This window comes from Aethalodelphis obliquidens, unplaced genomic scaffold, assembly GCF_003676395.1.
Source record: "Aethalodelphis obliquidens isolate GAN/ISIS:26980383/991018 unplaced genomic scaffold, ASM367639v1 scaffold108, whole genome shotgun sequence".
Lineage (NCBI taxonomy): Eukaryota > Metazoa > Chordata > Mammalia > Artiodactyla > Delphinidae > Aethalodelphis > Aethalodelphis obliquidens.
Genome location: NW_020838052.1, coordinates 2,112,785 through 2,256,963, shown reverse-complemented (window position 1 = coordinate 2,256,963; position 144,179 = coordinate 2,112,785). Strand labels below are relative to the sequence as shown.

Genomic DNA, 144,179 nt, shown 5'->3' with positions numbered 1-144,179 from the left:
ATTGACTCAGGCAGTAAGGGAGGAATAGCAATCAGGTCAGGACACACAACCCTAGGGGACGACACAGAATAAGTGGGGAATATCATGGGCCCAGAGGTCCTCCTAGGGGTCTGACATGGGAAAGATGAGTCCACTTAGCTGGTTTGAAAATGAGTGGAACTAACACGGGAGCTCTAAGAATCAGACTCCATTCATGAAGAGTGACCACCAGCTTGCTTATTCTCAGGAACAAGGTGGAGGAAGCAGATTGAAGCTGTACCTCCCAGTTTCTTGCAACCTCCCAGTGTGCACCCAGTACACGCCAAGCACCAGCTCCAGCCCCTCTAACTATCAGCTTCTTACTAGGGAGATAGCTTCTGTTGCCAAGGAAAGTGCCCAATTGTGAGGCAGAGAGCTGGCTCAGACACTGCACAGCATCTGAACTTGGTGAGAGCAGCCATTACTGGCATTCATGGAGGATGCAGATCAAGAGCAGTCTGGAGCTCTGACTGGTGTGCAGGAACTGCCCCAGCATGTGCCCCAGCAGACGCTGATTGCCCATTATGGCCATTTTTGCTCCAGTTCAGCTCCTCAGAAGCCCAAAAGTTGCCATTGATGAGGAGGGTGCATGGTTGAGGGGGATGGAACTGCATCTGAATGGGACGAGGGCAGCCATTAATGGTGCTCATGGATGCAGCAGATTGGTTGCTATTTTGAGCTCTGTGTGGTGTAACACAAGAGTCCCAGCCTGCATCCTTCCCTACATTGTGAGCCAGATCTGTCCACTCTTGCTCCAGCACTGTTACCCTCTGGGGCAAAGATGCCATTGGTGGGAGAAGGGAGAGCACAAATTTAAAGGGAATGGAATCAGTAGGACTGATCCTCAGAGCTGCTCCAACACATTAGGACACAATCCCTTCCCCCTGATAGGGTGGTAACAGCCACTGAGAATAGGAGAATCCCTGGATCACATCTGGCTCTGACTCTACCTCTAGGCCCTCCATCTCCAGCCCTACCTTCCAAGCAAAGATAGCTGCCAGTACATACTAGAGTCAGACATGACCCATACTCACTTGATATCCATCTCTCTCACCAAAGCTACTGAGCACACATAGACTGCATAGGGACATACCCACACAGGGGTGGAATAGGTAACTGTTTCATCTAACTTCATAGAGACAGAGAAAGTTAAGAAATATGAGAAGACAGAGAAAGTTGTTTCAAATGAAAGAAAAGAAAAAAATGTAAAAAACAACTAAGGAGATCTTCCCTGGTGGTGCAGTGGTTGAGAGTCCGCCTGCCGATACAGGGGACACAGGTTCATGCCCCTGGCCGGGAAGATCTCACATGCCATGGAGTGGCTGGGCCTGTGAGCCATGGCCGCTGAGCCTGAGCATCTGGAGCCTGTGCTCCACAACAGAGAGGCCACAAGAGTGAGAGGCCCATGTACCGCAAAACAACAACAACAAAACAAACAAACAAAAAAAACCTAATGAGACAGAGATAATTTACCAGAGATAGAGTTCAAAGCATTAGCAATCAGAATGCTAACTGAACTAGGTAAAATGTAGATGAACACAGTGAGAATTTTAACTAGAAAATATTAATTAATGAACTAGAAAATATTAAAAAGGATCAGTCGGAACAGAATAATACCATAAGTGAAATGAAAAACACACTAGAAAGAATTAATAGCAGACTAGGTTATACAGAACATATAAGTGACCTAGAAGATAAAGTAGTGAAAGTCATCCAAACAGAAGAGTAAAAGTAAAAGCAAATTTACAAAAATGAGCACAGTTTAGGGTAACTTTAAGACAACATCAAGCATAGGAACATTTGCATTATATGGGTCCTGGAAGGAGAAGAAAGAAATAAAAATGGTCAAAAATGTGTTTGAGGGAGGAGCTTCAAGACGGTTGAAGAGTAAGACGTGGAGATCACCTTCCTCCCCACAAATACATAAGAAATACATCTAAATGTGGAACAACTCCTACTGAATGCTGGCAGAAGACCTAAGACACCCCAAAAGGCAAGAAATTACCCCATGTACCGGGGTAAGGCAAAAGAAGAAAAGAAAAAACAGAGACAAAAGAATAGGGATGGGACCTGCAACTAGGGGAGGGAGCTGTGAAGGAGGAAAGGTTTCCACACACTAGGAAGCCACTTTGTGGGTGGCGACTGTGAGTGGTGGTGGGGGGGAAGGTTCAGAACCACGGAGGAAAGTGCAGCAACAGGAGTGCAGAGGGCACGTGGAGAGATTCGTGCACAGAGGATTGGTGCAGACCAGCACTCTCCAACACGAGAGGCTTTTCTGCTCACCCACCAGGACGGTTGGAGACTGGGAGCTGAGGCTACGGATTCAGTCAGATCCCAGGGAGAGGACTGGTGTTGGCTGAGTGAACACAGCCTGAAGGGGGCTAGTGTGATACAGCTAGCTGGGAGGGAGTCTGGGAAAATGTCTCGAACTGCCAAAGAGGCAAGAGACTTTTTCTTGCCTCTTTGTTTCCTGGTTCACGAGGAGAGGGGATTAAGAGCGCTACTTAAAGGAGATCCAGAGATGGGCACAATCCACGGCTATCAGCGTAGACCACAGAGAAGGGCATGAGACTCTAAGGCTGCTGCTGTAGTTACCAAGAAGCCTGTGTGCAAGCACAGGTCACTATCCACACCTCCCCTCTTGGGAGCCTCTGCAGCCCGCCACTGCCAGGGTCCCCTGATGCAGGGACAGCTTCCACAGGAGAACACATGTCACACCTAAGGCTGGTGCAACGTCACACCAGCCTCTGCCACCGCAGGCTCACCCCGTATTCCATACCCCTTCCTTCCCCTGGCCTGAGTGAGCCAGAGCTTCTGAAGCAGCTGCTCTTTTAACCCTGTACTGTGTAAGTGAAGAAGAGATGTCCTTAGCTGTGCAAAGAAGGAAGAGAAAGGGAAATCTCTCCAAGCAGCCTCAGGAGCAGTGGATTAAATCTCCACAATCAACTTAATGTACACTGCATCTGTGGAATAACTGAATAGACAATGAATTATGCCAAATTGAGGAGGTGGACTTTGGGAGCAATGGTATATATATATATATATATATATTCCCTTTTTCTCTATTTGTGAGTATGTGTATGCTTCTGTGTCTGATTTTGTCTGTATAGCTTTGCTTTTACCATTTGTCTTAGGGTTCTTTCTGTTCGTGTTTTTCTTTTCTTTTCTTTATTTTTAGTATAGTTTTCAGTGCTTGTTATCATTGGTGGATTTGTTTTTTGGTTCAGTTGTTCCTTCACTCTTTCTTTTTTTATAATTACTTTAAATTTTTTAATAATGATTTTTAAATTTTAATATTTTTTATTGTATTCTATTTTATTTTATATTTTTTCTTTCTTTCTATCATTTTTCTCCCTTTTCTTCTGAGCCATGTGGATGACAGGCTCTTGGTTTTCCAGCCAGGAGTGAGGGCTGTGCCTCTGAGGTGGGAGAGCCAAGTTCAGGATATTGGTCCACCAGAGACCTACCAGTTCCACGTAATATCAAACAGCGAAAATCACCCAGAGATCTCCATCTCAATGCAAAGACGCAGCTCCACTCAACGATAAGCAAGCTACAGTGCTGGAAACCTTATGCCAAGCAACTGGCAAGAGAGGAACACAACAACACCCATTAGCAGAGAGGCTGCCTAAAATCATACTAAGGTCACAGACACCCAAAAACACACCACGAGACGTGGACCTACCCACCAGACAGAAAAGATCCAGCCTCACCCACCAGAACACAGGTACTAATCCCCTCCACCAGGAAGACTACACAACACACTGAACCAACTTTAGCCACTGAGGGAAGACACCAAAAACAATGGAAACTACGAACCTGCAGCCTGCAAAAAGGAGACCCCAAACACAGTAAGTTAAGCAAATTGAGAAAACAGAGAAACACGCAGCAGATGAAGGAGCAAGGCAAAACCCACCAGACCTAACAAATGAAGAGGAAATAGGCAGTCTACATGAAAACTATTTCAGAATAATGCTAGTAAAGATGATCAAAAATCTTAGAAATAGAATGTAGAAAATACGAGAAATATATACAAGGACCTAGAAGAACTAAAGAGCAAGCAGTGACGAACAACACAAACAATGAAATTAAAAATTCTCTAAAAGGAATCAATAGCAGAATAACTGAGGCAGAAGAACGTATAAGTGACCTGGAAGATAAAATAGCAGAAATAAGTACTACAGAGCAGAATAAAGAAAAAATAATGAAAAGAATTGAGGACAGTCTCAGAGACCTCTGGGACAATATTAAGTACACCAACATTCAAATTATAGGGGTCCCAGAAGAAGAAGAGAAAAAGAAAGGTACTGAGAAAATATTTGAAGAGATTATAGTTGAAAACTTCCCTAATGTGGGAAAGGAAATAGTTACACAAGTCCAGGAAGCACAGGGAGCACCATTCAGGATAAATCCAAGGAGAAACACGCCAAGACACATATTAATCAAACTATCAAATATTAAATACAAAGAGAAAATATTAAAAGCAGCAAGGGAAATACAACAAATAACATACAAGGGAATCCCCATAAGTTTAACAACTGAAGTTTCAGGAGAATCTCTGCAAGCCAGAAGGGAGTGGTAGGACATATTTAAGGTGATGAAGGGGAAAAAACTGCAACCAAGATTACTCTACCCAGCAAGGATTTCATTCAGATTTGATGGAAAAATTAAGAGCTTTACAGACAAGAAAAAGCTAAGAGAATTCAGCACCACCAAACCAGCTTTACAACAAATGCTAAAGGAAATTCTCTAGGCAGGAAACACAAGAGAAGGAAAACACCTACAATAACAAACTCAAAACAATTAAGAAAATGGTAAGTGGAAAATATATATCAATAATTGCCTTAAATGTAAACGGATTAAATGCTACAACCAAAAGACATAGACTGGCTGAATGGATACAAAAACAAGAACCGTATATGCTCTCTACAAGAGACCCACTTCAGACCTAGGGACACATACAGACTGAAGGTGAGGGGATGGAAAACGATATTCCATGCAAATGGGAATCAAAAGAAAGCTGGAGTGGCAATTATCATATCCAGGAAAATAGATTTTAAAACAAAGACTATTACTAGAGAGAAGGAAGGACACAACATAATGATCACGGATTAATCCAAGAAGAAGATATAACAATTTAAAATAGTTATGCACCCAACATAGGAGCCCCTCAATGCATAAGGCAATACTAACAGCAATAAAAGGGAAATCGACAGTAACAAAACCATAGTAGGGGATTTTAACACCCCATTTTCACCAAAGGACAGATCATCCAAAATGAAAATAAATAAGGAAACACAAACATTAAATAATACATTAAACAACATGGACTTAATAGATATTTGTAGGACATTCCATTCAAAACCAGCAGAATACACTTTATTCTCAAGTGCGTATAGAAAATTCTCCAGGATAGATCATCTCTTGGATCACAAGTCAAGCCTTCGTACCTTTAAGAAAATTGAAATTGCATCAAGTATCTTTCCTGCAACACAACAGTGTGAGACTAGATATCAATTACAGGAAGAAATCTGTAAAAGATAAAAAAAAAACATTTAGGCTAAACAATACAATACTTAATAAACAAGAGGTCACTAAAGAAATCAAAGAGGAAATAAAAAAATACCTAGAAACAAATGACAATGTAAACATGATGACCCAAAACCTATGGGATGCAGCCAAAGTGGTTCTAAGAGGGAAGTTTATAGCAAAACAATCGTAACTTAAGAAACATCTCAAATAAACCACCTAACCTTACACCTAAAGCAATTAGAGAAAGAAGAACAAAAAACCCCAAAGTTAGCAAAAGGTAAGAAATCATAAAGATCAGATAAGAAATAAATGGAAAAGAAAGGAAGGAAACGATAGCAAAGATCAATAAAACTAAAAGCTGGTTCTTTGAGAAGAGAAACAAAATTGATAAAACATTAGCCAGACTCACCAAGAAAAAAGGGGAGAAGACTCAACTCAACAGAATTTGAAATGAAAAAGGGGATGTAACAACTGACACTGCAGAAATACAAAGGATCATGAGAGATTACTACAAGCAAGTATATGCCAATAAAATGGACAACCTGGAAGAAATGGACATATTCTTAGAAATGCACAACATCCGAGATTGAACCAGGAAGAAATACAAAATATGAACAGACCAATCAAAGCACTGAAATTGAAACTTTAATTAAAAGTCTTCCAACAAACAAAAGCCCAGGACCAGATGGCTTCACAGGCGAATTCTTTTCAAACATTTAGAGAAGAGCTAACACCTATCCTTCTCAAACTCTTCCAAAATATAGCAAAGGGCGGAACACTCCCAATCTCATACTACGAGGCCACCATCACCCTGATACCAAAACCAGAAAAAGATGTCACAAAAAAAGAAAACTACAAACCAATATCACTGTTGAATATAGATGCAAAAATCCTCAACAAAATACTAGCAAACAGAATCCAAAAGCACATTAAAAGAATGAAACACCATGATCTAGTGGGGTTTATCCCAAGAATGCAAGGATTCTTCAATATATACAATGCAATCAATGTGACACACCATATTAACGAACTGAAGGAGAAAAACGTTATGATCATCTCAACAGATGCTGAGAAAGCTTTTGGCAAAATTCAACACCCATTTATGATAAAAACCCTCCAGAAACTAGAAATAGAGGGAACTTACCTCAATATAATAAAGGTCATAGATGACAAACCAATAGCCAACAGGGTCCTCAGTGGTGAAAAACTGAAACAATTTCCACCAAGATAAGGAACAAGACAAGGTTGCCCACTCTCACCACTCTTATTCAACATAGTTTTGGAAGTTTTAGCCACAGCAATCAGAGAAGAAAAAGAAAGAAATGGAATCCAAATCAGAAAAGAAGTAAAGTTGTCACTGTTTGCAGATGACATGATACTATATATAGAGAATCCTAAAGATGTTACCAGAAAACTGCTAGAGCTAATCAATGCATTTGGTTAAGTATCAGGATACAAAATTAATGCACAGAAATCTCTGGCATTCCAATACACTAATGACGAAAAATCTGAAAGTGAAAATAAGAAAACACTCCCATTTTCCACTGCACCAAAAAGAATAAAATACCTAGGAATAAACCTACATAAGTATCCAAAAGACCTGTATGCAGAAAATTATAAGACACTGATTAAGGAAATTAAAGATGATACAAATAGAAGGAGAGATATACCATGTTCTTCGATTGGAAGAATCAACCTTGTGAAAATGACTCTACTATCCAATGCAATTTACAGATTCAATGCAATCCCTGTACAAACCAGCACTGGCATTTTTCACAGAACTAGAACACAAAATTTCACAATTTGTATGGAAACACAAAAGACCTCGAATAGCCAAAACAATCTTGAGAAAGAGAAACGGAGCTGGAGGAATCAGGCTCCCGGACTTCAGACTATACTACAAAGCTACAGTAATCAAGACAGTGTGGTACTTGCAGAAAAACAGAAATATAGGTCAATGGAACAGGATAGAAAGCCCAGAGATGAATCCACACACCTATGGTCACCTTATTTATCTTTGATAAAGGAGGCAAGAATATTCGGTGGAGAAAAGACAGCCTCTTCAATAAGTGGTGCTGGGAAAATCGGACAGCTACATGTAAAAGAATGAAATTAGAATACTCCCTAACACCATACACAAAAATAAACTCAAAATGGTTTAAAGACCTAAATGTAAGGCCAGAAACCATCAAACTGCTAGAGGAAAGTATAGGCAGAATACTCTATGACATAAATCACAGCAAGATCCTTTTTGACCCACCTCCTAGTGAAATGGAAATAAAAACACAAATAAAGAGGTGGGATCTAATGAAACTTAAAAGCTTTTGCACAGCAAAGGAGAACATAGACAAGACAAAAAGGCAACTCTCAGAATGGGAGAAAAAATTTGCAAATGAAGCAACTGACAAAGGATTAATCTCCAAATTTACAAGTAGCTCATGCAGCTCAATATCAAAAAAACAAACAGCCCAATCCAAAAATGGGCAGAAAACCTAAAACACATTTCTTCAAAGAAGATATATATATTTCCAACAAACACATGAAAGAATGTTCAACATCATTAATCATTAGAGAAATGCAAATGAAAAGTTCAATGCAATATCATCTCACATAGGTCAGAATGGCCATCATGAAAACATGTACTAACAATAAATGCTGGAGAGGGTGTGGAGAAAAGGGAACCATTTGCACTGCTTGTGGGAATGTAAATTGATACATCCATTATGGAGAACAGTATGGAGGTTCCTTAAAAAAGTACAAATAGAACTACCATACGACCCTGCAATCCCACTTCTGGGCATATACCCTGAGAAAACCATAATTCAAAACGTGTCACGTACCAGAATATTCATTGCAGCTCTATTTACAATACCCAGGACACGGAAACAATCTAACTGTCCATTGACAGATGAATGAATAAAGAAGATGTGCCACATATATACAATGGAATATTCCTCAGTCATAAAAGGAAACCAAATTGAGTTATTTGCAGTGAGGTGGATGGACCTAGAGTCTGTCATACAGAATGAAGTAAGTCAGAAAGAGAAAGACAAATACCATATGCTAACACATATATATGGAATCTAAAAATAAAAAAAAATAAGGTTATGAAGAACCAGGGGCAAAAGGGAATAAAGATGCAGACCTACTAGAAAATGGACTTGAGGACACAGGTAGGGGGAATGGTAAGATGGGAGAAAGTGTGAGAGTGGTATTGTATATATGGACATATATACACTACCAAATGTAAAATAGATAGCTATTGGGAAGCTGTTCCATAGCACAGGGAGATCACCTTGGTGCTTTGTGAACAGTAGAAGTGTGTGATAAGGAGGTTGGGAGGGAGGGAGATGCAACAGGGAAGAGATATGGGGATATATGTATGTATAACTGATTCACTTTGTTATAAATCAGAAACTGACACACCACTGTAAAGCAATTATACTCCAATAAAAACGTTGAAAAATTGTGTTTGATGAAATTATGGGTGAAAATTTTCCAAACCTGAAGCAGAAAATGGATATCTAGCTTCAAGAAAGCAGAGTGTCCCAAACTAGATCAAGTAAAAGATACTCACACCAAGATATAGCATAATTTAAAATGGCAAAAGTTAAAGATAAAGAGAAAATTCTAAAGGTAGCATGAGAAAATAATGGTCCCATACAAGGGAATTCCCATAGAGCTCTCAGCCAATTTTTGCCGAAATTCTGCAGACTACAAGGGAGTGGTATAATACATTTAAAATGCTGAAAGGGAAAAGTCTACAATCTAGGATTGTAACTGGCAAGGTTATCTCAGGCAACAAAAATTAACAGAGTTCTTCAATACTAAATTGACTCTAAAATAAGTGTTAAAGGGTTTTCTCTAAGTGGAAAAGAAAAGGGTACAACAAGAAGTAAGAATTTATAGGAAAGGATAAATCCCAAGTAAAGGCAAATATATAGTAAAGGCTGTGGATCAACCAATTAAATAATCTAGTATTAAGATTAAAGGCAAAATTGTAAAATTACCTGTCACTACAATAAACATTAAGATGTAACATATGACATCAAAAGCACAACGTGGGAGGACTTCCCTTGTGGTGCAGTGGTTAAGAATCTGCCTGCCAATGCAGGGGACACAGGTTTGATCCCTGGTCCGAGAAGATCCCACATGATGCAGATCAACTAATCCCATGTGCCACAACTCCTGAGCCTTCACTGTAGGGCTGGTGAGCCACAACTACTGAGGCCCATTCACCTAGAGCCGTGGTCCACAGCAAGAGAAGCCACTGCAATGAGAAGCATGTGCACCACAACAAAGAGTAGCCCCTGCTCGCTGCAACTAGAGAAAGCCCATGAGCAGCAACAAAGACCCAACACAGCCAAAATAATAAATAATTAAAAATAAATAAATCTACAAAAATGAAAATTATTAAAAAACACAATCTGGGAAAGGGAAGTAAAATATGTATATCTTTTAGGATGCAATTGAACTTAAATGACTATCAGTTTAAAACAAGTAAATATAGATATAGCTCAACATATATAAACCTCCTTGTAACCACAAATAAAAAAGCTAAAACAGGTACATAAAAAATAGAGAGGAAGGAACACAAGCATACCACTAAAGAAAATCATCAAACCATAACAGAAGAAACTAGAAGAAAAGAACAGATAACTACAAAACAACCAGAAAACAAAACAACAAAGTGGTAATAAGCACATACCTATAAATAATCATTTTAAATGTAAACAGCTTAAGTGTTCCAACAAAAAACAGAGTGGCTGATTAGATACAAAAACAAGACCCACCTATATGCCTCTTATAAGAACCTCACTTCAGTGCTTAAGACACACACACACACTGAAAGTGAGGGAATGGAATAAAATATTTCATGCCCAAGTGTTTTTGGTAGTAGGGCCATTTTACCAATATTAACTTTTCCAATCCAAGAGCATGGGATAACTTTCCATTTCTTTTTATCATCTTCCATTGCCTTCATCAGTGTTTTATAATTATCAGAGTATAGGTGTTTCACCTCCTTGGTTAAGTTTATCCCAAGGTATTTTATTCTTTTTGATGTGACTGTAAATGGGATTGTGGTTTTCTTTTGACTTTATCTTACTTATATTTTACTTTTTTGTATATAGAAATGCAACAGATTTCTGTATATTAATCTTGTATCCTGCAATCTTGTTAAATTCATTTATTATTTCTAATAGGTTTTCTATGGAGACTTTAGGGTTCTCTATATAAAGTATATCATCTATCAATAGTGACATTTTTACCTCTTTCCTTCCAAGTTGGATATTTTTCATTTCTTTTTCTTGCCTTATTGCTGTGGTTAGTACTTTCAATACTATGTTAAATAGAGGTGGCAAGGGTAGGCATCCTTGTATCATTCCTGAATTTAGAGTAAAGACTTTCAGCTTTTCACCATTGAATATTATGTTGGCTGTAGGCTTGCCATAATTGGCCTTCATTATATTGAGATATGTTCCCCCCATACCCAGTTTGATGAGTTTATTTTTATGAATGTATATTGATTTGTCAATTTCTTTTTTGAATCTATTGAGTTTATCATGCGATTTTATCCTTCCTTTTGTTAATGTGGTGTATCACATTAATTTATTTGCAAATGCTGAAACACTCTTGCACCCCTGGAATAAATCCAATTTTATCATAGTGTATGATCTTTTACATGTATTGTTGGATCCAGTTTGCTAATATTTTGTTGAGGACTTTTTCATCTAAATTCATCAAAGATATTGGCCTATAACTTTCTTTTGGTTCTTTTTCATTGAGACTTGTTTTGTGGCTTTATGTGTGATCTTTCCTGGAGAAAATTCCATGTGCCCTTGAAAAGAATGTGTATTCTCCTGTTTTTGTATGTAATGTCCTGTAGATACATATTAAGACCAACTGGTCTACTGTGTCATTTAAAACCACTGTTGACGTATTAATTTTTCTTCCTGGGTCATCAGTTCATTGATGTAATTAGGGTGTCAAAGTCTCCTATTATTATTGTATTATTTTCAATTTCTCCCTTCATGTCTCTTAGTGTTTGATATATATGTTTATGTATATATCATTATATAATGCTTTTCTTTGTCTTTTGTTATAGCCCTTGTTTTAAAGTGTATTTTATCTCTATTGGCCTGCTTATGCTGAGCCCGTTATAGGCAATACCTCGCTCAATACAACTGTACTATGAAGTAGATACTATTATTTCTGTTTTAATGTCGTTTAACATCTCTATTGGAGTATAATTGCTTTACAATGGGGTGTTAGTTTCTGCTTTATAACAAAATGAATCAGTTATACATATACATATATCCCCATATCTCTTCCATCTTGCATCTCCCTCCCTCCCACCCTCCCTATCCCACCCTTCTCAGTGGTCACAAAACACCGAGCTGATCTCCCTGTGTTATGCGATTGCTTCCCACTAGCTATCTATTTTATATTTGGTAGTGTATATATGTCCATTATACTCTCTCACTTTGTCCCAGCTTACCATTCCCCATCCCCATATGATCAAGTACATTCTCTAGTAGGTTTGCGTCTTTATTCCTGTCTTGCCCCTAGGTTTTCATGATCTTTTTTTTTTTAGATTCCACATATATGTGTTAGCATAAAGTATTTGTTTTTCCCTTTCTGACTTACTACACTCTGTATGAAAGACCCTATGTCCATCCACCTCACAAAAAATGACGCAATTTCGTTTCTTTTTATGGCTGAGTAACATTCCATTGTATATATGCAACATCTTCTTTATCCCTTAATCTGTTGATGGACACTTAGTTTGCTTCCATGTCCTGCCTATTGTAAATAGAGTTGCAATGAACATTGTAGTACATGACTCTATTTGAATTATGGTTTTCTCAGGGCTTACGCCCAGTAGTGGGATTGCTGGATCATATGGTAGTTCTATTTTTATTTTTTATGGAACCTCCATACTCTTCTCTGTAGTGGCTGTATCAAATTACATTCCCACCAATAGTGCAAGAGGGTTCTCTTTTCTCCACACCCTCTTCAGCATTTATTGTTTGTAGTTTTTATTATGATGGCCATTCTGACAGGTGTGAGGTAATATCTCATTGTAGTTTTGATTTGCATTTCTCTAATGATTAATGATGTTGAGAATTCTTTCATGTGTTTGTTGGCAATCTGTATATCTTCTTTGGAGAAGTGTCTATTTAGGTTTTCAGCCCATTTTTGGATTGTATTGTTTGTTTTATTGATATTGAGCTGCATGAGCTGCTTGTAAATTTTGGAGATTAATCTTTTGTCAGTTGCTTCATTTGCAAATATGTTCTCCCATTCTGAGGGTTGTCTTTTTGTCTTGTTTATGGTTTCCTTTGCTGTGCAAAAGGTTTACGTTTCATTAGGTCACATTTATCTATTTCTGTTTTTATTTCCATTTTCTAGGAGGTGGGTCAAAAAGGATCTTGCTGTGATTTATGTCATAGAGTGTTTTGCTTATGTTTTCCTCTAAGAGTTTTATAGTGTCTGGCCATACATTTAGAACTTTAATCCATTTTGAGTTTACTTTTGTGTATGGTGTTAGGGAGTGTTCTAATTCATTGTTTTACATGTAGCTGTCCAGTTTTCCCAGCACCAATTATTGAAGAGGCAGTCTTTTCTCCACTGTATATTCCTGTCTCCTTTATAAAAGATATAGTGACCATATGTGTGTGGGTTTATCTCTGGTCTTTCTATGCTGTTCCATTTATCTATATTTCCGTTTTTGTGCCAGTACATAATCTATTGATTACTGAAGCTTTTTAGTATAGTCTGAAGTCCGGGAGCCTGATAGCTTCAGCTCCGTTTTTCATTTTCAAGATTGCTTTGGCTATTCAGTGTCTTTTGTGTTTCCATACAAATTGTGAAATTTTTTGTTCTCATTCTGTGAAAAATGTCAGTGCTAGTTTGATAGGGATTACGTTGAATATGTAGACTGCTTTGGGTAGTGGAGTCATTTTACAATGTTGATTCTTCCAATCCAAGAACATGGTATATCTCTCCATCTATTTGTATCACCTTTTATTTCTTTCATCAGTGTCTTATAATTTTCTGCATACAGGTCTTTTGTCTCCTTAGGTAGGTTTATTCCTAGATGTTTTATTCTTCTTGCTGCAATGGTAAATGGGTGTGTTTCCTTAATTTCACTTTCAGATTTTTCATCTTTAGTGTATACGAATGCAAGAGATTTATGTGCCTTAATTTTGAATCCTGCTACCTTACCAACTTCATTGATTAGCTCTAGCAGTTTTCTGGTAACATCTTTAGGATTCTTTATGAATAGTATCATGTCATCTGCAAACAATGACAGCTTACTTTTTTTCCGATTTGGATTCCTTTTATTTCTTTTTCTTCTCTGATTGCTGTGGCTAAAACTTCCAAAACTATGTTGAATAATAGTGGTGAGAGTGGGTACCATTGTGTTGTTCCTGATCTTTGTGGAAATGGTTTCATTTTTTCACCATTGAGTATGATGTTGACTGTGGTTTGTCATATATGGTCTTTCTTATGTTGAGGAAAGTTCCCTCTATGCCTACTTTCTGGAGGGTTTTTATCATAACTGGGTTTTGAATTTTGCCTAAAGATTTCTCTGCATCTATTGAGATGATCATATGGTTTTTTTCCTTCAATTTTTTAATATGGTGTATCACATTGATTGATTTGCATATATTGAAGAATCCTTCCATAACTGCGATAAACCCCACTTGATCATTGTGTATGAGCCTTTTAACGTGCTGTTGGATTCTGTTTGCTAGTATTTTGTTGAGGATTTTTGCATCTATGTTCATCAGTGATATTGGCCTGCAGTTTTCTTTCTTTGTGACATCTTTGTCTGGGTTTGGTACCAGGGTGATGGTGGCCTCGTTGAGTGCATTTTGGTGTGTTCCTCCCTCTGCTATATTTTGGAAGAGTTTGAGAAGGATAGGTGTTAACTCTTATATAAATGCTTGATAGAATTAATCTGTGAAGCTATCCGGTCCTGGGCATTTTTTTGTTGGAAGATTTTTAATCACAGTTTCAATTTCAGTGCTTGTGATTGGCCTGTTTACATTTTCTATTTCAGTCTCTGAATGTTGTGCATTTCTAAGAATTTGTCCATTTCTTCCATGTTGTCCATTTATTTGGCATTTAGTTTCTTATAGTAATCTCTCATGATCCCTTGTATTTCTGCCATGTCAGGTGTTACTTCTCCTTTTTCATTTCTAATCCTATTGATTTGAGTCTTCTCCCTTTTTTTCTTGATGAGTCTGGCTAATGGTTTATCAATTTTGTTGGTCTTCTCAAAGACCCAGATTTTATATTTATTGATCTTGCTTTTGTTTCCTTAAGTTCTTTTCCATTTATTTCTTTTCTGATCTTTATGATTTCTTCTCTTCTGCTAATTTTGGGGTTTTTTTCTTCTTCTTTCTCTGCATTAGGTGTAATGTTTAGTTGTTCATTTGAGATGTTTCTTGTTTCTTAAAGTAGGATTTTATTGCTATAAACTTCCCTCTTAGAACCGCTTTTGCTGCATCCCATAGGTTTTGGGTCATCCTGTTTCCATTGTCTATTGTTTATAGGTATTTTTTGATTTCCTGTTTGATTTCTTCAGAGATATCTTGTTTATTAACTAGTGTATTGTTTAGCCTCTGTGTGTTTGTATTTTTCCAGATTTGTTCCTGTAATTGATATCTAGTCTCATAGCATTGTGTTCGGAAAAGATACTTGATACGATTTCAATTTTCTTAAATTTACCAAGGCTTGATTTGTGACCCAAGATATGATCTATCCTGGAGAATATTCCATGAGCACTTGAGAAAAACTCTATTCTGTTGTTTTTGGATGGAATGTCCTATAAATATCAATTAAGCTCATCTTGTTTAATGTTTCATTTAAAGCTTGTGTTTCCTTATATATTTTCATTTTGGATGATCTGTCCATTGGTGAAAGTGGGGTGTTAACTTCCCCTACTCTGATTGTTTTTCTGTCGATTTCCCCTTTTATGGCTGTTAGTATTTGCCTTATGTATTGAGGTGCTCCTATGTTGGGTGCATAAATATTTACAATTGTTATATCTTCTTCTTGGATCGATCCCTTGATCATTATGTAGTGTCCTTCTTTGTCTCTTGTAATAGTCTTTATTTTAAAGTCTATTTTCCCTGATATGAGAATTGGTATTCCAGCTTTCTTTTGATTACCATTTGTGTGTAATATCTTTTTCCATCCCTTCACTTTCAGTCTGTATGTGTCTGTACATCTGAAGTGGATCCCTTTTAGACAGCATATATATGGGTCTTGTTTTTGTATCCATTCAGCCAGTGTATGTCTTTTGGTGGGAGCATTTAATTCATTTACATTTAAGGTAATTATCGATACATATGTTCTTATTACAATTTTCCTAATTGTTTTGATTTGTTAATTTAGGTCTTTTCTTCATCTTGCGTTTCCTGCCTAGAGAAGTTCCTTTAGAATTTGTTGTAAAGCTGGTTTGGTGGTGCTGAATTCTCTTAGCTTTTCCTTGTCTGTAAAGGTTTTAGTTTCTTTGTGAAATCCAAATGCGATCGTTCCTGGATAGTGTAATCTTTGTAGTAGGTGTTTCCCTTTCATCACTTTAAATATGTCTTGCCATTCTCTTCAAGCATGCAGAATTTCTGCTGAAAGATCAGCTATTAATCTTATGGGGATTCCCTTGTATGTTATTTGTTGTTTTTCCCTTGCTGCTTTTAGTATTTTTTCTTTGTATTTAATTTTTGATAGTTTAATTAATATGGGTCTTGGCATGTTTCTCCTTGGATTTATCCTGTATGGACTCTCTGTGCTTCCTGGACTTGATTAACTATTTCCTTTCCCATATTATGGAAGTTTTCAACTATAATCTTTTCAAATATTTTCTCAGCTGCTTTCAATTTCTTTTCTTCTTCTGAGACCCCTATAATTCGAATGTTGGTGCATTTAATGTTGTCCCAGAGGTCTCTGAGAGTGTCCTCAGTTCTTTTCATTCTTTTTTCTTTATTCTACTATGCAATAGTTATTTCCACTATCTTATCTTTCAGGGCACTTATCTGTTCTTCTGCCTCAGTTATTCTGCTCTTCATTCATTCCACAAAATTTTTAATTTCATTTAAAGTGTTGTTCATCACTGTTTGTTTGCTGTTTAGTTCTTCTAGCTCCTTGTTAAAAGTTTCTTGTATTTTCTACATTTTATTTCCAAGATTTTGGATCATCTTTACTATTTTTATTCTGAATTGTTTTTTAGGTAGACTGCCTATTTCCTCTTCATTTGTTAGGTCTGGTGGGGTTTTTTCTTACTCCTTCATCTACTGTGTGTTTCCTTTTCTTCTTATTTTGCTTAGCTTAATGTCTTTGGGGTCTCTTATTCACATGCTGCAGGTTTGTAAATCCCTTTGTTTTTTGTGTCTGCCCCCAGTGGCTAAGGTTGGTTCAGTGGGTTTTGTAGGCTTCCTGTTGGAGGGGACTAGTGCCTGTGTTTTGGAGTATGATGCTGTATCTTTTCTTTCTGTTGGGCAGGTTCACGACTTGTGGTGTGTTTTGGGGTGTTTTTTGCCTCATTATGATTTTAGGCAGCCTCTCTGCTAGTGGGTGGGGTTGTGTTCCTGTCTTGCTATTTGTTTGGCATAGGGTGTCCAACACTGTAGCTTGCTGATCATTGAGTGGAGCTGGGTCTTGCCATTGAGATGGAGATCTCTGTGAGATTTTCTCCATTTGAAATTACGTGTAGCTGGGAGAACTCTTGTGGACCAATGTCCTGAGGTTGGCTCTGTTACTTCAGAGGCATAGCTCTGATGCCTGGCTGGAGCATCAAGAGCCTGTCATCCACACAGCTCAGAAAAAAATGGAGAAAAAATGAAAGAAAGAAAGAAGATAAATAAAAAAATAAAATAAAATTATTAAAATGAAAAATGATTATTAAAATAGAAAGAAAGAAAGATAGTCACGAAACCAAAAAACAAATCCACCAATGATAAGAAGCACTAAAAATTATACTAAAAACAAACAAACAAACAGAAATGGAGAGCCAGAACCGTCGGACAAGTGGTAAAAGCAAAGCTGTACAGACAAAATCACACACAGAAGCATACACATACACATTCAGAAAAAGAGAAAAAGGGAAAATTGTATATATATTGTTTCTCCCTAATTCCACCTCCTCAATTTGGGATGATTCGTTGTGTATTCAGTTATTTCACAGATGCAGTGCACATCAAGATGATTGTGGACATATACTCCACTCCCCCTAGGCTGCTGGGTGAGATTTCCCTTTCACTTCTTTGTTTGCACAGCTCCTGGTGTTCACCTTGGATTTGCCCCTGCCTCTGAGTGTTGGTCACCTGAGGGTGTCTGTTCCCCTCCCAGAATGGATGGGGTTAAAGTAGCAGGTGATTCAGGGGCTCTGGCTCACTCAGCCTTGTTGGAGTGAGGGGCATGGAATGTGTGGCAAGCCCACGGCGGCAGAGGCTGGCTTGACGTTGCACCAGCCTGAGGCATGCCGTGTGTTCTCCCGTGTAATTTGTCCCTGGATCATGGGACCCTGGTAGTAGCGGTCTGCACAGACTCCCGGGATGGGAGGTGTGGATAGTGACCTGTGCTCGCACACAGGTTTCTTGGTGGCTGTAGCAGCAGCCTTAGCATCTAATGCCCGACTTTGTGGTCTGCACTTATAACCGCAGCTCACGCCCGTCTCTGGAGCTCCTTTAAGCGGTGCTCTTAATCCCCTCTCCTCACGCACCAGGAAACAAAGCAGCAAGAAAATGTCTCTTGTCTCTTCAGCAGCTCCAGTCTTCTACCCGGACCCCCTCCCAGCTAGCTGTGGTGCACTAGCCCCTTCAGGCTGTGTTCATGCAGCCAACCCTAGTCCTCTCCCTGCGATCTGACCTCAGAAGCCCGAGCCTCAGCTCCAAGCCCCCACCCGTCCTGACGGGTGAGCAGACAAGCCTCTCGGGCTGGTGAGTCCTGGTTGGCACCGATCCTCTCTGCGGGAATCTCTCTGCTCTGCCCTCTGCACCCCTGTTGCTGTGCTCTCCTCTGCAGCTCCGAAGCTTTCCCCCTCTGCCGCCCACAGTCTCTGCCCACGAAGGGGCTTCCTAGTGTGTTGGAACATTTCCTCCTTCACAGTTCCCTCCCCTAGTTGCAGGTCACATCCCTATTGTTTTGTCTCTGTTTTTTTCTTTTTACTTTTGCCCTACCTAGGTACGTGGGGAGTTTCTTGCCTTTTGGGAGCTCTGAGATCTTATGCCAACATTCAGTAGGTGTTCTGTAGGAGTTGTTCCACATGTAGATATATTTCTGATGTATTTGAGGGGAGGAAGGTGATCTCTGCATCTTACTCTTCCACCATCTTGAAGCTCCTCTCTATTTCTGTTTTTAAAGTGAGGAATTAGAATGTTAAATGTGTTCCATTTCTTGAATAAAATCACACAGATCATTAAAAAAATAGTTTATCTAATAAGAGTATTGCTCCCCCCACTTTCTTGTCATTTCCATTTGCATGAAATATTTTCTATCCCTTCACTTTCATACTGTGTGTCTTTAGCCCCAAAATGAATCTCATGTAGGCAGCATGTTGAAAGGTATTGTTTTTTGTTTTTTATCCAATGAGCAACCCTATGTCTTTTGATTGGAACATTTACTCCATTGATATTTAAAGTAATTATTGATAGGTGTGTACTTATTCCTGTTTCACTACTTGTGTTTCAGTTGTTTTTGTAGTTCTCTCTTCATTTCTTCCTGTTCTTGGTTCTACCACTGTGGTTTGATGATTTTCTTTAGTAGTATGCTTGAATCTCTCTCTCTCTCTCTCTCTCTCTCTCTGTCTCGTATCTATTGTAGGTTTTTGATTAGTGGGTACCATGGGGTTCATATATGTTCACCCATCATTATATCTACTTGATTTAAACTGATAGTCACTTAAGTTCAAACACAATATCTTCAACTTTTTTACTCCTCTCCCACCCATTTTGTGTTTTTGATGTCATATTTTACACCTTTGTGCTTATCCATTTACCATTCATTGTAGTTATAATTGATTTTACAATTTTTTATCTATTAATCTATGTGCTTGTGTTTAAGTGAGCTTAAATTCTTACTATACATTTTCTTATTCCTATAGATCCTTACTTATTTTCCATTTAGAGAATACTGTTAAACATTGTTTTGAGTGTAGGTTTAGTATTGCTGAATTATTTAGTTTTTGCTCATTTGAGAAGTTCTTTATTTCTATTCTAAATGATAATGTTGCTGTGTATCATGGTTTGCAGGTTTTTCATTTCAGCACTTTGAATATATTATGCCACTCCCTTCTGGTGTATTTTTTTTCATCTCAGATATTGAATTATCTATTTTTGATTGAGTACTTTTTTATTTTCTTTTTTCTTTTTAAAAATATATGTGTTTAGATGAATTCACTTCCCTAATTCAGTTAACATTTAAAAAGTTTTAAATTTGTATTTATTTTTTATTGAAGTATAATTGATTTACAATATTGTGGTTGTTTCAGGTGTACAGCAAAGTGATTCAGATACACACACACACACACACACATACACACACACACACACATATATATATAATTTCTGATTATTTTCCTTAGTAGTTGTTACACGATACTGAATAGTGTTCCTTGTGTTATATAGTAAATTCTTATTGCTTATCTATATTATATGTAGTAGTGTGTATCTGTTAATCCCATACTCCTAATTTATCCCTCCCCTCTCCCTTTCCCCTTTGGTAACCATAAATTTGTTTTCTATGCCTGTGAGTCTGTTTCTGTTTTGTAAATAGATTCATTTGTATTATTTTTGAGGTTCCACATATAAGTGATATAATATTTGTCTTTCTCTGTCTGACTTACTTCAGTAAGTATAATATTCTCTAGGTCCATCCATGTTACTGCAAATGACAGCAAATATAGTTATACTGGTCCATAGCTATGTATAGTTGTAGCTATAGCTATATATATCTTAAGCCATTCATCTGTTTATGGACACTTATGTTGCTTCCATGTCTTAGCTATTGTAAATAGGCTCTTCTGAATATGAGGGTGCATGCATCTTTTCACATTAGAGTTTTTGTCTTTTCCAGATACATGCCCAGGAGTAGGATTATTGGATGATATAGCAGCTATATTTTTGTTTTTAAAGGAACCTCCATACTCTTTCTCATGGTGGTTACACCAATTTACATTCCCACAAGACAGTGTAGGAGGGTTCCCTTTTCTCCACAACTTCTCCAGCATTGATTATTTGTAGATATTTTGATAATATCCATCCTGACTGGTGTGAGGTGGTACCTCATTTTGGTTTTGATTTGCATTCCTTTAATAATTAGCGATGTTGAGCATTTTTTCATGTGCCTGTTGGCCATCTGTGTGTCTTCTTTGGGGAAGTGTCTATTTAGGTCTCCTTCTTATTTTTTGATTGTGTTCTTTTATTTTGTTTGTTTATTTGTTTGTTTTCTGATATTGAGTCATCCGAGCTGCTTTTATATTTTGGAAATTAACCCCTTATTAGTAAACCTAGCATTTTTTATTACAAATGTTTTGAATTCTTTATCTGGTATATTGTCAATTTCTGTTTATTAATTTTTTCAGGGTTTTTCTCTTGCTCTTTCAATTGAGAGTAGTTCCTCTGTCTTTTCATGTTACTTAACTTTCTCTGTCTATATGAATTTACATTAAACAGTTACCTATTGTGCTCTTGAAGTGGTGTTCTTATGTGGGACTACCCCAGGTAGGGTGTGTGTGTCCAAAACCTTTGGTCAGAAGGCTGGATTTGACCTGAATGACAGTCACATCTTTCCTCAGGGTGTGCTAGCAGCTATCACCTTGTCATGGGGTGTGGTTGATAATGGAGGAGCTAGAGCCTGCTTAGGAGGTGGGGAAGGTCTTCCTCTCTGCTCATTGGCCATCAATGCCCTGTCAGGGATTGTGTCTGCTCCCAAGTTGCTGGAGCAGAAGCCCTGGAGTCAGGCTCGAGCTGACTCTTTTATGTTTAATTGAGTGTTTTTCCTTCTCCTTTCACTGGAAACTTTACCCCAAAGGAGGGGAGTGCTGAAGCAAGTGTGGTTCAGGTACCTACTGAGGTCCAATGCTTTGACTCTGTAGGGGTCTGCAGCTCCACTCAGTTGCAGCCCATGGTTACATATTTTCCCTTTCATGGCTGCCCCAGATGTAATGCTAGCAGTGGTGTGGAGTGAGTACGGTTGGAGCATTTGATTGGCTAGTGCTCAGGCATGTAGTGAGATGGTCAGGGAAATTCTGGTATCCTCACTGCCATAAGAAGTCTGGACTGCTTCTGGGGTGTTGCTTGAGTAGGTGCCAACAGGAGCCATCGCCTCTCCACCTGGGCTATGCCCCAGGCCCCTGGGCCATTTCTACATCCCTAGGTCAAGAATATTCCCAAGTTCTGGCTGCCCTAGGTCCAGTGCCAAGCTGTGGCATGTAGTGAGTGGAGCTGGGGCATGGGGAGCAAAGCAATGTGGAATTCCCTAGGGAAGACCTCTCACTGCCCTGCCTGGAGACAAGCCAGAACCCAAACAACCCTCATGAGTGGAGTCTAGGCTTCTCCAGCCGTTTTCTTTTTCCCAGTGATTCTCCAAGTAGACAAGAGGTCTTGTGTCCTACATTTAGGACCCCAGGACTGGGACCCCCCAGTCTGTGGCTTGACCCACTCACTCCCCAGAATGAGTGTCCACTTGTGTGGTCTCCTTTCTCCTCTGAGTCCCTTCCCAGGGGCACAGGTCCCAACTCAATGCTTTTCTTCCCATCCTACCTGATTATGTTTGTATCTTTCTTACAGCCTTGGTTGTACAGGAGTACTTTTGACAGTTTCCAGTTAGTTTTCAGTGAGAAATGTTCCACATGTAGATGTATTTTTGATATTTTTGTAGTGGAAAGTGAGCTCCACGTCTTCTACTCTGCCATCTTGATCTCTCCTCAGTAAGGTTATTTTAACAATATTATTTTTCTAATCTGTGAGCATGGTATATCTTTCCATTCATTTGTGTCTTATATTTTTTTATTGATCAATGTCTTACAGTTTTCCGAGTGCAGGTCTTTTACCTCATTAGATTTGTTCCTCAACATTTTTTTTTATTTTTGATGTGAATATAAATGAGATTGTTTTCTCAATTTCTTCTTCTGTTAGGTCATTGTTAGTATAGAAACACAAGAGATTTCTGTATATTAATTTTGTATCCTGCAACTTTCCTGAATTCAATGATGATTTCTAATAGGTTTTTGGTGGTGTCTTTAAGATTTTCTATATATAGTATCATGTCATTGGAAAACAGTGACTGTTTTACTTCTTTTTTCCACTTTGGATTTGTTTTTCTTGTCTGATTTCTGTAGCTAGAGCTTCCAATACTAAGTTGAATAAAACTGGTGAGATTGGGCATCCTTATCTTTTTCCTGATCTTCAACAACATGCTTTCAGCTTTTCACCATTGAGTATGATGTTGGCTGTATGTTTGTCATATATGTTCTTTATTATGTTGATGTATGTTTCCTCTATACCCATTTGTTGAGAGATTTTTATCATTAATGGGTATTGAATTTTATAAATTCAACAATGATAATTACTGAGCTTATCATTTGACTTTTATTTTTCAATTTGTTAATGTGGGGTATCATTATTGACTGATTTTGGATATGCAATCATTCTCACATCCCTAGGATAAATCTCTCTTGATTACAGTTTAAAATCCTTTAAGTGTACTGTTGAATTCTGTTTGCCAATATTTTGTTGAGGAGTGTTGCATCTATGTTCATCAGTGATGTAATCCTGTGATTTATTTTGTGAGTGTGGTATCTTTCTCTCATTTTGATATCAGGTCATGCTGACCTCACAGAATGAGTTCTGAAGGGCTATTTCTTCAAATTTTTGGTATAGTTTGAGAAGGATAGGTGTTAATTCTTCCTTCAATGTTTAGTAGATTTAACCTGTGACATTGTCTGTTCCTAGACTTTTGCTTGTTTGGGAGTCTTTTTTTAAATTATTGATTCAATTTCTTTACTTGTAATTCTTTTGTTCATACTTTCCATTTCTTCTTGATTCATTCTTGGGAGAGTGTACATTTCCAGGAATTTATCCATTTTTCTTAGGTTGACCATATTATTGGCATATACTTGTTCTTAGTAATTGCTTATGATCATTTGTATTTCTATTGGGTTGGTTGTACCTTATCCTTTTTCATTTGTGATTTTATTTATATGTAACCTCTTTTATTTTCTTGATGAATCTGACTAAAGTTTATCAATTTGTTTATCTTTTCAGATAACCAGCTCTTAGTTTTGCAGATATTTTCTATTTTTTTTAGTCCCTATTTTATTTATTTCTGCTTTGGTATTTATTATCTCTTCTACAAATTTTGGGTTTTGTTTGTTCTTTTTCTAGTTTCTTTAAGCATAATGTTATGTTGCTCTTTTGAGTACATTCTTGTTTGCTGAGGTAGACTTGTATCACTATAAACATCTTAGAATTGCCTTAGTTATGCCCCATAGATTTTTAATCATTGTAGTTCCATTTTTATGTGTCTCCATATAATTTTTTATTTTCTCTTCCATTTCTTCAGTGACCTGTTGGTTGTTTAGTAGCATATTGTTCAGCTTTTTTGTAGTTTTGCAGTTTTTTTCTTATAGTTGATTTCTAGTCTCCTATCATTGTGGTTGGAAAAGGTACTTGATATGATTTCAATCTTCTTAGCTTTGAGACTTATTTTGTGTCCTAACATGTGATCCTGGAGAGTGTTCCATGTGCACTTGAAAAGAATATGGGGATTCCCTGGTTGTGCAGTGGTTGAGAGTCCACCTGCAATGCAGGGGACACGGGTTCGTGCCCCAGTCCGGGAAGATCCCACATGCCATGGAGCGGCTGGGCCTGTGAGCCATGGCCACTGAGCCTGCACGTCCAGAGCCTGTGCTTCACAATGGGAGAGGCCACAACAGTGAGAGGCCCACGTACCACAAAAAATAAAAAAATAAAAAAAGAATATGGATTTTTCTGCTTTTGGATACACTGTTCTCTCTATATATATAAAGTCCATCTGGTCTAATGTGTCATTTTAAGGCCAGTTTTTCCTTATTGATTTTCTGTCTGGATGATCTGTCCAGATATAATTGGGGTGTGAAAATTCTCCACTATTATTGTGTTACTGTCAATTTCTTTATATTTTTATAATTTGATTTATGTATTTAGGTGCTTCATTTTGGGTGATATATATTTACAATTGTTATATCTTCTTGTTGAATCAAACCATTGACCATTATTTAATATCCTTCTTTGTCACTTGTTACAGTCTTTGTTGAAGGGTCTATTTTTTCTGATATCAGTATTACTATTCCAGCTTTCTTTTTATTTCCATTTGCATGAAATACTTTTCCCATCCCCTCACTTTTAGTCTGTACTTGTCTTCAGATCTGAAGTGAGTCTTTTTAAGACAGCATATATGTAGGTCTTGTTTTGAATCCTTTCTGTCACTCTGTGTTTTTGATCAGAGCATTTAGTCCACTTACATTTAAAGTAATCATTATCTGGTATGTATTTGTTGTCATTTTAATTGTTTGCGTGTTGTTTAGTAGTTCTTTTTGTTCCTTTCTTTTCTTTTTCTCTCTTCCCTTGTGATTTGATGAATACCACTAGTGTTATGTTTGGATTCCTTTCTCTTTTTTATTTGTGTATAAATTATAATTTTTTTGTTTGTTGTTACCCTGCAGTTTATATATAGTAAATAATATATATATGATTATTTTAAATTGATGATGTATGAAGTCAAATCCATTCTAACAGCCCTGACTTTTTATTCCCACTTTTATGTCTTTGATATTTCATTTTAATTCTTTTTGTTTTGTGTATCCCTTAAATATCCATTAACTACTTATTGTGGTTATAGATGCTTTTGAGAATCATGTTTCTGTTTATGTTTGTTTGTTTGTTTTTGGCTGTGTCATGTGGCTTGGGTGATCTCAGTTCCCCAATGAGGGATTGAACCTGGGCCCTGGCAATGAAAGCCTGGAATCCTAAACACTAGGCCACCAGGGAACTCCCTGCTTTTACTACTTTTGTATTTTAACATTCCTCCTAACTTTATATATTTACTATATATTTGCCTGTATCAATGAGGTTTTTCCTTTTGTAATTTTTATATTTCTACCTGTGATCTTTTCTTCTCCACTTAGAGAAGTCCCTTTAACATTTTTTTTTTTATAAAGCCAGTTTAGTGGTGCTGATCTCTTTTAGCTTTTGCTTGTCTGTAACACTCTTTATCTCGCTTTCAAATTTGAATGATAGCCTTGCCATGTAGTGTATTCTTGTTTGTAGGTTTTTTCCTTTCATCCTGTCTAATGTATTGTGCCACTCTAATCTGTCTTGTAAGTTTTCTGCTGAAAAGTCAGCTGACAGTCTAAATGTTTCCTTCTTGTAACTAGTTGCTTTACCCTTGATGCTTTTAGTATTTTCTCTTTATCTTTAATTTTGCTATTTTAATTACAATGTGTTTTTCTGTGGCCTTCTTTGTGTTGATCATTTTTGAGACTCTCTGTGCTTCTTGGACTTGGATATCTGTTTCTTTTCCCAGCTTAGGGAAATTTTTAGCTATTATTTTTTCAACTAGGTTTTCTTCCTCTTTCTGTCTTTCTTCTCCTCCTGGGATCCCTATAAAGCAGATGTTTGTTAGTATGTTTGACGTTGTCCCATAGGTCTCTTAAACTTTTCTCATTTTTTAATCCTTTTTTTTAGCTGTAAAGCTTGGGTTATTTCCACCACTCAGTCTTCCCGTTTGCTGGTCCATTGCTCTGTAACTTCTAATCTACTGTTGATTTCTTCTAGTGAATTTTAAATTTCAGTTATTGTATTCTTCAGCTGTTTTGTTCTTCTTCATATATTCTAACTCTTTGTTAAACTTCCCACTGTGCTCATTCATTTTTCTCCCAAGTTCACTGACCATCTTAATGATCATTATCTTGAACTCTTTATCAGGTAGATTCCTTATCTCCTGTTTTCTTAGTTCTTCTTCTGGTGTTTTATCTTACTAACTCACTTGGAACACATTCCTTTGTCATCTCATCTTGCTTAATTTTCTGTGTTTATTTGTATGTATTTGTAGGTCAGTTACATTTCCCAATCTTAGAGAAGTGGCATTATGTAAGAGAGGTCCTATGGGGCCCAGAAGCACATTCTCCACATGTGACCAGAGCTATATGATCTTGGCATGTCCCCTATGTTGGCTGAGTTGGCCCTTCTGTTGTGGAGGGGCTGACTACTGTGGGAATGCTTGTAGGTGGGGCTGTTCCTTGGCCTGTTGGCTGCCAGGCCTTGTCTCTTGTGGAGGCTGCTAGTTGCTGGTGGGCAAGGCTGCATCCTGGCAAGGTTGAATCTGCACCCTTAGTATTCCTGAGTCTGGCTCTGGGCCACTCATGGGTTGGACCATGTCCTGGCATGGTTCAGTGTGACACATGGGGGTTCCTGGGGCTGGTGCCTGTCCACTAGTGAGTGGGGCCAGGACCTTAAGAGTTCCAGGACTGGTCCTAACCTACCTGTTGGCAGAGCTGGGTCCTGGGGCTGCTAGGTGTGGTGTATTTTGGGACTTAGGGCTGGTCTGGCCCACTTGTGGGGATGGCTGGCTCCCAGGGAAGCTGGCTGTGAAGCACAAGTGTTCAGGGGCTGGTGTCTACCCATTGGTGAGTGGGGCTATATCCTGGCATGGCTGAGTACAGGACCAGGGTGCTTCAGTGCTGGTGCTACTCACTAGTGACCTGGGTCATTGGGCACTTGAGTTGATTTCATGTCTTTGTTATTTTAAATAGTGTTGCTATAAACATTGGCATGCATGTATCTTTTCAAATTAGTGTTTTTGTTTTTTTGGATATATACCCAGAAGTAGAATTGCTGGGTCCTATGGTAGTTCTATTTTTAGTTTTTTGAGAAACCTCCATACTGTTTTCCACAATGGTTGCACCAATTTACATTCCTACCAAGAGTGCATGAGGGTTCAGTTTTCTCCACATCCTCTCCAATATTTGTTATTTGTAGACTTTTTGATGATAGTCATTCTGACAGATGTGAGGTGATATCTCTTTTTTTGATTCGCATTTCTCTAGTAATTAGCATTGTTGAGCATCTTTTCAATTATAAGAGAATGCTATTATAAAGGAAATTCTTCTCTGTTGTACACTTGATACTAATATAATATTGTAAATCAACTTTACTTAAATAAAAGAAGGAAATTCTGCTATTTGCAATAACATAGATGGAACTTGAGGGCACTATGTTAAGTGAAATAAGTCAGACACAGACAAATACTCTATTATCTCACTTATATATGGAACCTTTTTTTTTTAACACTATTTATTTTATTTTTGGCCGCTTGGCACAGCTTGTGGGATTTTAGTTTCCCGATCAAGTATTGAACCCATGCCCTTGTCAGTGAAAGCACGGAGTCCTAAACACAGTACAACCAGGGAATTCCCCTGGAATGAGAAATCAAGCTCACAGAAAAAGAGATCAGATTTGCGGTTTCCAGTTTACCAGAGTTGGGGCCTAAGGTGTGGGGGAATTGGATGAAGGCAGTCGAAACAAACAAATATCCACTTATAAGATAATACTAGGGATATAATGTACAACATAATGACTGTAGGTAATAGTGCTGTGTGGTACATTTGAAAATTTTTAAGGGTGTTGATCCTAAGAGGTCTCATTATAAGAAGAAAAAACCTTTTTTTTTCTTTTTTCTATCTATATATGATAATGGATTTAACTAATTTTTTTGGAAATAATTTCACAATACATTTAAGTCAACTGCATTATGCTGTATGTCTTAAACTTATACAGTTCTGTATGCCAATTATATCTCAATAAAGAAAAAGAGGGAAGGAAAGAAAAAATTATAGAAAGGAAGGAAGAATGGAACAAAAGAAGGAAGGATGGAAAGAACAAAGGAAAGAAAGATAGAAAGCTAGGAAAGAATAAAGGAAAGAAAAAATTTGAGCATACTAAAAAAATAAATAAAAGAATAATGAGACCACTATGAACAATTATATGCCAACAAATTGGACAAATTAGAATAAATGGATAAATCCTGAGAAACATACAACCTACCAATTGTGAATCATGAAGAAGTAGGAAATCTAAACACAGCAATAACAAGTTAAGGATATTGAATCAGTAATCAAAATCTTCCCAACAAAGAAAAGCCCAGGACCAGATGGCTTCATGGGTAAATTTTACCAATCACCTAAATAAGAATTAATGTCAACCCTTTTCAAACTCTTCCAAAAAATATAAGAGGAAGGAACAGTCTCAAACTCATTTTACAAACCCAGCACTACAATGATACCATGGTCATATAAGGATATTACAAGAAAACAATATCTCTGGTTAAATTATATACAAAACTATCAACGAAATACTGGCAAACAAAATTCAATACCTTATCATAAGGATCTTACATTATGAAAAAGTGTGCTTTATAGAGATGCAATTATTTGTTCAATATACAAAAATCAACAGATATGATACACCACATTAATTTATATGAAAGACAAAAATATGTTCATCTCAATGAATGCAGAAAAAGATTTTGACAAAGTACAAGATCCTTTCGTGATAAATCCCTCAACAAATTGGGTATAGAAAGAATATACCTCAAAATCATAAAGGCCATATCTGACAAAGCCACAGATAACAGTATACTCAACAGTGAAATGTTGAAAGGTTTCCTCCATGATGAGAAACAAGAAAAGGGTGCCCACTATCCCTGCTTCTATTCAACATATTACAGGAAGTCCTATCTAGAGCAATTCAGTCAAGATAAATAAATAAAAATTATCTAAATTGGAAAGGAAGAAGTAAAATTGTTGAAGATGATATGATATATAGAATATTCTTAAGACGTAACAAAAAACTGTTGGAACTAATCAATGAATTCAATACAGTTGCAGTATATGAAATCAACATGCAGAAATCAATTGTGTTTTTATACATTAACAGTGAAATAGCTGAAAAAAATTTAAACATCTATTTACAATAGCACTGAAAATAATAAAATACTTGGGAATAAATTTAACAAAGGACGTGAAAGATCTGTACAATGACAACTACAAGATTTTGATGAAATACATTGAAGAAAACACAAACGTAGAGAAAGTTATTCTGTGCACATGGATCAGAATAATTAATATTGTTAAACTGTCTGTACCACCTGAAACATCTATAGAATCTATGTAATCCCTATCAAAATTCCAATGTCATTTTTCACAGAAACAGAAAAAATAATCCTACAATGTGAATAGCAAAAACAAACAAAAATCCAGTTAAAGGTTGGCAGAGGACTTGAGTAGACATTTTACCAAAGAAACATACAAGTGGCCAACAAGTATGTAAAAATGTGCTCAACATCACTAATCATCTGGGAAATGAAAATCTAACCATGATCACTTCTCATCTCTTAGAGTGGCTATTATCAAGAAGTCAAGAAACACAGGTGTGGATGTGGATAAAACATAACCATGGTACACTATTGATGGGAATGTAAATTGGTATATCCTCCTGGAAAACAATATGGAGTTTTCTTAAAAATTTAAAATAGAATTACCATATGATCCAGAAATCCCACTTCTTTTCTTTTTGAATTTTATTTAATTTATTTTTTATACAGCAGGTTCTTATTAGTTATCAATTTTATACCTATTAGTATATATATGTCAATCCCATTCCCCCAATTCATCACATCACCACCACCACCACCACTTTCTCCCCTTGGGGTCCATACGTTTGTTCTTTATATCTGTGTCTCAATTTCTGCCCTGCAAACCAGTTCATCTGTACCATTTTTCCAGGTTCTACATATATGTGTTAATATATGATATTTGTTTTTCTCTTTCTGACTTACTTCACTCTGTATGACAGTTTCTAGATTCATCTACGTCTCTACAAATGACCCAATTTCATTCCATTTTATCGTTGAGTAATATTCCATCATATATATGTACCACATCTTCTTTATCCATTTGTCTGTCGATGGGCATTTAGGTTGCTTCCATGACCTGGCTATTGTAAATAGTGCTGCAATGAACATTGGGCTGCATATGTCTTTTTGAAATATATATTTTTTCTGGGTATATGCCCAGTAGTGGGATTGCTGGGTCATATGGTAATCCTATTTTTAGTTTTTTAAGGAACCTCCATACTGTTCTCCATACTGGCTGTATCAATTTACATTCCCACCAACAGTGCAAGAGCATTCACTTTTCTCCACACCCTCTCCAGAATTTGTTGTTTGTAAATTTTCTGATGATGCCCATTCTAACTGGTGTGAGGTGATACATCACTGTAGTTTTGATTTGCATTTTTCTGATAATTAGTGACATTGAGCAGCTTTTCATGTGCTTCTTGGTCATCTGTATGTCCTCTTTGGAGAAATGTCTATTTAGGTCTTCTGCCCATTGTTTGATTAGTTTTTTTTTTAATATTGAGCTGCATGAACGGTTTATATATGTTGGAGATTAATCCTTTGTCCGTTGATTCATTAGCAAATATTTTTTCCCGTTCTGAGGGTTGTCTTTTCATCTCGTTTGTGGTTTCTTTTGCTTTGCAAAAGTTTTAAGTTTCATTAGGTCCCATTTGTTTATTTTTGTTTTTATTTCCTTTATTCTAGGAGGTGGATCAAAAAACATCTTGCTGTAATTTATGTCAAAGAGTGTTCTTCCTATGTTTTCCTCTAAGAGTTTTTTGGTGTCTGGTCTTACATTTAGGTCTTTAATCCATTTTGAGTTCATTTTTGTATATGGTGTTAGGGAGTGTTCTAATTTCATTCTTTTACATGTAGCCGTCCAGTTTTCCCAGCACCACTTATTGAAGAGGCTCTCTTTTCTCCATTGTATATCCTTGTCTCCTTTGTAATAGATTAGTTGACTATAGGTGTGTGGGTTTGTCTCTGGCTTTCTATCCTGTTCCATTGATCTATATTTCTGTTTTTTTCCCAGTACCATATTGTCTTGATTACTGTAGCTTTGTAGTATAGTCTGAATCAGGAACTCTCATTCCTCCAGCTCCATTTTTTTCCCTCAAGACTGCTTTGGCTATTCGGGGTCTTTTGTGTCTCCATACAAATTTTAAGATTTTTTTTTGTTCTAGTTCTCTAAAAAATGCCATTGGTAATTTGATAGGGATTGCATTGAATCTGTAGAAGCAATCCCATTTCTGAAAGAGGTGAATTCACTCTCTTGAACAGGTATGTGTTTTTCCATATTCAATTCAGCATTATTCACAATAACCAAGACATAGAAACAACCTAAGTTTCCTTCGACAGATGAATGGATAATAAAAATGTTATATATATATATATATATATATATATATATATATATATATACACACACACACACACACACATATATATATATAGTTGAATATTATTCAGCTATCAACAAGAAGGAAATCCTGCCATTTTCAGTAACATGGATGGACCTTTTAGCCATATTGTTAAGTGAAATAAGTCAAAGACACATATTCTATATTCTTACTTTTATGTGAAATCTAAAAACATCAAACACATAGAAACAGAGAGTAGAATTGTGTTTGCCAAGGCCTGAGTCATGGGCAAAATACAGTGATGTTGGTCTAAGATTATAAACTTTCAGTTATAAGATGAACAGATTCTGGGGACCTAATAAATAGCATGGTGAGTATAGTTAACAATACTGTATTGTACACTTGAGAGTTGCTATGAGAGTAGAACTTTAATATTCTCACTATAACAACAACAAAATGGTAATTATGTTAGGTGAACGACATGTTAAGTAACCTTATTGTGGTAAAAAATTCACAATATATGTGTAACAAACCGCCACATTGTATACCTTAAACTTACACAATATTATTTGTCAATTTTATCTGAATATAGCTGGGTTAAGGGAAAAGAAAATATAATTTGAAGAAAATGTTGAGGGAAAATATCCCATCTACAAATAAGATGATAGCAACAGATCCAGATAGTCAGCATGAGGAGCCAAACCTTCAGGTCAGTTCTCATTTCACCCCTCACCTCTTGAAAAGTGCAAAAAGCCTGTGTTCTGGGTCTCTCATTCTTAGCTATTCTGGCTTCTTATGATCCCTTGTCCAAGATGCAATAGTTACTTGCTGTGGTTTCACCAGGATATGCACCTTAACTCTTGCTGACCTACTCATTCTTCTAAAAATGTACCTGGTCCCATTCTCTTCTATCCCCACTCACTCTCTGCCCAGTGACTGTAGCTAATCTGATAAATGAATCAGGGTAATGCAATTGTAGGTGTTCAAATATGAATATACATATTAACTGTCCCAAGTAACTCCTGTGTATTTTTTTTAACATATTTCAGAAGAGAAGTGCCTTTGGGTTCACTGTTCCTTTAACCATATTCTCTGACAGCCCTACAAGATGCTTCCCTCCTGAATTCTTACAGATTTATTTTAAACCCTCAAGCCGAGGTTCTTCATTTCTCTTAACACAAAGGCACAGTAATCTGGTTGGTCTGGATCCTTCCAAAACAATATTGTTTGAAGATCTTTCCATACAGGTTAATATGGATCTACCCCATTCCCATTGACTGCTGCATTATGTTCCACAGTATAACTTATACCATAGTTTATTGTCATTCCCCTTTTGATAGATGTTTAGGTTATTTATATTTTTTCATGATTATAATCAATGCTGAAATAAACGTCTTTATTGTATATGCACCAACCTCTCTGTAGACACTCAAAAGTGAAATTTCAGGGACATAGAGTATTTGGTCTTTTTGGTAACAATAAACAAAGAAAAAGTTCCCTCCAGTATGACTACCATTTTTTATCTTCAGCCAGTAGTGTATAATAATTACCCATTTCCATATATTTTGCCAACACTTGTTCTTATGAAACTTGTAAATATTTTCCAGTCAAATGAGTGGAAAATTGTTCTCATTTTACTTTTTATTATTTATTTTTAAATTTTTATTGGAGTATAGTTTATTTAAAATATTGCATTAGTTTCTGCTGTACAGCTAAGTGAATCAGTTATACATATACATACATACACCCTTTCTAAGATTATTTTCCCATATAGGTCATTACAGAGTATTGAGAAGAGTTCCCTGTGCTATACAGTAGGTCCTTATTAGTTATCTATTTTATATATAGTAGTGTGTATATATGTCAATCCCAATATCCCAATTTATCCCTCCTCCCTTTTCCCCTCTGGTAACAATGTTTGTTTTCTACATATGTGACTCTATTTCTGTTTATAAATAAGTTCATTTGTCCTATTTTTTTTTAGATTCCACATGTAAGCAATATCATATTTGTTTTTCTCTGTCTAACTTACTTCACTCAGTATGACAATCTCTAGGTCCATTCATATTGCTGCAAATGACATTATTTTGTTATTTTTAAATTGAATTTCCGTGATTAGTAGTGAGGTCAAACATCTTTTTATAGGTTTATTGCCTATATAAAATCCATCTGTGAATTGTTAATTTTTTATTCATGTTGCATTTTTAAATTATTTGTATGATTTTTATATGTACTAGACATAAATCTTGTGTTATATGTGGCTACCTTAACTTTTTATGTTATTTTTACTGTTTAAATGGTTTTAATTTTCAGTAATATGGAACATATATCTATTATGAGACTTAAGAGATTACTGTGTTTTTTTTTTCATGCTGGTATCCCCTCTTAAGGAGTGAATTTCTTGAGAGCAGCTGTGTTTTATTCATGTCCATAGGAACCAGCAAAAAGCCTGGATTATTGGTAGCTTTTCAGTCAATGTATTTGTAGCATCGAGTTGATGATGCTTTTAACCCAAAGGGATGACAGTGACTCTCAGAATAAATAAATGAGTAAAAAGAAATTTTGGGGAAACTTATAAAGCTTGAGATTCCTTGTTTTATATAATTTGTAGTAATAATCCCTTTCTGTCAACTCCAAGAAAAGTTACTCTTCAATCTGTTCTTCTAGATCTTGGTCTAAATCTCTCACAGTATTTCTCCCTTTTACCTTTTTCCCCAGCATGTCTCTGGGAGATGAAGTTTCCCAAAGCAGAATCAGCTTCCCAGATCCCCACCCAGGGGTGGTATTTGTACCGAGGTAGCTTTGAAGTTTAAAGCTGTCCCAATACCCTACTCTCTTGAATTCCTTCTCAGGAAAAAACAAGATGGTGAAGGGAACAGGGATAGACAGGGAAACCTTACCAGCTGAGCCTGTATCATACAGGGTGATTCTCTGTAAGAAATATGCAAAAGGAGCACAGTCTCCATGCAGTCCCATTCAGGGACATGCTGAATAGATTTCCAAGAATGGAGAGGGCCTCATGTACTTAGAGAAATTATTGTGTTTAAGACAGCCCAGCTTCCTTTCTTGCCCCATGCTAGTATAAAGTAGTTTCACCATAACTTTACCCAGTTAAGGGAAGGAAAACGAAAACGATTTACTGGTGCCATGCAATGTTGTGGAAACGTAAATGAAGACAAATTCAAGATAACAGCCATGGATTCTGAAGTTTCAAATATTTTTTTATTAATAAAAAGTACAATAATCAAACGTAACAAGATTGTTTAGTTCCCAAACATACACCCTGCCTGGATGCCACAGAGGAAATGTCCCATTGAACGAGAACGTAGTAATCTATAAGTGACCATGCTAACTGAGGCAGTTTTTGAGTATCTCCAGGGACCTAACAGGCTTGAATATGAGAGATTGCTCACAATCTTAGTCTCACAGCCATGTCACTGGAGCAAGAACTAGTATAAAATAGAGAAAAAACAGGGTGCTGCTCTAAAGTACTGAAATAACAAGGCAGAGACATGAGTTATAAATACTAAAGCTTAATATGCTGTTCTATAACTTCTTTAAACAAACAATGACAAAAAACAATCAATCATTTCACTGCAGGCTCCTTTCCCCAACACAAAAATGAACAGTCAATTTCTGGCACTGTTTTCCCACTGTGTCCTCCTGTCAAAAAACAAGGATGGACACCACTAGGGATTCTCTTCCTCTTTTTATTCAGAAATACAATGAAAATAGCACTGCATACAACATAGTTATAACGTCCAAAACAACTACTTATACTGATCCTGGGAAACATCTACTGGAAAGGAAGGAGAGTTTCTTAATAAACAAAATAGTGTCTCTCCCCCTGTCCCCAACCCACCACCAGAAAAAGAAATGGGAGGTAAAACCAGTATTTGAGAATCAAAGAAATATCCTGCCACTAGTATAAGTTCTATTCTCTTCCGTCCCACTCCCACCCCAACCACCCCACCCCACTTCCCTTCTACCTATACTGTTCAGAATATAATAAGTGTGGAAAGACAAAATGTAACTGGTGATGCTGGACTGGCCAAAGTTTGAAGGGCTGTGGGAGATTGCCTCTGTGCTTCTGACAGGGTGACATGTAATGTGGTCCAGGCAGAGTGAGGAAAGGGGAAGAATACAGCTTTTACAGCAATGGATTTTGCCTACTTATTCCTTTAGACCCTAATATGCTTTGAGTATAAAAACAGATGAGAATCTTATAGTTAGCAATGAAGAGAATGTAGGGAAAGTGAGAGGAAGAGATAATATGGCTTCCAGTGACCACTCTTCAATTATCCTTTTTACTTACTCAAATTTAGCTCTTTATCATCCAGGAAGCCTAATCCTCTCCTTTTTCTAGGGTAAATATAGAGTACTATAATTATCATCATAATGGTAATCATAATACTTTGTTGTTCATTTAAGGATCACTTGTAATTTTTGCCAACATCCATTAATGAGAATCCTCACAACAATCCTGTGAGGTAGGTATTTGGATCCCCATTTTACAGATGGGTTAACTGAGGCACAGAGAGGCGATGTGACTTGCCTAAGATCAATAAAGTGAGAGATGGGAAAATATGGAAGAGAGGTAACTTAGGGTAGCACCTCTATTGTCAGAGAGCCATATTTACCAGTGAGAAAAGACAGTGCTAAGTGTTTCTTTAAATTGGGCACAGCTACTTTCTTCAGTATACCTATTTCTATATAGCTATTAACACACTAGGAGGATCAATAATTTCCCTTGGCTTATTAAAGATTAGATCAATTCCCAATGGTTTTGCTCTTCGGAAAACCTTTTGAGGGTAGGATACACCCCAAGTTCCTGGAACTCAGGTCATCGAAATCTCTAACTCCTGAATTTTGCCGATCACTTTGTTTCAAAGAGCTGTTAGAGTTCTAAAACTGTTACTATCATGTACATAAGCACTGTGTTCTAAGTGTTCCCACAGGTGTACAGGCTAACAATTCAGATACCACTATACAGGTACTCTGGAACTGAACAAGTAAGTAAGTATATGGCAACGTGTGGGAGCCAGGTTTCTCACTGTTGGAGTGGAAGGTTAGAGTGAACAAAGGCAAAAGGCTAGGATAAGATGATCCATGTGGTAAGGGATTGGAGTAGGAGACATCAGTATGAACTCATGTTTAGCTTAATAAAGATATGGATGATTACATACAGAAATATTTGTAGATATGTATGTATAGATATACATGGGTTAGTGCACACACATATATTTCCTTGCTCTGTTAGCTGAGATGACTTAGAAGCAAAAATACAAGTAGCAACAAGCATACCTAATGCCCAGATCTTCATTTCTAATACAATTCTCCATTAAAAGAAACCAGGACTCCTTAAAGAAATGGTTGATTACAGGATTCGGCAAAAAAAATATAGAGGATGAGCTTGCAGCATCTTGTAGTGCTGGAAAATAAAGGTGTGCTAAAAAAAAGATGGGGGTCTGTCAAAAGAACATGGAAATCAACACAAAAGAGTGCCCAACGACCAACGCTGGAACAATTTGAGTAACAAAATAAGTTGCATTGGACTATAACCCAAAGTACTAAATAAATATCCATAAGTCCATACTGATACAAGAAAATGATTGCATAAATAAATAAATGAGGGAGAAAAGACAACTCTACCACACAGAATTCCAAATAATTTATGTAGATACTCACCCTCAGGCATGTAGTGCATAGCTAACCACTCCTTAAGTGTGGGCTGCACATAGTGATTTCCTTCCAAAGGGTTTCCTTCCACCTTATGGAAGTGATTTCCTTCCACCTTATGGAAGGTGGGGTGGAATACAGAGGAGAAACCTGACAAACACTATCTCAGCCAGGTGATCAAGATTAACATCAAGGGTATAAGTCATGTTAATATGATGTGATGAAAATGGCAGTTCACCTCTGTGGTCTTCCTCCCCCAAACCTATAAGCTCAGTTTAATCATGAGAAAAACATCAGACAGATATTAATTGAGGGACCCCTTGAAACTGCCAAGGTCATAGGAAACAAGGAAAGTCTGAGAAATTGTCACAACCAAGAGAAGCCTAAGGATATATGACTACTAAATGTGATGTGGTATCCTGAACAGGATGCTGGAAAAGAAAAAGGATATTAGGTAAAAACTAAGAAAATCTGAATGAAGTTTGGACTTTAATTAATAATAATGTATCATTACTTCATTAATTGTAACAAATGTACATCTAATGAAAGATGTTAGTAATAGGGAAAACTGGGTTTGAGATATAGGGAAACTCTGTACTATCTTCAGAATTTTTCTGTAAATCTAAAACTGTTTTAAAATAAAAACTTTATTTAAAAAGAATTTAAGAATTTATTCTCACAAACCTTTCTGTCTTGCCTATAATGCACTCCACCTAATGTACTCAGCAGTTCATATTCTTCATAGTTTTTCCTGAATTTTCCAATCATAATTATCAATAGTAATGTTCAATTGCCAATCATCTACAAATGGAGGAATTCCACTGCAATAAATTCCAAGATATTATTCAACCCTATCGATGAAGGCCATTTTCCATGCCCTAGGCAACTGTCCACATAATGGTGGTTAGCTGGTGTGAGCACAGCAAATTCAATTAATTCCAAATGCTACCTAAGAGAGACAATTATTTTCCATCTCACTGTCTATTTAGCAAAGTTACATGTGCTTTTGGTGTGGTACAGTATTATACTGTATTCGAGTACCTGTGCTCCATGAAATACTCTTAATGAATGTTGATATATTTCTTAAAGAATATGGAAATAATTTGTAAAGATTTTATCATTATTTGGAGGGAAGAGAGCAATGAAAATAGGGTTAGAATTGTTTCCTGACCATAGACAATTAATAAAGCATTAACAAAGTCCCTCATTACTTTGCAGGAAAAAATTTGAATAAAGACTTAGAGATACCAATATTTGGAATTCTAATTTGATTATCCTAGTTAGTACAACACTATGTTTTATAGTCTTTATTTATAAATAGATCATATGCTCCAATGCAAAAGATCCTGATGGGCACAGGTCAGTTATGAACTCTGGAAAAGGAGTCTAAAATCCAAACTCTGGAGAAAATGGGTAAGCCCTTAGACTCTACTGTGAAATACCATATCAACTACTCAATTATAAGCTTAACTTATGTATGATGGCAATTCACCTTTAACAACATGTCTTACACCTGCATAGAAGTCCCCTTTAACAGATTGGCCCTAGATATTTCCTAGTGCTTTAACAATTAGTCTACAGTGTGGAACTTGCACACTTAAAGTCAGGGTAAAACTTATATCAAAATAACAAGGCTAAAATAGTAAAAATCTACATATCATTTTGAAAAATACAGGTAGTCCTTAAATTTATGAGGGTTTATGGTCTGAAAAGACACTGTAACTTGAAATGAGGTAAAGCAAACCTGAGATATTATAGAAAGTGTTAGAATAGAAAAACTGTGTTCCTAATGTTATATATCAACGACCACAAGCACATTTTACTTACAATTTAGTCAGCTGTAAATGATTTTGTGAGTGGTCTAAATTTTTCTGAAGCCTAACATATAAACTTGGACAAATACTGCAACCAATCATGTAAATTTTTCTTTAATTTGGTTTAATAATGTGATCCCTGGGAGAATGGGTGTGCAGGTCTGTAAGGCCTCAAGGAAACATCTGGGGAAGGAATCTGACCCGTATTTGTCTCATCTGTAAAATATTAATGATGGGTAGGACTAGATAGCTAATAGGATCCCTTCTTGGTGCTAGAATTCTATGATTTAGTCAGACTAGGTGGCCTTGGGAAGTAATGACCTGAAGTATTCAAGAGAGACTTGTTGAATATCTGCCAAGGAAAAGGGGTACCGTATGAAGACAACCTTTTCCAGGAGAGAGGCTGTGTCCACAATTAAGTGATGCAAACCTCCCCTCCCTGACCCCAGGAGAGGAAATATGCCATGTGGAGGTAGATCTGAGGTCCAGGGCCTGGAACAGAGGGTTTTATGTCCCAGAGACTATTATAAAACATTGATTGGGTAAACAAGTGTGTATATTATGCAACATGCTATAATGGTTAAAATAAATGGCTTAGATGTTCATAGCAGTTGCAGAACATCAAATTGCTTTCTGTTTGTCAGTTTTCACTAAATGCCTCTTATAGTTCCATTTGAAACATAGGAATGCATGCTAATAATGCCATGTACTTAACACATTTTTTTTCTTCCAACCCCTCACCTCTGTATAACATGGCCCCAGTGTGTCATTTCTCATCATGCAATATGCACATAACAGTTGCTTTATGTAAACAGAAGAATAAACAGTACAGTGTAGCCCCTCAAGACATTGTCTCAACAGATTGCCATTTGAATGAGACTTGTGATTATAGCACTTTTGATATCCTATCCATAAAAAGTCCTCCTCTATTTGTTTTCAGGATCATCCTGGGTCTACTTGTTCCTGTCACTGCCCAACTTACTCTCCTGGAACACTTTTTACCCTACTGGCACGTCGATGTGTGCTTTGAATTTTTGTTCAAATTTAACAAAACAAAGAATGTAATTGTGCAGCAAAATCTTTAATCCTGAAGGAGGAGGAGGAAGAAGAGGAGGAAAAGGAGAAGAACAAAAAGATCCTTTCATTCCCTTTGATGGACTAAAGAAGCAAGAAGCACCAGCACTGTCTGAAAACCAAACTGTAAGAACAAATAGGATTGGCTTTACAAAACCTTGGAGCTTGGTATGGGACTCAGCTTATTCACTGAGAATGTGCCCTATACTCAGGACCCAAATCCCTGTAAATCTTACCAGCCAACTACAATGTTATGCCCTCTTCTGTCTAGGAACTTGAAAAAAGTCAATTTAGGACACTACCAACCACTTTGATGTACTGATTCAGAAATATGATAAGAATTCTATAAAACAAGAGGAAAATAAGAACAAAAAGCAGCGTATGTTTGTTCACAGCCTTGAATTTGATTCCTGTTTTCTTATTGTAGGAAAAATGTCCTATCTCATAACAGGGACGGGAGGGGGGCAACCATGGGTGCCGCACTGGAATTCAACCCATGCGGAGGTTGAAAAAACTGGGGACTGGTCAGTGGAGAAATGAACGTGGAATATAAAGAGTCCCTATGGAAGATCAGCTATATTTTCCTCCAGTTTCGTCAGCCTGGCTCAGTGAACTGTTCCAATCCCATCCCAGAGGCAAGCTGAGTCAAAGAGGAAAAGATGGTCATGATCCCATTGCGCGCGCGCACACACACACACACACACACACACACACACACACACACACACACACAAGAAAGAGACCAGTGCAGCTCTTTCTAGTGCAGTCTGTGCCGCTCACATGGTGTCATGGCGCCGGCGGTGCAGAGACAGGTGGTCAGAGCGAGAAAAGCTACGATTGCAGTCTGTGCACCGGAAAGGCTTGATGCCTGTGTGCTTGCGGAAATGGCGGGTTAGCTCATCTGAGCGAGCAAATTTCCAGGAGCAGCCATCCCAGGTGCATTTATAAGGCTTCTCTCCTAAAAAAGGGAATATGACAAAACAAAGGGAGTCAGATAAGAGACGTTTGGATCCCGAAAAGATAACAGAGTACATAACCTTTTATAAAGTCAAAAAATTAAGCAATCACTTTAAAGACATGTTCTCTTTCACCTTTACTGAAGTCCCAAAGAGAAGCCACGATGGTTGAATGGAAAACACATAGGCTGTGCCTCAAACAGGCCTTTGCTTGAATCCTGGCTCTAGTACATAGTAGTTGTGTGACCTTAAATAAGTCACTTCTCCCTGGCTGGATCTCTGTTTTTTCATCTCTAAAGAGGGATAAAAATATCTCACAAGGTTGTATGAAACATTTTATCCTTTAAACACAGCCAATAAATGATAAAGCTGGGATCAAAACCCAAATCTTTGACATTTTCCACTATACCACACGGTAGTAACTGTATTTTCTCCTCTAATAGCTCCCCAAAAATAATAGTCTAAAATAGAGCTATACACACAGGAAGAATGTGTGGTTCACTGGAATGGGTCTTCAGTTAAGACTACAAGCCTTTTTCTGTGAAAGATCAGAAACTCAGTGGCATGGAATGGGGTGAGGAGAAGTGTCAAGTCAAACTTTTTGAAATAGTTACATGCTTGCTCAGTACCCCCAGGTTGCACCTGGGTTATATATGGAATATGTATGCTTTGGGTAGAAAACTATATGAAAAAAAAGTAATATAAAAAACATTAACACAGTATAACCCCATAATGGTGTATATGTCACATAACACATATTTATATACTCAGAATAAAGGCAATATCAACACACTTAAATATAAATTATGAGAGAAATTATTAACAGTGAGTGAATATCTGGAAAGTGAGGATGAGAATGAGAAGAGAAGATGAGAATCAGGTGAGAAGAGGATTTTTACTTTTCACCTTCCTGTATTGTTGGAATGTTTTAAAAATCATGTAGCTGTATCTTATAATAAAAATTTAAACGTAAAAAGGTAAGACGGTATGAGCAAAAAATAAATATTAACTATGGTTAAGTTAAGATTATGGGGTTAGGGTAACGATTGTTTTCTTTTTAATGTGCTTCTCTACTTCCCATCTTCTATGATGAGCATGTATAATCTTATAATCATAAATAAGAGATAATGTAGGTATTGGGTTGGCCAAAAAGTTCGTTTGGGTTTTTCTGTAACATCTTATGGAAAAACTTGAATGAACGTTTTAGCCAACCTGTACAAAATGTATTGGTATTTTAATGGTCTTTCTTACTTTGGCTCTTTCTCCTCTTCTCCTTATAAATACTCCAGAGCATTTTATTTTATGTTGTTCTAAATTCTGGTGGCAATCTTGTTTGCATATGCTGTTTTTCAACTTACTGCTCAACACTTATCAATCCTCCTAAGTGCTTACTAATTAACTGTACAGCTTTCAAACAATGGGCAACAGAATGGAATTCACTCTGACTCACAGTTGTGGAAAATACCAAGGCAACTATTTTTAGGATTAAATATGCCAATTACTGATCATTTCAATATACAGAAATTGCTGCATTAGCTGCTAAGAAGAATGAGATAGAGTTGGATGTAGTGAGAACAAAAGACGGCCAATGAAATGTTATAAAATGAAAAGAAAAAGCTACTGAATGGCTATGCACCACACACATACACACACACAGAGTAGGATCCCATTTATGTTCTCTAAACTTCTCTACCTCTGTGTCTCTGTGTCTGTCTCTCTGTTTTTCTCTCTCTCCCTCTCACACACACACACAACCCCCAAACAAAGAGAAAAGATCTGGAAGACTACACAGCAAAATACCAGTGGAAAGGAGAATGAGACTGTAGATGGTGTTTAGTGTGTAAATGGGATTTTTCAGTTTGGTCTATATAATTCCATTCCATCTCCACACCTCCAAACACTGCTATACATTTTGCTGCAATCTCTCAAGAATTTCTCTTACTTCTATCTTCTCTACAATCAAATGAAGAAAATTTGACTTGTAAAGCAGTGACACCCTGTGGTGATAAGAGCTCATTGCTAGAATACACAGATTACACAATTCAGCAAGGAGACCAATTTTTCCTATTGCAAAAGCTGTTACCTTTTATTATCATTGAACAAGCTCCTGTTTGTGCTAATGCACTTCATGTGGTACAACTCAACTCATGACCTTCATCAATACATCATCGATATTGAAGGACAAAACATACATAGGGAAAATAATAATATAAAATGTACATATTAGGGGCTTCCCTGGTGGCACAGTGGTTGAGAGTCCACCTGCCGATGCAGGGGACGCAGGTTCGTGCCCCGGTCCAGGAGGATCCCACATGCCACGGAGCGGCTGGACCCATGAGCCATGGCCGCTGAGCCTGCGCGTCCGGAGCCTGTGCTCCGCAACGGGAGAGGCCACAACAGTGAGAAGCCCGCGTACCGCAAAAAAAAAAAAAATGTACATATTAGCTATGTGACAAAGTATGATATAAGTTCCAAGGCTTAATAATCTGTGCGCTAGTGTGAAGGCATTAAGCTTGAAACATGGGTAGGTTTAGATGGGTAGAACAGTAGGTGAAAAGCAACCCAGTCAGTTGGGGGCATGGGCCGGTAGGAAGTACCATAAATGATGCATGGGGCATGGGATCAGCCATCCTGAATTCTGTAACAATCTTTACAGAATTTCCATGAGATGGTCCCTATTACAAAGGCCAGACTAAAGAATTTGGATTTTAGCATGAAATGTAGTGACATACCAAAGAGGGGGGCAGTGAGAGTAGTCTGCCTCAGATATAGGCAATAAGGGGGATGCATTGACTATAAAGAATTTTAAAACAAAATAAACTAAACGTTTGCTCTTTGTTATCATCATGTTCCAGTTGTAAGTCAATGATAAGATACTCCTTCTGGCTATGACATCTCCCACTGCCCTGTCCCTCTTGGTACACCACTGCCAGAAGGCAGTGGTTGGGGGGGTGGGGGGAGTGTGCAACACTAAACACCTTTTGAACTCGAGAGTGACTTGATCAAATCTGAATGTTGAAATGATCTAGCCATGATATGCAAGATGGATTACAATGAATACAAGGCTACTGGTGTAATCTATTGTCTGGCACATACTGGTACTCAAATCATTTATTGATTTGATGAAGGAATCAATAATAAATATAACAGAAGATTGAAGTAAATAAAATCAGAAATAAGAGAAGAGACATTACAATGGATGCCACAAAAATAAAAAGGATTATAAGGGACAATTATAAACAGTTATATGCCAAAAACTAGACAACTTATAAGAAATGGATAAATTCCTAGAAACATAACCTACAAAAACTGAATTAAAACATAGTAAGCTTGAATAGATCAATAAAAAATAAGGAAATTGAATCAGTAATCAAAAATCTCTAAACAAAGAAAACCCCAGGACCAGAGGTCTTCACAAGTGAATTCTACATCCAAAGAATTTATACTAATTCTCCTTAAATCTTCCAAAAAATGGGAGAGGAAGGAACACTTCCAAACTCATTCCATGAGAACAGCATCACCCTGATATCAAAACCAAACAAAGCAGAAGATAAGAAAACTATAGGCCAATATCCTTGATGAATATACATGCAAAAATCCTCAATAAAATCCTAGCAAACTGAATTCCACTGTACATTAAAAAGACTATAGGGGGCTTCCCTGGTGGCGCAGTGGTTGAGAGTCTGCCTGCCGATGCAGGGGACACAGGTTCGTGCCCCGGTCCGGGAAGATCCCACAGGCCGCGGAGCGGCTGGGCCCATGAGCCATGGCCGCCGAGCCTGCGCGTCCGGAGCCTGTGCTTCGCAATGGGAGAGGCCACGACAGTGAGAGGCCCATGTACCACAAAAAAAAAAAAAAAAAAAGATTATACACCATGATCAAGTTGGACTTATCCCTGGGATGATGCAAGGATGGTTCGATATACTTAAATCAATGAACGTGATAAAACACATTAACAAATTTAAGAAAAAATCTGCATGATCATCTTAATAGATGGAGTAAAAGCACTTGAAAAAGTTCAGTATCCATTCATAATTAAAATGCTCAACAAAGTAGGTATATAAGAACTTACTTCAACACAAGACACACATGACAACAACTAACATCACAATCAATAGCAAAAAACTAAAAGCTTTTGTCCTAAGATCCAGCACAAGGTAAGGAAGCTGACTCTTCCCCTTTCTTTTCTTCATCGTACTGGAACTCGTAGCCATAGCATTATACAAGAAAAGGAAATAAAAAAGTCACCCAAGATGCTCAACATCACTAATTATTAGAGAAATGCAAATAAAAATTACAATGAGGTACTACCTCACACTGGTCAGAATGACCATCATTAAAAAGTCTACAAACAACAAATGGTGGAGAGGGTGTGGAGAAAAGGGAATCCTCCTACACTATTGGTGGGAATGTAAGTTGGTACAGCCACTATGGAAAACAGTATGGAGTTTCCTTAAAAAACTTAAAGGAAAGTTGCCATATGATCCAGCAATCCCATTCCTTGGCATATATCTGGACAAAACTAAAATTCAAAAAGATACATGCAACCCCTATGTTCATAGCAGCACTATTCATGATAGCCAAGACATGGAAACAACCTAAATGTCCATAGCCAGATGAATGGATAAAGAAGATGTGGTACATATATACAATGGAATATTACTCAGCCATAAAAAAGAATGAAATAATGCCATTTACAACAACATGGATGGACCTGGAGATTATCATACTAAGTGAAGTAAGCAAGAGAAAGACAAATACCATACGATATCATTTATTTGTGGAATCTAAAATGTGACACAAATGAACCCATCTGTGAAACAAAAATAGATTCACAGACATAGAGATCAGACTTATGGCCAAAGGGGAGGGAGTGTGGGGGAGGGATGGATTGGGAGTTTAGTGTTAGCAGATGCAAACTATTATATATAGAGTAGATAAACAAGGTCCTACTGTATAGCACAGGGAACTATATTAAATATCCTGTGATAAACCATAATGGAAAAGAATATAAAAAAGAATGTATTCGTATGTATAACTGAATCACTTTGCTCTACAACAGAAATTAATGCAACATTGTAAATCAACTACACTTCAGTAAATGAAAGGCACCCAAAACAGAAAGGAAGAAAAAAGTTATCTTCATTTGCAGATGATATGATCATATATATAAACAACACCAATTTTTTTAACATCTTTATTGGAGTATAATTCCTTTACAATGATGTGTTAGTTTCTGCTTTATAACAAAGTGAATCAGTTATACATACACATATGTTCCCATATCTCTTTCCTCTTGCGTCTCCCTCCCTCCCACCCTCCCTATCCCACCCCTCTAGGTGGTCACAAACCACTGAGCTGATCTCCCTGTGTTATGTGGTTGCTTCCCACTAGTGATCTATTTTATGTTTGGTAGTGTATGTCTGTCCATGCCACTCTCTCACTTTGTCACAGCTTACCCTTCCCCCTCCCCCTATCCTCAAGTCCATTCTCTAGTAGGTCTGTGTCTTTATTCCCGTCTTACCCCTATGTTCTTCACGACTTTTTTTGTTTGTTTTCCTAGATTCCATATATATGTGTTAACATACAGTATTTGTTTTGCTCTTTCTGACTTACTTCAACAGCAAATTTTAAACAAACAAAAACTGACCTAATTAAAGGATTTAGAATTAATTAAAGAATTCAGTAAACTTGCAATATACAAAATCAAAAGAGAACAATCACTCATGTTTCTAAACACAAACAACAAAGTATCTGAAACAGAAATGAAGGAAACAATACAATTCAAAATAGCTACAAAAAGAATAAAATAGGAATAAATTTAACCAATGAGGTTAGAGACTTGTACACAGAAAATTATACAACACCAATGAAGGAAATTAAAGAAGGTACAGACATCTTTCCATCTGGAAAGATATCGCATGTTCGTGGATTGGTAAAATTAATATTGTTAAGATATCCATAACTCAAAATGACCTACAGATTCAATGTGACTCCTATAAAAACCCCAATGGTGTTCTTTACAGTAATAGAAAAAAGAATTCTAAAGTTCATGTGGAACTGCAAAAGACCCTGAATAGCCAAAGCAATTTTGATAAAAAATAATAAGGTTGGAGGCATTCCAAGTCCTGATTTCAAAATATATTACAAAGCTACAGTAATCAAAATAGTAAAGTACTGACATGAAAATAGAGATATAGACCAATGGAATAGAGAGCTCAGATAGAAATACATGCATCTATAGTCAATTGATCTTCAACAACGTGTCTATAACAAACAATGAGAGAATAATGTCTTTGATGAATGGTGTTGGAAAAACTGGATATCCACATACAGAAGAATGAAATTGGACCCTTATCTCATATCATATACAAAAATAAGCTCAAAATGGATTAACATCTAAAATGTAAAACCAGAAACCATAAAATTACAGAAGTAAACATAGGGGGGAAGCTTCTTTTATTGAAGTATAATTGATTTACAATGTTGTGTTAGTTTCAGGTGTAGAGCAAAATGAACTGAATCATTTCACTGTACACCTGAAACTAATACAACATTGTAAATATAAATAAATAAATATATATATTTGAAGTTATATTTATACATGTATATTTCTTACCAGATTATTTTCCGTTACAAGTTATTACAAGATACTGAATATAACTCCCTATGTTATGCAGTATATCCTTGTTTCTTATCTATTTTAAGTATAGTAGTTTGTATCTGTTAATCCCATAAATCTAAATTATCCCTCCCATAATCCTTTCCCCTTTGGTAACCATAAGTTTGTTTTCTATGTCTATGAGTCTGTTTCTATTTTGTATAGAGATTCCTTTGTATTACTTTTCAGATTCCACATGTAAGTGATATCATATATTTGTCTTTGTCTGACTTACTTCACTAAGTATAATATTCTCTAGGTCCATCCATGTTGCTTGAAATGACAATATTTCATTCTTTTTTATGGCTGAGTAATATTCTATTATATATATACCACATCTTCTCAAACCAATCCTCTGTTGATGGGTAACTGTTTTTTTTCCCGTGTCTTGGCTGTTTTAAATAGTGCTGCTATGAACATGGGGTGCACGTATCTTTTCAAATTAGAGTTTTTATCTTTTCTGTATATATAACCAGGAATGGGATTGCTGTATCATATAGTAGCTTTACTTTTAGTTTTTAAAGGAATCTCCATACTGTTTTCAACAGTGGCTGCACCAATTTATATTCCCACGAACAATATAAGAGGGTTCCCTTTTCTCCACACCCTCTCCAACATTTACTATTTGTAGATTTTGATGATAGCCATTTTGACTAGTGTGAGATGATACCTCATTGTGGTTTTGATTTGCATTTCTCTAATAATTAGCAATGTTGAGCATCTTTTCATGTCCCTGATGTCCAACTGTATGTCTTCTTTGGAGAAATGTCTGTTTAAGTCTTCTGCCCATTTCTTGATTGAGTTGTTTGTTCTTTTAATATTGAGTTATATGTTTGTGTATTTTGGAAATTAACCCATTGTTGGTTGCATCATTTGCAAATACTTTCTTCAATTCCATAGGTTGTCTTTTCATTTTCTTTATGATTTTCATTGTTGTGCAAAAGAGTTTAAGTTTTATTAGGTCCAACTTATTTTTGCTTTTTTCCCTTTTGCATTGGGAGACTGATGTAAGAAAATGTTCCTATGATTTATGTCCAAGAATGTTTTCCCTATGTTCTCCTCTAGGAGTTGTATGGTGTCATGTCTTATATTTAGGTCTTTAAACCATTTTGAGTTTATTTTTGTATATGGTGTGAGGCAGTGTTCTAATTTCATTGATTTACATTAAACTGTCCAACTTTCCCAACACTACTTGTTGAAGAGACTGTCTTTTCTCCATTGTACGTTCTTGCCTCCTTTGTCATAGATTAATTGACCATAGGTGTGTGGGTTTATTGCTGGGCTCTCTATTCTGTTCCACTGAGCTATATGTCTGTTTTTGTGCCAATACCACAATGTTTGGATTCCTGTAGCTTTTTAGTATAGTCTGAATTCTGGAAGGGCTATACCTCCAGCTCTGTTCATTTTCCTCAGGATTGCTGTGCCAATTCTGTTTTTCTGTAGTTCCATACAAATTTCAGGATTATTTAGGATTATTTAGGATTATTTAGGATTATTTTAGGATTATGTGAAAAATGTCACATGGGTACTTTGAGAAAGATTGCATTAAATCTGTAGATTGCTTTGGGTAGTATGGCCATTTTAACAATATTAATTCTTCTAATCTAAGAACATGGGTTATATTTCCATTTCTTTGAATCCTCTTCAATTTCCTTTATGAATGTTTTATAGTTTTCACCTCCTAGGTTTAGATTATTCTTAAAGATTTTTGATGTGACTTTAAATGGTATTCGTTCATTGTTAGTGTAAAGAAATGCAACAGATTTCTGTATATTAATCTTGTATCCTGCTAACTTTCTTAATTCTTTTGTTAGTTCTAATAGATTTTGTGTGGAGACTATAGGGTTCTCTCTATATATAGACGATCATTTCATCTGCAAATAGTGACAGTTTTACCTCTTCTTTTCCAAGTTAGATACTTTTTATTTCCTTTTCTTGTCCGATTGTGGTGGCTAGAAATTCCAAAACTATGTTGAATAGAATTGGTGAGAGTCAGCATCCTTGTCTTATTCCTGAATTTAGCTTGAAGGCTTTCAGCTTTTCACCATTGAGTATTGCATTGGCTGTGAGTTTGTTATAAATGGTTTTTAATATGTTGAGAAACATTCTCCCTATACCCACTTTTATGAGTTTTTATCATGAATGGATGTTGAATTTTGTCACATGCTTTCTCTGCCTCTATTGAGATGATCATGTGTTTTTTGTCTTTCCTTTTGTTAATGTGGGGTATCACACTGATTGATTTGCAAATGTTGAGTCATCTGGAATGATTATGGTGCATGATCCTTTTTAGGCACTGTTGTATTTGGTTTGCTAGTATTTTGTTAAGGATTTTTGCCTGAATATTCATCAAAGACATTGGCCTGTAATTTTCTTTTTCTTTTTCTTTTTTGTAGTGTCTGGTTTTGGTATCAGGGTGTTGGTGGCTTCATAGAATGAATTTGGGAGTGTTCCATCCTCTTAAATTTTTTTGGAATGGTTTTAGAGGGATAGGTATAATCTCTTCTTTGTATGTTTGATAGAATTCCCCAGTGAAGTCCTCTGTTCCCCGACTTTTGTTTGAAGGGAGTTTTTAAAATTACAAATCCTATTCCACTTTTAGTGATTAGTCTGTTCATATTATCTGTTTCTTTTTGAATCACTCTTGGCAAGCTGTATGTTTCTAGAAACTTGTTCATTTCCTCCAGGTTGTCCACCTTTTTGGTACATAACTTTTCATAGTATTCTCTTATAATGTTTTTTATGGATGTGTTATCAGATATTTCTCCTCTTTCATTCCTTATTTTATGTATTTGGGTCCTCTCTCTTTTCTTTTTGGTGAGCCTGTCTAGAATTTGTTGATTCTGTTTATCTTAAAAAAAAAAAACCCAAAACAGCTCTTGGTTTTATTGACCTTTTCTGTTATTTAAAAAATCTATTTTATTTATTTACCCTCCAATCTTCATTATTTCATTCCTTCTGCTGACCATTGGTTTTGTTTGTTCTTCTTTTTTGAAATTCTTTTAGGTGGTAGGTTAGGTTGTTTATTTGATTATTCCTGTTTCTTGAGGAGGTCCTGTATTGCTATGAACTTGCCTCTTAGAACTGCTTCTGCTGCATCCCATAAATTTTGTAAGGTTGTGTTTTCATTTTTGTTTGTCTTTAGGTATTTTCTGATTTCTTCTTTGATTTCATCTTTGACCCATTGGTTATTTTAGTAGCATGTTTATTTTCCTCATGTTTATTCTGTTTCTGTTTTTCTTTCTGTGTTTAATTACTAGATTCACACTGCTGTTGTCATAATGATGCTTGAAATTATCTCCATCCTCTTAAATTTATGAGGCTTGTTTTGTTACCTAGTATATGGTCTACCTTAGAGAATATTCCATGCACACTTGAAAAGAATGTGTATTTTGATGTTTTGTTTTTTGGATATTGTGTCTTGTAGATATAAATTAAGTTCAACTGGTCTACTGTGTCATTTAGGACCTCTGGTGCCTTATTGAATTTTCTGTCTAAATGATATTTCCATTGATATCAGTGGTTATTAAAGGCCCCTACTAAGGTTGTATTACTATCCCTTTCTCCCTTTATGTCCCTTAGTATTTATTTTATATATTTACATGCTCCAATATAGGGTGCATAAATTTAACAAGTGTAATATTATCTTCTTGTGTTGATCCCTTTATAATTTATGGTGTCTTTCTTTTTCTTTCTTTATGGCATTTGTTTAAAAAACCTACAACCAAGAATACTCTAACAAGCAAGGCTCTCATTCACATTCGATGGAGAAATCAAAAGCATTACAGACAAGCAAAAGCTAAGAGGATTCAGCACCACCAAAGCACTATACAACAATTGCTAAAGGAACCTCTCTAGGCAAGAAAGACAAGAGAACAGAACAAAAGAGGAAAGGAAGAAAAAAGGCCTACAAAAACAAACCCAAAACAATTAGGAAAATGGCAATAGGAACATACATATTGATAATTACCTCAAATGTAAATAAATTAAATGCTCCAACCAAGAGACATAGACTGGCTGAATGGATACAAAAACAAGAGTTATATGTATGCTATCTACAAGAGACCCACATCAGACCTAGTGACATATATAGACTGAAAGTGAGGGGATGGAAAAAATATTCCAGGCAAATGGAAACCAAAAGAAAGCTGGGGTAGCAATACTCATAACAGAAAAAATAGACTTTAAAAAAAGGCTGTTGCAAGAGACAAGGAAGGACACTACATAATGATCAAGGGATCAATCCAAGGAGAAGATATAATATTTGTATATATTTATGCACCCAACGTAACAGAATATCAATACATAAAGCAAATACTAACAACCATAAAAAGGGAAATCAACAGTAACACAATAATAGTGGGGGGCTTTAACACCCTACTTACACCAATGGACAGATTATGCAGACAGAAAATTAATCAGGAAACACATGCCTTAAATGACACATTAGACCAGATAGACTTAATTGATATTTATAGGACATTTCATCCAAAAGCAGCAGAATACACTTTCTTCTCAAGTGCATGTGGAACATTCTGCAGGATAGACCACACCTTGGGTCACAAATGAAGCCTTGGTAAATTTAAGAAAATTGAAATTATACCAAACATCTTTTCCAACCACAATGATATGAGATTAAAACTCAATTACAGAAAAAAAAAAAACTTTAAAAACCACAAACACATGGAGGCTAAACAATATGCTACTAAATAACCAATGGATCACTGAAGAAATCAAAGAAGAAATCAAAAAATACCTGGAAACAAATGACAATGGAAACATGATGACCCAAAACCTATGTGATGCAGCAAAAGCAGTTCTAAGAGGGAAGTTAATAGCAATACAACCCTACCTCAAGAAACGAGAGAAATCGCAAATAAACAATCTGACCTTACACCTAAAGCAATTAGAGAAAGAAGAACAAATGAAACTCAAACTTAGAAGGAAAGAAATCATAAAGATCAGAGCAGAAATAAATGAAATAGAGAGAAAGAAAATAGCAAAGATCAATGAAACTAAAAGCTAGTTCTTTGAGAATATAAACAAAATTGATAAAATTTTATCCAGACTCACCAAGAAAAAAGGGAGATAATTTAAATCAATAAAATTGGAAATAAAAAGGGAGAAGTTACTGGCACCACAGAAATACAAAGGATCATAACATACTACTACAAGCAACTATATGTCTATAAAATGGACAACCTGAAAGAAATGGACAAATTCTTAGAAAGGTAAAACCTTCCAAGACTGAACCAGGAAGAAATAGGAAGTATGAACAGACCAATCACAAGTAATGAAATTGAAACTGTGATTTAAAATATTCCAACAAACCAAAGTCCAGGATCAGATGGCTTCACAGGTGAATTCTATCAAACATTTAGAGAAGAAACACTTATTCTTCCCAAACTCTTCCAAAAATTGCAGAGGAAGGAACATTCCCCAGCTCATTCTATCAGGCCAATATTACCCTGATACCAAAACCAGACAAAGATATCAAAAAAAGGAAATTACAGGCCAGTATCACTGATGAACGTAGATGCAAAAATCCTCAAAAAAATACAAGCAAACAGAATCCAACAACACATTAAAAGAATCATACACCCTGATCAAGTGGGATTTATCCCAGAGATGCAAGGATTCTTCAATATATGCAAAACAATCAATGTGATACACCATATTAACAAACTGATGAATAAAACCCATATGATCATCTCAATAGATTCAGAAAAAGCTTTTGACAAAATTCAACAACGATTTATGATAAAAACTCTCCAGAAAGTGAGCATAGAGGGAACCTATCTCAACATAATAAAGGCCATATGTGACAAACCCATAGCAAACATCATTCTCAATGGTGAAAAGCTGAAAGCATTTCCTCTAAGACCAAGAACAAGACAAGGATGTCCACTCTCACCATTATTATTCATCATAGTTTTGGAAGTCCTAGCCATGGAAATCAGAGAAGAAAAATAAATAGAAGGAATCCAAACTGGAAAAGAAGTAAAAATGTCACTGTTTGCAGATGACATGATACTATACATGGAAAATCCTAAAGATGCCACCAGAAAACTTCTAGAGCTAATCAATGAATTTGGTAAAGTTGCAGGTTACAAAATTGATACACAAAAATCTCTTGCATCCCTATACACTAACAATGAAAGATCAAAAAGAGAAATTAAGAAAACAATCCCATTTACCATTAGAGCAAAAAGAATAAAATACCTAGGAATAAACCTACCTAAGGAGACAAAAGACCTGTCCTCAGAAAACTATAAGATACTGATGAAAGAAATCAAAGATGGCACAAACACATGGAGATATATAAGATATTCTTGGATTGGAAGAGTCAATATTGTTTGTTAAAATGACTATACTACTCAAAGCAATCTACAGATTCAGTGCAATTCCTTGTAAATTACCAAGGGCATTTTTCACAGAATTAGAACAAAAAAGTTTACAGTTTGTATGGAAACACAAAAGAGCACAAATAGCTAAAGCAATCTTGAGAAAGAAAAACAGATCTGGAGGAATCCAGCTCCCTGTCTTCAGACTATACTACAAAGCTACAGTAATCACGACAGTATGGTATTGGTGCAAAAACAGTAATATAGATCAAGGGAATAGGATATAAAGCCAAGAGATAAACCCATGAACCTATGGTCACCTAATCTATAACAAAGGAGGCAAGAAACAACAATGAAACAAAGATAGTCTCTTCAATAAATGGTGCTGGGAAAACTGGACAGCTACATGTAAAAGAATGAAATTAGAACACTCCATAAGACCATACAGAAAAATAAACTCAAAATGGATTAAAGACCTGAATGAAAGGCTGGACACTATAAAAGTCTTAGAGGAAAACATAGGCAGAACACTCTTTGACATAAATTGCTGCATGATCTTTTTTCATCTACCTCTTAGAGTAATGAAAATAAAAAGAAAAATAAACAAATGGGATCTAATTTAACATAAAACTTTTGCATAGCAAAGGAAACTTAAAAAAAAAAAACAAACTGAAAAGACAACCCACAGAATGGGAGAAAATTTTTGCAAATGAAACAACTGACAAGAGATTAATCTCCAAAATATACAAACAGGTCATAGAGCTCAATATCAAAAAAACAAATAACCCAAACAAAAAATGGGCAGAAGATCTAAATAGACATTTCTCTAAAGAAGACATACAAATTGCCAAAATGTACGTTAAAAAAGATGCTCAACATCAGCAATTATTAGAGAAATGAAAATCAAAACTATAATGAGGTATCAACTCACACCATTCAGAATGGCCATCATCAAAAAATCTACAAACAATAAATGCTGGAGAAGATGTGGAGAAAATATAAGCCTCCTACACTGTTGGTGGGAATGTAAATTGGTACAGCAACTATGAGAACAGTACGGAGATTCCTTAAAAAACTAAAAATAAAACTACCATATGACCCAGCAATCCCACTCCTGGGCATATACCCAGAGAATACCATAATTCAAAAAGATACATGCACCCTAATATTCATTGAAGCAGTATTTACAATAGCCATGACATGGAAGCAACCTAAATGTCTTTCAAAAGAGGACTGGATAAAGAAGATGTGGTACATATATGCAATGGAATATTACTCAGCCATTAAAAATAATAAAATAATGTAGCAACATGGATAGACCTGGAGATTATCACACTAAGTGAAGTAAGTCAGAGAAAGACAAATATTATATTACATCACTTATATGCAGAATAAAAAAATGATACAAATGAACTTATTTACAAAACAGGAACAGACTCACAGATTTAGAGAATGAATTTTTGGTTGTCAATGGGGAAAGGTAGCAGGGAGGGATATTTAAGGAGTTTGGGATTGACATGTACACACTGCTTTATTTAAAAAATAATAATAATAATAAATTATCAGAAGTAGTGTTCAAAGCATTACTAATAAAATGCTAAATGAACTTGCAAAAAGAACAGTTGAACACTTTAGAATTTCACTAGAAACTAGAAAAAATTTAAAAAAACAGTCAGGACTGAAGAATATAATAATTGAAATTAAAAATTCACTAGAAAAAAATAACAGAAGACTAGGTGATACAGAAAAATGCATAAGTGATCTGCAAGGTAGAATAATGGATATCACCCAATCAGGACAGCAAAAAGAAAAACGATTTAAAAAATTATGGTAGTTTAAGGGACCTTTGAGACAATATCAAATGTTCTAACATTCACATTATAGGGATTCCAGAAGGGGAAAAGAGAGAGAAAGTGTCAAAAATGAATTTGATGAAATTGCAGCTGAAAACTTCCCAAATGTGAAGAAGGAAACAGATATCCAGGTGCAGAAAGCACAGAGAGTCCTAAACAAGATGAATGCAAAGAGACCCATACCAAGACATTTCATAATGAAGATGGCAAAAATTAAACACAAAGAGAGAATTCTAAATGCAGCAAGAGGGGGATTGATCAAGATGGAGGAGTAAGAGGACATCGAGCTCATCTTCCCCATGAACACAGCAAAAATTCAACTATACATGGAACAAGTCACACAGAAAGCTAGCTGAAAACTGGCAGAAAGACTCATATACAACCAAGGCTGTTAGAAAGATCCACATGTAATGTGGTAGGAAGGAAAGAAAAGTGATTGGGTCAGGATCTGTGCCCCTGGGAAGGGCCTCAGAAGGAAGGGGAGAATGCACAGGCAGACACCAGCCCTTGGAAATGAGCCATGAGAGCCACAGATTGGGCACCCAAGTCCTGGACTCCTGAGCGGGAGAGATGAGCTCACTTGGTTGGTTGGAGGAATGATTGGACTAACAGGAGGGCTGTGGGAAGCCTGGACTTCACTAGTGATAAGCACGTGTGTATGTTGGCTTGCCTCTGAGGCAGGATGGAGAGAAGACTGATCTAATGATTGCCAGATTTCCATGGCCTTCTCTGAATGCATCCCAGCCTGAGCCCAGCAAATGCTTTGGCCTGCTCACTTCTTGCCACAGTGCCACACTGGATCTAGGGTTGCCATGACCAGGAAGAAGACTTGGCTGTAGAATGCAGAGGATACTGATTCCCAGAGGAGAGCCTGGGTAGAGTGGTGGTAGCTATTGTTAGTTCTTACTCAAGCAGTGCATCAGATGTAGCCCAAAACTCTGACAGTGGCCACTCTACCACAGCTCATGCCCTGTATATGCTGAGAATCCCCACAGGACTCCCACCTGCCTTGCATTATGATTCCAGAACTGGGTGGGTGCAGCAGAAGCTAGGGACTAAATCAGCTGTGAGGGACAAAGGAGACTTCCATCCAATGCTGTGTCTGAGCCAAGCAAGGAAAACAATTGTGGGTGCCTCCACAGGCAGTAAAATGGAGATAGCTTCATCCTCTGTCTGTAGCTGACATGAGCCTAGAGCTTGCACAGAGTCACATTGCTTCAGCACTCTGCCACTCTGGGGCAAGGACCCGAATCCTGGGAGAAGGGAAAACACACACTTAAACAGAGACAGCTCAGGCCTGACCCTCAGAGCTTCTGCTCCAGCAACATGGGATCAGACCCCACCTCTGATAGGGCCATGATGGCTACTGAGCAGAGGGGAAGTTCCACCTCACACCCAGCTCCATCTCTAGCTTCTCCATCTCCAGCCCCACCAAAGTGATAGCTGCCAGCACACTCTGGGGAAAGAAATGACTTGCATCCACATCAAATCCAGCTCTCCAAGCAAAGGCATTGGGCACACACATTCTGTACAGGGCACTCCCACATAAGAACACCCCTTCAAGAAAGTAATAGGTAACTGTTTCACCTAAATTAATAGAGACAGAGAAATTTAAGCAAAATGAAAAGGCAGAGGAACTGCTCTCAGTGAAAAGAGCAAGAGAATATACCTGAAGAAAATGAATAATGAAACAGAAATAAACAATTTGACAAATAAAGAATTCAAAGCATTGGTAACAAAAATGTTAAGTAAATTAGGGAAGATTATAGATGAACACAGTAAAAATTTTAACAAGTAGAAAACATTTAAAAAGCCCCATTAAGAAATGAAGAATTAAATAAGTGAAATAAAATACACACTAGAAGGAATGAATAGCAAATTAAGTGATGCATAAGAACACATAAATGATATGGAAGGTAGAATACTGGAAATCACCCAATCAGAACAGCAAAAAGAAAAACCAATTTAAAAATAAAAGCAGTATAAGATATCTGGGATAACATTAAGCGTACCAACGTTCACATTATAAGGGTCTCAGAAGAAGAGAGAGAGAAGGGGATTGAAGATGTATTTGAGTAAATTATGGCTGAAAACTTCCCAAACTTAAAGATGGAAACAGATATACAAGTACAGGAAGCACAGAGGGTACCAAACTAGATTAACCCAAACAGATCTACACCAAGATATACCATATTTTTACAAATAACAAAAGTTAAAGACACAATTATATAGGAATCAATAGAAAAACAAAGTCATATACAAGGGAACATCCATAAGACTATCAGCTAATTTCTCTGCAGAAACTTTGTAGGCAAGAAGGGAATGGTATAATATATTCAAAGGGTTGAAAGGGGAAAAAAACCCCTGCAACCTATGATACTCTACCCAGCAAGATTATCATTCAGAATCAGAGAGATAAAGAACTTCTCAGACAAGAAAAAACTAAAAGAGTTCATCAATACTAAACCTACCATAAAAGAAATGTTAAAGGGTCTTCTCTAAGTGGAAAAGAAGTAAGAATCTATTGTAAAGGGAAAATCCCACCAGGAAAGGCAAATATATAGTAAGGATTGAAGATCAACCAATTAAGTAAGCCAGTACAAAGATTAAAAAGACAACATATTATAAAAGCAACTATAACTACATAAACAGTTAAGAGATAAACATGAAGATGTAAAATATGATGTCAAAAAAAACAAAACATTGGGGAGGGAAGTAAAAAATGTGGATTTTTTAGAATGTGTTTGAACTTAAACGACTACGGGTTTAAAAGAGTAGATATAGTTATAGATCAACATATATGAACCCCATGCTAACCACAAATCGAAAACCTATGTAGAGACCCAAAAAATAAAAATAAGGGAATACAATAATACTACTTTAAAAAAAATCATCAAACCACAAGGGAAGAAAAACAGAAGAAGAAATGAACAGAGAAGAACTACAAAAACAATCAGAAAACAAGTAATAAGATGGGAATAAGTACATACCTATCAATAACTACTTCAGATGTCAATGGACTAAATGCTCCAATAAAAAAATATGGTGACTGAATACCAAAACAAGACCCCTGTGTATGTTGCTTACAAGAGACTCACTTCAGAGTTAAACACACACACAGAAGGAAACTGAGGGGTTGGAAAAATATTTCATACAAATGAAATAAATATGAAAGTAGAGGTAACAATACTCAAAGACAAAATAGACTTTAAAACAAAGGCCATAACCAAAGACAAACAAAGGCATTATATAATGATAAAGGAATCAATACAAGAAGATGATATTTTGTTAACATATAAGAACCCAATATGGGAGCACCTAAATACATAAAACAAAATGACAATAATTCAATAATAGTAGGGAACTTTAACACTCCACTTATAGCAATTGACAGACCATTTGTACAGAAAATCAATAAGGCAACAGTGGTCTTAAATGACACAATAGTCCAGTTGGACTTAATAGATATCTATAGGACATTTGATCACAAAACAGCAAAATACACATTTTTTTCAAGTGCACATGGAACATTCTCCAGGATAGATCACATGTTAGGCCACAAAAGAAGCCTCAATAAATTTAAGAAGATAGAAATAATATCATGTACTTTTTCCCAACAACAATGGTATAAAACTAGAAATCAATTACAAGAAGAAAAATAGGAAAAGCACGAACACATGGAGACCAAACAACAGGCTTCTACAAAAACCAATGGTTCAATGAAGAAATCAAGGAGGAAATCAGAAAATACCTCCAGGTAGATGAAAATGGAAACACAAGTTTCCAAAATCTATGGGATGCAGCAAAAGCAGTTCTAAGAGGGAAGTTTTGTCAATACAGGCCTACCAGAAGAAACAAGAAAAATCTCAAAAAAACAATCTAAACTTCCATCTAAAAGAATTAGAAAAAGATGAACAAAGAAAGCCCAAAGTCAGCAGAAGAAAGGAAATCATAAAGATCAGCAAGGAAATAAATAACATGGAGATCAAACAAAAACAAAACAATAGAAATGGTCAATGAAACTAAGACCTAGTTTTTTTGAGAAGATAAACAAAATTGATCAATCTTTATGTAGCCTCATCAAAAAGAAAAGAGAGAGGATACAAATAAACAAAACAAATGAAAGAGGAGGAAATAACAATGAATTACACAGAGATAAAAAAATTAAAAGAGAAAACTATCAATAGTTATATGTCAACAAAATGGAAAACCTAGAAGAAATGGACAAATTTCTAGAAACATACAACCTTCCAAAACTGAACTAGAAAGCAATAGACAACCTAGTCAGAATGATCACTAGTAGTGAAATTAAATTTGTTACCAAAAAAACAAAAAAAAATTCCCAGCAAACAAAATTTCAAGGTCTGTTGAATTCAAAGGGAAATTCTACCAAACATTTAAAGAAGAGTTAGAGTTACCCTGGTGGTGCAGTGGTTAAGAATCTGCCTGCCAACATAGGGGGCATAGGTTTGAACCCTGGTCCGGGAAGATCCCACATGCCACAGAGCAACTAAGCCCATGCATCACAACTACTCAGCCTGCACTCTAGAGCCCGTGAGCCACAACTCCTAAGCCCATGTGCTGCAACTACTGAAGCCCATGTGCCTACAGCCCATGCTCTGCAACAAGAGAAGCCACTGCAATGAGAAGCCCGTGCACCACAATGAAGAGTAGCTCCTGCTCGCTGCAATTAGAGAAAGCCCTCACGCAATCAATGAAGACCCAATGCAGCCAACAATAAAATAAGTAAAATAAATTTTTAAAAAATAAAGAAGAGTTAATACCTATTCTTCTCAAACCATACAAAGAAATTATAGAGGATGGAGTATTCTCAAATTCATTATACGAGGCCACCATTACCCTGATACCAAAACCAGAAAAAGAAACTATAAAATCAAAATTATGCACCAATATCTCTGATGAATATATATGTAAAAATCCTGAACAAAATATTAGCAAAAGGAACCAACAGTACATAAAAAGGATCTATGGTTAAGTGGGACTTATTCCAGGGTTGCAAGAATGGTTCAATATTTGCAAATCAATCAAAACAGATTAACAAAAAGAAGAATAAAAATCATGAGATAATCTCAATAAGCACTGAAGAAGCACTTGACAAAATTCAGCATGTTTATAATAAAAACTCTCAAAAAGTGAGCATAGAGGGAATATACCTCACCATAATAAAGGCAAGCCTACAGTTAACATCATACTCAATGATGAAAAGATGAAAGTTTTTTCTCTAATACAGTGGTCCCCAACCTTTTTGGCACCAGGGACCAGTTTCATGGAAGACAACTTTTCCATGGACTGGGGTGGTGGAGATGGTTTCGGGATGATTCAAGTGCATTACATTTATTGTGCACTTTATTTCTATTATTATAACATTGTAATATATAATGAAATAATTATACAACTCACCATAATGCAGAATCAGTAGGAGCCCTGAGCTTGTTTTCACTTGCCACTCATTGATAGGGTTTTGATATGAGTCTGCAAGCAATTGATTTATTATGGTCTCTGTGCAGTCAAACCATTCTGCTAATGATAATCTGTATTTGCAGCCACTCCCCAGCACTAGCATCATTTCCTCAGCTCTACCTCAGATCATCAGGCATTAGATTCTCATAAGGAGTGTGCAACCTAGATCCCTTGTATGCACAGTTCACAGTAGGGTTTGTGCTCCTATGAGACTCTAAGGCCACCACTGATATGACAGGAGAAGGAGCTCAGGCAGTAATGCAAGTGATGGGGAGCAGTTGTAAATACAGATGAAGTTTCACTCGCTTGCCCACTGCTCGCCTCCTGCTGTGCAGTTTGGTTCCTAACAGGCCACAGACCAGTACCAGTCATTGGCCCGGGGGTGGGGACCCCTGCTCTAATACAAAGAACAAGACTAGGATGCCCATTATTGCCACTTTTGCTCAACATAGTATTGGAAATTCATGTTAGAGAAGTTAAACAAGAAAAAGAAGTAAAAGGCATCCAAATTGGAAGGGAGGAAGTAAAACTGTCACTATTTGCAGATGACATAGAAAACCTGAGGTTTATAACAAAAAGCTATTAGAACTGATAAATGATTTCAGTAAAGTTACAGGATACAAGATTAATATACAGAAATCTGTAGATTTTCTATACACTAATAATGAACTAGAAGAAATGTAAATTAAGGAAACCATCCCATTTACAATCACATCAAAAAGAATAAAATACCTAGGAATAAACTTAACCAAGGAGATGAAAGACCTATACTCTAAAACTATAAAAAATTGATAAAGAAATTTGAAAATAATACAAAAAATGGAAATATATTCCATGTTCTTGGATTTGAAGAATTAATATTGTTAAAATATCCATACCACCCAAAGCAATCTACAGATTTAATGTAATCCCTATCCAAATACCCATGACATTTTTCACTGATCTAGAACTAGTAATCCTAAAATTTATATGGAACCACAAAAGACCCTGAATAGCAAAAGCAATCATCAGAAAAAAAGAACGAAACTGAAAGTGTCATGCTCCCTGACTTTAGACTATACTACAAAGCTACAGTAATCCAAACAGATTGGTACTGGCACAAAAACAGACACATATATCAGTGGAACAGAACAGAGAGCCCAGAAATTAACCCATATACATATAGCCAATTAATCCATGACAAAGGGCACAAAAATGTACAATGAGGAAAAGACAGTCTCTTCAGTAAGTGGTGCTGGGAAAACTGGACAGCTACATATAAAAGAATGAAATAAAGCATTTTCTAACACCATATAAAAATAAAATCAAAATATATTAAAGACCTAAATTTAATATCATAAACCATAAAATGTCTAGAAGAAAGCATATGGGGGACACTCTTTGACATAATTTGTAGCAATATTTTTTTTGGATCTGTCTCCCCAGGCAAAGGAAACAAAACAAAAATAAATAGATGGGACCTAATTAAACTTAAGAGCTTTTGCACAGCCAAGGAAACCATCTACAAAATGAAAAGGCAACCTACTGAATGGGAGAAAATATCTTCAAACAGTATGTCCAATAAGGTGTAAAATCATATATATATATATATATATATATATATATATATATATATATATATAATGAAAACTTCATATAAAAAAAGAAGAACCTAATGAAAAAATGGGTAGAAGACCTGCAGACACATTTTTCTAAAGACATATACATGGCCAACAGGCACATGAAAAAAATGCTCAACATCACTAAACATCAGGGAAATGCAAATCAAAACCACAAAGAGGTATCACCTCACACCCTTCAGAATGGCTAATATCAAAATGTCTACAAATAACAAATGTTGGATAAAATGTGGAGAAAAAGAAACCCTAGTACACTTTTGGTGGGAATGTAAATTGGTGTAACCATTATGGAAAACAATATGGAGGTTTCTCAAAAAACATAAATAGAACTACCATATGATCCAAGCAATTCCACTTCTGGGTATATATCTGAAGAAAATGAAAATGCTAGTTTGAAAAGACTAGTATTTTCAACGTTGGAATAGCACCCCAACGTTCATAGCAGCATTATTTACAATAACCAAAATATGGAAGCAACCTAAGTGTCCATCAACAGAAGAATGGATAGAGAAATATATATATATACTCAATGAAATATTACTAGGCATAAAAAAGAATGAAATTCTGCCATTTGCAGCAGCTTGGATGGCCCTAAAGAGTATTATGTTTAGTGAAATAAGTCAAACAGAGAAAGACATATTTTATGATATCACTTACATGTGGAATCTAAAAAATAATATAAATGAATGTATATGCAAAATAGAAACAGACTCACACGTGTAGAACACAAACTTGTGGTTACCAAAGCAGAAAGGGAAGCGGGGAAGGGGTAAATTAGGAGAATGAGATGAAGAGATATAAACTACTATTATAAAATAGATAAGCAACAAGGATATATTGTATAGCACAGGAAATTATAGCCATTATCTTGTAATAATTTATAATGGAGTATAATCTGCAAAAATACTAAATCACTATGCTTTATACCTGAGAATGATATAATATTGTAAATCAACTATACGTCAATAAAAAATGATGTGGTACACACACACACACACACCACACACACACACACACACACACACACACACACTGGAATATTACTCAGCCATAAAAAAATAAAATCTTGCCATTTGAAACAAAGTGGATGGACCTGGACAGTATTATGCTTAGTGAAATAAGTCAGACAAAGACAAGTATAAGTTTTCACTTACATGTAGAATCTAAAAGAAGAAAACAAATGAATAAATATAACAAAACAGAAAGAGAATCACAGATATAGAGAATAAACTAGTGGTTACCAACGGGAAGAGGAATGGTGGGTACAAATTTCAGTTCTGCAAGATAAATAAGTCCTAGAAGTCTAATGTACAACAATGTGACTGTAGTTAACAATATTGTATACTTGAAATTTGCTAAGAGGGTGTATCTTAGGTGTTCTCATGAGACACACACACACACACACACACACAAGGTAACTTTGTGAGGTGATGGACGGGTTAATCAGTTTGTTTGTGGTGAATATTTCAGAATGTATACATATCAAATCACCCATTTTTACATCTTGAATATGAACAATTTTAATTTTCAACTATAAAGTTGGAGGAGAAAAAGAATAAATTAAGACAAAAAGCTTAACTGTGTGGAAGTGAGACTGGAATTGAAAGGATACAAATAATAGCTCACATATATTGAGACTTTACTATATGTCAGACAGTATTCTAAGTGTTTAAACTATTAATATTCCCAGATAAGGAAACTGAGGCAAAGAAAGGTGAAGTAACTTTCAGCTAATGAGTGATAGACTGGGATGTCAAATTCAGGCAGTGTAGTTTCACAGTGTATGCTCTTGGCTATTATGTTTACATCCTCAATAAATGAGCTATTTGAAGAAAGAAATAATAGAAGTTTAGAAACACATAACTGGGGGCACAGAGAATGTTAAGAATCAATCATTAATTTTGAGCCTGAGTGAATGGGTGATGCTGTTATTAAAAACTGGGGCTTAACTGTATGTTAAATGGAAATTGTTGTATCTGTACTTTCTGCTTTGCATGATTGTATGCTCAAAGGAGATGAAGGGCTGCATTGCATACTAGAGGTGGTATCCAGATAAGCTAGAGCCTCATGGCTCTCTGCTGAGAATATCTACCAGAGACAAGGATATCACTCTCTGGAACCCCTCGCAATGAACCCCAATCTTTAGAGTGCAATAAAGCAGGCATTTCTTCAGCTGTCTCAGTTCCAAAGAACCTGTGGGATACCAGTAATAGAAAAAAAGTATACCCAGGTTGCATACCAAGGTTGGGTTCTATACAAACTCTAATACAGTATATGTTTACAAGAAAAGAGGCCCCCTTCCTAGTCCAGGGTGTCCAAATCTCACTTCTGAGCTGGAGATGATTGGGGGTGAGAAGTCTTCAAGGAGAGGGTACAAACTGATGACTAAAAAGCTATTTCTGGCCCATAGGCAGGTTTCTTTGAATCTATGGTGTTATAAAATTTGTTTAATTACATGACAACATTCAAAATCTAGGATGTTTCACATAAAAATCATGATTCTTGGGTTTCCCCGGTGGCGCAGTGGTTGAGAGTCTGCCTGCCGATGCAGGGGATGCGGGTTTGTGCCCCGGTCCGGGAAGATCCCACATGTCACGGACCGGCTGGGCCCATGAGCCATGGCCGCTGATCCTGCGCGTCCGGAGCCTGTGCTCCACAATGGAAGAGACCACAACATTGAGAGGCCCACGTACCACACACACACACACAAATCAATCATGACTCGTTTTAATTTGGGAGATTTGGTAATACTTATTTGGAGTTGAGTGATAGTTCTCCTTCAGATGGGGCAATTTGCTCACTCCCTCAGCACCCCCCTCAGCCCCCAGGTCTGCTTTACTTATTCTTTCTAATGTCCACCTTTCATTTCTAATGAGAACAAAGATATGTTATAGGTTGGTAAATGATGCTGAGCTCCAAAAGCCTGCTTTAATTTCACTGTACTTTTCAATACTCAATAAAACTTGTAGGGCTCTGGTAGCAAGGGAGGGAGTCTTATCTGCCTTAATCTTCTTATAAATGTTATGACTTCCCAATTAGAAAGACCTACAGGTGCTCAATGGGAATGATAACTATTCAGAAGACACCAGGTTTAGTGTTTTCTTAGGCTGGTTTCATGAAAGCTACCGTAGAGTAGAAACAAGACATAGGGGTAAAAGCCATGAATGGAACCTGTGCCCATGAGTATAACTAGATCAACCTTTGTTTCAAGACTTTCTTCTCTTCCTGTCTCTCAGAGACTGTGTGTGTGTGTGTGTGTGTGTGTGTGTGTGTGTGTGTGTTGGGGGTAGAGTGGAGGTGGGCAGACCTGTATGGATTCTTCGGTGGGCTTTCAGGTGAGAGCTTTTTGTGTACACTTTGCTGCATCCTGCAAAGTCACACTGGTGAATCCGTCTTCTCTTCAAGTCAAGGGACTCTTCTCCCTGCATTTGGCTCATTGCTGCTGGCCTGAGCAAAGAAAGAGAGATAAGGCCAAATAGTGATTTTAAAGTGGAGGCTAAATAAATGGACTTACATATAATGGGATCACCTCATACATGCATTTAATTTATGCAAATTTAATACCAGCCCCCCCCCCCAATAATTGAAATAGCTCAAGCAATTCCCTCAACTAAGCCATTCTGCTCAGTAAATGCAGGTCCCAGAAGGTGGTAATGTTTCTTTGGGTGGTTTCTGTTCCCAAGCAATATGAGCATTTCACTTTAATAAGCTTCATTCTTAGGTTTAAAGAAATGTATTTTTCATCCAACATGGTTGCTAAAAGACAAGCCAATGATAAGGTTGCTTTAAACTTACAGAGACAAACAGAATGCAACTGTACTTTATAGGAAATTTGTATATTTTCCAAGGGTAAAAATTGATGATCTACAATTAAAACATTACTGTGTCATAACATCCATGTCCATGCACATGTGTGCATACAAGCTCATACCTTCGCTGAAAAGGCAGTTTACTTATATTTTGTTGTCCTCGAATTCTTACTATTGTGTCTGAGAATTTGTTCCACTTTTACCACAGACACACACATATATACACAGAGACAGACCTGAAGTAAAGATAAAAGTACTTACTCTTGTACCTGAATACCCTGTAAGGCTGAGGATCCACTCTCAATTGCACTCTCCTCACTGTCACTTGGGATCTCCAATGGAGACATGGAGGTGGGGTCAACTTTAACTAAAAGCAAAGAAAAGGAGCAGTGTGGGCTACAAATATATGAACCTCTAATCATTTTCAGGATTCCCAGTTTGGCCCACAATGAAAAGTAGCAGCAAGATAGAGAAATAAAGAAAAAGCAAAGATGGAAGAAGTATATTTGTATGGAAGGAAAAGAAGAGCATTTAAAATTTTAGCAGAGCGGGATAAAGAAATTTCTTTGAGGGAAGGGTAGTGTGGAGCATTGTCACTAGAATGAGCTTCTCTAGGATAGTGAGCAAGATAAGATAGTGGGTTTCCCTAGGATAAGGTCTGGGTACGATTCAACTCCCTATCTCGAGGACCCAAGACAGTGTCTGTTGAAAAGTCAGGTTCAATTTGTATTTGTTGAATCAAACTCTAAATAGTTCCCTGGCTGTCCTCAGATCAATGCCTAGGCTCATGCTAGAGGTGAGAACATCCCCTTTGGCTTTTGTGTTCCTTAATGGAAACGAGTCATTGAGATGAGACACATAATGCATGTCTAGCAGGTGCTTGATACATGTTAATGTCCTTCCCTTCCACCTATGTTGGCAGAAGCCCTTAAATCTTTATTGACAACCAATGGTGTTTCTGACGCCTAACAAAACTCAGTTACATGGTCAGACATCTAGATCTAGTGAAAGCTTCAAAATTTCTATATAGAAGAAACTTAAGCGTGGCAATAAAGTTGGGGACGGGGAGTATTTGGCTAGAGCAGTCACCTCCATACATTGTGTATCATTCACTAAAACGTTTTAAGCATATATCTGTGTCTGTGTCTCTGCATGCGTATGTGTGTGTTTATGATATAAATGTACTAGCATCCTAAAATTTTGTGTACATTATGAAAAATAAACAAAATATCATGTAAAGGGTGAGACAATACAAATAGAAGTTTTGATGCTTTCTTTCTGTGATCCAAATACTTTGTGCAATACCCCCTTTGCCCCCCACCAAGGTGTAAGCATACCATTTGGAGACCACTGTGCTAATGGTCTTAGCTTGAAACTACGTTGAACACTTTACAATTTATTCCATTTATTTAAAATGGTTCTGATTTGGCTTCCCTGGTGGCGCAGTGGTTGAGAGTCCGCCTGCTGATGCAGGGGACGCGGGTTCATGCCATGGTCTGGGAAGATCCCACATGCCGCAGAGCGGCTGGGCCCATGAGCCATGGCCGCTGAGCCTGCGCGTCCGGAGTCTGTGTTCTGCAACGGGAGAGGCCACAACAGTGAGGCCCGCATACCGCAAAAAAAAACAAAAAACAAAACAAAAAATAAAATGGTTCTGATGGACTGATGGATATTATGATGGGGGGGAATTCAAAGCCCATCAAACCATCCCTTGGTGTTACCACTGCCTTGATATCAGTAAATTCTCACACAAAGAATTTTATTTTCCCATCTCCTGTTTTGTTTGGCTCTCTCCCTATATGAAAATTTATAATTGTATTTTAAATAAACCCCTCAGGGGATCTCAAAAGCAAGATTGTTATGAATACTTATCATTACCACAACTAACCACTAATCGATAACGGCATTTTTATTCAAAAGAACACAGCGGAGTCTCAGCAACTTGATGCTTAGTATGTCATTCTCCTACATTTAGTGATGGAAAGATCACAAGGCATTGAATTTCAAAGGTAGAAAACTCTTAGAAAGTTTTTTTTTTTTACACTGAGCTGAAATCTGGTTCCTAGTCATTTCCACCCGCATATCTGCCCTTTGGTCTTTTTAATTCATGCTAAACATTTATCATCTCCTTTCTCACATGGGTTTTAGTCCTCTCACCATCTTAATCTTTCTCTTCTGATTATACTCCAATTTCCCAACATCCTTCCTAAAGCTGAACATCCAAAACTGCTTGTAATTCTACAGATGTGGTGAAGGTAAATATCTTGAACCACTTCAAGAAGCCATATAATTTTCTTCCATCATTCTCCATTACAAACTAGATATGTCTCTAGGAGGGGAACTGGGTGGCTGGGGGATAGTGGTGAAAGGGAGATAAACATACCTTTCTGAATTCTGAACTTATTTTAAAAATAAATAAAAGGTAAGATTACAGCATATGAACTCTCTCCTGGAAAAAGTTTCAAGTTTGTTCATCACATCATTTTTTACAAGACAACTATTATCTACCACTGTCCTCTCTGGAGATGTACAAAGAAAAATAAGATGGAGTCTTGTCCTCGAGAAATTTACAATTCAATTGGGAAGAATGCCCATACACTTGTGATACAAGCATGTAAAAAATAACGTGGAAGGTGATAGATGCTAAATGAGGTGGAACACAGGAAAGATGGCAAAATTTCAAAGAGACTATTTTACCTGTAGGGAAGAGAAAAGGTACAGTGCTGGGAGAGGCTGGGAGGTAAGGCTGGCTAGGTATGTAGGGCTAGAAACATTCTCAACTTTTCTACAAAGCATTCTTAATGGCATAGAAGACTAAACACATCCTCCTGGAAAGTCCCAGTGTAGTTGCTTTAGTAGCTTAAAACTATTTTTGAAGGTCATGTTTTAAAATATTATTCAAATATTATATTTTCTCTTTAATAAAATCATATTTTAAAAATATAAAATGTTTTAAATTACTTACTGTCAAATAATATAGAGGTTCCAGAAAGATACATAGTATTTCACTCAAAGATATGTATACCCCAGTTTGAGAAACATGGGCTAAATGAAAAATATTCTTTGTACATTTGTAAGCGCTGAAGAGACATGATAAAAACAGTATTTATGAAAAATTGCTCTTAAAGCTGTATGCAAGAATAATTGGAAAATAAATAGGAGATACAATATTCAAAAAGGGAATAGATGAAGGAAGGTAAAGTCTAGCAAAGGGGCAGATTGATGCTCACCTGATCCAGCATTTTTGCCATCTCCTCCAATGAGTGGGACTGTAATGGCTGCAGGGCTCCCATCTGCAGGCAAAGTAGTATACACCATGGGCAGTGACTGCACCATCACTGGGATGGCCTTCAGGCTACCCATCTTATTTGGCAGATTGACTGAGGGGATGCTGTGAATCACATGTAAGATCTGCTGACCACCAGTGCCCTGAGAGGAGGCCAGGATAGAGCCTGGGGTCAGAACAGTAGGGATGTTTGCTGAAGTGCCTGTGTCTGATGTTGAAGTGGATACTACAAGTGTCTGGGAAGCAGACTGTGGCTTGGGAGGACGTATTGGAGCTTGCAGCATACTGGCAGGCTGAAGAGGAGACTTTGGCTTGTGAAAGGAGAGGTCAACTGGTTCCACCTGGGGCAGGTTGAAATCATTAGCCAGAAGTTCTTCTGGGGGCTCAATCTTGATGTCATTTAACAGTGCTGGGTTCTCCATGGGGTTGGCATCCAGGAGTGGTGGAGATGTCATATTACCTCTGTCTGCTGCCTTAAGGGAATCTCTAATTTTAACAGGGCCAGTGACCTAAAATAAATACATAAACAAATGAGAGGTGCAAACAGTGAGTGTTAGTACCCTGAAGAAGAGAGATGTGAGCAATGAAAGAAAGAAATCTCTATTCTGTTGTCATGGACAGAATATACAGGGAGTTGAGAAAAATTAGGCAAGAGGAAAAAGTAAAACAAGAGTAAAGAGGAAAAAAGAGGGAAACTTTATTGAGTACCAGCATCAGGCACTGTATAAGGCAATTAATACAAATTATTTCATTTAAACTTTACAATAATTCTGCAAGATTAATTAGAATCAACACACCTGAGTATCCACTATTAGTACTGTGTCAAGCCCAGTGAGGGCACAAATGAATAAGGTATAGCCACGAAGTACATACTAACATACCAACTACAATGATAGAATAATATGAGTAGCTTATAAGTCATACCATAATAAGTGATGCAGTAGATATGCAAGCAAGGTATTTTAGAAAAAGAAAAAGGAATGATTCATTCTGTCTAGAAGATCAGGGAAGGTTTCAAGGAGGAAGAGATATTTCAGATGAGTCTTAGAGAATTAATAGAAGTTCTGTAAGAAGAGAAAGGGTAAAAAAAAATTTCCATCTACAGAGACATACCAACAGACAATATGCTTAGGTAGTAATGATGCAGTACAGTCAGTTTTATTAAATGCAAAATATATCTGTGCAACTTTTAAATTTAAAAATACCAATTAAGGGACTTCCCTGGTGGTCCAGTGGTTAAGACTCTGTGCTTCCAATGCAGGGGGCACAGGTTTGATTCCTGGTTGGGGAACTAAGATTCCACATGCAGCATGGCCAAAAAATAAATACTAATTAAATGATCACTTTATAGGTAATATATAAAATAACATAAAACCTCAACCTAATAACAATTTTTCTGAGTTGAATGAATTCAAAGATCAAGGATATCCCCAAATAAAAAATGGGTAGACGGGAACAATCACCAACAGGAAGACATTGGAACTCACCAAAAAAGATATCCCACATCCAAAGACAAAGGAGAAGTCCCAGTGAGACAGTAGGAGGGGCACAATCACAATAAAATCAAATCCAATAGTTGCTTGATGGGTGACTAACAAACCAGAGAACATTTATACCACAGAAGTCCACCCACTGGAATGGAGGTTCTGAGCCCATGTCAGGCTTCCCAACCTGGGGGTCTGGCAAGAGGAGGAGGACTTCCTAGAGAATCAGACTTTGAAGGCTAGTGGGATTTGATTGCAGAACTTTGACAGGACTGGGGGAAAGAGAGACTCCACTCTTGGAGGGCACACACAGGGTGGTGTGTGCATTGTGACCCAAAAAAGGGAGCAGTGATGCCATGGGAGAGAGAACCAGACCTGCCTGCTAGTGCTAGAGGCAGGGGGTGGCTGTGTCTCACCGTGAGGACAAGGACACTGGCAGCAGAAGTTCTGGGAAATACTCCTTGGTGTGAGCCCTCACAGGGTCCGCCATTAGCCCCAACAAAGAGTCCGGGTAGGCTCCAGTGTTTGGTTGCCTCAGGCCAAACAACCAACAGGGAGGGAATCTAGCCCCACCCATCATCAGACAAGTACAATAACGTTTTACTGAGCTCTGCCTACCAGAGCAACAGCCAGCTCTACCCACCACCAGTCCCTTCCATCAGGAAATTTGCACAAGCCTCTTAGATAGCCTCACCCACCAGAGAGCAGACAGTGGAAGCAAAAAGAACTACAGTCCTACAGCCCGTGGAACAAAACCCACATTCACAGAAAGATAGACAAAATGAAAAGGCAGAGGACTATGTACCAGATGAAGAAACAATATAAAACCCCAGAAAAACAACTCAATGAAGTAGAGATAGGCAACCTTCCAGAAAAAGAATTCAGAATAATGATAGAGAAGATGATCCAAGACTGTGGAAAAAGAATGGAGGCAAAGATAGACAAGATGCAAGAAATGTTTAACAAAGAACTAGAAGAATTAAAGAACAAACAGAGATGAAAAATGCAATAACTGAAATGAAAAATACACTAGAAGGAATCAATAGCAGGATAACTGAGGCAGAAGAACGGATAATTGATGTGGAAGAGAGAATGGTGGAATTCACTGCTGAGGAACAGAATAAAGAAAAAAGAATGAAAATAAATGAAGACAGCCTAAGAGACCTCTGGGACAATATAAAATGCAACAACATTTGCATTATAAGGATCCCAGAAGGAGAAGAGACAGAGAAGGAACTGAGAAAATATTTGAAGAGATTACAGTCGAAAAGTTCCCTAATGTGGGAAGGAAATAGGCACACAAGTCCAGGAAGTGCACAGAGTCCCATACAGGATAAACCCAAGGAGAAACAAGCTGAGACACATAATAATCAAATTGGCAAAAATTAAAGACAAAGAAAAATTATTGAAAGCAGAAAGGGAAAAATGACAACATACAAGGGAACTCCCATAAGGTTAACATACAAGGGAATTCCCATAAGGTTAGCAGCTGATTTCTCAGAGGAAACTCTCCAAGCCAGAGGGAATGGCATGACATATTTAAAGTGATGAAAGGGAAGAAAGTACAACCAAGATTACTCTACCTGGCAAGGACCTCATTCAGATTTGATGGAGAAATCAAAAGCTTTACAGACAAGCAAAAACTAAGAGAATTCAGCACCACCAAACTATCTCTACAGCAAATGTTAAAGGAACTTCTCTAAGTGGGAAACACAAGAGAAGAAAAGGATCTATAAAAACAAACCCAAAACAATTAAGAAAATGGTAATAGGAACATACATATCAATAATTACCTTAAACGTGAATGGATTAAATGCTCCAACCAAAAGACACAGGCTCATTGAATGGTTACAAAAGCAAGACCCATATATATACTGTCTACCAGAGACCCACTTCAGACCGAGCGACGCATACAGACTGAAAGTGAGGGAATGGAAAAAGATATTCCATGTAAATATCAACAGAACCCTGGAAGCAATTCTCATATCAGACAAAATAGACTTTAAAGTAAAGAATGTTACAAGAGAAAAAGAAGGACACTACATAATCATCAAGGGAGCAATCCAAGAAAATATAACAAATATAAATATATATGCACCCAATATAGGAGCACATCAATACGTAAGGCAACTGCTAACAGCTATAAAAGAGGAAATCAACAATAACACAATAATAATGGGTGACTTTAACACCTAACTAACACCAATGGACAGATCACCCAAACAGAAAATTAATAAGGAAACATGAGATTTAAATGACACATAGACCCACTAGATTTAGTTGATATTAATAGGACATTCCATCCAAAAACAGCAGATTACATTTTCTTCTCAAGTGCACACAGAACATTCTCCAGGATATATCACATCTTGGGTTACAAATGAAACCACAGTAAATTTAAGAAAATTGAAATCATATCAAGCATCTGTTCTAACCACAACGCTATGAGATTAGAAATCAGTTACAGGGGAAAAAACCATAAAAAACACAAACACATGGAGTCTAAACAATATGTTACTAAATAACCAAGAGATCACTGAATAAATCAAAGAGGAAATCAAAAAATACCTAGAGACAACTGGCAACACAAGCACGATGATCCAAAACCTATGGGATGCAGAAAAAACAGTTCTAAGAGGGAAGATTATAGCAATACAAGCCTACCTCAAGAAACAAGAAAAATCTCAAATAAACAACCTAAACTTAAACCTAAAGGAACTAGAGAAAGAAGAACAAACAAAACCCAAAGTTAGCAGAAGGAAAGAAATCATAAGGATCAGAGAGAAATAAATGAAATAGAAACAAAGAAAACAATATCAAAGATCAATAAAACTAAAAGCTGGTTCTTTGAGAAGATAAACCAATTGATAAACCATTAGTCAGACTCATCAAGAAAAAGAGGAAGAGGCTTTAAATCAATAAAATTAGAAATGAAAATAGGAGAAGTTACAACAGACACCACAGAGATACAAAGCATCCTAAGAGACTACTACAAGTAAATCTATGCTAGTAAAATGGACAACCAGGAAGAAATGGACAAATTCTTAGAAAGGTATAACCTTCCAAGACTGAACCAGGAAGAAATAGAAAATATGAATAGACCAATGACAAGTAATGAAATTGAACCTGTGATTAAAAATCTTCCAAAATATAAAACTCCAGGACCAGATGGCTTCACAGGTGAATTCTATCAAACACTTAGAGGAGGCCTAACACCCTTCCTTCTCAAACTCATCCAAAAAATTGCAGAGGAAGGAAAACTCCCAAACTGATTCTATGAAGCCACCATCACCCTGATACCAAAACCAGACAAAGATACTACAAAAAAAGAAAATTACAGACCAATATCACTGATGAATGTACATGCAAATATCCTCAACAAAATACTAGTAAACAGAATCCAACAGCACATTAAAAGGATGATACACCATGATCAAGTGAGATTTATCCCTGGTATGCAAGGATTCTTCAATATACACAAATCAATCAATGTGATACACCATATTAACAAACTGAAGAAGAAAAACCATATGATTATCTCAATAGATGCAGAAAAAGCTTTTGACAAAATTCAACACCCATTTATGGTAAAAACTCTCCAGAAAGTGGGCATAGAGGGAAATTACCTCTACAAATAAAGGCCATATACAACAAACCCACAGCAAAGTTCATTCTCAATGGTGAAAACCTGAAAGCATTTCCCCTAAGCTCAGGAATAAGACAAGGATGTCCACTCTCACCACTATTATTCAACATAGTTTTGGAAGTCCTAGCCATGGCAATCAGAGAAGAAAAAGAAATACAAATTGGAAAAGAAGTAAAACTGTCACTCTTTGCAGATGACATACTATACATACAGAATCCTAAAGATGCCACCAGAAAACTAATAGAAGTAATCAATGAATTTGGTAAAGTTTCAGGATACAAAATTAATGAACAGAAGTCTCTTGCATTGCTATACATTAATGGTGAAAAATCTGAAAGAGAAATTAAGGAAACACTCCCATTTACCATTGCAACAAAAAGAATAAAATACCTAAGAATAAACCTACCTAGGAAGAAAAAAGACCTGCATGCAGAAAATTATGACACTGATGAAAGAAATTAAAGATGATACAAAGAGATGGAGTGATATACAATGTTCTTGGATTGGAAGAATCAATATTGTGAAAATGATTATACTACCCACAGCAATCTATAGATTCCATGCAATCCCTATCAAATTACCAATGGCATTTTTTACAGAATTAGAACAAAAAAAACTTAAAATATTTATGGAGACACAATAGACCCCAAATAGCCAAAGAAGTCTTGAGGGAAAAAAAACGGAGCTGGAGGAATCAGACTCCCTGACTTCGGACTATACTACAAAGCTACAGTAATCAAGACAATATGGTACTGGCAAAAAACCAGAAACATAGATCAATGGAACAGGATAGAAAGCCCAGAGATAAACCCATGCACCTATAGTCAACTAATCTATGACAAAGGAGTTAAAGATACACAATGGAGAAAAGACAGTCTCTTCAATAAGTGATGCTAGGAAAACTGTACAGCTACATGTAAAAGAATGAAATTAGAACACTCCCTAACACCATACACAAAAATTAACTCAAAATGGATTACAGACCTAAATGTAAGACCGGACACTATAAAACTCTTAGAGAAAAACACAGGAAAAGAAGTCTTTGACATAAATCACAGCAAGATCTTTTTTGATCTATGTCCTAGAGTAATGGAAATAAAACCAAACATAAACAGATGGGACCTAATGAAACTTAAAATCTGTTGCAAAGCAAAGGAAACTACAAACAAGATGAAAAGACAACCCTCAGAATGGGAGAAAATATTTACCAATGAATCAACAGAAAAAGGATTAACCTCCAAAATATATGAACAGCTCATGCAGCTCAATATTAAGAAAAACAGAGAACCCAATCCAAAAATGGGCAGAATACCTAAATAGACATTTCTCCAAAGAAGACATACAGATGGCCAAGAAGCACATGAAAAGCTGCTCAACATCACTAATTATTAGAGAAATGCAAATCAAAACTACAATGAGGTATCACCTCACACCAGTTAGAATGGGCATCATGAGAAAATCTACAAACAACAAATGCTGGAGAGGGTGTGGAGAAAAGGGAACCCTCTTGCACTGTTGGTAGGAATGTAAATTGATACAGCCACTATGGAGAACAGTATGGAGGTTCCTTAAAAAACTAAAAATAGAATTACCATATCACCCAGCAATCCCAGTACTGGACATATACCCTGAGAAAACCATAATTCAAAAACACACATGAACCCCAATGTTCATTGCAGCACTATTTACAATAGGCAGGTCATGGAAGCAACCTAAATGCCCATCAACAGATGAATGGATAAAGAAGTTGTGGTACATATATACAATGGAATATTACTCAGCCATATAAAGGAAAGAAATTGGGTCATTTGTAGAGACATGGATGAATCTAGAGACTGTCATACAGAGTGAAGTAAGTCAGAAAGAGCAAAACAGATATCGTATATTAACACATATATGTGGAACCTAGAAAAAATGGTACAGATGAACCGTGTTGCAGGGCAGAAATTGAGACACAGATGTAGAGGACAAATGTATGGACACCAAGGGGGGAAATCGGCGGGTGGGGTGGTGGTGCTGTGATGAATTGGGAGATTGGGATTGACATGTATTCACTGATGTGTATGAAATGGATAACTAATAAGAACCTGCTGTGTAAAAAAATAAATAAAATAAAATTTAAAAATTAAAAAAAATTGGGTAGAAGACGAATAGACATTGTCCAAAGAAGACATACAGATGGCCAACAAGCATATGAAAAGATGTTCAACATTGTTAATTTTCAGAGAAATGCAGATCAAAACAACAAAGAGATATCACCTCACACCTGTCAGAATGGCTATCATCAAAAAGTCTACAAATAACAAATGTTGGAGAGGATGTGGAGTAAAAGGAACCCTTCTGCACTGTTGGGAATATCAACTGGTGTAGCCACTATGGAAAACAGTATGGAGATTCCTCAAAAAGTTAAAAATACAACTATCATATGCTCCAGCAATTCCACTCCTGGATATGCATCAGGAAAAACAACAACAACAACCAAAAAAACACTAATTCAAAAAGATACATGCACCCCAATGTTCACAGCAGCACTATTCATAACAGTCAAATATGGAAGCAACCCATGTGCATCAATAGACGAATAGATAAAGAAGATGTGGTATACATATACATATATATATATATATACACATACATACACACACATATACACACAATGGAATATTACTCAGCCATAAAAAATGAAATTCTGCCTTTTGCAACAACTTGGATGGTCCTGGAGAATATTATGCTTAGTGAAATAAGTCAGACAGAAAGATACTGTATGATATCACTTATATAAGGAATCTAATATATAATACAGGGAATTCCCTGGTTGTCCGGTGGTTAGTACCCAGCACTTTCACTGCAGGTTCAATCGCTGGTCGGGGAAATAAGATCTTGCATGCTGCATGACACAGCCAAAAAAAAAATAATAATACTATCAAATGTATATGCAAAACAGAAACAGATTTACAGATATAGAAAAAAAACTAGTGGCTACCAAAGGGGAGTAGACAAATTAGGGGTAGGGGATTAAGAGATAAAAACTACTATGTATAAAATAGATAAGCAACAAGGATATATTGTATAGCACAGGGAATTATAGCTATTATTTTGTAATAACTTCTAATGGAGTATAATATGTAAAAATGCTGAATCACTATGCTGTACACCTGAAACTAATATAATATTGTAAGTCAACTATACTTCAATTAATAAAAAAAAGGTCAAGGATATTGTGGACTGTTTACTGCCCTTGCCAAGCAATATCTGGACCTTGAAGATGGCTTTGGAGATAGTAGTGCTACTTAGCCAGTAAACAAGCAAGACTCCATTCTCTATCAGGATCATACTGAGCTGTAGGAGTTCTGAATTATGAGAGATTTTCAGGAATGCAGCCCTTACACAAAATATGACTATGCTTTATTTTTGGAATATGAGGGAAAGTGAATTTCAAGGAAAGGCTGGGTGAGATAAAAGAAAATTGTTTTGAGGAGGGGAGTGACATGGGCAGAGCTATTTCTGTGATATTTAACTAGCTCCTTAATGAAGGATAGATTAAAGAAGGAATAAGACAGGATTTAAAGAGGTCAAAATGGAAGCATAAGGAAAAATCTTGGTAAGACATTTATGAGACAATTGGATAAATTTGAATATTAACTGCATATTTGATGATATTAAAGAATTATTGGTAATTTTTAAAGTACTTAATCCATAATATCATTATCCACAATATCATTATCGAGTGGTATTATGGTTATGATTTAAAAATTTTAGATGAAAGATAATATGGGCCTAAACTCAGAGAATGATGACGGGCAAGAATAGGCAGTGTTCTCTTGTTCTGACTTTCTTTAAAATACCCTTAGAGCATGCTGAGCATGAATAAACGCACCAAGAAGTATCCACGTTTTACTCACAGAATTTAGCAAGACAGCCATCTGCTTTCTCCCTCTGCTATGCTATGATATTTTTGGTTTCTCGATTTACAAGACCTCATCCCAACTCACGCCTTGTTTGTGGTCCACATATTGCTTTAATCTGCCCCTCTAAGACATGTCTTCTGTGATTTGTCCCACTGTTTGACATACTTCTAATGTAATCCATCCTTCATGGGTGGATTCACTCCATCCAGGTAAGGTGAGCAGTAGACTTCTGTTGGTGGGGAGGGGGAGGATGTGGAGAAGTTGTCAAGAATGGCTGTGCTGAGCTTAAAAATTCCTTCTCCTCTGAATCCCTCATATAAACTTAAGCTCCTATTTTTCCCATATTTCCTACTTGTCCCTTCACCTAACTAGCTCCCTTCCCAGATTAAAGAGGCAGACTCCCAGGAATATCTGGGATAACAGAGATTATCCTGATAACACTGAGAAATAGAGTTACAACAGAAAGCATAAGAAGAGGTTCGGTTGGGAATTCCCTGGTGGTCCAGTGTTTAGGACTTGGGGCTTTCACTGCTGTGGCCTGGCTTCAATCCCTGGTCAGGGAACTAAGATCCAGCAAGCAGTGGGGCATGGCCAAAAAAACAAAACAAAACAAAAAACAAAAACAAAAGAAGAGGTTAGGTATAATATTGTTTTTCTAGAAGTATATAGACTGTGGGTGCAGATATAGAAATAAACAGTCTGCCAGTATACATTAAGGAAAGATCTAGTTAAATTTTCAGGGACTTTCTGGACTCTCGGCTTTAGTCCCAGAAACCTAAGGAAGCTGAAGTTCTGAATGTTAAATATAAAATGGAGATTACTTTGGCAACCTCACTATCTTTTGCTAAATAGAGGCCATCTCCTAGACCTTGAGTGCTGCCCGGAATAATGTCATGGGTTCAAGGCCTTGTGATTAGCTAGTACTCAGTCCACAGTTATTCATTATATTGACAAACATATTATTCAGGAAAATCCAAAATGGAAACTGACTGATGAATGTATAGAACTTGAAGAACATATAGGCTATTCTTATTGCCTTGACGAGATAAGATGTTGCAGGGTCTTGCTTCAGCAAACCATCATGAGTTGTCCTTCTGTAGACCAAGTCTGCCCTGTGGTCTAACAAAAACCCTGTCCACAATAGGGCTTCAGTCATTACTCTTCTTCTGCCATCATCACAGGACTTTATATTTTTTTAAACATCTTTATTGGAGTACAATTGCTTTACAATGGTATGTTAGTTTCTGCTTTATAACAAAGTGAATCAGTTATTCGTATATATATGTTCCCATATCTCTTCCCTCTTGCGTCTTGCTCCCTCCCACCTGCCCTATCCCACCCCTCTAGGTGGTCACAAAGCACTGAGCTGATCTCCCTGTGCTATGCGGCTGCTTCCCACTAGCTATCTATTTTACGTTTGGTAGTGTATATATGTCCATGCCACTCTCTCACTTTGTCACAGCTTACCCTTCCCCCTCCCCATATCCTCAAGTCCATTCTCTAGTAGGTCTGTGTCTTTATTCCTGTCTTACCCCTAGGTTCTTCATGACCTTTTTTTTTCTTAGATTCCATATATATGTGTTAGCATACAGTATTTGTTTTTCTCTTTCTGACTTACTTCACTCTGTATGACAGACTCTAGGTCCACATGACTTTAAAAGAAATGTTGGAAGACCAGTTGTTTGGGTTGTATTGTTTTAATGGTAACTTCCTCAAAGCATATCATCACATATTTCCTTCTGTCCATATCACTTTCAAGTGTACCTGTTATGCCTAAGTGAATCCAGCCTGTAGCAAGGATTCTCCAGCTTGTGAATACTGTATTCTGCATGTATGCTCCCTCAAGAGAACAGACTGTGCTTGAAAGCGGCTCTCAAGGTTTACCTTACCATTTCTTGCTTTGTGACATGAAAACATAATAGGATAAGCATTCCATATCTATATTACTATAGTGACTGATTTTTGTGTGCACTGAGATTTCTCTTTTAATACGGTCAAAGTAATTTTAATAAGAATTTCAATATACTGTCTGAATTCTTTCATATTTTGAATATAGCTATCCTTACGGTTAAAGAAAAACATAGACTATCTGATTTACCTTCTCCTTTTACATAGCATACTATACTTGAAGGTTCTGAAAAAGGTATAACATAAGAAGTGAGTATGTTTTCAGCCCTAGACTTTCAGAGATTTTTAAGAATTCTCACTAAGATGGCTCAAGATGGCTCCCCATTCCACTTTTCATTGAATACAATTACCACAGCTTTGAAAGCTCATCTGAGGATTGATCTAAAGCTGTGTCATCAGATTTTTCTCTTTAAATCAACTCTTTTAATTTTCAGTATTGTGTGATGACTTCAGGTTTCAAGTGTTCTGTCGTCAGTCAGTACAGAACTCTCTCTCCCTCTTCAAAGAAAGAGAATACTTTACCCATTAGATATTTTAAAACTTCAGGCTGCAGCTTTCAAAGATTTCTGAGTATATGAAGGAGCTTAGGTATGGGAAAAATACAGAAACTTGGGGGTAATTTGCAGAGAAGTTTTAATTTCCACAGTCCTTCCTCTCAATTGTCCAGAATTCTAATCAGACTTTAAGGCAATTTGAGTTGACAAAAAAGAGTTATTTATTGATATATCACCACAGAGGTTGGATAAAGGCACCTACTGCCTTCAATTCTAGAAAGAAACCCAGAGAAAAGGTGGTTAATTTCACAATTAACTAAGCTCTTGAGCATTTGATGAAGATAGGTAGAAAGGCCTTGGGAGGTGGAGGGTCAGGGAAATCCATTGCTTAAAACAGCTCTGATTTAGAGCTTGAAAGTGGGAAGGCAAGGCTAGAAAGAAAATGAAAGAATAAAATACTCCAGACAGCACAGCAGGTGGAAAGGAGAGGAAGGAGTATTGTGATGGTAATAAGATAAAGCTCAGAGGGCTTCCCTGGTGGCACAGTGGTTAAGAATCCGCCTGCCAAGGTAGGGGACACAGGTTTGAGCCCTGGTCCAGGAAGATTCCACATGCCACGGAGCAACTAAGCCCGTGTGCCACAACTACTAAGCTTGTGCTCTAGAGCCCGCAAGACACAACTACTGAGCCCACGTGCCACAACTACTGAAGCCCATGCGCCTAGTGCCCATGCTTCACAACAAGAGAAGCCACCACAATGAGAAGCCCATGCTCCGCAACGAAGAGTGGCCCCCACTCGCCGAGAAAAGCCTGCACACAGCAACGAAGACCCAACGCAGCCAAAAAAAAAAAAAAAAAGATAAAGCTCAGGCTCGTCCCAAAGAGAAAGAGGAAAGCTGCTCTTGTATACAGGTCTCTTCTAGCTTTGCTCTGGGTTTAGACTAATCATTTTCATGCCCAGGTACACATGTATGCACATATACACATATATGTGCACATTCATTGTTTAAATAAAAAGTCACTTTAACCCTCTGAATCTCCAGTCCTTCTCCAATAAGGACATCATGTGTTTGGGTATTAGAGAAAGGAGAGGTGGATGGAGTTGGATATTATTAGAAAGTTAGACCTCATCTAAACCTAGAGGGAATTCAAATTTTACTTCCCACCATCACAATAGCATCAGGAAATGAAGCACTATAAGACAAAAGAATTAATCAATTTGTACAAACTAATGAAGTAGGCAATCCTAAGGGACTGGGAAAAAGTATCAAGCATAGTAGCAGCTACATCCAGGCAAAATGAGGTCAGAAATGCATATATGTAGGTATATACATATGTATGCATGTATGCATATGTGTATTAGGTATTTGATAATAAGATGAAACATTTTTTCTTCCTCAGAGCATCTAAGATTGTTTTTGGTTGGTGCATAGATAAATTATTTTATTTAAATAGTTATATATTTATTTATTACATATTAGAAAAAGTATATACATAACAAATTGTAGTGGGCTGAATGGTGTTCCCCCAAAAGATATGTTCATGTCCTAATCCCCAGATTAGGGGATTCTCCTGGATTATTTGGGCAGGCTCTAAATTCAATAACAAATATCCTTATAAAAGACACACAACTACAAATAGAACTACCATATGACCCAGCAATCCCACTACTGGGCATATACCCTGAGAAAACCATAATTCAAAAAGAGTCATGTACCAAAATGTTCATTGCAGCTCTATTTACAATAGCCAGGAGATGGAAACAACCTAAGTGTCCATCATCAGATGAATGGATAAAGAAGATGTGGCACATATATACAATGGAATATTACTCAGCCATAAAAAGAAACGAAATTGAGCTATTTGTAATGAGGTGGATGGACCTAGAGTCTGTCATACAGAGTGAAGTAAGTCAGAAAGTGAAAGACGAATACCATATGCTAAAACATATATGTGGAATTTAAGGAAAAAAATTGTCATGAAGAACCTAGGGGTAAGATAGGAATAAAGACACAGACCTACTAGAGAACCGACTTGAGGATATGAGGAGGGGGAAGGGTAAGCTGTGACAAAGTGAGAGAGTGGCATGGACATATATACACTACCAAACGTAAAATAGATAGCTAGTGGGAAGCAACCGCATAGAACAGGGAGATCAGCTCAGTGCTTTGTGACCACCTAGAGGGGTGGGATAGGGAGGGTGGGAGGGAGCAAGACGCAAGAGGGAAGAGATATGGGAACATATGTATATGTATAACTGATTCACTTTGTTATAAAGCAGAAACTAACACACCATTGTAAAGCAATTATACTCCAATAAAGATGTAAAAAAAAAAAAGACACACAGAGGAGACACACATAGAAACTCAGATAAGAAATCAATATGAAGAAGCATGCAGACATTGGAGTGCTGAGGCCACAAGTCAAAGAACATCTGCATCCACCAGAAGGTGTAAAAGGCAAGGAACGGATTCTTCCCTAGAGCCTTGGGATGGTTTGAGGCACTCAAAACACCTTGATTTTGAACCTCTGGCCTCTAGAACTGTAAATTTCTGTTGTTTTTAGCCACCCAATTTGCAGTAATTTGTTGTGGCAGCCCTAGAAAACTAATACCCCACATCAAACCCAAAATTCTCCAGACTGCTTAGGACAAAACTAATATAGGTATGTATTTATTTTTACTGATCTAATTTTTTAAGTAAGTAAATAATATTGATGATAAGGATATGGCAGAAATTGTGAAAGTGGTACACAAGTAACTGAAGTTTGGGAGACAAAGAATATCACTGTGTAGATGAGATATTTACATGAAGCTCTTGACAATTAGAAAACAAGTAATAAGCAGAGCCACATGAGTGACTGATACAGATAATTTAGCATTCCAGGAGTTCAGGGCACTAGAGATTAGTGAGAGTTGGGGTTATCAATGAAAGTTTTTTATGGAAGAGATGAAATTAGAATTTGGGTCCTACAGAAAGTGTGGGATTTGGTAAATTAAACAGGCTGAATGAAACACATTCCAGAAAGAAAGAATGGTATGGGAAAATGTGTCACTGAGAACCATTGAGAAATGAATGACCCATTTATGTAATATTATAGAAACATTGTTAATTTTCCTGGGTATATTAGTATTGATGTAATTATGTAGGAGAATGTCATTATTTGTAAGTGATGCATGATGAATTATTTAGGCTTGAAGTTTCTTGATGCAAGTTACTTTCAAAGGTAATAAGTGAGAAAGAGAGAGAGAGAGGGAGAGAATCACAGAGAGAGAGGCAGAGAAAGAGAGAGAATATATTCAACTATGTGAAAATATGTGCCAAAATGTTAACAATATTAAGTTGGAGGGGGGAAGATATGTATGATACAATATGAACCTTAAATATGCTCATACATTTTTTCCAAGAAATCCTACTTCTGGGAAATAATCAGAAACCATAAACAAAGGGCAGGTGACAAGCAAGTACTCATTCATTATATGGTATGGTGATGTAGGAATTCAAAGAAGTGAGAGCAGGATGTGTATACTGAGCTAGACATCCATCCACCAATCCTACCTCATGACATAAACAAATCATGTAATGAACCAAACTAGGAGGCTTCTGCCCACTAAGATGTTGCCAGCATTGTACTGTTATAGAACACAAGCTCTGGGCCTGGGACATGGTTAGTGTTTTCTGGTCATGTACCACAAGTACCCTAGCTTTACTAAAAAACAAGATATCTTGGAAATGGCAAGAAACAAACAAAACAAAAAATGCTTAGATTATCTACTATCCAGAATTTTCTATACATTGCACTAATTTCAAAGTGACCTCAAATTTTGGAACCTTACTCTACTTAACACATGGAAAAACATTTTTCGAATTGTATTTAGGTGTACTGAGATTTCAAAATGAGATAGCTATGCATGCTTGACAACATTTCACTGAATTTTTTTATTACAAGTTTAATTGATTTTTATCTAACACTTATACTCAGCTTCCTCTTAGTATTTACTACAACAAAGCACCAGCAACCAGCAGAAATTTTGCAATAATTAGCAACTTTTGACGTGCTAATAGTTCCTAAATGGCAACAGCTACAAGTAAGGTAAATAAGACATTGCATTGGATTTAATGTCATTAAAACAGTATAAGGGCATCTCATCCATATGCACATGTAACAAACAAATTCAATTGTACACCAAAGGCAAAGCATTTAATGATTAAAAACATTTTTTTTCTAAAATATGACCCCTAAATGTCAGCCAGATACTTTATCTGGTGACTTAAGTAAAGAAACAGATCAGTACTGGATACACAAAACTGTATGCTCAATTTTACAGGCAATTTAAGGGATTTTCAAGGATAATTTTGACTGTGTTTGGTTTTCACTTATGCAATAACATTAGAACTCAACCCTGAGCAAGATGGGACTTCAACATCTAACACAGAGTGCTTAGCTGTAAAAACCAGGTAATCTGTTTTGAATCCTTGTTCGGGAATGCCCAAGGTCACAACTTTCTTATCTGTAAAATGGGAACATTAAGAATACATATCTGTGATGGTTAATTTTATGTGTCAACTTGGCTGGGCCAGGTGCCCAGATATTTGGTCAAACATTATTCTGAATGTTTCTGTGAAGAAGTTTTTTTGGGTGAGATTAACGTTTAAATCATTGAATTTTGAATAAAGCAGATTACCCTCCATAATGTGGGTTGGCCTCATCCAATCACTTGAAGGCTTCAATAAACAAAGACTGATCTCCAAGGAAGAACAAATTCTTCCAACAGTCTGCCTTTGGACTAGAACTGTAAAACTTCTATGGCTCTCCAGCTCGGCAGCCTACCCCATCAGATTTTGGATACACTAGGATTCCATAATCATGTGAGCCCAATTTCTTAAAATCTTTCTCTCTCTGGGGTGTAGAGAAAAGGGAACCCTCCTACATTGTTGGTGGGAGTGTAAACTGATGCAGTCACTATGGAAAACAGTATGGAGGTTCCTCAAAAAAACTAAAAATAGAGTTGCCGTATGATCCTGCAATCCCACTCCTGGGCATATATCTGGGACATAGAGAACAGACTTGTGGTTGCTAAGGGGGAGAGGGTGGGGGAGGGATGGATTGGGAGTTTGGGATTAGCAGATGGAAACTTTTATATATAGAAGGAATAAACAACAAAGACTGTATAGCACAGGGAACTATATTCAGTATCCTGTGATAAACCATAATGGAAAAGAATATGAAAAAGAATGTGTATATATATATATATATATATATATATATATATATATATATATGTATGTATAACTGAATCACTTCGCTGTACAGTAGAAATTAATACAGCATTGTAAATCAACTATACTTCAATAAAATAAATATTTAAACATTCTTTATAGATAGGTAGATAGATATATTTGGATAGATCTATAGATATAGATATATTTTTATTTTATATGTAAAGATATATATTTATATAATATATATATTAATTATATATATAGACAGATAGATATAGATACAGTAGATAGATATAGATAGATACATATTTTATGTATATCTATAGATAGAGAGAAATTGAGAAATACACATTCTGGTGGTTCTGTTTATCTGGAGATCCCTAACACACTACCCAACAGTTATTGTGAGGATTAAATAAGACATTGCATTTAGTCTTCAGAGTGCCCCAAATATGAACTAGTGCTAGATAAATGACTGCTGTTGTCTATGAAGTGTCTAATCTTGTCCCTATAGCCTTGATCCCAAAGGCTATGCTTCTTTTACGCCAGATTTACTCCCTATTTGAACCAGAAACCCAGGCATCCAGGTACCTCCTGGACACCTCCCTTCATTCACCCCTTCTCAGCTCCCAACATGTTGTTAGAAAGAAAAATGAGCTTCAGCTCTATGACAATTACCAGATACTCAACACTATTATGGCTCAATATTAGTATCTCATTTTCTTGATAACTGACCTGTTTGAATATATGCTTTGAGCCACCTTCTGAATTAAGTTGGACCTCCAAGTTGTTTATGAGTTGATCCATATCTGGAAAAGAATCAAGGGAAAGATAATTTAAAAATAAAATCTAACCCACTATACGCATACAGTATGCCATTTACGCCTGGTTACTCCTGTTTGTATTCTATGAACATTATTTTTCAGGACTTACTAGATACTGAGAAGTCAGTATTTGGACAACACTCTAATTTACATATTCTACTCACCAAGATAGCTCTGACTGGTCCCCAGCAATACTAGCTGCCTACTCCCCTCACATCCTGTATGCACGTGAATCTGTTTCTTCCAACCTGTCCAACTAGTACTACCTTCACAGGAATATCATCATAGCTACATAGTTTCCAGAATCCTCCCCTTCCTGGCCTAGTTCTCATTCTAAAGAGTTCCATGCTCCTGTGTGGATATTTACCCTAATGAACTTGCTTACACATCAGCGCTGAATCTCTCTAAAGAAACATTTTATCTTCCTACTTCTCTTAAACATACAAGCCAAGTGGGGTTAATATAAGCAATTTTTAATTTCCTTTTTAGATACTTTTTCCTCTTTTTTATTTTGTTTTTATTTTCTGTTTTTTAGTGTTTTTTTAATTGAAGTATAGTTCATTTACAATGTCATGTTAGTTTCAGGTGTACAGCATAGTGATTCAGTTCTCTCTCTCTCTCTCTATCCATATATATATATATATATATATATATATATATATATATATATATAGTCAACTAAAACAATACTCACAACCTAAAAGTTGAGAGTTACGCTTTATTTGGCAGGAAATTTTAGAACTTCAAGCCCAGGAGGCAGCATCTCAAGTAACCCTGAGAGAACTGCTCTGAGGAGGTGAGGGAGGAGCTAGGATATATAGGAGCTTTGCAACAAAGGGCAGGTAGTTGGAACATCAAAAGATTACTGTTAATTAAAGAAAACCAGAAATCCCAAGTTAAGGAAATGATTGTGATGGCATAGAGCAGTTGAATGAAGCCACCAAGTGTTTACTTTTTCCTCTTATGAAAGTAAACACTTGGTGGCTTCATTCAGCTGCCCTACACCATCACAATCATTTCCATCATTAGTACCTACCAGCACCTCTTCAACCAGATTTCCTTTGATTTATCTACATTCATCAGAGACGAAAACATTGGGTAAGAAAGATGAATTCATAGCTTGCTTTTGACTTAATTGGTCAGATTTCAGATTACACTGTCTCCAAGTCAATTACAATTAGTTTCCTCATTTATGACTTGGTTGCATTTCAAAAGACAGTCCATAAATCAGTTAATTGTTTTGGATGTCAACTACATTTACCCATAGAAATGTTCATTTTACAGGTCACTTCACAATATCCTTTTTAAGACCTAATGCAGTTAAAATACAGCAAATGAACAACCTGCAAGGATACAAATTATAATACAGTCACACAAAAAAGTAAAAGATAAACTTATAAATAACTCCTTTATTTATTAACTGTCAGGAAATGAGGAAACCAGTTCTAATGAGATAGGCAATAACACACAATGAATCTGCTATTAAGATTATGAGGAAAATTTCTGAGCCACAATCAAAGAATTTGCAGAATTCTGACACTCTAAAATATCTCCAATTTTATCTCAAAACACAATTTCTTTTCTTCGATCTAAGTATATGAGTAGAACTGCTCACATATACATTCATCATTCACTAAATATTTATGCATATTACTATGTGTCAGAGTTTATACTAGGCACATTGTTATCAGTTTTAGATCTGGGTCAACCAGACATGGAGAGTCAGCAAGTATAGCAGAGAGCACTGACCCGGGAGTTAGATGCCCAGGAATTATATCTTATAATCTTTGTCAAGGCATTTTTTTTCTAAGCCTCAACTTAAAATTAAAAGATTTAAAATTGTTCTCTGCAGAGTCCTAAGGCTTCTATGAAGCCTTTTTAGGGGTAGGGGTTGGGGTTAATGAAGGAAGAAGCATAGTAAGGCATAAGCACACTAGAAGTCAGATGCAGAAAACTCTAATTTCCATTAGACTGTAAGCTCTTTGAAGTCAGAGATTTTCATCTTTGATTGTTTTTTCAGTGATGTATTTCAAGGGCTTAGAATAGTGTCTGGCACATGGTAGGTGTTCAATACATTTCTGAAAGTTTTTGATGAATGACAGAAAAGGAAAATGAAGTGTGTTTTCTCAAGTACAGGAGTTGGACAAGAGTGGGAAAGAATAAAAGAAAATTAGAGAGGTTATGTATGAGAGATGTTTGAAGTGTAATTAACTGTGAAGTATGAGATGCCAGAGAGGGCAGCCTTTTCTGATTTTAAGAAGGAGGGGAGGGGACTTCCCTGGTGGTGGTTCAGTGGTTAACTTGGTTAACTTGGTGGTTCCAATGCAGGGGACGTGGGTTCAACTAAGCCTTGTTATTTCTAGCCAGGACAACTTACAAGAGCCCTCACTTACAAGAGCCCTCTTCTATGGGAACATATGTTTATGTATGACTGATTCACTTTGTTATAAAGCAGAAACTAACACACCATTGTAAAGCAATTATACCCCAATAAAGATGTTAAAAAAAAAAAAGAGCCCTCTTCTATCTGGTCTTCCTCAATTCCTATGGATTATGAAACAACAGGGTTGAGGAAGCAGAGTGACTTTGACAAGATGTTTAGCCCCTGTGAACCTCAGTTTCTCTACCTGAGTAGAGGTAGGGGAAATGACATTGATTTCATAGGGTAAATGTAAGGATTCTATGGATTAGTACATGTAAACTCACTTAAAATAGTTCTTGGCATATAAAAAGTTTTCAATATAATTAGCTATTGTTATCATCACCACAATTATTATTGTTGATGGCCAGAATCTCTCTTTCTCTCTGGCCCAGAAGAATAGCTCCTAGGAATCAGACAGGTTGTTTATACTCAACGTGCTTACAAACCTTCTCCACCTCCTATATTTACAATCTAAATTGTTTAGCACCACTATCAACACATTCTCAGTCTCAGTGACTGAGGGTCAGTCACCTTTGACCCTTCTCTCTCCATCTCCAGCCAATTGGTTATCAGCAGCATAAATTCTACTTCAGAAGTATCTCTTAAACCTAGACCTTCAACTTGCAGCCACTTCCCCTTCTAGTCCATATATCACATTGCCTAGGGTCATATCCTGGTTCTGCAACTTCTTAACAATAAGACTTTGGGCAAGTTTTCCTTTGTTCCCTTAACTGTAAAATGGGAATAATAATAGTACCAGCTCATAGGATTTATCAATTTAATATGTGTTCAAATGTTTAAAACAGTACCTGGCACACAGGCATTGTCTGTTTCCCTTACCATAAGGTGAGCCCCACAATAGTTACCTCGTCTTGTTCTTCTCTGTATCCCTTTCTTTTAGCAGAGTACTTCCTCTATACAATGTGCTAATGTCCAGTGAATGAATGATCATGGGAATAAGAGTGGTTATTTAATGGCAAAATATTATAATATAAAATAATATTATTTAATAGCAATAATCAAGGAGTCTGAAAAATACTTTTTGTCCCACCCATATCACAAATATTTTAGTCAAATTGCACAAGGAGGATAGCTGACAATCAGGAATGTCTCAGCCATTTCTGGTTAACGTACTCTCCATAGAACAGCCAAATGGAATAGCCATTAGATAACCCAGGATAACACTTTAAATGTTGGTAAAAAATGAGTAAAGGGAAAGCTATCAGGAAGGTGTATAAGCTTCTCTTTTTTTTAAAAAAATGTTTACTTTAATATTTTGCCAGACAAAATGTAAAACAGAAGGAAATTAGGGCTTACAGAACAGTTAAAGAAAGTTCAGGGATTTTTTTAAAGGGCTTTATAAACCTTTCGCTTTTCTCTAGAGTTGGAGTTGCTATTCTAAGTGTCTGAGACTAGACAGCTGCTCAGAAACTGTGAGATAATTGGTCAGGAAATACCCAAACGGGGTTAGGGTATGTCCTGGGCCACTGAGATGTGAATCACACAGGCAGGAGAGCTTCAGAAATGCAAGTTACCTACTTAAGATAATAACCATTATTCTGCTTGAATTGGCTTTTCAAGCCTTTGTGTCTAGAAGCTGGACTTTCTTGGACTTTCCTGGCAGTCTAGTGGTTAAGCCTCCGTGCTTCCATTGCAGGGCGGTGGTGGTAGTGGGGCCACGGGGTTCAATCCCTGGTTGGGGAACTAAGATCCCACGTGCCGAGTGGCACTGCCAAAAAAACCCAGAAAAGGTCTAGAAGCTGGACTTTTTGGTCCTTCTTCTAAGGAAGGGAGTACTGGAGGAGGAAATAAAGGAGGCGAGAGCGAGGAGGACTGAGCCCTATCCACAGCAGGTCAACATCTCATATATGTAGAACCTCACAAACGATGCTTCAGGGACCATGACCATAGAAATTTCATAAGATTATACTACCTTTGTCATGTTCGAAGTTTATTTTGTTACCCACTGTTTTCCACAGTGATCTGCTTGTTTTATGAAAGTGAACAGTGCCTCCAAGGGACAGGAGCAGGTGACTGACTAGTAAGAACACATCCCACTCTTTGGCCAGCACTGAGGAGGAAAAAAGTGTCTAGGGATGAAGTGAGAAGTTAAGCCTATAAGGAGGGAAGCAGAGCAGAGTGACTGGAGCCTACAACTATCAATACAAAAGAAAACAAAGCTTTGGGAATCCTGACACTGACCTATGAAGGTACCTAGTACTTAACAAGACAGAGCATGTTGACAATACAAATAATAATCCCTCATGTGCATCTACATAGCTTTACAATAGGGAAATGGACAGCTTTCATATATCATTCCCATTTTACAGATAATGAATTTGGAGGACCAAGGTCACATATTTTAGCAGTGATGGAGTCAGAACCGGAACTCTTATCCTCTAACTCAAATTACAGTGCTCCTAAAATACTTTCTAATATCCCAAATCTGGTGAGCACCTTATTTCTAGAAAACTGCTTGCTAAAAGAAAAACAAGTTTAAGGACAACAAGTCAATTATTTTGGAAGATCTTGAGAAATCATGCACTTTCAGCCTCTGACCCATAAGAAATTCTGGAATTACTTGAAAAATGAAAATCAATGTTTTAGGGTTTTGAGATTATAGGTATTTTTATTTTTTTTATTTTTAATTTTTATTTATTTATTTTTATTTTTTGGTATGCGGGCCTCTCACTGTCATGGCCTCTCCCATTGCGGAGCATAGGCTCCAGACGCGCAGGCTCAGCAGCCATGGCTCTCAGGCCTAGCGGCTCCGCGGCATGCGGGATCTTCCCGGACCGGGGCACGAACCCGTGTCCCCTGCATCAGCAGGTGAACTCTCAACCACTGTGCCACCCGGGAAGTCCCAGGTATTTTTAAAATAGTATTTCTTATGTCTTTTATATTAGAAAAAGGTAACTAAAGGACAACTAGATACACATATATTTTCAGACAGTTTAATTATATAACTTCCAGGGGAATAGAGAGTTTTACAATGGGTCTCTGGGAAAACCTTCAAGATTGAGGCTACTCTGAGCATGACATTAACAATAGAACGGTGATAAAAGAACAATAATTACCAACAGTCACTGAGTACTTACTATGTGCTAGGTACAGTGCGGCTAAAAGAACAAATACTTATATTAGCTCATTTAATCCTCATAATTCTAGGAATGGGCACATTATTTCCCCATTTTTAAAATGAGGAAACTGAGACAGAGAGATGAGGTAGCTTATCCCCAAATCACCCAGCTAGTAAATGGTAGAACTGAAATATGAACCTCAGCAGTCTAGAGCTATAATGAAGCTATAATGCTCCATGACCTGGGTGCCAGTGAGATCTCCCAACCTCTGCTTGAAGATTACATAATGGGGGGGGGTAAATGGTTGCTAGAAAAATAAATACTTAATAAAAGGGGATTGCAAGATCCTCCATTTTCTCTCATTTCTTCCAAACAGGGTCATACCTATCACCATAGGAACGACTGGACAACCCAAACTCAAAGAATCTCCACTTGTGGCATCTCAGCAGGTAGCTCACTATGAGTTTTCTATTCAAGAGACTCAACATACACAAAATATGGAGGGTGTCTGAGGTACTTAGTCCAAAGTATAGGAATCACCACCAGAGCAGGTACTCAGAAGTGGCTCCAAGACAAGAAATGCCTGCAGCTTGTTTTCTCAGCTTTCCTGAGCGAGATTTCAGTAGGGGCAACTGAAATGTTTAAAAAAAACAACAACATGAATTTAAGAGGAAATAACATATTACCACAAAAAAACTGAAGACTGACAGCACATACCACGTGAAAGAAAGAAACAGTATTGCATCATTACTACAATAGCCCGCTAAGCTTGAAGCAGTGAAGTAATGTGAGGTAATAAAAAGATAAGGTGATAAGAAACACCAGAAAAGAGCTGTATGACTTTGGGCAAGCCATTTGACTTTTCCATGCCTCAGTTTTCTCATCTGCAAAATAGAGATATATTAGCTTGGCCCTACCCCTCAGAGGGTTGTTATGAAGACCATCGTGATAACACATATAAAATTTCTTTATAAGGTGTAAATGTGAAATCTCCATATAAGTTTTTAGGAATACTTTTGTCAGAAAATCCAAAACTAAAGTACATAAAAATATGTACAATACATACAGTCACATTTTAAAGATCCAAACCACTCACAATAACAATACCTAATCTTATGAATTTTTATATGTTTATCTCCATTCTCACATGAGTTCATGATCTACAGGATCACCTGCAAGCCTTCCAGTGCTTTCAGCCACTTTCATTCCCCCCAGATGCTGATGTTAAGCTCCACTTTCTTTTCCACAGAGAAACCCAAATATGCATGAAAGAAAAATCACCCTGGAATGTGCTAGAGATTAAGATTCTTGATTCTGGAAAAGAAGAAATCTAAAGGGAATTATTATAAATGTCTAAAACTAGTGGATTTGAGGTTCAATGAACTCCAGGCCTGAGTTTTAGTTCTAGTTTAATTACCAAATTGTTGAATAACTTTGGACAAGTCCCATCACTTAATACAGACAGTAGAAATAATTCTTGCTCACAAGGTCACTGTGAACCTCACAGGATCATTGAGAGGATCAACTGAAAGAACAGATTTAAAAGTATTGTATAAATTAACCTCAGATTTCTAGAACTAGTTCCGTTGTCTTCCATCAAACAGGTAAATTTATTTTTTAAAAATAATCTTACATGCAAGAAACTGATAGAACTTATGTTAAAAGTGCTATAGTTAAAGAAAGCAGCATGAACAATGGGAAAATCTTTTACCTAGGAGCTGGAGACCTGGGTTCTAGTTCACTGTTATCTAGGAATGTCATTTTGAGTAAACTACTTAGCCCTTTTCAGATCTCTTCCATAATACTCTATGATATACGACAGAGGACATCTATGAAAGAGCTATAGTTTTCCAAGTTTCTGCTTAATCTGTGAAGCTGATATCAAGAAAGACAATTAATTTCTCCACAAACCATTAGGCAAAATTGAGTTCACTCCTACAGCATTAAAAAAAAAACTTTTTATTTTGTATGATCACAAATGTGGACAAAAGTAAAGATGAATCCCATGTACCTGTTCCCACCTATTCCCAGTTTCAGTGATTTTCAGCTCATGGAAAATCTTGTTTCATTTGTACTCCCAACTCACTCCTCCACCTCAATGGCTACTTTTAGGCAAATCCCAGATATCATTTCATTCCCATGGCATTTCCAAAGGGACATATTTAATTTTCACAATCTCTGTGAGGTAGGTACTACTGTTGATTCCATTATGCACATGAATAAATACAGACTCAGAAAAATTAAGTAATCTCAAGGTCACATAGCTGGTAAATTACTGGGATTTGAATCCAGGGATGATGTCTGATAGCAACACTCTTTTTCTCCCTTAAAGTAATTGCTACTATCCTGCACTTTGAAATAGTTTGATGATGTTGAAAATAATAATACTGGATATTTTTTATACATTAGCAGTATGCTCTACTATTGAACATCTGAAAAGAATATTAAAAGATTCCCACTAACTGTGATGTTAATCATCAGACAAAACCTCTAGGAATACAGAGCTCCAGCTTGGCACTGAGGCATTGGTTTAGAAAAAGGACAAAAAGCCACAGCAATACAAGCTCACTGCTCTGCACCATCATGTAAAATCTCATGCAATCCACTTCATTACTTTATACTATTGTTTCATGCAACAGTCTCCTCCAACAAATTAAACATGGTGCCACTCCAGCAACCAAAAAGAATGTACAACACAGTGGTCTTTGCCCATGCTTAGTACAGTGCTTAAGGGCAGAGACTTTCTCTTTTTTTTTTTTTTTTTTTAACATCTTTATTGGGGTATAATTGCTTTACAATGGTGTGTTAGTTTCTGCTTTATAACAAAGTGAATCAGTCATACATAAACATATGTTCCCATATGTCTTCCCTGTTGCGTCTCCCTCCCTCCCACCCTCCCCATCCCACCCCTCCAGGCTGTCACAAAGCACCGAGCCAATATCCCTGTGCCATGCGGCTGCTTCCCACTAGCTATCTACCTTACTGCGTTTGTTAGTGTGTATATGCCCATGACTCTCTCTCGCCCTGTCACAGCTCACCCTTCCCCCTCCCCATAACCTCAAGTCCGTTCTCTAAGAGGTCTGCGTCTTTATTCCTGCTTTACCCCTAGGTTCTTCATGACATTTTTTTCTTAAATTCCATATATATGTGTTAGCATACGGTATTTGTCTTTTTCTTTCTGACTTACTTCACTCTGTATGACAGACTCTAGGTCTATCCACCTCATTACAAATAGCTCTATTTCGTTTCTTTTTATGGCTGAGTAATATTCCATTGTATATATGTGCCACATCTTCTTTATCCATTCATCCGATGACGGGCACTTAGGTTGTTTCCATCTCCGGGCTATTGTAAATAGAGCTGCAATGAACATTTTGGTACATGACTCTTTTTGAATTTTGGTTTCCTCAGGGTATATGCCCAGTAGTGGGATTGCTGGGTCATATGGTAGTTCTATTTGTAGTTTTTTAAGGAACCTCCATACTGTTCTCCATAGTGGCTGTACCAATTCACATTCCCACCAGCAGTGCAAGAGTGTTCCCTTTTCTCCACACCCTCTCCAGCATTTATTGTTTCTAGATTTTTTGATGATGGCCATTCTGACTGGTGTGAGATGATATCTCATTGTAGTTTTGATTTGCATTTCTCTAATGATTAATGATGTTGAGCATTCTTTCATGTGTTTGTTGGCAGTCTGTATATCTTCTTTGGAGAAATGTCTATTTAGGTCTTCTGCCCATTTTTGGATTGGGTTGTTTGTTTTCTTGTTATTGAGCTGCATGAGCTGCTTGTAAATTTTGGAGATTAATCCTTTGTCGGTTGCTTCATTTGCAAATATTTTCTCCCATTCTGAGGGTTGTCTTTTTGTCTTGTTTGTGCTTTTCTTTGCTGTGCAAAAGCTTTGAAGTTTCATTAGGTTCCATTTGTTTATTTTTGTTTTTATTTCCATTACTCTAGGAGGTGGGTCAGAAAGGATCTTGCTTTGATTTATGTCATAGAGTGTTCTGCCTATGTTTTCCTCTAAGAGTTTGATAGTTTCTGGCCTTACATTTAGGTCTTTAATCCATTTTGAGCTTATTTTTGTGTATGGTGTTAGGGAGTGATCTAATCTCATACTTTTACATGTACCTGTCCAGTTTTCCCAGCACCACTTATTGAAGAGGCTGTCCTTTCTCCATTGTACATTACTGCCACCTTTATCAAAGATAAGTTGTCCATATGTGCATGGGTTTATCTCTGGGCTTTCTATCCTGTTCCATTGATCTATCTTTCTGTTTTTGTGCCAGTACCATACCGTCTTGATGACTGTAGCTTTGTAGTATAGTCTGAAGTCAGGGAGCCTGATTCCTCCAGTTCCTTCTTTCGTTCTCAAGATTGCTTTGGCTATTCGGGGTCTTTTGTGTTTCCATACAAATTGTGAAATTTTTTGTTCTAGTTCTGTGAAAAATGCCAGTGGTAGTTTGATAGGGATTGCATTGAATCTATAGATTGCTTTGGGTAGTAGAGTCATTTTCACAATGTTGATTCTTCCAATCCAAGAACATGGTATATCTCTCCATCTATTTATATCATCTTTAATTTCTTTCATTAGTGTCTTATAATTTTCTGCATACAGGTCTTTTGTCTCCTTAGGTAGGTTTATTCCTAGATATTTTATTCTTTTTGTTGCAATGGTAAATGGGAGTGTTTTCTTGATTTCACTTTCAGATTTTTCATCATTAGTATATAGGAATGCCAGAGATTTCTGTGCATTAATTTTGTATCCTGCCACTTTACCAAATTCATTGATTAGCTCTAGTAGTTTTCTGGTAGCATCTTTAGGGTTCTCTATGTATAGGATCATGTCATCTGCAAACAGTGACAGCTTTACTTCTTCTTTTCCAATTTGGATTCCTTTTATTTCCTTTTCTTCTCTGATTGCTGTGGCTAAAACTTCCAAAATAATGTTGAATAATAGTGGTGAGAATGGGCAACCTTGTCTTGTTCCTGATCTTAGTGGAAATGCTTTCAGTTTTTCACCATTGAGGATGATGTTTGCTGTGGGCTTGTCATATATAGCCTTTATTATGTTGAGGAAAGTTCCCTCTATGCCTACTTTCTGCAGGGTTTTTATCATAAATGGGTGTTGAATTTTGTCAAAAGCTTTCTCTGCATCTATTGAGATGATCATATGGTTTTTCTCCTTCAATTTGTTAATATGGTTTATCACATTGATAGATTTGCGTATATTGAAGAATCCTTGCATTCCTGGAATAAACCCCACTTGATCATGGTGTATGATCCTTTTAATGTGCTGTTGGATTCTGTTTGCTAGTATTTTGTTGAGGATTTTTGCATCTATGTTCATCAGTGATATTGGCCTGTAGTTTTCTTTCTTTGTGACATCCTTGTCTGGTTTTGGTATCAAGGTGATGGTGGCCTCGTAGAAGGAGTTAGGGAGTGGTCCTCCCTCTGCTATATTTTGGAAGAGTTTGAGAAGAATAGGTGTTAGCTCTTCTCTAAATGTTTGATAGAATTTGCCTGTGAAGCCATCTGGTCCTGGGCTTTTCTTTGTTGGAAGATTTTTAATCACAGTTTCAATTTCAGTGCTTGTGATTTGTCTGTTCATATTTTCTATTTCTTCCTGATTCAGTCTTGGCAGGTTGTGCATTTCTAAGAATTTGTCCATTTCTTCCAGATTGTCCATTTTATTTGCATAGAGGTGCTTGTAGTAATCTCTCATGATCTCTTTTATCTCTGCAGTGTCAGTTGTTACCTCTCCTTTTTCATTTCTAATTCTATTGATTTGAGTCTTCTCCCTTTTTTTCTTGATGAGTCTGGCTAGTGGTTTATCTATTTTGTTTATCTTCTCAAAGAACCAGCTTTTAGTTTTATTGATCTTTGCTATTGTTTCCTTCATTTCTTTTTCATTTATTTCTGATCTGATTTTTATGATTTCTTTCCTTCTGCTAGCTTTGGGGTTTTTTTGTTCTTCTTTCTCTAATTGCTTGAGGTGCAAGGTTAGGTTGTTTATTCGAGATGTTTCCTGCTTCTTAAGGTGGACTTGTATTGCTATAAACTTCCCCCTTAGAACTGCTTTTGCTGCATCCCATAGGTTTTGGGTCGTTGTGTCTCCATTGTCATTTGTTTCTAGGTATTTTTTGATTTCCTCTTTGATTTCTTCAGTGATCTCTTCATTATTAAGTAGTGTATTGTTTAGCCTCCATGTGTTTGTATTTTTTACAGATCTTTTCCTGTAATTGATATCTAGTCTCATGGCGTTGTGGTCAGAAAAGATACTTGATACAATTTCAATTTTCTTAAATTTACCAAGGCTTGATTTGTGACCTAAGATATGGTCTATCCTGGAGAATGTTCCATGAGCCCTTGAGAAAAATGTGTATTCTGTTGTTTTTGGATGGAGTGTCCTATAAATATCAATTAAGTCCATCTTGCCTAATGTATCATTTAAAGCTTGTGTTTCCTTATTTATTTTCATTTTGGATGATCTGTCCATGGGTGAAAGTGGGGTGTTTAAGTCCCCTACTATGAATGTGTTACTGTCGATTTCCCCTTTTATGGCTGTTAGTATTTGCCTTATGTATTGAGGTGCTCCTATGTTGGGTGCATAAATATTTACAATTGTTATATCTTCTTCTTGGATCGATCCCTTGATCATTATGTAGTGTCCTTCTTTGTCTCTTTTAATAGTCCTTATTTTAAAGTCTATTTTGTCTGATATGAGAATTGCTACTCCAGCTTTCTTTTGGCTTCCATTTGCATGGAATATCTTTTTCCATCCCCTTACTTTCAGTCTGTATGTGTCTCTAGGTCTGAAGTGGGTCTCTTGTAGACGAGACTTTCTCTTTTGAATGGTCTCTCCACTCACTGCCTGAGCTACCTGGCTCAAGAGCACCAAGTCTTATAAGAATCCTGGACCATCTCAATTTATAGGACCTACAGAGGTCATGTAAATGAAGGTACCAATAACAATAATCATTATTGTTATTTTCAAGGCTCCATATTGATTCTAGGATCTCGCTACAAAAAACTGGAGGAGCTATATTGTACATATTTATCAGAACTAGTTTTTTTAAAAAGAAAATGAATAGATTCATATCACACATTCTTATTCTAATTGAAGATGAAACAGCTAAATCATTGACAGCACAGAAAGAGACAACAGAGCTGGAATAATCATCCTCAAATAAATAAAAGTTAAGTCTCTCTTCAGTATTGTGAAGACCTTTCTGAGGATATTGTACCTTGTTTGTGTTTGTATTTCAACGGAAATGAAATGGAAGAGAATTGCAAAAAAGAATGAAAGAAACTCTAGAGAAATAAATGAAAATTTTTTTAAAAGAAAAAACATGGAGCTAGGTCAAGGAATTTGGATGGTTACATTTGGAAAAAAGGAAGTAAGGGAAAGGAAGGCTGTCCTGATAATTGCCTTCAAAGGCACATGTTAGGTATTAAGAGAAAACAGAACTGCTATATTATTATTGGAGATTACAGTTGACTTAAAGAGGAACTTACTGATGATAACCAAGTCTTTATAGATAACTTATTAAATAGCCAACGCTGTAGTAGATACTGTGTGTATATATACAAGAGGGGGAGCAGATAGTACCAAGCTTCCACCTGGTCTCTACATTCTGGGAGTTTTGCAGTGTAGGTCAGATAGAGAAAATTGGCAGCCCACTGCAGATGCTGGCCTGGTTCTCACTGTGATGTTAAAAAAATAAAATCAAATTAGCTGATAATCTTTTATTTTCCCTCACCCTTATATTTATTTATTTATTTATTTTAAATTTTTTTATTGAAATATAGTTGATTTACAATGTGTTAGTTTCAGGTGTACAGCAAACTAATTCAGTTATATATATATATTATATATATATTCTTTATATATATATATATATATATATTCTTTTCTCTTTTTTTACATTCTCCTTTAAAAGCAGATTTCTTTTTTAAAAAACTCCATTTCTTGGGACCTCCCTGGTGGCCCAGTGGTTAATAATCTACTTTCCAATGCAGGGGACATGGGTAAGATCCCTGGTCAGGGAACTAAGATCCCACATGCCTCAGGGCAACTAAGCCCACACACTCTAGAGCCCGTGCGCCACAACTAGAGAGCCCACGTGCCACAGCTACTGAGCCCTCGTGCTCTGGAGCCTGTGCGCTGCAACTACTGAGCCCATGTGCCACAACTAGAGAGAAGCCCACACACCGCAACTAAGAGCCTGCACACCAAAACGAAAGATCCCGCATGCCACAACTAAGACCCGACACAGCCAAATAAATAAATAAATATTTTTTTAAAAATTCCATTTCTTGCTTTTCTGAAAAAGTTGAGAGATCTTACAACATGGAATCTACATTGGCACAAGAGAAAAATTACCTGGAGTTGATAAATGGCTGCCCCCTTTATACAGGACATGCTTCTGTCATTTTATTGGGCCCTGTAGAGATCTGAGCTGCCAAGTCTATGTAGTGAGATATAACTATGCATAAAACAATAACAACTAAATATTACAAGATAATAGATGCTAAAGTGATTAATTATGATTTGAAGCTAGGAACACTAATTACAAGAGGAGATAACAAAGTAGAATAGTCAGAAAAAATTCCAAAGAAATGGTCTGTGGTGAGGTCAGCCTTGAGGAACTAAGCTTGGTCAAGAAGAGACAGAAAGGAAATCCAGAAGAGAGGAAGAGTAGACTATACACTCTGTGAAGGCAAGGGTCCCATCTAAATTGTTCACTACTCTAACCCCAGCTTCTAGCATAATGCCTGGAACTTTGTAGGCACCCAGTAAATGATTGTGGAGCAAAGGAAAGTGGCATAATTTTTAAAATGTGTTTTAGTGAACATATTCAGGTAGTGGTCTACAGAATAGAGAAGGCCAAAGAACCAAGGTAGAACTAGAAACTATTGGAATACTTTATGTGTATCATGGTAAGAGCTTACATAGGTGTCACAAACTCAATACCTAGAGGGGTCAGGCAGGTTAAGATCACCTAGGCCAGATAGGAAATATGGTGAACTGAGAACACATGTCCTGTCTAAAAGGGAAAGGAGGAAGCAGTTCACCAACTCCAGGCAATTGTTGACAAGAGGGAATATGGGTTGGTATCTTCTGATTATTTAAGAGAAGCTGGAATTCTAGAGTTTTAAGTAAAGTATGATTTTTAATTTTTTTTTAAGTTTTTACTTTTTATTTATTTATTTTATAGAAATATAGTTGATTTACAATATTAGTTTCAGATGTACAATATTATATTAGTTTTAGGTGTACTACATAGTGATTCAATATTTTTCTAGATTATACTCTATTCAAAACTATTATAAAATATTGGCTATATTCCTTGTGCTGTACATTACATACTTGTATCTTATTTATTTTATACATAGTAGTCTGTGCCATTTAATCCTCCACCCCTATCTTGCCCTCTCCCTCCTTCCTTCCCCTCACTGGTAACTAATTTGTTCTCTATATCTTTAAGCCTGTTTCTATTTTGTTATATTCGTTTGTTTCAATTTTTAGATTCCACATATAAATGATAACATACAGTATTTGTCTTTCTCTCCCTGACTTATTTCACTAAGCATAATACCCTCCAGGTCCATCCATGTTGTTGCAAATGACAAAATTTCACTCTTTTTTATGGCTGCGTAGTACTCCATTGTGTACATATACCACGTCTTCTTTATCCATTCATCTGTTGGTGGACACTTAGGTTGCTTCCATACCTTGGCTATTATAAATAATGCTGCTATGGGAGTTCCCTGGTAATCTAGTGGTTAGGATTCTGCGCTTTCACTGCAGAGACCTGGGTTCAATCCCTGGTTGGGGAACTGAGATCCTGCAAGCTGAGCAGTGTGGCTAAAAAAAAAATGCAGCTGTGAACATTGGGGTGCATATATCTTTTAAAATTAGTGTTTTCATTTTCTTTGGATGTATACCCAGGAGTGGAATTGCTGGATCATATAGTAGTTCTAGTTTTAGTCACTGAAATTTTTAAAGCCATGAATGTAATTTAGCAGGAACACTATCACAGGCAATCATTTTTTGTTTTGTTGCAAAAGCTGTTGGATACATGTTAGAATGATTTTTTTTGTCTGTGTGTATGACAGGAAAATAATGTTTACATCAATATGTAAATCAAAGCCTCTCCACTAGCATTATTAATCTAGAAGGAAGTATTACATAGACAATAGTAAAAGGAAGGACATTTAGTCTATATTTTCAAATGGGACTTGATCATTTTAAAGTTGTTCACTGGCAAAATTTTTCACCAAGTTAGTATAGATTATATGCTACTTCATAAAAGATAGCAATAATTAAGTTTGGGTTTTTTTGTTTTGTTTTTCAGTATTTGCTTTCAGAGAAAAATCCTAAAACTTGTAGGGATTTCTGATGCCAGAAAATTTTGATATATAAGAGTATATTTAGCAATCAGGGTGACTTAGATCATGGTAAGTGGCGAATGTATAATTATAATATGCATTCCAGTTATTTAAACTGAGGTATCCTTGATCAGGTTGAACGTACTGTGAGTAGAAGATCTCTTCTTCCAAGAAATGAGATGGAGACAGTCTTTGGAGAATGGCCTTACTGAATTGGTAAGTTAACTTTCTCCGGATTTTGATGACTTCCCCACTTCTTCCATAATTCCTCAGTGCTCTGGCCATTTTCTGGTAAGTCATGGTCTTCTGGTTGCCTTTTCTTTTCCCCCAAATTTGGGCAAGTTTTTCTTTGTTTTTTGATACAAACTGAAAGATGCCTTTGGTTTGATCTATCCATTGAATACAAGACCCATCTCGGGATTACACAGGGATTCATGAAGGTATTCAAACAGTCAGAGCTTCTTCCTGCCTTTTCCTCCCTTTTGCTGGAGAAGAGTAGGTTGCACTAGCTGGTTTTCAGGGATGTTCTACAGAAACTGATGAATATTTCTTTCAAAATAGAGGTCCACAGCACTGTTTATTACTGTTCTCCAATTGTAGACCGGTTCCTCTGTGGGCAGCACACCATAGCTGTTGGAATTTCCTCTGACATGAGAACAGTGGTTGATGAAAGCCAGGTAATTTTTGTAATCTGAGGAGTACTGAAGATCACCAGTTGAATGTTGCCTCAGTACTTCAAAAGCATCTTCAAATGCTTGATCCAGCTTGTCTTGTTCAAAACAAGCCATGCTTCATTAATAAATTGACAATTCTGTCAATCTGAGGCCAATCTAACATTTAGGTATACTCCAGGTGGAAATAACTTTCCCCTCTGAAGCGCAGGTTGGCAACACCCTTCAAAGTATGATTTTTCAAATGTTGGCAATCAACCATTTTTTAAAAGTGTGGGTCTGGGCAAATTGACCTACTGCTACAGACTGAATTGTGTCTCTCCCCAAATTCATATGTTGAGCTCCCAACCCCCAGTGTGACTGTATTTGGAGATAAGGTTTTTATGGAAGTAATTAAGGTTAAATGAGGTCATAAGGGTAGGGTCTTCCTCCAATGGGATTAGTGTCCTTATAAGAAGAGACATCAGGGAGCTCACTCTCTTTCTCCAGGAGCACAAAGAAGAGGTCATATGAGCACACAGGGAGAAGGCAGCCATCTGAAAGCCAGGAAGAGGGCCCTCACCAGAGCCTGATCATGCTGGTACCCTGATCTTTGACTTCCAGCCCCCAGAACTGTAAGAAAATAAATTTCTGTTGTTTAAGCGACCCAGTCTATATAGTGTTTTGTTATGGCAGCCCTAGCAGACTAATACACATACTTATAAAGTTTTTATTGTTATTACAAACAACACTGCAAAAGTTTGTAAATATCTTAAATGGCATTCAATAGAAAACTGTTTAAATAAATTGTGGCTCATCCATGTAGTGAGAAACTATGCAGTCACACAAGAGAATGAGATATTTATTTACATACAAATATGGAAAGGTCTCCAAAGTATATTTTTAAGTAGACAAAGCAAGGTGTAGAACAATATGCAGAGAGTGTTACTATCCGTGTATAAAAGGAAAGGGGGAGAAAAAATAGTCATTTGTTTGATATGCATAAAATGCCTGTGGAAGGGGCTTCCCTGGTGGCGCAGTGGTTGAGAGTCCACCTGCTGATGCAGGGGACACAGGTTCGTGCCCCGGTCCGGGAAGATCCCACATGCCACGGAGTGGCTGGGCCCGTGGGCCATGGCCACTGAGCCTGCACGTCCGGAGCCTGTGCTCCGCAACGGGAGAGGCCACAACAGTGAGAGGCCCACATACCGCAAAAAAAAAAAAAAGTCTGTGGAAGAATTTCCAATAAACAGATAACTTTAGTTGCCTGAGGCAACTAGGGGACAAGACTAGGAGGGAGACTCTTCATTGTATATCACTTTGTATATTTCAAATTTTGAGGGATGTATAATGCATTATTAATTTAAAATTCATTTTTAAATGAAAGTTTTATCAATTTAGGGGGAACAAAACACATGCGTAGGCTGTATTTGGTCTGTAGGCTAATTGGTTATACCTCTGGACTAAATTAAAGTGGTGGTAATTAGAATAAAAAGAAAGGAACTGATGCCAGATACAAAGGGAAAAAAAAACATAGCCCTTGGCAACCAAGTAGACAGGGAAACTGAGGAAGAGGTTGATGCCAGCATTTTGAGCATGGAATATGGGAACCACAACAACTATGTTTCCCCATTTCTTACTACACTATCATGCATTCTTCTAAGTGCTTTACAAAATTAGCACATTTATTCCTTACCGCAACCCTATCAGGTAGTTTCTATTATTATCCTCAGTGCAAAGATGAAAAAACTCAAGTTCAGAGTTTAAGTGACTTCACCAAGATTATGATGATGGTAAATTGCGGGACCAGGTAAATGAAAAGGAGAAGTCTTGAATGAGAGGTAGGGGAATAGTCTAGGGGTAATGATGGGTTCTCTTTTAGAAATGATGAGTTTGAGGTTACAACAAAATATCAAAATGCTAATGATTTGATACCTGGATTGGTATCAAATACCTGGATTTGGCTCTAGAGTTAGGTTATAGCTCCTTAATTTAAAGTGGTTAATACTTCCAGAGTTTGCTTTGCCCACATTACATCTATTTTGTCTAAGTACACAGATATTTTTAATTTTTTATACAAAGCGTCAAGCTTGTTACAGACTTTTAAATCCATCTTGCTGTCTCACTGAATTACCTTCCTTTTTTCCAAAAACCAAACAATGTTTAAATAAAATAAACTACTCTAAGTAACAAAATGATGAGACCCTCCACTTAAGAAATAAGTATTAGAAGTTAGGTACGGAGTCCAATGTTTTACTTACATTATTTATAATCACAAATACTGTATTATTTTAGATGTGAGAAAACTGAGGCTAGATGATAAAGCTGAGTTGGGGACAATAAATACAACAAAAACCCAACTTCAGGTATACAACCTGAATTGAACACATTATTATATGAGAATCAGAAAGTGCATCAGACAAGGGTTCACATCATCTTTGGATAAACTAATGAACCTGATATGACAATGTTATTCATTCACACTCTACTTAGTAATGAGATGACAACTGTACTAGATGATCATCTAGGTCAATCATCCCAATCAAGTTTTCCTTCACTGACAAAAACATGACATTTTGGAGCTAAATCTTAGAAGATCATCTATAATATATGTACCCCGTGTTTACATGGGAAAGTTAATTGGGTAAGTACTTTGAAGATACAATCATAGTAATATCCTCAAGCACCTTTCTGTCTAGAAATGGGGTAAGGGCTTAGATATGTACAGAAATGACCAAAATACAGGGAAGAGAGTTGTGTAGGTTCCAGATAATGTGGGTAAAGTGATACGGAAACTCAAAAGAGTTTATTTCTATATGCAAGGATCAGGTAAATTTTCATACAAATGGCATTTGATTTGGGATTAATAATGAGAGGAATATTATAAATACTGTTTTAAGGAAAAAATCATAAAAACAAGTACATTACAAAGCAGTTCACTTATAAGTATCCACTGAGCAGAACAGACAGTGATGTACAATTTCTAAGGAATAGCTGAGGAGATAAGGAAAGCTTTATGTGGGGACTAAGGACTAAAATAGGACTTGAAGGAAGATTGAGGTTTAAATGGGAGGGTGGGCAAAAAGAAGTCATTTAAGATGGAGGAATAGAAAATGAGTTTTTAACAATTTTATCAGTGCCTGACACAGTATGCCAACACATATTTGCTAAATGAATTATATATCCAAAGGCAATCTTATTATTCATCAGTGTAAGTGAGACAATAAACTAGAACTGACTCAAGGCGAGGGTGAATATATAAATGTGTTACATAATAATAATGCCCCTGCCAGAATGAGAAAAGGTTGATCTCCCTCACCACCAGATACACACAATCTGGAGAGATGAAAGATGACTAGACTAGGCTTGGTGACTTGGTTATTGGAATTCAATTAACTGAACCAACAAGGGCCCCATTTCAGAAATGCATATACTAGGATGATACGGGTTGGGGGGAGTTGAAGCAATGGTGGTGGTAATCTAGTTCATGTTTTTTCCCCAGTTTTCTTTCGAATGTATCCTGAAAGCCCTAATGAGAGGTACCTATGGCTCCCCAGAGCTCTGAAAATAGAGCCATTAACTAGTCCGGTCTTGAGGATGGACTAGATTCACCTATCACTTTTACTTTTGAGTTTATATTTCTTCCCTTCCTATGTTTTCTGCCTGTCTGCCCCCCGAACCAACCTGAAGACACTGTTCCCAGCCCATTCTCTGTGTTCCCAACAGTCACCAAAAATTAAAAACCTTCATATATAAGGGTGCCCCCCAAAAATCTGAAGAATGGGATGAGGTCATTTGTAAGTCACTGATTTCTGTTGTCCAAAGGTCCTGTTGGTTATATCATCCTAGTTAAGTTGTCCAAAGAATGAGGGGAAAGGCAGGCTAGTGTCCCTTTCTCTCAGAGGTGCTAAAGTCCAGTGGGAACAATGTTAAACCAGTAGCAAGCAAAACCTATGTTCTAGCTTCAGACTTTGGGCAAGCTAATTCAATATTCCAAGGTCTCCTTTCACCCCCTGGAAGGTGTTTTAAGGACAGCAAAACACTAATTCTATCAGCGGTGCTCCAAAGAAAGAGTCTCAAACAGAGCAGGAAAAGGAAGTGAAACTAAGATATACATGGAGTGGCAGCCTCTGTCACATACACTAAGGTATTTAATCTACCCAAATATCTTTAAGATTATTACTCCACATTCTCTAGTAGAGAAAAGCAATGCCTAGGATCACACGGCTAGTAAGTGGTGGCATTAGGATTTCAAAGCAGATCTGCCTGTTACCCCAACCATCATAGTCTCCATCAGCTTCAAATTCAAATTTGGAGATTATTCTCTTTGCCTAGTTATTATCACATTGAGTGCCATCAGACTGCTGCTTAATAAACGCTTTTCTTTACAATGTAGACAGAACAAAAGGAAATAAAGGATCGTTCCCTTGACCATCTGTTTGTATTTATTTTTCCAAAGAATAAGTTTTATTTATTTTGTGATTTATTTTCCCCCAAATTCTTAGAGTTAAACATAAAAAGCCCACAAAAAGGCAGCTCTTCTAAGTGACCATTGCAAATCGATACTCTCCAGCAATCCCAGCAATTCGGCCCAATCTTCCACCTACACAGACAAACCAACCGCCTTAGCCACGTTTTAAAGAGCCAGGGCAGGGCCTATGCTTTCTCCTCCAACCATGCCCAGCCCCTCCTTAAAGAGCCGGCACGCCCAAAGCAGCTCCTCCCTGGCGGCTGCCTTCAGGGCCTCGCCTTTCAATAGCCTCGGCTCAAACATTAAGCCCCTGCTCTTCTTCCTTTTAGAAGCATATCTAGGTACCTGCTACTATTTAGGGGGGTTACCTTGGAACGTTGGCCTTCCGAATCCCGTTCTCTCTGGTAGCAACTTTGGCTGTGTGGGGTTAAGTCAAGACAAACCTTACCCCTGAAGGAAAAATGAAAGCACCAAACCAGGGCGGATTAAATTAAACAAATCCATCCATTCGTGCCCCTCTTCATTTCTCCTACGAGGATCCCCAAAGTACTCCTCCCATTCCGAACCCCCCTTTGCTCAGCCCTTTAGCAAAGTCATTTTCCCTTGAGTTTCATTTAATTCCACATAATGTTTGTACCCTTCTCTCCCCACCGCCGCCGCCGCACTCCCTCTACTAAAACCTATAGAAGTGAGGAGTGGGGGTGGGATGAGGGATAGAATCTAGAGGGAGGAGATGGGATTGGGTGGGTTCTAATTCCGGAGTCACTTACCGCCCATGTCACTAGCTGGAGACTCCTGAAGTGTCCGGAGCTCATGCGGTCCTCTGAGAGGCTCATACTCCTGATCGCAAGACAGCTGTTTCCCTCACACCCGCCCCTGTCTGACAGCGCGCCAGGCGGCTCGCTCTTGCCTTCTCTTTCTCGGCCCCCCACCTCCTCTTTTTCTCCTGGCTGGAAATGAGGAGGAGGGCCAGAGCCGACAGAGTCGATTCAGACCCAGCTGGACCACCCTCGAAACAAGGGAAACAAAGCTCTCAAGCATCCAACCCCAAATTGGGGAGCCAGAAAAACCGACTTCCTAAAAAGAATCTTCCCCTTGCTGCAATGCTCTTTTAGCTCTTTTCCTCGGCTAAAAATAAAGTGGGTTCGCTGGGCCCAAGTGGCCAAGGTTGAGGATCCTCCGTTCCCCTTTCACCTCTACCAATTCAGTTCCGGCCAAACCCACTCTCCACCCATCCTCTGAACTCCACACACCCTTGAGGAGAGTGCCGGGGCTAAGAGCTAAGAAAAACAGCCCAAACCCCAAAGCACTACTTGAATACAAAGTTGAGGCGGAGGACTCCTTCAAGACAGGAACCCAGGAGAATATACCACAAAAGGATCCCTTTACTGCCGTTGTTGCTGCTGCACACTCCAAAGCCTTCCTAAAAAGAAAGAAGGGAGGGGCAAATGCCTACGATTGGTGGAAACACATAGGGGCACCCCAGTCTAGGACAGGGGCTTCAGCAAAAAACGTCAAGAACTTGTGCGGGTACTCTAGAGTGAGGTTTCTTGGGTGCACCTAGCTGCCCCACTGGGGACCTCACGTTCATGAGGGTCAGTACCGACAGTGCTAGCTAGGCAACCCGAGTGGGTGGGGTGACTTGCCTCCTGCCCGGCTAGAACCAGAGAAGTGGTGTGACTATCCTGAGGGTGGAGTTACTTAAAAGGAACAGGCGGACACTAGAGGAGAGTGAAGAGTGGAAGGAGGTGGAGAAGGGGGGCGCTGAGACCAAGGAGGGAGAAGGGAGGGGGTGGGGCGGGGCCCAGTGTGGAGAGCTCTGGTCTTTTCCCTGGCGGCAGTCTCCAGAAGCAGCAGGTACAACTCAAACAAATTCAGTTCCTTATTCTTAAAGAGGCTTGCAAGCACACCGTTTGGTCACCTATCCATTTGCGTGTTAAGCTGAGGGAGGGTGAAAGGGATGTGGGAATTGGGGGTGGGGGCTGTATAGGAAGGGAGGAATAGGGAAGGGGAAAAGCAAGAAAGCTGGCAACTGAAAAATATTTACAGTCCTAGCTCTGCATGGTAACACTGTGACACTAGCAAGGACAACGAAGTCACAGTATCTTCTCAGGGAGGAGACAAAGAGCAAAGGAGAATGGAACTGGGGGCATTTTCTAGCAAGATATAAGGGAAGAAGGTGAGGGTGAAAGGGTGGGAGGGGAAGAAGGAGGAGATGAAGGAACTGTGAATACTGAAAGATTCTTTTTAGTCTCCCAAATACCAGACCTCTAAGAATAGAGTCCTCAAACCCCTGAGATGGCCTCTCTTCCAGGCATTGTGGAAGATCCCTGCGGAGCTGAATCCATAGCAAATCAGCCACATTTCCAGGATTTCTTTGCCCTTGCTTGAAAGTCCCTCTAAACCATTTAATAGGAGGCCAGGAAGTCACAGGCAACCACAGGCCTTTTTCAGTGCCTCTTTCCTACCACAGTTCTTTTAAAGGGGAGGAAAGAAGAGAGAAGAAACAAAGCAGAGAGAGGGAGGGAGCAGAGAGACAGGAGAAATAATAATGGCTACTGTGTATTCAGCACCTAATATGGACAAGTTACTAGGCCAGGTGTTTTTACATTCATCATTTCTCATTTATTCCTGATAACAACCCTGGAGAATAGGTGCTATTATATTCTCCAAGCCCCTCCTTTATTTTTTTGGCCACCAGGGAATTCCCAAGCCCCCTTTTAAAAATAAGAAAACTGAGGTTCACAGCCCAGTACTTCCCAACACATATGTGCCCACTCACTTGATATTGCTGGCAGAATCTCTAATTGTCTCATCTCTTCTTATTCCACCCCAAACTCGGTTATTCCTCCTGTAGTTCACCTGAATGACATCACCATGTACCCCAACATCCAAGGCAACACTCTGGGACTCATCCTTTAATCTGCTGTGATCTGGACCCTGCCTACCTCTCAGGCAGCAGAGCTTTTGCTGATTTCCTGGGCCTTACCTGTATTAAATATCCCTGAGAATGCCAGGTTATTTCCATTCTCTATGCTTTGGCTCACTTTTCTTTCTCTTTCTCAAATGGCCTAAGCTCTCTGTCTACCTCCTTGAAAGGACTAATTCAAGATCATCTCCCCTCCTTACTTAATTCCTTCAGGCAGAACTAACCATCGCTTCCTCTGTGCCCTTCTCTACCTCAGGGCACATATTTGTTGATATAATTGCTTGCCCACACTAGACTATAAAGTCCCTGAAGTTAGGCACAAGATGTTATCATCTCTGTAACCTGAGTGCCAGGAATTATTATTAACAATAATAATAGTTATTGACCATTAACTATGTGCCAAACTGTTCTAAGCCATATGTGTATACATATATACACTTATTGAGTATATATATATATATATATATATATATATATGTTTTATATATCACAGCTAATTGCAAAGGCAGGACTTTTCCTTTATATTCTTTGCCTTTTGACACATCAATAATCAGCAAGTGTCCATGTAAGTCACAGGAAAGGGTATGGGGGAACACGTATGGAGAAGTAGAAATTGAGATCAGTTTCCCTCTCCTTCCAGGAAGCAACACAGACTCTCCTTTGTATTAGCTTCCTTAAGAAATAAACCAAACAGTGACCTGCAATACCTTCAACTCCTTCTATCAAACCCGAAGGCTTGAGACTGCCTGCTTGAAGTAGCAGCCTGTGCTTTCCTCTTAATAACCAGAGTCAGATGAGGGATGTAAGAGTTAAATTAAGCAGGGACCCAATGAACAACAGCTAAGAAATATGCAGATAACCCAGGTGTCAGGGCCCAAGAAACACTGTTTTTCCCTTTCCCTCTTCCTCCTCTTCATCCTCTTGCCTCTCCTCCTCCTTTTCTTGAAAGCCAGCTGACAAACTAGTAGGGTGGAGCCCAGTCTGAGGGCTGGAGGGAGGGGAGGAAAAGCCTCAGTAAGAGGACTCCACCCTCCCTGCTCCCAATAGAACAACAACAAAAGAGAAGTCTTGGGGAGCTGGGGCTGAGAGGAAGGTGGGGTAGAATAGGGTGAAGTGAGGAAGGGAAGGGAGAGCATGGGGAGATAGGGGCCCAACAGCGTAGAGCTGGTCTGGGGAAATCAAGTTGTATATAAACAGAAAAGCCTGCATTCTTAAGTCACTGTTGTTCATGGAACAACAAAAGTGTAGCTGAAAGTAGCGCATAGCTCAGATCTAATAGGAAAAATATTGTCCTCCTCACCCGCTTTCTTCTTGTTCTGCAGTTCCCCAGAGGGAATATTCCCCCTGTGAGCTCAGCTAAAAGGAGACCTTTTGCCCCTCTGCTAATGTTGAACAAGTGTTAAGTTCCTCACACATGCCAGAAGACAGTGCTAAGTTCTGCCAGCAAAGGATAAGGATATTTTAGAGAAGGAAATTCAGTTAGCTGAGAAGAGAAAACCTGGAAAGAGATTGTGGGAGAAAAACAATGACTTAGCTTACAAACTGTACAACCTTGGGCAAGTGACCTCAGTTCTCTAAAAGTCAGTTTCCTCACCTATTTCTTTTAAAAGTATACCGCTAGTACTTCTCAGAATTGTCAAAAGATTTAAAAAGATGCAGAGGTGGCTTTACAGTGAAATTAATGAAGTTTGAGCTTCGAGGCCCCTCATTTGAATGGCCTTTCCAAGACACTGAGAGTGATCAAACTGTGTTTTTCTTAAAGAGGATCCCCAACGTTGTATAAACTTCAGGCCCCACAAGTCCTGGATCTGCCCGCAATGAGATTATAGCCTACAAAGCACAGTACCTCACACAAAGAAAGCACTCAAGATAGGATAACTATTATTCTTAGCAATGGCAGCTCTTAAATCTACTAGCTTTAGATTGCGTCCCTTTCTGGACACAGATATTGGGAACATGCCTCCATGTTTCCCATAACTCCCATACTTGTGTATATGAATAACTTATAAAAATTAATAACTAAACTGCTTGCTTGAGACATTCAGAGGCATGACTAAATTCACTTTAGGAATGGCCAATGGGCCAGGAGCAGGTGACCAGGCTTTGAAATTCTCTTGGAAGAGCCCCATCCTGGGCAAGCTCTAGCAGGCCTGCTACCATCCACGAGTTTAGTTGTACCTCAGGCTGCTAACTTTATGAGCAGAGCTTGACTAGGGGTTTGTATGTGTGTGTGTGTGTGTGTGTGTGTGTGTGTGTGTGTGTGTGTGTGTATGTGTGTGTGGACTTTTCACACTATTTAGACCATAGATGCTACCACACCTATAAATTGGAGGAGGGAAGAGGCTTTATAATTAACAGCAAAGCCAAAGCAGAAAAACTGGGATCCTCAGCCTCATCTGCAGGAAAGGAATAACATCCTTGGCCTGGTCCCAAAAATGTATATTCCTGAGTCAGGGAAGGATTCTACTGAGTATACAAGAAAAAGACTTGCATTCTTGCTTTCATATTAAACAAATAAATATACAAGATTGTCAAAGGAAATGTATAAATAGAACAGGAACTTCTTTATCATTGAGCTGGATTCAGAGAGGCATCAGGGCCCTGCAGCCCTCCCCTGCAAAGCAGACTCATGATTACCATCCTTGCCTTACCACAGGTAGCTCTCACTTTCCTAACAGATGGGTTGTGTCCATCTACCACTGTCTCCCAAACCAGTGGGAGAATGGCTTTCACCCTACAGCCTATTGTAGTCTTATTACTTCCCTGAGAAAGTAAGAGGGAGAGAAGAAAGAAGATGGGGAGTATGTATTCAGTGCTTTCTTAAAACCTTTCCACTAACATACCTATTGAGGTATTGCACCTTTATTCTTTCCTTCCTCTGCTCTTTGTTTGTCCAAATGTCCCTGGATTGTGGTAGCTCTTTCCTCTCAAGTCAATATCACAAATATAGTTGTAGCAGCCTACCATTAAGCCACAATGACAGGACATTACCTTTTCAGGTCAGGTTAGTAGTGAATTTAAAAGTGTAAGGCAGGCAGATTAGCAATGGTAATTCACTTCATAAAGTGAGATAAATGGTTTGATCTGGGAAGTGAATCTATAGTATGTCATGGGGATATAGGCAACTACACCTGTTTACATGGTGTAAACACATAGCTGAAATGATCAGGACTATGTGAAGAACAGGTGGGAAAATATACACAAATATGATGAAAATAAAACACTGGAGGCATACACTAGAGGCAAAAGTTGGTCACCCAAGCACAGAATGTTGTTGTAGGAAGGGCCTGAAGAGATCATTTCATTCAGCATTTTTCAACATGTCTTAGGCATACCCCTAGTGTTATGAAGGATTATCTTAGGCAGTACAGAGTTAACTATTTTCTAATAATATTCATGTATTTTAATGGTTGCCTTCTATTTATGGGGAGTTAGACTGGCTTTCTACTTATGGTAGTGTTATTTTCGATGCAATTTTTTAGTAAAATAAGTCAGTTTATTTAAGAAAGCATACTAAGTAAATAACAGTACAGCTAATACTCAGATATGGTCTAAATCATGAAGGTGAAATGTAAATAACTGAACTTTAGCAAACAATGATTGAACCCAATTATCTTCCCAATTCAGGAGCTCCTTTATTAGACACTTTGGTTTAAAGGAGGGTCTAACCCCCAAATAAATAAATGTATAGCAATCCTGCCTCCTCCTATACCCATGACAGAATTGCTAATATAACATGGAAGTTTTCCACTGAGCTTGGATGAAACCTTATACTGTTTCTGAACACACTTCTACAGCAAGGTTTCCTTGAACCTCCAGTTTGGGCTAAGGGGGTCTCTTCTAGCCCTTATAGCACGCTGACATAATTATTTCATAAGACTCACCACATTATAGTACACCTATCTTTTTATATGGCAGTTTCATTCATTTGAGTGTCAGTTCCTTGAGGTTAGGAGTTCAATCATCAGTAGTTCAATTATCTTTATATTTTTAGCTCTTTGCACAGTACTTATCATATAACAAGTACTCAATAAAAGTTGGTGGAATGGAATAATTTAGAGCCACATGTCTCAGTGTAAATTCTGCTTTCACCACTTGCTAGCTGTGTGACCCTGAACAAGTTATTTAACATATCTGGGCCTTGGTGTCCTCATCTGTAAGATATGAGTAATAATAGTACCTATCTCATAGGATATTGAGAGGATTATGTAATTTAATACATATACATATAACATGCTTAGAACAGAACTTGGCACAGACTAAGCACTATACAAATTTTTGCTATTATTATGTTGAACTGAAGTATGCTTTCTGAAATTTCTACCTGTGCATCCTGGGACTGACCCTGGAAAAACAAAGAGCAAGTCTACTCCTTCTTCCATGTCATGGTCGCTGAAATGTCTCACCTTCTTTTCCCTCCCATAAACATCCCTGATTGCTTAATCCATCCCCTGTATAATATGGTTTCCATACTTTCAACAACCTGTTTTCTTGGTTGGTTACAGCAAAATGATCAGAACTCCCAGGCTAGAGATGCTGTCTCACAGAGATCAACGTACTTCCCCATATTGTTTACCAGGTAAGCAAGTGCAAGGATGAGTATATCTCTATTACCAAAAAAGCAGAGGTGGGGACAAAGGAATCTCATCCCAGATTTAAATATAACAATAAAAAGTTGGAAAGAATCTGAATGTTCACAACAAGATGTTGGGTAGCTAAATTATAATGCATGCATACGACTACAGAGTTATTCAAATTTAAGGTTTTCCAATACTCTCATTGACCATGGAAAATATTTGTATAATAATGTTAAATGTAAGAATAGGACACAAAAGTACACTTACACTATCATTTCATTTTTGTTCAACATACATGCCACATATTTTTACCACAGAAATAAACATATTTTAGTATTAAAAAAGGATAGCAGTAGAATTATAAGACAATTTTGTTTTTTAAATTTTTCTATAATGAGCATGTATTACTTTTATAATTGGAAAAAATATTTGAGTTGGGTGTCGAATTAAAGTTGTAGGTAGTTGAAGGATTATGGGAAGTTTGTTTCCTTTTTTATATTTGTTTTCTAAATTTTCTATAACAAATTTTTACTATTTCTATAATAAGAATAAAACAACTTGGATGAATTGTTTGTAAATCAGCATCTTATCATAACCCTCACTTGCCTGAATCACATCAGCTTAAAGAAAGGATACTCAAGTAGCATGTATATGTAATATTAGTAACAGGAACCACTCACATCATTTCTTACCTAGCTTATCAAAATAAACTCCTAATTAGTCTCCCTGTCTCTACTTTTGCTCTCATGCACTGCAGCTAGGATTGATTATTCCAAAATCAGAAATTTCTCAAAGGTATCTTATTGCCCTCAAGATAAAAGCTAAAACCTCTTAGTATGACCTACAAGAAAGGCCTTCATAAATGTTTCATACATTTTCCCTAGCCTCATCTCCTCAACCAGGACTTGCCACCTGCTCTGGACAATGCTTTGTAAGCCAAAGTACAGGAATTCTGGTTGAACGTTTCTTTCCCCCCTTATACATTTGGCAGAACAATTTTCCTTAGTAGCAATAACCACAATTTTTAATTGGGTATGTTGTGCATTTGTGTGATTACTTTTTCTTTACCTGTCTCTCCCACTAGACCTCTTTTTTTTTTTTTTTGGCCATGCCATGCAGCATGCAGGACCTTAGTTCTCTGACCAGGGATCAAACCCATGTCCCCTGCATTGGGAGCACAGAATCTTAACCACTGGACCACCAGGGAAGTCCCTAGACTTCTTTTTTTGTGAAGGCAGAATCCAGTTCAATTTTACTCTCAGATGTAGTCCACTGCTTGGAAGAGAATAGATGCTCAATGAATATTTGTTACCTCACTGACAAGTTAACTGAATAATATCCTCATCTGTTCTTTTTTTAATTTTGTTTTTGCTAAGTGTTCATCTTTGACTCCTCTCCTGTATAAAGGTCCTGAATGTGCCTGGATGGCAAGGGGTTATAGTAGTGGGGATAGGGTAAAGTGGAGTAGGTTTTTCCCATTCATAATAATTGGGTAAAGAGCTTAGGGCTGAAATTAGTCTACATCGCTGTAATAATAATAATAACAACACATATGAATGGTGTATAGTCACTCTTCCAAACACTTTACCTGTAGAAAGACATTTAATTCCTGCAACAATCCTATATGTGCCATTATCCTTATTTTACAGATGAGGAAATTAAGGCAGAGAGAACTTAAGTAACTTTGCCAAGATCACATACCATATCACCCCTTTTAGTTATCCTGATTTTATCTGGATCCAAAGAACATGGGACAAGCCTCAGTATCCTCAGAAATAGGTTCTAGAGATATGAGTAAGAACCTGTTTTAAACCTGCACAAGTTTTGAACAGGGAAGTCTCATCTAATGACCCCAGTAGGAATGAAGCAGGAGGCACTATTCCATGGTGACCAAAAAGGCCATTTGTTGTGGAATTATTTTTGCATTATGAATTTGCTTTAAAATTAGTCCGGACAATTCCAGCCAATATTATCATTCTCATTTTAGAGTATCAGAAATGCACAGTATTTGTGAAAAAGTGCCTTGCACAGAATCAATATTTTGTGACAACATTTAAAACTCCAGTATATCATGATTCTCACATTTGAGTGTGCATTAGAATCACCTGGACATCTTGTTAAAAACAGATTGCAGGGCCCCAACCCCAGGGTTTCTGATTTAGTAGGTTGTGGGTGAGACCTAAGAATTTTCATTTCTAGCAAGTTCCCAGGTTATGCTGATGCTGCTATTCTGGGGACCATACTTGGAAAACTAATGGTCTGAGTTTTGCTCATTAGGGTAATGGGAACATATATCCAGCTATCCCGTATTGCTCTACAGGTATTAGAAATCAATAGTTGATTGATCCATAGGAAGTACTTTTTGTTGATTTTCAGAACAAAGAATGCTTTCTATAGTTAATTAATTTTTTCCGTTTTATAGAAGCAGCTAATAATAATGACCACCATATTCTGAGTACCTATTGCACTGCTAAGCACTTTTTAGTCATTTACTCATTTAAATTACCTCATTTACTCCTCACTACATCACTGAGATTCTTATTTTGCCCTGGGTAGGAGCTGAAGGCCCACTGATGAAAAAGGTAGCTGAAGACAAAGGTGGCTCTGAAGAACACAACTGGAGAGAATAAATCATCATTATCATCATCACCATCATCTAACATTGGTGGAGCACTGTGATAAGCCCAATACTGACTTTATTTAATCCATGCAAGCACCCTCAGAGTTAATATCCCAGTCTTATAGCCAAGTACATGCCAGAGTGTGCGTGTGTGTGCTTAACCTCTACTGCTTCCCAATGCTCAGTCTCAGGCTTTTTAATTCACCCATTTTGAATTGGGTGGATGGGGAAGACAGCAATGTAAATGGGAGAAGGAGAGGTACTGGAGAGAGGCTGGAGGTCAGTGGGCATCTCTAGCATTGGTTTAAACCTGGATATCCATGAATTCTAGCCTTATGATAGCTAAGGATCATATTTTTTGGAGGTTATTTTTAGTCTGAGAAAAAAATGAGTCTGGTAGCTTTAGCAATGGTCCATTCCCCAGTTGCTAATACCTAGGGCTTAGAGCCACTCAATATTAATCATCTGTCTGTCTGCACAGAACTCCTGGCAGACCCATTCCTCCTGTGGGAGAAGCTGTAATAACTGGCCACTCACCATTTGTGTTTGATGATACTCATTCTTCAGAGAGGTCTCCAAACAGCTTTAGATTCCTTCAATAGCCTATCACAGGCAGAGCCTAAAAAAATCACTTGGCCAAGGCTTCACATTCCCTAAAAACATTGAATTTCAAATTTGTCTTTATTGCCAAATTGCAGTATTGAAAGATTCATCATATAAATTCAAATGTGGAGCCCATGATTGGACCACACTTTCTGTGATACACTATTTTTAATATTTATATATAAGAATTTTTAAAAATCTTGTGAATAACATTGTATTATGCATGCTTATTAAAAATGTCATTTTCTTTAATGTGATAATTTAAAACATACCACACTTTTGCAGACATTTCTGATATTTCATTTAAAAATATTCTGAGAATTTCAACAAAAAGAAGTAAACCAGATTCCTTTGACCACTGTGAGGTCTGGCCCGATGTATACCCCCTTCCCTAAACTGACTCTAGATTCTCTTATCCCACATCTTTACTCTGTTAAAGTGAAAGCTTAACCTAATCCTCACAAACCCTTTTACATTTCTACAAACCTGTATAGAGAGCTTCTGGAAAGGCGATTCCCCCACCCAATTTATCTAGGGTTAAATTAAAAGAATTAAAAATTTCCTTGGCCTTTCAACTTTCCTTAGTATTTATGCCTAATTACAGTGAGGCTAAATAGCAATTATGTGTATCAGTAAATGTATGTTAGATTAAATTTTACATTCTAGTTTGATTATGTTACTAAAACATTATGAGTCTTTTTGATCTTCATAGTATATTGCTCAGGTAGAATCATGATCTCCTTGCAATAAAAGGGAAAGATTATTGGTTTTAAGATGAGGCATTGGCAGTATGTTTATTGCTAGCTTTGTATATAGGACACAGCCAACTTACTTATGAGTTCTTACCACAGAACATGTTTTGAACCAGAAAAAGGATTGTTTTCATCAGACCCCAAAGTATATCTTCTACTGAGCAGGACATTTTTCTTTCCATCACTCTAACCCAAACTCTGGGTTCAGGTCCCAGAACTCTAGCCTAGGTATATTACATCATTACTTCTGTTTTTAACAGAGGAGAGTTTGGACACTATCTGGTACCTCAGACACTTACAGAGTTCTAAATTAATTTAATCAAAGCATCAAGATTCTTCATCCCTGCCCCTAGAAACAGGTTCCCTTTGTATCCTCTCTTTACAGATACAGGCACTGGTACAGGTTTTCCTTTCTGCCGTTGGTATATGATGGGAGTCAGATGATTGCTTCTTACTAGGAAAACTGCTGCAATGGATGATCAGTAGCCTTATTTCAGACCCAGTTGGTTGTTGGGAGTCTGCCAATTACATCGCTAGCAGTGATTTCACTCCCACCTGGTCTGCAGCAAGTGACCCCAGCTACAGCCAGGGATCTATAAGCTAGGACCTCCTACCCACCATCCATCCTTCTTCAGTGTACTGTCCCTTTCTCATTAATCTCTCTCCATATTACCAATCCTAATTTACTTCTTCATTTCAATATTCTGCCTGTCAGAATATCTGTTAACTCCAATGTTGTTTTCTTATCTCGAAGGCATAATTCCCTCTGTTCAGAAAGTTCAGTGAAATCCCCAGAAGCAGAGTCTACTAGGCTACTGGGAAGGACAGAAATCCCCTCCATAATACCCTTTGTTCTAACTCTTGGGTTCACCGAATATCATCATCCTTTTAAAGGTACAATTGAAGATGACATGCAAAAATCCTGGATTCTACAACCCCAGTTAGTTAGAACCTGGAGCAATTAGCCTCTAATTTAGTTCTAATGTATTCTATCAGGAAAACACTCCCAATAATAAATTCTTCCACAGCACCAGAGTTGTAGTGGAGATGTTCTGGTTTCTAATGGGCATTCTACATATGAAATCATTGCCAGGATGCAGCTTACTACCCTTGAGTATGCCTCCAAGACAGAAAATCATCAAGTACTAATTTTTGCTATTAGTTATGCTCTTCAAATAGGCAACACATACATTCACTACCATTGTGAAAACCATTGTGCACAAGTTCATATTTGTTTGGCATATACTATTTGCTATTGGAGAGAGATTTGAGGTATCAAGGAAGATCAGAGAAAGCTTACCTGAGGTTCAGTAAACACTAACTAGGCCAAGAGGGAGTACACAGGAAGAAGAAATATCATGGGCAAAGGCCTGGCAGCATTAGGGTCTTACATATAGGGTTTTATATATGTCCAAAAACCCAAGAAGCCAGAGAGGTTGGAGGAAAGTGAGTGAGAGTAGTACACGTTGAGGCTGGAGATACAGGAAGGGACCAGACTATACAGGAGTTCATAGAGATCCTAAAGAGTTTTGTTTTTCTCCACATATTTTTAGCAGAGGAGCTACATAATCAGATATGTATTTTGAAATGTATCTTTGGCTGTAGTGTGGAGATCAGATTGGAGGGGGCTGTGGTAAATTAGGGGAAACAAGTTAGGAGGTGCAGGAGTTCAGCAATAAATTATTATAATTTAGATCATAGCTTAGATTATACCTTAGGTAGAGGCAGTGAAGATGCAGAGAATCATACTGATGTTAGAGAAACTTAGGAGGTCCTATCAACAGAATTTGGTAAGGGATTTAATATTGGAGGTGAGGGAGAGGGAAATGTCCAAGATGATTCTTAGAACTCTAACTTGAGCAACTGGATAGTGAAGTCATTCACTGAGGAACAATGTAAAAGAACCATACTTAGGGAGGGAAGATAATGAGTTTGGTTTTGGATGTGTTGAGTTTGAGGTGCTTTGTGGCAATGCCAAGTAAGATATTGGCTATGTGGGTTTCTGAGGAGTTGCATGCTCACTGTAGAGGACTTAAACCTTATAGAGCACTGATTGCTTCTGTAGACTTCAGGTATTGTTCCACTTTATATAAAAGGATTTTTTCAGAGCTTCTACTTGGGGTCCTCTTCTAGCAGCATTTTGCATTTAATTAGGGGAGATTTGTTTAGTTTGCAGCCAATTTTTTCTTTCTTTTTTCAAAACAAATTCTCTTGAATCCTCCAACCAACTCTTATTGAATTAACCATCTCTAAAATAGTGAGGACTTGTTCATTTAGCATACATATCACCAATGTAATAGTGGTAGTCTCAATTTGTTAGTTATGTTTTCTTGATAAGAACAAGAAGAGCAAATAATTATTGAGCGTTTAATATGTGATACATCTTATTTCATAGACTCTGGAGATTCCACAGTGAATTAAGATTTGCTCATTGTGTGCAAGAGACTCATAGTCTACTGATCAAACTTGCCACCTACCTCTGTCCTATAGCATATAACTTAGCAATAGTTATATTTCTAAATTGGAAGGCCAATCACATGTGCTGAGCACCTGTTATGTGTCAAATATGAAACTGGTATTTGAGATGTACTTGTGCATGGAAGGCAGTATAAGGTAGTAGTTAAGAGGGTAAACTTTGGAGTTAGACCGCCTGAGTTCCACTCCTGGCTCTATGACTTGAGTAAGTTACTTAATCTCTCTGTGCCTCTGTTTCTTCCTCTGTAAAATGAGTCTAACAGTAGTACCTATGTATAGTAGTTTGCTATGGCTGACATAACAAAGTGCCACAACTGTTGGCTTAAATAACATAAATTAATTGTCTAACAATTCTGGAGGCTGGGAGTCCAAAATCAAGATGTTAGCCGGGTTGGTTCCCTCTGTGGGCTGTGAAGGAAGTATCTATTCCGGGTCTTTCTCCTTAGTTTGTAAATGGGTGATTTCTTTCTATGTCTTTTCACATCATCTTCCCTTTACACACATCTCTATATACAAATTTCCCTGTTTATAAGGACACTATTCACATTGGATTAGGGTCCACCCTAATGACCTTATCTTAGAAATTACACCTGCTACACTGGGGGTTGGGACTTCAACATATGACGTTTGGAAGGGGAGACACAATTCAACTAATAATACTATATTATAGGATTATAGCAAAGATTAAAAAAGAGCATCCATAAATTACTTAAAACAACTCCTGGCACATTGTGCACACTCAATGAACGTTAACTATTAAGTTAACTATATTATTTCATTTAATCTTTATACATATGGCCCATATTAAGAAGGTAATTTTTAATGATTAGCACACTGAGACTCAATGTCACACAGCTATTTTTTGGTAGAGCCAGGATTGTAACCTAGCTCTGACTGATCTCAAACTTAATGTACGTTTCACTATACCACGAGGCATCATCAGGTGACTAGGTTGTTGTCTCTGTGAAACTGCCATAGAAATATTTTCAGATATGGTCAATAACTTCATGTATCAGTGTGAGGATCCCACTGTCTGTGGGTCTCTGATTAGCAACAGTCATTTGTCATAATATACTTTGTCATCTAAGATAACACTATCACCAGGCGACCCAAACTAACAACAGTATCATTGAGAATAAGGGCCTAAGCAATGTGGGAAGAAATTTAGGTCCTCAAAAGTCTATTTGTAGAGACTTTCAAGATGGTGGAGGAGTAAGACGTGGAGATCACCTTCCTCCCCATAAATACATCAAAAATACATCTACATGTGGAACAACTCCTACAGAACACCTACTGAATGCTGGCAGAAGACTTCAGACTTCCCAAAAGGAAAGAAACTCCCCACGTACCTGGATAGGACAAAAGAAAAAAGAAAAAACAGGGACAAAAGAATAGGGACAGGACCTGCACCTCTGGGAGGGAGCTGTGAAGGAGGAAAAGTTTCCACACACTAGGAAGCCCATTCACTGGTCAAGATGGGGGGTGGGTAAGGGGGTAGCTTCAGAGCCATGAAGGAGAGCACAGCAACTGGGGTTCAGAGGGCAAAGCTGGGAGATTCCACACAAAGGATCAGTGCTGATCAGCACTCACCAGCCTGAGAGGCTTGTCTGCTCGCCCACCAGGGTGGTGGGGGATGAGAGCTGAGGCTTGGACTTCAGAGGTCAGACCCCAGGAAGAGGACTGGGGTGGGCTGTGTGAATACAGCTTGAAGGGGGCTAGTGTGTCACGGCTAGCTGGGAGGGAGTCCAGGAAAAAGTCTGGACCTGCCAGAGAGGCAAGACATCTTTATTTTGGGGGGCTAAAAGAGAGGGGATGCCTTACCTGTGGGCCCACAGAAGGCAGAGCACTGTCTAAGTGAGCTCCAGAGAGAGGCGTGAGCTATGGCTATCACCTTGGACCCCAGAGATGGGCATGAACCGCTAACACTGCTGCCACTGCCAGCAAGAATCCTGTGTGCAATGACAGGTCACTATCCACACCCCCAGGAGTCTGTGAAGAAAGCCACTGCCAGGGTCCTGTGATTCAGGGACAAGTACTCTGGGAGAACACACAGCATGCATCAGGCTGTTGCAAGATCACAACAGCCTCTGCCACCTCAGGCTCGCCTCACATTCCAATTATGACTACCATACACCTACCTACCCCCAGACTGATTGAGCAAAAGTGCCCGAATCAGCCACTACTTTAACCCCCTCCTCTCTGGGAAGGGAACAGGCTCCTGAGGGTAGCCTACACTCAGAGGCAGGGCCAAAACCAAAGCTGAACCCCAGGAGATGTGCGAACAAAGAAGTAAAAGGGTATAATTTCTCTGTGCAGCCTCAGGAGCAGCAGGTAAAATCCACACAATCAACTTGATAAAGGCTGCAACTGAAGAATACATAGACAATGAATGTTCCCAAAATTGAGGCGGTGGACTTTGAGAGCAACTGCAGACTTGGTGTGTGCTTTCTATGTCTAATTTGATTCTGGTTTTATGTTTATCTTAGTTTAGTATTTAGTGTTTATTATCATTGGTGGATTTGTTTATTGGTTTGGTTGCTCTCTTCCTTTATATATATTTTTGTTGTTCTTTTTTTTCTTTTCTCTTTTTGTGAGTGTGTATGTGTATGTGTATGCTTCTTTTTGTGATTTTGTCTGTATAGGTTTGCTTTTACCATTCATCCTAGGGTTCAGTCTGCATGGTTTTTTGTTTGTTTGTTTGTTTTGTTTTTGTCTTTGTATTTCTTTTTGTTTAGTTTTGTCTCTTCCTTTTCTTCTGAGCAATGTGGCTGGCAGGGTCCTGGTGCTCTGGCTGGGTGTCGGACCTCGGCTTCTGAGGTGGGGGTCCAAGTCCATAACAATGGACCACAAGAAAAGAACCAGGCCCATGTAAAATCAAAAGGAAAAATCTCTCCCAGAGATTGTTGTCTCAACACTAAGACCCAGCTACAAGCAAAGGCCAGCAAGCTTCAGAGCTGGACACCCCATGCCAAATAGCAGGACAGGAACACAACACCACTCATTAGCAGAGAGGCTGACTAAGATCATAATGAGTTCACAGACACCTCAAAACACATCGCTGGATGCAGTACTGCCCACCAGAAAGACAAGATCCAGCCTCATCCACCAGAACACAGACACAAGTACCCTCCACCAGGAAGCTTACACAACCCACTAAACCAACCACATACACTGGAGGCTCACACCAAAACTAACGGGAAATACAAACTTGAGACAGCAAAAAGGACACCCCAAACACAGAAAGTTAGACAAAATGAGAAAACAGAGAAATATGCAGCAGATGAAGGAGCAAAGGGAAAAGCCACCAGACCAAACAAAAGAAGAAAAATTAGGGAGTCTACATGAAAAAGAATTTGAGAGTAATAATAGTAAAGATGATCCAAAATCTCAAAAGTAGAATGGAGAAAACACAAGAAACATTTAACAAGGACCTAGAAGAACTGAACAGCAAACAAACAATGATGAACAACACAATAAATGAAATTAAAAATACTTCAGAAGGAATCAATAGCAGAATAACTGAGGCAGAAGAAAGGAAAAGTGACCTGGAAGACAAAAGAATGGAAATAACTGCTGCAGAACAGAATAAAGAAAAAAGAATGAAAAGAATTGAGGACAGTCTCAAAGACATCTGGGACAACATTAAATGCACCAATATTCGAAATATAGCAGTCCCAGAAGAAGAAGAGAAAAAGAAAGAAACTGAGAAAATATTAGAAGAGAATATAGTTGAAAACTTCCCTAATATGGGGAAGGAGATAGTCAATCAAGGCCAGGAAGCACAGAGAGTCCCATACAGGATAAATCCAAGGAGAAACATGCCAAGACACATATTAATCAAACTATCAAAAAATAAATACAAAGAAAAAATATTAAACTTAGCAAGTGAAAAACAACAAATAACATACAAGGGAATTGCCATAAGGTTAACAGCTGATCTTTCAGCAGAAACTCTGCAAGCCAGAAGGGAGTGGAAGAACACATTTAAAGTGATGAAAGGGAAAAACCTACAACCATGATTACTCTACCCAACAAGGATCTCAATCAGATTTGATGGAGAAATTAAAAACTTTACAGAGAAGTAAAACTAAGAGAATTCAGCATAACCAAACCAGCTTTACAACAAATGCTAAAGGAAATTCTCCAGACAGGAAACACAAGAGAAGGAAAAGACCAACAAAAACAAACCCAAAACATTAAGAAAATGGAAATAGGAACATACATATAGATAACTACCTTAAATGTAAATGGATTAAATGCTCCAACCAAAACACATAGACTGGCTGAATGGATTCAAAAACAAGACCAGTATATATGCTGTCTACAAGAGACACACTTCAGACCCAGGGACACATACAGACTGAACATGAGGGTATGGAAAAAGATATCCCATGCAAATGGAAATCAAAAGAAAGCTGGAGTAGCACTTCTCATATCAGACAACAGAGACTTTAAAACAAAGACTATTACAAGAGACAAAGTAGGACACTACATAATTATCAAGAGATCAATCCAAGAAGAAGATACAACAATTGTAAATATTTATGCACCCAACATAGGAGCACCTCAATACATAAGACAAATGCTAACAGCCATAAAAAGGGAAATTGACAGTAACACAAACATAGTAGGGAAGTTTAATACCCCACATTCACCAATGCCCCACATTCATCCAAAATGAAAATAAATATGGAAACACAAGCTATAAATGATACATTACACAGATGGACTTAATTGATATTTATAGGACATTTTATCCAAAAACAACAGAATACACTTTCTTCTCAAGTTCTCATGGAACATTCTCCAGGATACATCATATCTCAGGTCACAAATCAAACCCTGGTAAATTAAAGAAAATTGAAATCATGGCAAGCATCTTTTCTGACAGCAATGCCATAAGACTAGATATCAGGTACAAGAAAAAAAATCTGTATAAAGTACAAATATATGGAGGATAAACCATACACTATTATGTAACCAAGAAATCACTGAAGAAGTCAAAGAGGAAATCAAAAAATACATAGAAACAAATGACAATTAAAGCATGACAACCCAAAACCTGTGGGATGCAACAAAAGCAATTCTAAGAGGGGAGTTTATAGCAATACAAACCTACCTCAAGAAACAAGAAAATCTCAAGTAAACAACCTAATCTTACACCTAAAGCAATTAGAGAAAGAAGAACAAAAAAAAACCCCATAAGTTAGCAGAAGGAAAGAAATCATAAAGATAAGATCAGGAAGGGTGGAGGGGAAGATGGTGGAAGAGTAAGACGTGGAGATCACCTTCCTCCCCACAGATACATCAGAAGTACATCTACACGTGGAACAACTCCTACAGAACACCTACTGAACGCTGGCAGAAGACCTCAGACCTCCCAAAAGGCAAGAAACTCCCCACGTACCTGGGTAGTGCAAAAGAAAAAACAGAGACAAAAGAATAGGGACGGCACCTGCACCAGTGGGAGGGAGCTGTGAAGGAGGAAAGGTTTCCACAAAGTAGGAAGGCCCTTCACGGGCAGAGACTGCGGGAGGCAGAGGGGGGAGCTTCGGTGCCACAGAGGAGAGCACAGCAACAGGGGTGTGGAGGTCAAAGTGAGGAGATTCCCGCACAGAGGATAGATGCCAACCAGCACTCACCAGCCCAAGAGGCTTTTCTGCTCACCCGCCGGGGTGGGCGGGGCTGTGAGCTGAGGCGCGGGCTTTGGTCTGAGCGCAGGGAGAGGACGGGTTGGCTGCATGAACACAGCCTGAAGGGGTTAGTGCACTATGGCTAGCCGGGAGGGAGTCCGGGAAAAGGTCTGGAGCTGCCGAAGAGGCAAGAGACTTTTTCTTCCCTCTTTGTTTCCCGCTGCATGAGGAGAGGGTTTTAAGAGCGCTGCTTAAAGGAGCTCCAGAGATGGGCGTGAGCCGCGGCTAAAATCGCGGACCCCAGAGACAGGCAGGAGATGCTAAGGCTGCTGCTGCCGCCACCAAGGGGCCTGTGTGCGAACACAGGTCACTATCCACACCCCTCTTCCGCGGAGCCTGTGCAGCCCGCCACTGCCAGGTTCCCAGGATCCAGGGACAACTTCCCCGGGAGAACGCACGGTGGACCTCAGGCTGGTGCGCCGTCACGCTGGCCTCTGCCGCCGCAGGCCCGCCCCGTACGCCGTGCCCCTCCCTCCCCCTGGCCTGAGTGCGCCAGAGCCCCCGAATCAGCGGCTCCTTTAACCCCGTCCTGTCTGAGCAAAATACAGACGCCCTCCAGCGACCTACACGCAGAGGCGGGGCCAAAACCAAAGCTGAGCCCCTGTGAGCTGTGAGAACAAAGAAGAGAAAGGGAAATCTCTCCCAGCAGCCTCAGAAGCAGCGGATTAAAGCTCCACAATCAACTTGATGTACCCTGCATCTGTGGAATACATGAATAGACAACGAATCATCCCAAATTGAGGAGGTGGACTTCGAGAGCAAGATCTATGATTTTTTCCCCTTTTCCTCTTTTTGTGAGTGTGTATGTGTATGCTTCTGTGTGAGATTTTGTCTGTATAGCCTTGCTTCCACCATTTGTCCTAGGGTTCTATCCATCCGTTTTTTTTCTTAAAAATTAATTTTAATTTTAATAACTTTATATACTTTACTTACTTTCTTTCTTTCTTTCCTTCCTTCCTTCCTTCCCTCCTTTAGACAATGAATCATCCCAAATTGAGGAGGTGGACTTTGAGAGCAAGATTTATGATATTTTCCCCTTTACCTCTTTTTGTGAGGGTGTATGTATATGCTTCTGTGAAAGATTTTGTCTGTATAGCTTTGCTTCCACCATTTGTCCTAAGGTTCTATCCATCCCCTTTTTTTTTCTAAATAATTATTTTTTAATTTAATAACTTTATAATACTTTATTTTATTTTACTGTATCTTCTTTCCTTCCTTCTTTTTTCCTTCCTTCCCTCCTTCCTTCCTTCTTTCCTCCCTCCCTCCCTCCTTTCTTTCCTTCTTTCCTTCTTTTCTTCTTTCCTTCTTTCTTCCTTCCCTCCTTCCTTCCTTCCCTCCTTTCTTTCTCTTTCCTTCTTTCTTTCTTTCTTTCTTTCTTTCTTTCTTTCTTTCTTTCTTCTTTCTTTCTTTCTTTCTTCCTACTTCTACTAATTCTTTCTCTCTACTTTTTCTCACTTTTATTCTGAGCCGTGTGGATGAAAGGCTCTTGGTGCTCCAGCCAGGAGTCAGTGCTGTGCCTCTGAGGTGGGAGAGCCAACTTCAGGACACTGGTCAACAAGAGACATCCCAGCTCCACATAATATCAAATGACGAAAATCTCCCAGCGATCTCCATCTCAACACGAGCACCCAGCTTCACTCAACGACCAGCAAGCTACAGTGCTGGACAACCTATGCCAAACAACTAGCAAAACAGTAATACAACCCCACCCATTAGCAGAGAGGCTGCCTAAAATCATAATAAGTCCACAGACACCCCCAAACTCACCACCAGACATGGACCTGCCCACTAGACAGACAAGATCCAGCCTCATCCACCAGAACACAGGCACTAGTCCCCTCCACAAGGAAGCCTACACAACCCACTGAACCAACCTTAGCCACTCGGGACAGACATCAAAAACAATGGGAACTACGAACCTGCAGCCTGCAAAAAGGAGACCACAAACACAGCAAGATAAGCAAAATGAGAAGACAGAAAAATATACAGCAGATGAAGGAGCAATATAAAAATGCACCAGACCTAACAAATGAAGAGGAAATAGCCAGTCTACCTGAAAAAGAATTCAGAATAATGATAGTAAAGATGATCCAAAATCTTGGAAATAGAATGGACAAAATGCAAGAAACATTTAACAAGGACCTAGAAGAAATAAAGATGAAACAAACAACAGTGAACAACACAATAAATGAAATTAAAAGTACTCTAGATGGGATCAATAGCTGAATAACTGAGGCAGAAGAACGGATAAGTGACCTGGAAGATAAAATAGTGGAAATAACTACTGCAGAGCAGAATAAAGAAAAAAGAATGAAAAGAACTGAGGAACATCTCAGAGACCTCTGGGACAACATTAAATGCACCAACATTCGAATTATAGGGGTCCCATAAGAAGAAGAGAAAAAGAAAGGGACTGAGGAAATATTTGAAGAGATTGTAGTTGAAAACTTCCCAGTATGGGAAAGGAAATAGTTAATCAAGTCCAGGAAGCACAGAGAGTCCCATACAGGATAAAGCCAAGGAGAAATACGTCAAAACACATATTAATCAAACGGTCAAAAATTAAATACAGGGCTTCCCTGGTGGCGCAGTGGTTGACAGTCCACCTGCCGATGCAGGGGACGCGGGTTCATGCCTCGGCCCAGGAAGTTCCCATGTGCCACTGAGCAGCTGGGCCCATGAGGCATGGCTGCTGAGCCTGTGCCTCTGGAGCCTGTACGCCCCAATGGGAGAGGCCACAACAGTGAGAGGCCCGTGTACCGCAAAAACAAACAAAAAAACAAGCAAAACAAACAAACAAAAATTAAATACATAGAAAGCATATTAAAATCAGCAAGGGAAAAACAACAAACAACACACAAGGGAATACCCATAAGGTTAACAGCTGATCTCTCAGCAGAATCTCTGCAAGCCAGAAGGGAGTGGCAGGACACAGTGAAAGTGATGAAGGAGAAAAACCTGAAACCAAGATTACTCTAACCAGCAAGATTCTCATTCAGATATGATGGAGAAATTGAAAACTTTACAGACAAGCAAAAGCTGAGAGAGTTCAGCACCACCAAACCAGCTTTACAACAAATACTAAGGGAACTTCTCTAGGCAAGAAACACAAGAGAAATGAAAGACCTATAATAACAAACCCAAAACAACTTAGAAAATGGAATAGGAACATACATATTGATAACCACTTTAAATGTAAATGGACTAAATGCTCCCACCAAATGACACAGATTGGCTGAATGGATACAAAAACAAGACACATATATATGCTGTCTACAAGAGACCCACTTCAGACCTATAGACGCATACAGACTGAAAGTAAGGGGATGGAAAAAGATATTCCATGCAAATGGAAACCAAAAGAAAGCTGGAGTAGCAATTCTCATATCAGACAAAATAGACTTTAAAATAAGGACTGTTAAAAGAGACAAAGAAGGACACTACATAATGATCAAGGGATCGATCCAAGAAGAAGATAAAACAACTGTAAATATTTATGCACCCAACATAGGAGCACCTCAATACATAAGGCAAATACTAACAGCCATAAAAGGGGAAATCGACAGTAACACATTCATAGTAGGGGACTTTAACACCCCACTTTCACCAATGGACAGATCATCCAAAATAAAAATAACTAAGGAAACACAAGCTTTAAATGATACATTAAACAAGATGGACTTAATTGATATTTATAGGACACTCCATCTAAAAACAACGGAATACACATTTTTCTCAAGTGCTCATGGAACATTCTCCAGGATAGATCATATCTTGGGTCACAAATCAAGCCTTGGTAAATTTAAGAAAATTGAAATTGTATCAAGTATCTTTTCTGACCACAACGCCATGAGACTAGATATCAATTACAGGAAAAGATCTGTAAAAAAAAACAAACACATAGAGGCTAAACAATACACTACTTAATAACGAAGTGATCACTGAACAAATCAAAGAGAAAATCAAAAAATACCTAGAAGCAAATGACAATGGAGAACGATGACCCAAAACCTATGGGATGCAGCAAAAGCAGTTCTAAGAGGGAAGTTTATAGCAATACAAACCCACCTTAAGCAGGAAACATCTCGAATAAAAAACCTAAGCTTGAACCTAAAGCAATTAGAGAAAGAAGAACAAAAAAACCCCAAAGTTAGCAAAAGGAAAGAAATCCTAAAAATCAGATCAGAAATAAATGAAAAAGAAATGAAGGAAACAATAGCAAAGATCAATAAAAGTAAAAGCTGGTTCTTTGAGAAGATAAACAAAATAGATAAACCATTAGCCAGATTCATCAAGAAAAAAAGGGAGAAGACTCAAATCAATAGAATTAAAAATGAAAAAGGAGAAGTAACAACTGACACTGCACAAATGAAAAAGATCAAGAGATTACTAGAAGCATCTCTATGCCAATAAAATGGACAACCTGGAAGAAATAGACAAATTCATAGAAATGCCCAACCTGCAAAGACTGAATCACGAAGAAATAGAAAATATGAAAAGACCGATCACAAGCACTGAAATTGAAACTGTGATTAAAAATCTTCCAACAAACAAAAGCCCAGGACCAGATGGCTTCACAGGTGAATTCTATCAAACATTTAGAGAAGAGCTAACACCTATCCTTCAAAAACTCTTCCAAAATATAGCAGAGGGAGGAATACTCCCAAATTCCTTCTACAAGGCCACCATCACCTTGATACCAAAACCAGACAAGGATGTCACAAAGAAAGAAAACTACAGGCCAATATTACTGACAAACATAGGTGCAAAAATCTTCAACAAAATACTAATAAACAGAATCCAACAGCACATTAAAGGTATCATACACCATGATCAAGTGGGGTTTATTCCAGGAATGCAAGGATTCTTAAATATACGCAAATCTATCAATGTGATAAACCATATTAACAAACTGAAGGAGAAAAACCATATGATCATCTCAATAGATGCAGAGAAAGCTTTTGACAAAATTCAACACCCGTTTATGATAAAAACCCTGCAGAAAGTAAGCATAGAGGGAACTTTCCTCAACATAATAAAGGCCATATATGAGAGGTCCACAGCCAACATCATCCTCAATGGTGAAAAACTGAAAGCATTTCCACTAAGATCAGGAACAAGACAAGGTTGTCCACTCTCACCACTCTTATTCAACATAGTTTTGGAAGTTTTAGCCACAGCAATCAGAGAAGAAAAGGAAATAAAAGGAATCCAGACCAGAAAAGAAGAAGTAAAGCTGTCACTGTTTGCAGATGACATGATCCTATACATAGAGAACCCTAAAGATGCTACCAGAAAACTACTAGAGCTAATCAATGAATTTGGTAAAGTAGCAGGATACAAAATTAATGCACAGAAATCTCTGGCATTCCTATACACTAATGATGAAAAATCTGAAAGTGAAATCAAGAAAACACTCCCATTTACCATTGCAACAAAAAGAATAATATATCTAGGAATAAACTTACCTAAGGAGACAAAAGACCTGTATGCAGAAAATTATAAGACACTGATGAAAGAAATTAAAGATGATACAAATAGATGGAGAGATATACCATGTTCTTGGATTGGAAGAATCAACAATGTGAAAATGACTCTATTACACAAAGCAATCTATAGATTCAATGCAATCCCTATCAAACTACTACTGGCATTTTTCACAGAACTACAACAAAAAATTTCACAATTTGTATGGAAACACAAAAGACCCCGAATAGCAAAAGCAATCTTAAGAACGAAAAACGGAGCTGGAGGAATCAGGCTCCCTGACTTCAGACTATACTACAAAGCTACAGTAATCAAGACAGTATGGTACTGGCACAGAAACAGAAAGATAGATCAATGGAACAGGATAGAAAGCCCAGAGATATACACACGCACATATGGTCATCTTATCTTTGATAAAGGAGGCAGGAATGTACAGTGGAGAAAGGCCAGTTTCTCAATAAGTGGTGCTGGGAAAACTGGACAGGTACATGTAAAAGTATGAGATTAGGTCACTCCCTAACACCATACACAAAGATAAGCTCAAAATGGATTAACCCTAAATATAAGGCCAGAAACTATCAAACTCTTACAGGAAAACATAGGCAGAACACTCTATTACATAAATCACAACAAGATCCTTTTTGACCCACCTCCTAGAGAAATGGAAATAAAAACAAAAATAAACAAATGGGACCTAATGAAACGTCAAAGCTTTTGCACAGCAAAGTTAACCATAAACAAGATGAAAAGACAACCCTCAGAATGGGAGAAAATATTTGCAAATGCAACAACTGACAAAGGGTTAATCTCCAAAATTACAGGCAGCTCAATAACAAAAAAACAAACAACCCAATCCAAAAATGGGCAGAAGACCTAAATAGACATTTCTCCAAAGAAGATATACAGACTGCCAACAAACACATGATAGAATGCTCAACATCATTAATTATTAGAGAAATGCAAATCAAAACTACAATGAGATATCATCTCACACCAGTCAGAATGGCCATCATCAAAAAATCTAGAAACAATAAATGCTGGAGAAGGTGTGGAGAAAATGGAACACTCTTGCACTGCTGGTGGGAATGTGAATTGGTTCAGCCAGTATAGAGAACAGTATTGAGTTTCCTTAAAAAACTACAAATAGAACTACCATATGACCCAGAAATCCCACTACTGGGCATATACCCTGAGATAACCAAAATTCAAAAAGAGTTATGTACCAAAATGTTCATTGCAGCTCTATTTACAATAGTCTTGAGATGGAAACAACCTAAGTGCCCATTATAGGATGAATGGATAAAGAAAATGTGGCACATATATACAATGGAATATTACTCAGCCATAAAAAGAAACGAAATTGAGCTATTTGTAATGAGGTGGATAGACCTAGAGTCTGTCATACAGAGTGAAGTAAGTCAGAAAGAGGAAGGCAAATACGGTATGCTAACACATATATATGGAAATTAAGAAAAAAATGTCATGAAGAACCTAGGTGTAAGACAGGAATAAAGACACAGACCTACTGGAGAACGGACTTGAGGATATGGGGAGCAGGATGCGTGAGCTGTGACAGGGTGAGAGAGATGCATGGACATATATACACTAACAAAGGTAAGGTAGATAGCTAGTGGGAAGCAGCCGCATTGCACAGGGATATCAGCTCGGTGCTTTGTGACTGCCTCGAGGGGTGGGATAGGGAGGGTGTGAGGGAAGGAGACGCAAGAGGGAAGAGATATGGGAACATATGTATATGTATAACTGATTCACTTTGTTATAAATCAGAAATTAACACACCATTGTAAAACAATTATACCCCAATAAAGATGTTAAAAAAGAGATAAGATCAGAAATAAATGAAAAAGAAATGAAGGAAACAGTAGCAAAGATCAATAAAACTAAAAGCTAGTTCTTGGAGAAGATAAACAAAATTGATAAACCATTAGCCAGGCTCATGAATAAAAAAGGGAGAAGACTCAAATCAATAGAATTAGAAATGAAAAATGAGAAGTAACAACTGGCGCCACAGAAATAAAAAGGATCATGAGAGATTACTACAAGCAACTATATGCCATTGAAAGGAACAACCTGGAAGAAATGGATAAATTCATAGAAAAGCACAACTTTCCACCCTGACCCAGGAAGAAATAGAAAATATAAACAGACCAATCACAAGAACTGAAATTGAAGCTGTTAATAAAATTCTTCCAACAAACAAAAGACTAGGACCAGATGGATTCACAGATGAATTCTTTTAAACATTTAGGGAAGACCTAACACTGATTCTTCTCAAACTCTTCCAAAATATAGCAGAGGGAGGAACACTCCCAATCTCATTTTATGAGGTCATCATCCTGATACCAAAAGCAGACAAAGATGTCACAATGAAAGAAAACTACAGGCCAATATCACTGATGAACATAGATGCAAAGAAACCTCAACAAAATACTAGCAAACAGAAGCCAACAGTACATTAAGAGGATCAGACACCATGACCAAGTGGGGTTTATCTCAGGAATGCAAGGATTCTTCAATATATGCAAATCAATCAATGTGATAAACCATATTAACAAATTCAAGAAGAAAAACCATATGATCATCTCAATAGATGCAGAAAAAGCTTTCAACGAAATTCAACACCCTTTTATAATAATAAAAAAAAACTACAGAAAGTAGGCATAGAGGGAACTTACCTCAACATAATAAGGGCCATATATCATGAACCCACAGCCAACATCGTCAGTGGTGAAAAATTGAAACCATTTCCTCTATGATCAGGACGAAGTCAAGGGTGTCTACTCTTACCACTATTACTCAATATAGTTTTGGAAGCTTTAGCCAAGCAATCAGAGAAGAAAAAGAAATAAAAGGAATCCAAACCTGAAAGGAAGAAGTAAAGCTGTTGTACACATATGACATGATACTGTGCACAGAGAATCCTAAAGATGCTACCAGAAAACTGCTAGAGCTAATCAATGTATTTGGTTAAGTAGCAGGATACAAAATTAATGCACAGTAATCTCTTGCTTTCCTACACACTGATGATGAAGAGTCTGAAAGAGAAATTCAGGAAACACTCCCATTCACCATTGCAAACAATAGCATAAAATACCTAGTAATAAACATACCTAAGGAGACAAAACCTGTATGCAGAAAACTATAAGAAATTGTGAAAGAAATTAAAGGTGATACAAGCAGATGGAGAGATATACCATGTCTTGGATTGGAAGAATCAACATTGTGAAAAAGACTATACAACCGGAAGCAACCTACAGTTTCAGTGCAATCCCTGTCAAACTATCAATGGCATTTTTCACAGAACTAGAACAAAATATTGCAAAATTTGGATGGAAAAACAAAAGACCCCGAATAGCCCAAGCAATCTTCAGAAAGAAAAACGGAGCTGGAGGAATCAGGCTCCCTGACTTCAGACTATACTACAAAGCTACCGTAATCAAGACAGTATGGTACTAGCACAAAAACAGAAATATAGACCAATGGAACAGGATAGAAAGCCCAGAGATAAAGCCCACACACACATGGTCACCTTATTTTTGAGAGAGGATGCAAGAATATACAATGGAGAAAAGATAGCCTCTTCAATAAGTGGTACTGGGGAAACTGGACAGCTACATGTAAGAGTGAAATTAGAGCACTCACTAACACCATATACAAAAATAAACTCTAAATGGATTCAATACTTAAATATATGGCCAGACACTCTAAAACTCTTAGAGAAAAACATATGAACAACACTTTTTGACATAAATCACAGCAAGGTACTTTTTGATGCATTTTGTATAGAAATGGAAATAAAAACAAAAATAAACAAATGGGAACTAATGAGACTTAAAAGATTTTGCACAGCAAAGAAATCCATAAAGAAGACGAAAAGACAACCCTCAGAATGGGAGGAAATATTTGCAAACGAATCAACTGACAAAGGATTAATCTCCAAAAATTACAAGCAGCTCTTGCAGCTCAATATCAAAAAACAGAAAGAAAAACAAAAACCCAATGAAAAATGGGCAGAAGACCGAAATAGACATTTCTCCAGAGAGGGCATACAGTTTTCCAACAAACACATGAAAGGATGCTCAACATCATTAAACATTAGAGAAATGAAAATCAAAACCACAACGAGTTGGGCTTCCCTGGTGGTACAGTGGTTGAGAGTCCGCCTACCAATACAGGGGACGTGGGTTCGTGCCCCGGTCCGGGAGGATCCCACGTGCCGCGGAGCAGCTGGGCCTGTGAGCCATGGCCCCTGAGCCTGCACCTCTGGAACCTGTGCTCCACAACAGGAGAGGCCACAAAAGTGGGAGGCCCGCGTAATGAAAAAAAAACCAAAAAACAGAAAAACAAAATACCCACAATGAGCTATCAGCTCACGTTGGTCAGAATGGCCAACATCAGAAAATCTACAAACAATAAATGCTGGAGGGGGTCTGCAGAAAAGGGAACCCTCTTCATTCTTGGTGGGAATGTAAATTGATACAACCACTATGCAGAACAGTATGGAGGTTCCTTTAAAAACTGAAAATAAAACTACCATATGAACCAGAAATTCCACTACTGGGCATATACCCTGAGAAAACCATAATTCAAAATGAGTCATGCACCACAATAGTCATTGCACCACTATTTAGAATAGCCAGGACATGGAAACAATGTAATTTTCCATTGACAGATGAATGGATAGAGAAGATGTGGCACATATATACAGTGGAATATTACTTGGCCATAGAAAGAAATGAAATTGAGTTAGTTGTAGTGAGGTGGATGGACCTAGAGTCTCTCACACAGAGTGAAGTAAGTCAGAAAGGGAAAACAAATACCATAAGCTAACACATATATATGGAATCTAAAAAGAAAATAAAGATTCTGAGGAACCTAGGGCAAGGCAGGAATAGAGATGCAGACATAGAGAATGGAGTTGAGGTCACAGGGAGGGGGAAGGGTAAGCTGGGACGAAGTGAGAGAGTGGCATTGACTTATATACACTACCAAATGTAGAATAGGTAGCTAGTGGGAAGCAGCTGCATAGAACAGAGAGATCACCTAGGTGCTTTGTGACCACCTAGAGGGGTGGGATAGGCTGGGTGGGACACAAGAGGGAAGGTATATGGGGATATATGTATACATATAGCTGATTCACATCTGTATACAGCAGAAACTCACACAGCATTGTAAAGCAATTATACTCCAAAAAAGATGTTAAAAAAAATAAAACTGTAAAAAACACAAACACGTGGAGGCCAAACGGTATACTACTAAATAATCTATGTATCAGTAAAGAACTTTAAAAATGCCTAGAGACAAATGAAAATGAATATTCGACTATCCAAAACCTATGGTACACAGCAAAAGCAGTTTTCAGAGGGAAGTTTATTCCGAAACAAGCTTACTTCTGGAAACAAAATAAATCTCAAATAAATAATCTAACGTACACATAAAGGAACTTGAGTAAGAAGAACAAACAAAACTTAATATTAGTAAGGCAGAAATCATAAATATCAGAGAGAAATAGAGACTTAAAAAGCAAGAAAAGAAAAGATCAATAAAACTGAAAGCTGGTTCTTTGAAAAGAAAAACAAAATAGATAAAATGTTAGCCAAATCATCACCAAAAAAAAGGAGGGAGTTCAAATCAATTAAAGAAGAAATGATAAAGAAATTATAAATGTCACCACAGAAATACAAAAGATCATAAGACATTACTATATGTCAATGAAATGGCTAACCTTTAGGTAATAAACAAATTCTTAGAAAGGAACAATCTCACAAGACTGAAGCAGAAAAAAATAGAAAATATAGAACAAACAAATTTCTAGTAAGAAATTTGAATCTGTAATTAAAAGTACCTCAACAAACAAAAGTCCAGAACCAGATGGCTTCACAGGTGAATTCTACCATGCATTTAGAGAAGAGTTAACACCAATTTTTCTCAAAATTTTCCAAAAATATTGCAGACTAATTCTATGAGGTCAGCATCACGCTTATACCAAAACCAGACAATAGGATCACAATAAAGGAACTACAGTCCAATATCAGTGATGAATATATATGCAAAAACCCTCAACAAAATATTAATAAACCCAAACTGACAATACATTTAAAGGATCATACAGCATGACCAAGTGGAATTTATATCAGGTATGCAAGAATATTTCAATATCCACATATCAATCAAGGTGATACATCACATTATCAAACTGAAGAATAAAAACATGATCATCTCAATAGGTGTAGAAAAACTTTTGACACAATTTACCATGGGTTTATGATAAAAATTCTTCAGAAACTTTATCTAGAGGGAACAAACCTCAGGATAATAAAGACTATCTATGACAAACCAACAACTAACATCATACTTGATGGTGAAAAGATGAAAACATTTCTTCTAACATCAGGAACAAGATAAGGATGCTGACCCTCACCACTTTTTTTAACATAGTTTTGGAAGTCCTAGCCACAGCAATCAGAGAGGAAAAAGCAATAAATAAATCCAAATTTGAAAAGAAGAAATAAAACTGTCAATGTTTGCAGAGGGCATGATACGTTACATTAAAAATCCTAAAGACACTACCAGAAAACTACTACAGCTCATCAATGAATTTGATAATGTTGCAGGATGTAAAATTAATATACAGGAATATGTTGCATTTCTATACACTAACAATGAAAGATCAGAAAAAGAAATTAAGGAAACAATCACATTTACCATTTCATCAGAAAGAATAAACTACCTAGGAATAAACCTACCTAAGGGGCAAAAACGTGTACTCTGAAAATTATAAGACACTGATGAAAGAAATGGAAGACAACACAAATAGATGGAAAGATATACCGTGTTCTTGGATTGGAAGAATCAATAGTGCCAAAATGACCAAAATAACCAAGGCAATCACTATCAAATTACCAATGACATTTTAATAGAATCTAGAGCAAATAATTTTTAAATTTGTATGGAAACACAAAAGATCTCGAATAGCCAAAGATAGAAGAGAAGGGCTGGGGAAGCCTAGACTTTACTCACAAGGAGTGCATGCTGCCTTGCTAACAATCAGGACAGAGAGAGATTTGCACCGGTTGTTTCTGCCTTGTCCCACTTCCCCATCCAAAGTGGAAAACACCCTGACCCACACACGCTACACCAGAGGCTGGTGCAAGATCTGAGCAAAGATTCATTCTTGCTATGCAGAGAGAGATAAGGGTTGCCTGGGGTGTTAACCAGGCAAAACACAGAGGCCATTTTCAGCATGTGAATGGCACAGTGAGTCTAAGAAGACGCGATGGCTAAGCACTGGTGGAATCTTGGGCAGACAGGCTATGGGAGAGGACTCAATATAGGTATGCAGAGACACCCAGAGGACCTGGTGCATGATCTGGGTGGAGCCACAGAACCCATTGTCAGCATGGTGCAGCAGGAGAGTGTTCAGCAAACTTTGTCAGTGCACACATGGGGCAGTTTCACAAGAGGGCACAGTGGTTGAGCTCTGAATCTCAGGCAGACAGGCACTGGGCAGGAGTACACAGTAGTTCATTTCCTAGTGAGAGTGCCTTAACCCCACCCACTCAACAGCTTAGCACTAGATCTGGAGTAGACAGGTCATGGGAGAAGTCTACCACAAAGGCAGCCCACATCTCATTGGAAGTGGATCCACCACAATTCTTGCAGCCAAAATAACCCAACCCCCAACCTCAGCCTATTCCACACCACAGCCTTGCACTAGATTTGGGACAAACACACAGAGAAAAGGACATAAATGTAGGCTGCTTCTAAGCAGAATTGCGGAGGTATACACAGGTGGAACATAAGTTTAATGTGAAACCATGGGCCTCAGCTCCTTCAGTAATCACCTCCTTTGGGGCAGTGCTTTCACTCAAAGGCAATGGAGCCTGATAAAACCCAACCCTCAGTGCTTTTACTCCTACAAATGAGGAGTAGAAGCCACCCATGAGAGAGTGGGGACAGCCTCGGAGTAGACAGGAAGCCCCACCACACATCCAGCAAAAGCTCTAGATATTACACCAACTATACCCCCTATCAAAGAGATAACAGCCAGCACATTCTGCTTGGCTATCATACCAAAACCAGCCCTCACATCAAAAATACTGAACATACACAGTCTAGACAGGGATGTTCCCACATAAACACACCCATTCAAAACCACAGTAGACAACTGTTTCTCCTAAATTCATAGAGAGAAAGTTAAGTAAAATGAGAAGGCAAAAGAACTACTCCCAATTAAAAGAACAAGTGAAATCCCCTAAAAGAACAAATAATAAAATGGAGAACATCAGTCTAGTGGACACCAAGTTCAAAAAGGTGGTAATAAAAATTTAAAGGAATGAAGAAAGATTATCGATAGAAATGCAGATCAGGAACCTACCTCAACAGAATAAGGGCCATATCTGACAAACTCACAGCAAACATCATTCTCAATTGTGAAAAGCTGAAAGCATTTCCTCTAAGACCAGGAACAAGACAAGGATATCCACTCTTGCCACTATTCTACAAAGTTTTGGGATTCCTTACCACAGCAATCAAAGAAGAAAGAGAAATAAAAGAAATCCAAATTGGAAAAAAAGAAGTAACATTGTCAATGCTTGAAGATGATATGATACTATACATAGTAAATCCTAAAGATGTTACCAGAAAACTACTAGAACTTATCAATGAATTTGGTAAATTTGCAGAATACAAAATTAATACACAGAATTTGCTTGCATTCGTATTCACCAACAGCAAAAGATCAGAAAGAGAAATTAAGGAAACAATCCCATTTGCCATCACAACAAAAAGAATAAAATACCTAGGAATAAACCTACCTAAGGAGGCAAAAGAAATATACTCTGAAAACTATAAGACACTGAGGAAAGAAATCAAAGATGATACAAACAAATGGAGGGATATACCATGTTCCTGGTTGGAAGAATCAATATTATCAAAATGACTATACTCCCCAAATCAATATACAGATTAAATGCAATCCCTGTCAAAATACCAAAGGCATTTTACAGAGAATTAGAACAAAAAAAAATTACAATTTGTATGGAAACACAAAAGACCCCGAATTGCCAAAGAAATCTTGAGAAAGAAAAACAGAGCTAAAGGAATAAGTCTCCCTGAATTCAGACTATACTACAAAACTACAGTAATCAAGACAGCCTGGTTCAGGCACAAAACCAGAAATATAGATCTGTGGAACAAGATAGGAAGACCAGATATAAACCCATGCACCTATGGTCACCTAATTTATGGCAAAGGAGGCAAGAATATACAATGGAGAAACGACAGCACCTTCAGTAAGTAGTGCTGGGAAAACTGGACAGCTAAATGTAAAAGAATGAAATTAGAACACTCCCTCCTACCATACACAAAAATAAACTCAAAATGGATAAAAGACCTAAATGTAAGGCTGGATATTGTACAATTCTTAGAGGAAAACATAGGCAGAACAATCTCTAACATAAATCACAGCCAGATCGTTTATGATCCACCTCACAGAATAATGAAAATAAAAACTAAAATAAAGAAATGGGACCTAATTAAACTTAAAAGATTTTTCACAGCAAAGTAAACAATAAACAAAACTAAAAGACAACACTCAGAATGGGAGAAAATATTTGCAAACGAAACAACTGACAAAGAATTAATCTCAAATATACAAACAGCTCATGCAGCTCAATAACAAAAATACCAAAAACCAACCAATCCAAAAATGGGCAGAAGACCTAAATAGACATTTCTCCAAAGAAGACATACAGATAGCCAAGAGGCACATGAAAAGATGCTTGACATTTCTAATTATTAGAGAAATGCAAACCAAAACTGCAGTGAGATATCACCTCACACCAGTCAGAATGACCATCATCAAAAAATCTACAAACAATAAATACTGGAGAGGGTGTGGAGAAAAGGAAACCCTCCTACACTGTTGGTGGGAATGTAAATTGGTACAGCTACTATGGAGAACAGTATGGAGGTTCCTTAAGAAACTAAACAAAGAGCTAACATATGATCCAGGAATACCACTCCTGGGCATATATCTGGAGTAAAACATGGTTTGAAAGGATGCATGCACCCCAGTGTTCTTTTCAGCAT

General features: G+C 37.6%; 1 protein-coding gene and 1 pseudogene across 1 annotated transcript; both read right to left on the bottom strand.

Moving 5' to 3' along the window:
- Positions 1-35,073: 35,073 nt before the first annotated feature.
- KLF8 (KLF transcription factor 8) lies at positions 35,074-110,602 on the bottom strand. Its single transcript, XM_027096782.1, has 6 exons — positions 110,304-110,602; positions 109,704-109,883; positions 87,830-87,903; positions 70,377-70,941; positions 67,408-67,513; positions 35,074-41,381 (listed from the first exon to the last, which is right to left on the bottom strand). The coding sequence occupies exons 2-6, from the start codon at positions 109,708-109,710 to the stop codon at positions 41,366-41,368; spliced, it is 768 nt and encodes a 255-aa protein (XP_026952583.1). The 5' UTR covers positions 109,711-109,883; positions 110,304-110,602; the 3' UTR covers positions 35,074-41,365.
- On the bottom strand, positions 103,328-104,617 carry LOC113614922 (transcription factor Spi-C pseudogene; annotated as a pseudogene).
- Positions 110,603-144,179: the final 33,577 nt, after the last annotated feature.

What these genes read in the sequence shown, in the direction of transcription:
- KLF8 (XM_027096782.1), bottom strand. An exon ending in CAAAGCATATATTCAAACAG is followed by an intron (nt 70,942 to 87,829) that starts GTCAGTTATCAA and finishes TATTTATTTTAG; the next exon opens with GTCACTGGCCCTGTTAAAAT. An exon ending in TGGCAAAAATGCTGGATCAG is followed by an intron (nt 67,514 to 70,376) that starts GTGAGCATCAAT and finishes CTTTGCTTTTAG; the next exon opens with TTAAAGTTGACCCCACCTCC.